Source organism: Platalea leucorodia (genome assembly GCF_965183815.1).
Source record: "Platalea leucorodia genome assembly, chromosome: 22".
In the NCBI taxonomy this organism is placed as follows: Eukaryota; Metazoa; Chordata; class Aves; order Pelecaniformes; family Threskiornithidae; genus Platalea; species Platalea leucorodia.
In genome coordinates this window covers 212333-315212 of record NC_138844.1, presented here as the reverse complement: position 1 = coordinate 315212, position 102880 = coordinate 212333, and the positions used below count along the sequence as shown (strand labels likewise).

General features: G+C 42.4%; 6 protein-coding genes across 6 annotated transcripts; all 6 read right to left on the bottom strand.

Annotated features, from left to right (window-relative positions):
* Positions 1 to 5401: 5401 nt before the first annotated feature.
* Positions 5402 to 10772, bottom strand: SDR39U1 (short chain dehydrogenase/reductase family 39U member 1). Its single transcript, XM_082331994.1, has 6 exons — positions 10756 to 10772; positions 10115 to 10221; positions 9697 to 9779; positions 8931 to 9052; positions 8093 to 8236; positions 5402 to 7865 (listed from the first exon to the last, which is right to left on the bottom strand). The coding sequence occupies exons 1-6, from the start codon at positions 10769 to 10771 to the stop codon at positions 7450 to 7452; spliced, it is 888 nt and encodes a 295-aa protein (XP_082188120.1). The 5' UTR covers position 10772; the 3' UTR covers positions 5402 to 7449.
* Positions 10773 to 26192: 15420 nt separating this feature from the next.
* On the bottom strand, positions 26193 to 43809 carry LOC309600095 (olfactory receptor 6B1-like; the record flags this gene model as incomplete). The annotated part of the gene is given in 4 exon segments (XM_082332162.1): positions 26193 to 27132; positions 42936 to 43204; positions 43206 to 43332; positions 43334 to 43809. Coding segments are annotated over 4 exon segments (1812 nt in total).
* Positions 43810 to 49979: 6170 nt separating this feature from the next.
* Positions 49980 to 50915, bottom strand: LOC309600094 (olfactory receptor 6Y1-like; the record flags this gene model as incomplete). Its single annotated transcript, XM_082332161.1, has 1 exon — positions 49980 to 50915. The coding sequence occupies one exon, from the start codon at positions 50913 to 50915 to the stop codon at positions 49980 to 49982; it is 936 nt and encodes a 311-aa protein (XP_082188287.1).
* Positions 50916 to 62397: 11482 nt separating this feature from the next.
* LOC309600093 (olfactory receptor 6A2-like) lies at positions 62398 to 63354 on the bottom strand (the record flags this gene model as incomplete). The annotated part of the gene is made up of 1 exon (XM_082332160.1): positions 62398 to 63354. The coding sequence occupies one exon, from the start codon at positions 63352 to 63354 to the stop codon at positions 62398 to 62400; it is 957 nt and encodes a 318-aa protein (XP_082188286.1).
* A 21776-nt stretch (positions 63355 to 85130) lies between these two features.
* Positions 85131 to 88373, bottom strand: LOC309600092 (olfactory receptor 6B1-like; the record flags this gene model as incomplete). The annotated part of the gene is made up of 2 exons (XM_082332159.1): positions 85131 to 86096; positions 88356 to 88373. 2 exons carry the CDS (start codon positions 88371 to 88373, stop codon positions 85131 to 85133), a joined length of 984 nt encoding a protein of 327 aa, XP_082188285.1.
* Positions 88374 to 95705: 7332 nt separating this feature from the next.
* LOC309600091 (olfactory receptor 6B1-like) lies at positions 95706 to 96545 on the bottom strand (the record flags this gene model as incomplete). Its single annotated transcript, XM_082332158.1, has 1 exon — positions 95706 to 96545. One exon carries the CDS (start codon positions 96543 to 96545, stop codon positions 95706 to 95708), a length of 840 nt encoding a protein of 279 aa, XP_082188284.1.
* Between the last annotated feature and the right edge of the window lie 6335 nt (positions 96546 to 102880).

Genomic DNA, 102880 nt, shown 5'->3' with positions numbered 1-102880 from the left:
ATTGAATATTCCACCCTTCAAATCCATATCTCTCTAATTTAGACATAAGGATGTTGTGTGGGACTGTGTCAAAGACTTTACAGAAGTCTAGGTAGATGACATCGATCGGTCTTCCCTTATTGACTGTTGCAGTCACTCCATCATAGAAGGCCACCAGACTGGTCAGGCACGATTTGCCCTTGGTGAATCCATGCTGGCTTACTCGGATCACCGAGTACGCATTTGCAGATCATCTTGCAGTGACTCTTTCTAACTGCAAGTCAAGCTAAATGTGGGAACAGAGCAGTACCTTCACATGGATGAATTCAGGACTGACTGCAGCTATCACCCCTTCCTGGCCCTCAGGAGCCATGTTTCTATGCCATGGCTTTTCCGGGGACAAAAAAACCTTCCCTCTGAGTCACAGTGCAGGTCCGAAGATCCTCTTTTCCACCCCTGAGGAGCCCTGCCCTGCTCAGGTCAATACATCATACACCAGCTTTGTGATTCTTCCTCTTGCAGATGGGTACGAGCTAACATTAGGCTACAGTCAGATTTCCCTTATGAAGGGTAGCAGAGGACACTAACACCTTTGGGGAAAAAAAAGGATAATAAAAAAGCCCTATCTCAAACAAAGGCCAGAGCCAGGCCTAATGAGCCTGGACAAGTTGAGTCAGTTCTGGGGAACTGCACAAGATGCCTTCCATATTTAACAACCATAAAGAATCACAGAATCATAGAATTGCTTAGGTTGAAAAAAGACCTTTAAGATCATCGAGTCCAATCGTTAACCTAACTCTACGAAGCCCACCACTGTCCCTAAGTGCCACATCTACACGTCTTTTAAATACCTCCAGGCATGGGGACTCAACCACTTCCCCGGGCAGCCTGTTCCAATGCTTGATAACCCTTTTGATGAAGAAATTTTTCCTAATATCCAACCTAAACCTCTCCTGGCGCAACCTGAGGCCGTTTCCTCTCGTCCTATCGCTTGTTACTTGGAAGAAGAGACCGACCCCCACCTCGCTACAGCCTCCTTTCAGGTAGTTGTAGAGAGCAATAAGGTCTCCCCTCAGCCTCCTCTTCTCCAGACTAAACAACCCCAGCTCCCTCAGCCACTCCTCGTAAGACTTGTTCTCTAGACCCTTCACCAGCTTCGTTGCCCTCCTCTGGACACGCTCCAGCACCTCAATGTCCTTCTTGTAGTGAGGGGCCCAAAATTGAACACAGGATTCGAGGTGTGGTCTCATCAGTGCTTAGTGTAAAGGGACACCTACCCAGTCCTGCTGGCCACACTATTCCTGATACAAGCCGGGATGCCGTTGGCCCTCTTGGCCACCTGAGCACACTGCTGGCTCATATTCAGCCAGCTGTTGACCAACACCCCCAGGTCCTTTTCTGCTGCGCAGCTCTCCAGCCACTCCTCCCCGAGCCTGTAGCGTTGCATGGGGTTGTTGTGACCAAAGTGCAGGACCCAGCACTTAGCCTTGTTGAACCTCATAAAATTGGCGTCGGCCCATCAATGCAGCCTGTCCAGATCCTTCTGTGAGCCTTCCTACCCTCCAGCAGATCAACACTCCTGCCCAACTTGGTGTTGTCTGCAAACTTACTGAGGGTGCACTCGATCCCCTCAACCAAACCATTGATAAAGTTATTAAGCAGAACTGGCCCCAATACTGAGTCCCAAGGAACTGTACTTGTGACCAGCTGCCAACTGGATTGAACTCCATTCACCACAACTCTTTGGGCCATCCATCCAACTAGTTTTTTACCCAGTGAAGAGTACACCTGTCCATGCCATGAGCAGCCAGTTTCTCCAGGAGAATGCTGTGGGAAATGGTGTCAAAGGCTTTACTAAAGTCCAGGTAGACAACATCCACAGCCGTTCCCTCCTCCACCAAGCGGGTCACCTTGTCATAGACAGAGATGAGGTCAGTCAAGCAGGACCTGCCTTTCATAAACCTGTGATGACTGGGACTGATCCCCTGGTTATCCTGTACATGCCGCGTGATGGCACTGAGGATGATCTGCCCCATAATCTTCCCTAGCACTGAGGTCACACTGACAGGCCTGTAGTTCCCCGGATACTCCTTCTGACCCTTCTTGTAGATGGGTGTCACATTTGCTAACTTCCAGTCAACGGGGACCTCCCCAGTTAGCCAGGACTGCTGATAAATGATTGAAAGTGGCTTGGTGAGCACTTCTGCTGCTCCTTCAGTACCCTTGGGTGGATCCCATCTGGCCCCATAGACTGGTGTGTGTCTAAGTATTGTAGCAGGTTGCTAACCATTTCCTCTTGGATTATGGGGGCTTTATTCTGCTCCCCATCTCTGTCTTCCAGTTCAGTGGGCTGGCTACCCCCAGAACAATTGGTATGAATTGCAGCATCTTTTTGGCTTGTGAGCATGATGAGCAGGAGCACTCACCAGTCAGAGAAAGGGCTCAAACGCATAGGGTTTAACAGCAGACTTTGCAGAAATGAGGCTTGTCCATTTCTCAACAAAGAAGGGTCACACAGCACTCATTGTACCTAACAGCCCTCAGTCTCATGGGCTCTGCAGAGCTTGCTCATCAATCCCAGAAACAGGGATTAACCAGTGAAGCCCATTGTTAAGGGATGTCAGCAGCAGCCGTCACCTCTAGCAGCCCTGGCTCAGGACCCTCCTTCCCAGCTGCTGGAGTCCAGCCCAGGGACCTGAAGACTCAGAGTCTCTGCCCAGGCTGAGGGATGTGGCTGCCGCTTTCCCCTTTGCAGGTTCAACCAGCAGCAAAGAGAAGAACCTCTCCTGGAGACATACATACGGACACAGACAGAAACATACACAGAGACAGATGATGCCACTGACATGGCCGGTCACACTGCCACAGCCAAGGTACTGCCATCAACAGCACCCCCCCACAGGACTCATGTAACACACAAGCACAGAGCCACATCCCCTCCTCTTCTGGGGCTGGCAGAGACAGGAGGTCACTAATGCAGGTACACACACAACGCTGTCAGGCTTCACAAGCACATGACATTTGCGGGTCCCTCGAGCACCAGCACAACCCCTCTGTCTGCCCAGTACCCCTACCTGGACCTAAGCCCTTTGATCCACCCTATGGGTTCCCTACTCGCCAGCTCGTCCAGCTTGATGCACCAAACACGCAGCACTCACACACTCGTCCCACAGGCACAGGTAGCCCCGGATATCAGCAGGGACCCCCTGCCCACCTGATACCCCTGCCCAGAGCCAGGGCCTCCTACTGGACGCTTGTCTAGCTTGAAGTTTGCTGGTGAATACACACACGCCCCCCACGCACACCCAGACACTCGGCCCCCCAGCAACCGGCACACAGGCTGTGACCCGTGGTCCTGCTCCAACTGCCAGCACTGAGCCCCTCACTTGCCTCACTCACACAGGTCCCTTCTGCAAGGCTATGTGGAAGGAGAGTATCTGCTGCTTTAAGGGTATCTATTCAAGGACCTTCTCAATGCAAAAAAAGGGATAATAAGAAATGGAGAAAGCCATAAACAAGAACATACAGGGACACAAACCTGACTGACAAATAACGAAGGCAGTGATGAGAACCAAACCTGGTCAGTCACGCTAATTGATGAGGGCATGTAGGAGTGTGAGAATGTTTAGTCCAGTTTTGTCTGATCAGGGACCTCCTCAAATGGGATGGTAAGACAAACCTGACAAAACAAACATGGAGACAATGACAAGAAACGAACCTCACCGCTCACACTAATTGATGGGCTATCAAGAAACCACAGGTGTCGCTTCCAGGAAGATCAACATGGACTTCGTAACTGTTAACATTGTGAAACAGGGGAGATCCTGGATGCAGACACTGGCTGGCAGGGATGCGGGAATAGACAGAGCTTTACAAACCTATGAAGGATGTAGAGGGGAAGGGGAAATGGTGTGTTGGCAGAAAGAGGTGTAAAAGGGGCCGGTTGGGTATAAATTGCAGGTGAAATGGCTTTGGGAGTACAGAAAGAGGAACAATGTACATACCTGTCCACGCTAACCTTCACCAAATACCCGTGAATCATGAGGGCACATTAGCACGTTACCTAGTATGAAAAACCAGTATCCTGAAATATCATTACTACTGGCCTTGTTAGGTCCTTGTGATTTGTCTTACAAGTCATCCTTTGAAGAACCAGAACTTGAAAAGGAAATAACTGGATTGAATGATAGCTGCCCTTGACGGTAGCTTTTCTCCCCACCCCCACCCCCCCACGTACATAGTCTGCCAGTTTCAGTTGGGAGTGATGTGCGTGTCTCTGTCCGTGTGTTTCTGTGAACGTGTGTGCATGCATGGCGGGGGTGTTGAACCAACACATGCTCCCTATGTGCAGGTCTCAGGGAGGAGGGTGTGCATATGTGGTTGGAGACTACATTAGGGAATTTGGGAAGTACATGCTTGTCTTGGATTCCAGCTTCTGATTTACAATTCTTTAAGCTGTGAGAAGAGGCACTTGGGTTAGACTGGGAAATCTATAGGAGGGGTAGTCACAACATGCCCCTTAAATCTCAGAAAATTGTCCCAGTCAAGTCTGAGCCATGGTTCACTGAATGAAGGGGTACAGGAAGGGAAATGCCAACCTTAATTAGGAAAATGGCAATGTCTTACAATTTGTGAAAGAATGTGTAACATGGAGTAACATTACAAATGGTGCAGAACTACCACTGGTTCCAAAACCTAAGAATTAAGCCTGTCTGTCTCTGGTACTGCGATGTGACTCAGCAGTCAGCAGAGCTAACCCCGAAGCAGGTCACCAGCGCAGATCACTCAGCTCTGCCAGAATGAGACAAAAACTGCAGGATCCACCTGGCCACAGACATCCCATGACCTGGTGCCCAGAGAGACGCAGCTATCAAAGCCAAAGAAATGGACTTGCCTACATGAACTGCTGCACTTACAGAGGTGTCACTGATCTTAAGTGCTTCAACATGTTCATTTCTATTGCCTCTGATGGGGTGGCCAGCAACCGCAGCCCTTGCACACACACCACACACACACACACACACACCCCCCCCCGAAACTCCCATGGTTAATGCCCAGAGGAGTCAGGATCCTGCCCCCATGTGTGCAGCCCACAGGGAGGCCCCTTCAGGCTCTATGGGAGTGAGGAGTGTTGGAGCTTCTTCCGATATTACCGGTCAGTTGGGGGAGTGTCAGGGTACGCACACAGAGCGTGTCTCCTCTTTTAAAGCTAGCTATCTGGTCAAATGAGCCATAAGCAAGAACATACAGAGATAAACCCGACACATGATAGGGGAGGTTGTGACGAGAACAAATCTGATCAGTCACCCTAATCGGTAAGGATGTGTGGAGCAAGTCTGAGAACATTTATTTTTACCGTTGGCAAGATAAGGAAAGGGAGGGAGACAAACACAGAGAGTCATAAAATCTGACCAATTAGCATTAACAAAGACGATACCCAGAAACAAACCTCACACCAATTGATGAGGTCTCAAGAAGCTATAGGCAACCAGGACATTGCAACTGGTAACGATGCAGACCTGAGTGTCCAGGAGGTTGGCGGGACCATGCCAGCTGCTGAGGGAACGTGCAGGGGAAGGTGAGCTGGGAGCAACAAAGAAGAGGGTAGACAGAAAAGGGGTATAAAAGAGGCTGGTTAGGTATAAACCTGGGCGAGTCAGCACTGGTCTGGATGAGCTCTACACTTCACCACCACAGCCTGTCCTGTCTTCTTATTAAATCTTTTTAGAACTCTCTCTGTATAATCTCACTGTATCCCATGTATGTGTGCTGCAAGGACTAAGCACCAGCTACTGGGGGGATCAGCGTGAGTGGATTTGGTGCCAGCTACTGAAGTCAGACTGAGGGAGCAGGCACCCCTGGCCTCTGGTGTCAGCTGCTGGAGCCAGTTGGGTCTCACCTTACAGCCACTGCAGCGGTAACTCTGCATGTCCACAAAACCAGTTACTGAGCAGCCAACATGAGTGAGCGGAGGGGCTCCGCACCAGCAGCTGGAGTGGGACAGTAGCTCACAGCTTATGCGCCCAGTGCTGGGTGAGGCGAGTGTCTGTATCGCCCACAAACCGGGTGTGCATGGGGTGCGTGCGGGTATTCACCAGCAAACTTCAAGCTAGACCAGCTGAAGCGGGAGGCCTTGGGTCCAGGCATGGGTATCAGGCAGGCAAGGGGTCCATGCTGGTACCTCAGGGTACCTGCGAGTGTGGGGTGCCTTTGGGACTAGTGTATGAGTGCTGCATCTGTCATTTCTCCATACTAGCCGGTGAGTAGGGGACCGGTGGGATGGGTCATAGGGCTGGGGTCCAGGTAGGGGTGCTGGGCAGACACATGGGTCATGCTGTGCTTGAGGGACTGAGTGTACAGGTGCTTCTGAACCCTGAAGGTGTCACGTAAGTCTGCCAGCCCCAGAGCGGGAAGGGACATGGCTGGCTGTGCTTGTGTTCCATGGGTCCCATGTGTGGGTGCTGCTGACAGCAGTGTCTTGGCTGGTGCAGTCTGTGTGACCAGCCACATCAGTGCCGCCTGTCTGTGTGTCATTTGTCATGTGCGTGCACACGTGCCTCTGATAGGTGCTCAGCTTCAGGGTTGATTGAACCTGAAAACAGGAAAGCAGCAGCTGTGTCCCTCAGCTTGCACTACGTCACACCAAGATGAACCACCCAGTTTCTCCCCAGGACAAGCTCAGATGTAGCTTACCCAAGGCCACAAGAGCAGCCCAGAGGCAACAGTCCTACTGCCACCCTTGCCCCTACAGGCTGGCAAGGCAGTGTTCTCCTTCATCCCCACCACAGAATCATGGTTATGCAACCTTGGGTGCAACTCGGGCCTAGACTCGGCTGCAGGTTCTGACACAGCAACTTGGTACCAGCAGAGAGCCACCACAAGAAAGGAGATGGCAAAGTCTCCAAGCCATCCACATCCAGCACCCTGTGTGCACCCTCAAGATGGATCTTCTCCCACAACCACAAGTCCATTCCCTATGAGACCGAAAAAGGCAAAGCAGAAGAGCATAACTAGGTCTCTATGTGACCATGGGGGAAAGACATGGGGAAAAACAGGAAGAGGAACTTCCAGCAACATGGAGGAGAATTACAACACCTGAACACCTCTTTCCTGCTGCCACCCCCATCTCTCAGGGGAGGAGACATTACACCCTCCAGCTGCTCTGCAAGCAGCTCACACGCACACTGTGGAAAAGGGAAGATGGCAGATTCAGCAGTCAAAATCCCTAGAGGGGCTTGTGCCCTTCCCCAAAAGCACGTAATGTGGAGACTGCAGATGGCAACAAGAGGGATGACTTCTAAACTGGGGATGCACAAAGGGAGACAGAAAGGGAAAAGACTGCTCACCCTCTCTGTATGGGGTTGGAGAAGTGTCAACAAGGGGCAGGGCTACCCTCTTTCACCCAGGGGAAGGCATGTGAGCCAGGGAGATCACAAAACCAGGGCCCAACCCAGCTCAACCAAGGAGCCCTCAAGCCACAACGTCCTTCAGAGCTCCAGACAGGTCAGGGAAGATGAAACGGTAGCCGCTCTCCAAGGTGTGTTTTGGCACCACCCTTTGGCCCTCCAACAGCATGACGGCCCGCTCTGCCCCAAAGACAGCCCGCACAGCCCAAGCAGGCACTGGCAGCAGGGCTGGGCGCCCCAGGGCTGCAGCAAGCTCCTGAGCAAAGGTGCCGTTGGAGGTGGCATGGGAGGATGGGGAGACACCGTTGAGGACACCTTGCAGGCATTCATTCTCCAGGGCATGACACACGATCCCGGCTAGGTCCTGAATGTGGATCCATGGGAAGGGCTGCAGCCCAGAGCCCAAGGGGCCTCCTAGTCCGAGACGGAAAGGCCAGATCATCTGCGAGATTGCACCACCATCTCGGCCCAACACTACCCCTGTGGGGAGAACAGAGTGAGACCAGGAACACCCCCCCGCCCCACAAAGAACAAAAGACCCCTTCACCCTCAGACCTACAACCAGGAGGCAATCCTTAGAGGGCTGGACTGAAACAGCACCCCAACAAAGAAAGGCACAAGACCTCATGTCCTTCTCCCTCTTCTTCCCCTTCTTGCCCCAGCACCAAAGCAGAGCCACCCTGAACAGGCATGATGCCCCATCTCACCAGATCTCACCACAACACCACGAGCTGGGCTCCCAGGGATAAGAGCTGCAGCCTCCCAGGAGCTCACCAGGCGCGAGAAGAAGTCAAAATCCCCCCCCGGACTGTCCTCAGTATACTGAGCTGTGGGGCTAGGGCGGTAATAGCCTGTGGGTGTAACAGCAGACAGGAGGTCAGGGTTGAATTATGACACCAGCCACCCCCACCCCCCCACCCCCCAAAAAAAACCCTCTTTCTTGCCTCCAGGAGCCCAGAACTCGATCACTCCGTCAGGGACATTCTCATATGAACAGCAGAGGATCTCTCTGATGGCAATGCTGACAAGTTTTGGAACTACCAATGTGCTCTGCAAGTTTAGCGCGATGCACTAACACTCAGGTTGAGCGGGCAGCCCCAAGAACCAAATATACCAGCAAGGAACACACTGAGCTGGCTGCATAGAAAGGCGCTTGTTCTAAAACTGAGCATCACAGATGCTGAACTGTGGCTGCTTTAAAGACTGTAACAAGCAGAAACTCAAAGTTGGAGATATGCAGGGGGATTCAGCTGAGGCCCTGCTTAGACAAACTGGTTCTACAGCATGCCTAAAGGCTTTCACAGGAAAATGGAAATAAGGTCCTGCCCTAATGACAGGGACCCAAATTCCCTAATGACAGGGATCCAAATTCCTCTCTAGGAGTACCAAAAAGCAGATCAAGGCTTGCCTAAACACAGTGACACTGATCGCAATAAAGCTGGCATTTCAAGGCAAGACATGCATCCCCCCAGAAGTCTGTTTCTGTCTGGAGGTATACCTCTCCAGGTCAGCATGAGTCATGCCTTGCCTGGGCCCAACCAATACCTACGCCGGTGACGAGGACCCAAGCACGGGGTGGCTGTTCAGCATCGGCAATGGCTTTGGCCAAGGTCTTGGTGGTCTCAACCCGGCTGCTGATGACTTCCTTGCAGAAGGCATCACCCCATCTGGGAAAGGGAGAGCCACCGATTATACTCCGTGCAAGGACATCCCAGGAAACAACAGCACCAAGGGGCGCCCTGGCAGACACCTGCTCACAAGCACAGGAGAGGTCACATGAATTCCACCCCCCCCACCCCAGAGCAGGGGGAGGACGTGGGATCTTACTACCTAAATGCATGGGGACTTTGGGAGACGGTGGCTCTCCACTTCCCACAGAAGGCTGTGGGTTTTGGACTGCCCTAGGACAAAGGCAGCAGAGGAGCTGGACACCAAAGCTGGGTGCGGTGAATTTTTCCCAAGCATGCAGTGGAGGCATTTCCAAAAACACCCTCACAGAAGTCAAACTTTGGTTCTGATTTTGCGTTATCTAAACGTAGGCATCCAGTGTCATTTTGGAAATGTGGAACTGCTTTGCCTGGCCTCCAATTGTCAATCCAGAAGGGAAGCTGTCTTGCAAAGGTCTTCCAGAACTTAACAGGCCCACAGAAATATTTTTGGATACCTGAGGACCCAGATGTCAACAGTTAGGTAACCCAAGTGCTTTCTGGACACCCTGTTTCCTCCCCAGGAATCCCCTCCACGTTCTCCGACAACACTGGGCTGTCTTGCCTTCACCCAGTCCAAACAGCACTATGGGCGATCAAGTTACCTGCGGAAAGGGTTGAGGACATTTTTACCAGCCAAGTTCACCACGGCGTCACACAGGGGCAATCCACAGCGGGACAACTCTTCCTAGACAGGGGTAATAGAGACATCACACACCCAGCCTCCTCTCTGCTCAAGCCTTCTCAACAACCAAGCAGGGTGGGCTCCTAAGAACTCCAGCCAGTTCCTTCCTGACACTGCCCAGAGCACAAGCATGAATGGAGAAGGTTTTACTCCTTGGAACTACAGCAGTACCCATGCTAATGACTATGACCCACAGAGGACCCAGGAGCCCAAGAGTACATCCACAGGAGCCAGATTCCCTGCTGCAGATTCCCTGTATGCCATGGCAGGCCAGGGCAAGCAGGCTTGCTCCTCAGCTCTGACATGTTCTCCCTCCCGTGACAGCTCTCAACTCCTACCCAGCTGATTCGATCCTTGCCCCCTTGTCGAGAGACATAGGTCACTTCATGCCCACGGCTCCGCAGCAACTGCGTCAGGGCTCTGCCCACAAAGCCAGTCCCACCACCTAGGAGAAAGACAGGACATTACAGATTTGCTACCCAGACTGGCATCCCAAGGCCTGCACAGGCGTCCCCATTACCATGGCCAGCTTCCTGGCGTGCATGACTCTGGGCCCAGACTCCGCTGCCCCCAGCTCCCCCGCAGCCCTGAGGGCCTTCACTCCCCGTGTCCGGGCGCCACGCACCACATCCTAGCCCCGGGGGGCAGGGGAGGGGGGGGCTGCCTCCAACCTCTGCCCGCAGCACCCTCACTCCAGGCCTGCACCCCCGTCCCCAAAACTTCGTCCCCCTCACAGAGCCCCCGCACGCAGATGTCGTGCGCAGCGCCCTGGGGCCGCCGCTCAGGACCAGCTCCCTCCGCCGGGCGGCCTCCCGCGCCCACCCCGCTCCCGGCAGCGGCCTGGCTGAAGCCTCCCCCACCCGCACCAACGCCCCTGAGCGACAAGGCGCACCGCCGCGGCCTGCCGCGGCCTCAGGCACCGGCCCCCCCAGCACCGCCCGGCCCGGCCCGGCCCGGCCCGGCCCGGCCCCGCACTCACCCACCAGCACCCGCATGGCTGCGCCGGCTGCGCATGCGCCAGGCAGCGCCGATTGCGCATGCGCCCCGCCCCCTCCGCGCGCGAACCGCCTTCCTCCTTAAAGGGCCAGCGCAGAGGAGGCGGTGCAGGGGCTGCGGCGGGCGTGGGCGGCAGCTTAGAAACGTGCTGGAAAACCGGCCCGAAACGAAGCGGGGGAAGCAGGGGCATGAGCAAAGGCCGAGGAGCTGCACGGCGGAGCGAGAACCCACTGGGCGAATGCAGGCGAGGACCGGGGTGTGCAGCTCCTGATGAAAACACTGAAGGAGACATGGGTCGCCTGCTGCAGGGAGAGGCGAGAAAACAACTCGGAGGAATTTAAGTCAGTCAGTTAATCTGAGCTGAAATAAATGCCACTGAAGTGTTTTTTAATGTTTCTAATCCAAAATGAAGAGTTCTGTGGTTGGGAATTAGGCTGGGATTGTTCTCGCCGACCCTAAGCCTCTGCTCCCTCCGGACACCTTCTGGCACACCTCCCCAGGGTCATTGAAAAGAAATTATTTCAAGGGTGTAATTCTGCCACTGGACTTTACCTGTCTCTTCTGAGATGGCATGAAACGCACATTGAAAGACAAGACTTCCCACCCGCAGGCAGCGGGGGCAGCCTTTGCTTCACAGAAAGCTGCCCATCTGCTGTTGTCGCGTGTCCTAGGAAGAGCAGAGGGTGACACCAGGTGTAGGCAGGACCTCTACGCATTGGTGGCTGTTGTGAAGCAGGGACAAATGCTGAAGATATTTCTACCCACCTATCTACAGTTCAGTCCACCTAGTCATCCATCCTTGTCTGCACAGACACCCGTAGCCTGTCTGTCCATCTGTCCTCCTTCCCCCATACCCTGCTCTGTGTGTTCTTATCCCCCCTGCCACCAGCCGTATAAAAGTGTTTGGCAAGTCCTGTGGTTAAGCAAGGAAGGAACTGGCTTTCTAGGAGGAGCTGGCTGGAAATCTAAGAGACTGGGAATTAGTTGCAGAGGAAGAGGCATCCCTGTAGTTGATAGGATGAAAGGTGAAGATGAACAGCTGGTTTCTGCATGGCATGTGCTGGCAGGCGGCTGGGTGAGCTGGAGCTGCCCTCCGTACACAGTGTGGTCTGCTCAGCCTCTGTCTGCTGGATGGGTCGTGGTGGTGATGTCAGCTGGAGGTGCTGGCAGGCTGTACATGGATTTTCCTTTTAACTCCTCCATAAAGGGCAGATGGCTGTACCTGGGTGCAGTCTAATAGGTCCTTCATTGCAAACTGTCAAAAAAAGGCAGTTGTAAGGGACCTTTGGATGTGTCTCAAACTTGTGTTTTCCTCCCACCTCCCTCTGTCTCATGGTGTTTCACTGGATAGAACTTCTAGAAAGACAAAATCCAGCATGCCCTTTCTCACTTCCTCCTCACAGCCTCACTGGATCCATCTAACAAGATGTGATGAGGAAAGAAACATGCCAGCAGTCAGTCCCAACCCATAACAGAGCCCCAGTGCCAGCACCTGAGGTAGCCCCGTGTCCCGATCCAGTGTTGGGGGAGGTTTCGATACGATCCCAAGGACGAGATTAAGACGCAAAAACGAGGTCAGATGCCATACAGCCCTTTCAACTTTATTCTCTCAAACCACGGGACAGCGATAGGACAGAGAGAAGGAGGAAGGGGCGAGTCAGAATGCCTGACCAAGCAGAGGAGGAGATGCGATAGGGATAGCTACCACCACCACCGATCCAGTGATGTTCTGTGGGTTCACGCCCCGTGCGGGCAAGTAGCCAATGTTCTCAGAGGGAAAGGGAGGAGTGAGGGCCAACCAGCAGCCCCCAGGGAGGAGCACTCAGTCCTTTTATAGCGGGGTTCGCCCATGCGCAGTGCCCGTTTTCGTACGTGCGGTATGTGTCGTCCATGCTACGCGTGGCGGTCTCCTTTCTCGCCAACCCGCGCGCAAGCGCAGTTTGGTCCGGCAACTCCTCCAAAAACGGGGTGTCAAGGTCAGGAAGTGGGGGGGTGAGGTAACAGTGATGTCAAGACAGACACAGTCCAAAGCAGTCCCTTATACTCCACCCCATGGCTCGACATTGCTGTCTTCGTGGTGGTGTGAAGGATAGAGATATATAGAGAGAAAGACAGAGGAGGTGCATAATAACTCTTATAACGATACTGAACTATGTACATGGCAAAAGGCAGGGCAAGATATGGCAGAAAATATATACAGCTTATTTTATATTAATGGAATGCTTAATAAACAAAACATTGCACAATGCAGATATCCTTCTTTCTAACACTCTTAGGTTTAACAATGTCTTATTTCATCAGGTGGATTTGGGGAATCAGGTGAAGGAGATGGACACTCGTAGGGGCAGTTACAAAATATCAAGGAAGTGTGGCAGAATCTCAAACGTGGTCTTTTCTCATTGGCAAGGCAGGTGGCCAATAGCTCTAAAAAGGTTCAAATAATAGATACGATCGCCAACTTTGGTTGGTGGATGGCGCAAATTTGTTTTATGCCGTCAAGTGAGACAGTGGATACAAGTTGCATGTTAGACACCACATGTTGGATCAGTTGGATAAAACAGGGAATAATACATGGTAAAAACAGTAGGGTAGCAAATGCACATAGTAGGTAGGGTATAAGTTGTTTTACCCAGAGTGCTCCTGGTAACCAGGACCATAGGTCGCCAATCCAGCCATTCCAGGTTTGCACAGGGACGTGGGCCAGTTTTCTAATGTCTTTAGTCAATTGGAGGACTACCTCGCCCACATCGTCTATTTCTAAACAGCAGTTAGAGACATTTAATTTCCCACATATCCCTCCCTCTTCAGCTAATAAATAATCTAAAACCATATGGTGTTGAAGGATTGCCGTGCGCATTTGTTGAGACTGTTGAGTTAAAAGATCTATAGTGTTAGCAGTTTTATTGGTGATGATTTCCAAAACTGCTTGCGATCGGATTATGCAGTTTAAATTATAGATTGGTTCCCTTGCCCCTGATAGCGGCTCATTGGGGTTCGAGGTAGCAGGTCCGTAGTGTTGAATTATTCTTTCGGGAGGCCATTCGTTTTCCCCGCATTTTTGCGTTCCGCCTGTGTTAACTTCAACAGCTCGTTTGCTGTGGGCAGTCTTTCCGTCTCCCAAGTTGTCATACAATCTTATTCCCAATTGAGAACTGTCTGTGTCTGGAAGAAGGAAGAATATAGGTCAGATAATCCCCACACAGCAGACCCCTGACCAATGTGCTGGCAGCTGTTTGTAGGTGGTATGTTCACAGATCCAATAATGACCCTTCTTGGCTTTAGTGCCGGTGGCAAATGGCCCCGCTGCGCTCTTTGGGAATTGGAAATACATTATATTGTCATCGCCCAGTGGGCTAAAAAAGGTGGTTTTGTTATTATTTGTTCAGCTGGTGCAATACCAGGCACCAAAATTGTTCTTCCATTCACAAGTTTGATTATAGATGTGGTCCCCCGATCATTGGAAAATTAATGTTTTGTTCTTGTTTGACCAATATCCTTTAAACCCTCGGCTGTGCCTGGCATTATCCAGCCACATCCATATGTGGACTCCCCTGTTTTTGTCTACCAACTTATTTGTAAGTGTTCATTGACATTTGCTTTCCCCCACATAAACCTCTCCCCCTGGCTGCGATTTAGACAGTATCACCCCACAGTAGGAAACTGAATTGGCCATGTTCTGCTATCATCCCAAGTGATGTTGGCAGTTTCGCTGTAGTTGCCTACAATTTGTGCTGGTGTGAGGGGTGTAGAGGTCCATGGCCAGCTTGGCAGCTCTAGAGGTCCCCCACAAACCCAGCAGTGGCTCAGGTTAAAGGCTTGACTCACAGCTTTTGCTAATAATACAAATTCATTATCTTTAAAAGGATCATATGGATCGGGAGGAGGTGGGGGAATCAGTTTCCTATCGCCCTTATACACGAGTCCCCAAAATAGTATAATTAAAAATGGCATATACCTTCTAAATTATGTTAAAACCGGCGTCTGCTTCACCTCTTCTGGGGGCGTGTCTGGGTCGGTCGCTCCCCCCCCCCCCCCCCCCGAAAATAAAACAGAAGATAAACTCGCTTCTCGGGTTAGATAGAGGGAGCCATTCATTTAGTGCGGGTCTTATGAGTTTTCCCCTTTTTTGGTTAACATTCAGGGAGCCAAAGTTCCCCCAGGGACTAAGGGCGAGGAGAATGGTCGCCCAAAGCAATTTCTTCGATGGTATGCTATGCATCCTAGGAAGATTAAAAAGCTAATGAACATCAGTATTATACAAAAAATCAGAATCCACATGAGGGTTCCTCGGTTGTGGTTCAGGGTACTATTACCCTTCCTTTTCCAAGGTCCACCTACGAAAAAAGAAGGGAAAACATCCTCGGTTCGCTCAGGGAACCAGAGGAAAAAGTTACTATTAAAAAGATGGGACAATCCATCGTGTGTTGATTTTGTGCTCCTTTCCTTCGCCCTCCAGGTATATCTGTTCAACGGGATTTCAACCACTAATGGGATGTTTCCCACAGTGGGAAGGTCCACTAAAACAGGTTGGCCAGGAAGATGGGATGAGTTTTTGGGGTAATCGGGACTATGTGGGGCCAGTATGGTCGTGGGAGCTTTTGGACAAAAGGCTGTGATTTTTGGACACCCATTTGTTCTGCCACAGTTGTTAACGCTGGTCACTGCATCCCACACCCGCTCAGCCCACCCCGGCTTGTGTGGTTTGAGCAATCGTTTTAATAGGCCGTTTGTTCTTTCTACAATTCCGTTTGCTTGTGGGTAATATGGAGTGTGGAACACCCACAAAATTTCGTCTTGGGCTGCCCACTCTCGGACCACCTTGGCTGTGAAATGTGACCTGTTGTCTGATAGAATTGATTGTGGTTTGGGGAAGATTCCAAACCATTCTTCTCAAATATTTAAGGAGATGAATTCTCCCAAAAAGAAATTTGTAAAAGTTTTGATTACAGTATGGTGATGGGTTTACAATAATAAGAAAGCTACTGTTTAATCCAATAAGGAGAGGCAGGAGAAAAAGTGATATTGGGAAGGAAAAAGCAGGCAGGCTTTTGCTAATGACCTCATCCAACAGAATGGTGATTAAACTTCAGGACAACCAAGAAACAAGCTGATTCTTCAGTTCTTCAGATCACATTGACCTCATCTAACTTTAGGTATCCCAGAGTTAAGAATCTAGGTGACAAGAATCCTCTAGATTCCATCTAGGTGGGACGGAAAATGTTAAAGGAGCAGCAGCCGCCCGAGCATTCACACACCATCCCGGGAGTCGCACACCCCACCCGAGACTTTAACTGCTAGGACCGGAGTCCCTTTGCAGTGGGCAGCTCCATTGAGCTGACGGGTGCCCCTTTTCGACCCCTCGCTCACACACACACACTCACCCTTGGGCGCTTCCTCTCCCTTCAGGCTCGACCCTAGGTTTTCCTGAAGCAGAGTCTCCAACATGGCATACGCCAGGTGAATTTCTTGAGTGGTACAGCGGTGAAGAGCAGCTCGAGCTGGGTGCCTCTGGAGAGTGACCCCGAACAGAGATGCCTGGGCAATTATACCCTTACAGTCTAAGTTCCCCTCCCCTCATGCGATGGTTGGGTCCAATAGTAATATTTGGGTCTGGGGTTCTTGTTCCTCATTGGATCCCTTCCCTGTCTCCAGGCAGGACATTCCTTTTCTTATCTTGAAGAGTTGCAGCTTCTGCCGATGGTTTTGGCTACCTTACCTTCCTGGTTTGCTCCGGTTTCAGGGCCTTCCCTCATGTAGCTAGGTAGGAGTTCAGCATACGGTCAGCGTATCTGGGTGAAAGTTCACAGCTTGCAGTCTAAGGCTTCAACAGGTCTTTGGATTCTTATTTGAGCTAAAAAGTGACTTCTACAACAGAAAATAACAGACACCTCGGGATTGTCTTCGCATCTGAATATATTTGTAAAAGAGCTTATTTGTATCATCTCTTTAACACACCTGTCTCCATTGATCGCAGAGGGAGTCCAGTTAACCTGTTCAAAGGCCAATCTTGTATATGGATAGATTTAAAGAGGTGAATCCAATACTCTAGTTCCTCAATCACACATCCTTTACAAATGATTAGTTGACAAGTTGATATACAGTAATCTGGGAAAAGTAAATAGATTTATCTGACCTGAAACACAGGACAGAAGACCTTCAGGAGCTGAAACACACTTAATGGTATTGTCTGTACTGTTTTCCATGTCTTGGAATACCCAAGAAAACCAGACATAGCTGGTAAGTGTAACATAGGATTAATGCTAGGTCCGTGCCCTTCTGGAATGGCAATATATAGATTCCCCATCCTAGGTTATAGCCCTACATTCCCTAAGCAGTCAACAGAGGGACAGAGTCACTTACAGGGAACAATTAAGTCCATCTTAAAATAGACTTCTACATTTCTCCAGCTCCCTTCACTGGCTATATAAGCTTACATGGTTATCCATATTTAGATTTATACACTGGAGGACTCTCAGCATGCCACGTACATGATAATTCTATTAAGAGTGACATAAAGATCACTAATGGTGGCCAGCATTTGAAGGAAGAAATCTAATCCGTCTTATCACAAATTAATTGACAAAATTCTCGTAAATATAATGAGAAAGCAGCAAAGGGGAATGTATGCATGATTGAGCATTCAGAATTCAGGACTTTTCAGCTTCCCATGCCCTGCCACGTGCACAAGAAGCTGGGAGGGGGCACAGCCAGGACAGCTGACCCAGACTGGCCAAAGGGCTATTCCAAACCATATGACGTCATGCTCAGCATATAAGCTGGGGGGAGTTGGCCAGGGGGCAGTGACCACTGCTTGGGTAATGAGCAGTTGCATTGTGCATCACTTATTTTTGTATATTCTTTTATCATTATTATTTTTTTCCCTTTCCTTTTCTGTCCTAATAAATTGTCTTTATCTCAACCCACAAATTTTACTTTTTTTTTCCTTTTTTTTTCCGATTCTCCCCCCCCATCCCACTGGAGTGGCAGCCCTTCTTATTATTCTTTGCATTCCTTTCCAAATTCAGCTCCAAATGTGCCTTAGGTTTCCTGATCCCATCCCTACACATCTGGGCAGTGTCCACATGTTCTTCCCAGGATATATGTCCCTGGTTCCACTGCCTGTTCATCTCCCTCTTAATGCTGATCTCCTCCTGCCTTCCTTGCCTGATTTCTTACACGTGGGAATCAAGAGCTCTTGTGCTCTAAGAAAAATGTCCTTTTAGAGCTGCCAGCTCTGTTTTGCTCCTTTGTCCATGATGGTAGTTTTCCAGGGGGGTCCCATCCACTAATTATTTAAACATCTGAAAGTTTGCTCTCCTAAAATTCAGCATCCTGACTCTACTCTTCACCTGGCTCATATCCCTCAAGAATGTGAATTCCACCAGGGCATGATCACTGCATCCCAGGGTGCCACCAGTCTTGACATCTCTAATTATTTCTTCCGTGTTGGTGAGTAACAGGTCCAGTAACACCGCTCCTCTGGTCGGGCTGTCTGTCACCTGGATTAAGAAATTATCCTCCAGGCATTCCAAGAGTCTCCTGGACTGCTTACAGCTTGCTGCTCTGCTTTTCCAGCAGATGTCAGGGTGACTGAAGTCTCCCAACAGGATCAGAGATTGTGAGCATGATGCTTTCTGTAGTTGAAGTAAGAATGCTTCGTCAACAGGCTCCCCTCAGTCAGGCAGCCTGTAGTAAACACCAGCCATGAGGCTTGGCCCCTAATTTTTACCCACAAGCTCTCAACCTGTTCATCACTGATTTTGAAAGACAACTCTATGCAGTCAATAGATTTTTTTATGTAGAGGGTGTCTCCACTGCCCAATCCAATAAGCACTGAATCTGCCTGTCCCTTCTTCTGTACAGCTGGGGATTCAGTCTCTTGTAACTGCAGGGTCTTGGAGAAGAACCTGTCAGCTGCTTTTTTTTCATGTCTGGTGTTACATAGCCTGTTGACCTCCCACAACTCCTTGATTTGGTGGCACAGATCCCCAACCACTGTACGCTTCCTACAGACAAGGACATCATCTCCCCTGCACCAGCCTCGGAGAGAGGCACCAAGAATTCTCTGTAGCCTGATACCTGGAGAGCTGCATCCTCCCTTGAGAGCTTGGTCTGAGTTGAGACTTCCACTGTTCCAAGGTGTACTGTTTTTTCCTGGGAGAGAGTTAATTTTCTTCATAGTAGCTCATATAGTGCCATATTTTGGATTTGTGGCCAAAACATTGTTGATATAACACACCAATGTTTTAGCTATTGCTGAGCAGTGCTTCCACAGCGTCAAGGCCTTTTCTGCTTCTCACACTGCCCCTGAAGTGAGTAGGCTGTGGGTCCATAATAGGTTGGGAGGGGACACAGCTGGGACAGCTGACCCCAACTGACCAAAGGCATGTTCTATACCATATGAATTCATGCTCAGCAATAAAAGTAGGGGGAAAGAAGGAGGAAGAGGGGACACGGACACTTGGAGTTATGGAGAGAGGACTTACATTCTCAGAAGGTTTGTGTTTGTGTAATACTTGGCTGTGTTCTCTCCTTCCCTAAGAGCACTTAGGGACCCCTGTTGAATAGGTAATCAATTATTTGTTTCAGATTATCTAACTACATCATTATTAGTGGATATAAAAAACCAAACCAATTGGAAGATAATCCTCTTCACAGTATATTTGAAGGATTTTCTTGACATAATTTCAAAGCAATCATCTTCAGATCAATGCTTTAAAACCAGTCTACGTGGGTAGCCAAATCACAGTATCAGAGGAGCTACATACCTTGCAAAATATAATATTTCAACGGAAAGCTCACTAAGGAGTACTGAAATGCTATGGTTTTCACTTTACATATGAAAAACTGAAATAAGGGGAGAAATAGGTTAGGTGATCATTGGTGTATAAATGCTTTAATATACTGTAATAGGAATAAAACTGGGCTTGACACTGTACCGATTTTGGCTGGGATAGAGTTAAATTTCTTCATAGTGGCTTGTATGGGGCTATGTTTTGGATTTGTGCTGAAAACAGTGTTGAAAACATGGGGATGTTTTAGTTATTGCTGATCAGTGCTTGTACAGCATCAAGGCCTTTTCTGCTTCTCACACTGCCCCTGAAGTGAGTAGGCTGGGGGTTGGCAAGAAGCTGGGAGGGGACACAGCTGGGACAGCTGACCCCAACTGACCAAGGGGATATCCCATACCATATGAATTCACGCTCAGCAATAAAAGCTGGGGGAAAGAAGGAGGAAGGGGGGACACGGACGCTTGGAGTTATGGTGTTTGCCTTCCCAAGTAACAGTTACACATGACGAAGGTCCGGTTTCCAGGAGATAGGTAAGCATCTGCCTGCTGATCAGAAGTAGTGAATGGATTCCTTATTTTGCTTTGCTTGTGTGCACAGCTTTTGCTTTACATATTAAACTGTCTTTATCTCAACCGAGTTCTCTCACTTTTACCCTTCTGATTCTTTCCCCCATCCTGCTAATGGGGGAGTGAGTGAGCAGCTGTTTGGGGCTTAGCTGCCTACTGGGGTTAAACCACAACACAAGGGTAGTTGCTCCAGTTTGTGCTGGGGACCGTGCCCTGCAGCACATCACCACCGTTCTTGAGCACATGTACATGTCACTCAGCAGAATTTCTGGCCCCCTTCGGTGTGCAAACTGCCGTCTGTTGAATGCTGTCTGTCAGGGTGATAAAGTTTTTCCTTATATCTGCCTGGAGTTTCCTATGTTGCAACTTGTGTCTGATGCTTCTCATCTTAACTATGTACCATTAGGTAGAAGACAGGAAAATTATCAACCCTTCACTATCTCTTCTTAAAGGATGAAGAAATCCAGCTGTCAACCTTTCCTTGTACATCACATACTTCAGATCCCTAACTATCTTTGTGGCCCTCCAGTAGACTCCTTCCAGGATGTCAGTGACTTTCTTGTTCTGGAGAGCCTGAATCTGGACACACTACTGCAGATAAGGTCTCACAAGTGCAGAGTATAGAGGAAGAATCACTGCAAAGCTGTTTTCTACCTATTGGCCCACAGCCTGTCTGGTTATGTGAATTTAATGCTTACATTTACCTTCACTGAACTTAATGAATTTGCCCTTGTTGAATGTCATGAGGTTCCTCTCAGCTCATTTGTCCAGGCTTTCAAAGTCTTTTTGAACAGCTGTCATGTCCTCCTGAGTATTGACCTCTCTCTCTAATTTGGTATCATGCATGAACTTTTTGAGAGTACATGCTATCCCTTCAACTGGATCAGTGATAAGGATGTTTAATAGTGTTGACCGGAGTTTTCATGACTGTGGGATGTCAGTGGTGACTGGCCTTCATGTGAGCATTATACCACTGATCATAATGTTTTCAGTCTGACAGTCCAGCTAGTTTTCCACCCATCTCATTGTCCTTTTATTCAGCTCATGCTCCACCAGTATGGCTATAAATATAATTTAGAGGACCATCTCAAAGGCTACAGTCAAGGAAATCCATATCCACTGTTCTCTGCTTGTCCACAGTCATGTCCTCATAGAAGGCACCCAGGTTGGTCAGGCACAATTTTTAATTGGATGGTTGTTTCCCTTCACGCTCATGTCCTTCATGGGCTTGTAAATAGCTTCTAGGAGAATTCACTCTATGACTATTGAGTTTAAAGTTGAGATTTAAAAGATCTGTATCTGGTTTTCATATTTTCCTTCCTCATAAATGAAGGAACACATGGATCAAGTGATTGCATTCAGACCTACAGCTGGTACAATCTGTAATGCCAGGCTGAATTGTTCTCTGTATTAATGTTTCTTTAAGAGAACCTGAAACACTTTACCACTTTATACTGTTTTCTGTTGGTTTTATTGTAGGCTTTTTTCTTCATTTACTTCTATTCCTTCTTTTCCTCCTTTGTAGGTCACTGTCAGTGCTATTGATCCTTTTTCCTCCACTGCTCCCAGGGACAGGAGACCACCACACGCACATAATTACAGGTTTGCTGGAAGCTGTTATCTTTGAATAAGAATTTTAAATATCAGTGAGTTGCAAAAGAGTTGTCTAGAGCCCAGGACAGAAAAGCTCTTTCTTTCTATGATGTTGCTGTTCTGTGTCACTGATTGAAGCTAGGTTAGGATTAGAGGGCAGACCAGTGTGGGAGACATTGTGGTTGGTGTCTGCTACAGACCACCCACACAAGTACATGAAGCCTTCATCAGTAAGCTGGAAGAAGACTGACATTTGCAGCTCCTGGTCTTCATGGGGGACTTGAGCCCAATATCTGCTGGAAGCAGCAGGGCGCAAGTTATTCAGGAGGTTTCTGAAATGCATTGATGCTAACTTCCTCACACAGGTGTTTGAGAAGATGTTGAGGCAAGGTGATCTGCTGGCCCACATACAAACAACGACAAAGTGGTTGGGAATGTTAAGGTCAGGGGCAGCCTTGACTGAAGTGACCATGAGATGGTGGAGGTCAGAAGCCTGAGACAAAGGAACAAGGCAAATAGCACGATCACAAGCTTGGTCTTTAGAAGAGCAGAATTTGCCTGTTCAGGCACTTGCTTGGAAGGATCCACTGGGAGACCATTCTGGAGAGAAGAGGGGTCCAAGAGAGCTTTTGATTTTCAAGGTTCACTTCCTCCAAGCTCGAGAGCAGTCTATCCTCATGTGCAGGAAGTCAAAGAAAGGTGGCAGGAAAGGAAGCATACAAGAAGGGGAAGCAGGGTCAGGTGTCCTGGGAGTAACATAGAGACACTGTCTGATGATGCAGGGTTTGGGTTAAGATAACAAAAATTATTCTGGAGCTGAGTCTGGAGATGCACAAGAAGGGCTTCTGCAGGTATATCAGCAGTAAAAGGAAGACTAGGGCAAATGTAGGCCTGCTGCTGAATGAATCAGGGGACCTGGCTACCAAGGACATGGAAAAGGTTAGGTGCTTAATGCCTTCTTCTCCTTGATCTTTATTGATAAGATTTGCCTTCAGGAATCCCAGGACCCTGAGACCCATGGGAAGTCTGGAGCAGTGAAGACTTACCCTCAGTGGAAGAAGATCATGTTAGGGAACATTAAACAAACTAGACCTGCAGAAGCCCATGGGATCTGATGGTATGTACCCATAAGTGCTGAGGGAGCTGGGCAGTGTCATTGCAAGGTCACTCAGTTGTCCTTGAAAGGTCATTATGGTCTGGGGAGGTTCCTCAGGACAGGAAGAATGCAAATGTCACTGTTGCCTTCAAGAAGGGCAAGAAGGAAGATCTGGGTAACTACAGGCCAGTCAGCCTTCCCCTCAACCCCTGGGAACGTGATTGGACAAACCCTCCTGGAAGCCATTTCCAACCATATGAAGGACAAGAAAGTGGTTGATAGTAGTCAGCATGGATGTATGAAAGGGGAATCATGCCTGACCAATCTGACAGACTTCCACAATGAAATGACTAGCTCTGTGGGTGAGGGGAGAGCAGTGCATGTTTTTTACCTTGACTTTAGCAAGGCTTTTGACACTGTATCCCATAATATCCTCATAGATATATTCATGGAGTGTGGGTTACATAAGTGGACAGTGAAGTGGATTGGAAACTGGCTGAACTGTCAGGTCTAAAAGGTTGTGATCAGAGGTGCAAATTCCAGATGGAGGCTAGTCACTAGTGGTGTGCCCCAGGGGTCAATACTGAAGTCAGTATTTTTTAATATATTCATTAATGACCTGGATGATGAGATAGAGTGCACTGGCAAAAAGTTTGCATATGATACAAAACTGTGAGAAGCGTTTGATAAACAAGATCTCAGAGGGACCTTGGCAGGCTGGGGAAATAAGCAGACAGGTATCTTATGAAGTTCAGCAAGGGGAAATGCAAAGTCCTGCACTTGGTTGTGTCCAGTCAATGAACCTCTACAATGGTAGAAGGGTCTGAGGAGATGGGGAAGGGATTTGTGCTTGTGGAGCTCCTGGAATAATGTAGGAAGTTACTAACCACAGCTGTTGCAAAGACAGCTGAACTTAACACAAAGGAGACCAGAGGCTAGCCTTCGTTCTAGGTAAGTGGTAAATCAGTTCAGTAGATTAGCCAGCTATATCAGTTGAGTAGATTAACCAGCTGTGTAACTCTTTGTCTCTGAGTTAATCAAAAGAGTGCATATGTCTTCCTAACTTAGCCAGGGGCAGGGTTACATGGTTGTCCTGGTTTCAGCTGGGATAGAGTTAATTTTCTTCTTAGTAGCTGGTAGAGTGCTGTGTTTTGGATTTAGGATGAGAATAATGTTGATAAGACACTGATGTTTTGGTTCTTGCTGAGTAGAGTTTACACTAGTCAAGGACTTTTTAGCGTCTTGTGCTCTGCCAGGTGCATAAGAAGCTGGGAGGGAGCATAGCTAGGACAGCTGACCCAGACTGGCCAAAGGGCTATTCCATACCATATGACATCATGCTCAGTATATAAACTGAGGAGAGCTGGCCGGAAAAAAAGGGGCGATTGCTGTTCAGGAACGGGCTGGGCATCGTCGGTGGGTGGTGAGAAATTGTGTCGTATATCACTTGCTTTACATTATTATTATTGTATTATATTATTATTATTACTACCATTCTATTTCATTTTACTTCAATTATTAAACTGTTATTATCTCAACCCACGAGTTTTTCTGACTTTCACCCTACCAATTTTCTCCCCTACCCCACGGGGGGGGGGGGGGGGGGGGGGAGTGAGCGAGCGGCTGTGTGGTGCATAGTTGCTGGCTGGGGTTAAACCACGACAATGGTTCAGCCCAACATAGTGTGTTAAAACTGGACAACAAATAAAAGGAACTTCCAAAAGAGCAATGGGCTTGAACTGATTTCAACCCATGTGTTTCCTCTTGTTCACTGGGTATGACCAGCATTGTGACAGTGAGCATATTACAGAGAATGGTAATAAAATTCATGTTGGCATTGTGATTCAACTGGCTACTCAATTGCTACTCTCTGCTATGTGCAGTTTATAATTGTATTGTGATTTAAGAACATTGCTGTGTCACGCTAAATCAAAATCCTGTGTAATGTCAGATAACTTCAGATAAGGCATTAAACTGTCCGTATGAGGAATATGTAAAAGACCATGGTCAGAGAGTTTTAGACTCTGACAGTGGGGAGGGATAATACCATTCACCGATACTTTATGGTGACCTGTTGTCTGGAAAGCACCTTTGCAAAAAGGGGCCTGTGTATGCACATGGACAACAAGTTTAAAACCAACGTAGCTTTGCAAAAAGAAGGCCCACAGCTTTTTCAACTGCATTAGAAAGAATATAGACAGCAGGTTGAGGGAGGTGATCCTTACACTCTGGTCAGTGCTTGTGAGAGCATATCTAGCATACTGTGTTCAGTTCTGGGCTCTGTGGCCCACAAAAAACATGGAAATACTGGAGCAAGTCCAGAGAAGGGCCACTAAGATGATTAAGCAATTGGAGTATCTTCCATATGAGGAAAGACTAGGAGAGCTGGGATTGTTTGACCTGGAGAAGAAAGGGGTCAGAGAGGAGTCTTATCAGTATGTATAAGTACCTGATGAGAGTGGTAAAGAAAATGGAGCCAGATGTTTCTCAGTGGTGCCCAGCAACAGGACAAGAGGCAATGGGAACAAATTGAAATGCAGGACATCATTCCTTTTAAACATAAGAATAATCTTTTTTACTCTAAGTGCTGTTGAACACTGGAATGGGTTTCTGAGGGAGGTTGTGGAGTGTCTATCTGTGGAGATATTAAAAACCTGACTGGACATGACCCAGAGCAACCTGCTGTAGTTGATCTTTATTCAAGCAGGGATGTTGGACTCGATGATCTCCAGACATCACTTCCAACCTCAGCCTTTCTGTGATTCTGAAAGGGATCAGACACTGGAATAAGGAACCTAGCTAAATGGTGGGATTTACATCTTTGGAGGTATGCAAACTCACCCGAACAAGTTCCTGATCTAATTGGGCTTGCTTTGAGCGGGGGGTTGGCCTATAGACCTCTTAGAGTACCTTCTAATCTATATTATTCTGTGATTCTATCCTAGATTCCATGATATAGGTGTAGGTTATCCTAAGGACTTCTCAGAATTAGTACTACTAAATAAACTATCTTCAGTGGGAACAAAGAGAAAAAGTTATTGCCAGCTTAGGGATCTTAGATCTGGTTAGGGTTCTGAGATTAATTAAGGCTCATATGGGGCTAGGGAGCAGAGAAACTGGGAGGAGGTTCTGAGACCCACGACTGTCCTTGATTTAATTTTGCCCTGTTGTCAGGCTCTGTCCCCCTGACCACTTGCTGTCCTCATGGGAGGTGGTGCACATTCCTCTGAGCTCTCTCCTCTCTTTCTTCAGGATCCCCCAAATGTCCCAAATTTTAGAGATGAACACTAGGTAATTTATTATGACATGTTGAAATCACTTTTACAGAGTAGAAAGGGAGTTAAATAAATAAGAAAAATCCTAGATGAAATTTCTAGGATAAGATGTCTCTCCAGTATATTGTTTTCCTAAGAGCAATTTTGAATTCCTGGTTCCTTAGGCAATAGATGACCGGGTTGACGAGGGGTGTCAGGACAGTGTATACCACAGAAACCAGTTTGTAGGAGCTGAAGGAATCAATAGGTTGAGGCCTGGCATAGATAAACAGGGAGGCTGTATAGAACACCATGACCACTAAAAGGTGAGAGGCACAGGTGGAGAAGGCCTTGTGGCGCCCCTGGGCTGAGGGGATGCCCAAGACAGCAGAGATGATGCACGCATAGGAGGCTATAATCACAATGAGCGGTACAAGAAGGACGAGTAGGGCCAGTAAGAAATCCACAAGCTCAGCTACTGACATGTTGGTGCAGGCTAGCTTCAGTAAGGGGGAGACATCACAAAAGAAGTGGTTGATGATGTTGGGCCCACAGTAGGTCTGACGTGAAATGAAGTACATCTTCCCTGTGGAAATCAGGAAGCCACTCATCCAGGAGCCAATGGCCAGACGGGCGCAAAGAGTGTGATCCATGATGATTGGGTAATGCAATGGGTTGCAGATGGCCACATAGCGATCGTAGGCCATGACAGCCAAGAGAGTGCACTCACTGCAGGCCAATGCCAGGAAGAAGAATAGCTGAACCATGCAGCCTGTGAAGGAGATGCCTTGTCTCTTTGTCACCAAGCTCACAAGCACTTTGGGCACTGTGACGGAGACATACCAGATCTCCAGAAAGGAAAGATTGCCCAGGAAAACATACATGGGCTTGTGAAGCTGGAGATTTGTCCAAACAAGCACAACAATCGTTGCATTTTCTGTCACTGTCAGCACATAAGCCAGGAGGAACATAAAAAAGAGCAGAAGCTTGATTTCCTGTTTACTTTGAAAACTAACCAGAATGAAGTCAATCACATGGGTCAGGTTATCTGAGGGCATGCTGAGAATCATACAGAAGCTGCTATAGACTTTACAGGAGAAGCAGATGTAGCAGCAGTTTGAAAATCCACTCAAGCTAGTTTGTATACACAGACCATGACCTGAAAATCTGTGTTTGTAATTAGAGCTGCCTGGATTGAGGAAAAAAAAAAAAAAAAGTTGCGATGAGTGATTCATAATGAAAAAACTCAACCAATCGCAACAACATAGCAACTTCATGAAGTACTATTGAGGCACAAAGGGGATGTTCCAAAGCAGACTGCAGGATTTTTCTAGGACCATTTTTGTAAGTACAATTAGGATCATGCTCACACAACTGCAAGTTACATTTCTGATCCAGACCTCAAGCATCTCATGATACTAACACAGCATGATCTGAAACATGCTAGGTACATGAAAGGGTGCAATGCTTAGGATATTTTTTTTCCCATACTCTATTGGTTTACATAAGTTTTTCACCCAGCCTCCACATTTCTCCTCATCCAGAACTCAAACAGCTACTGTTACAGCACTATTCTGGGCACTGATCTTTAGTGCCTCTGAACTATTAGGGACACAATTAAGCCATCTCACTAAATCTTAAGGTTAGTCATCCTTGTGTAAGTTAGCATCTTCACAGAATGATTAATGTGTTTGCTGTAAATGCCTGTGATATCATTTCTAGATGTACTTCCATCTCTCCTATTGTTAGTCTTTGAGAGAGGTGTCTGTCTCTGCTTAAATATGGTAGGTGGATCTCCTTGTGAATAATCTGGTTATGTAGTGAATACAAAAGTTAATGGAGATACACAAACACTGTTAAGAAGTGACAATATCTCATAAAGCACAATAAAATGAATGAATCCACCTTCTTGAACTGTTGGTCTTTCTCCTTTGACTAGAAGAAGACATTCAAATATGAAGTTAACCTGTTTTAAGTAAACAGTGTGGAATTAATCACACTGTGGGTGTCTAAATTGTATATTAGTGATTCAGGTACCTAAACATAAGTGTATTTTGAGATGCTGTAGATATCCTGGCCTTCCAGATCTCAGTCTAGAAGATGATGAGATTTCCATAGGTTCTGTGTAACATCTGGCAGAAATTTGTGAAACACTCTAGCACATCTCAAATGCTTTCCTATGGCTGTGTTTAGGCTCTTGAATCCCACCTTCAGTGTTTGTGGACACATGTAATGGCTTTTGCATGCTGTAGTTGTTTGGGTCATTCATACAGAGCAAAAAATGAGGACACAGAAACTACAGGACATTCAGAACCTTCTGGAGTCACACCTGCCAGCTGGAGAACAAAGGGCCTCTCAAAACATCACTGAGAGCCTATGCATGGACCAGCAAATCAAATCCCTAATTAACACAATCTGTGACTCTAAACAGTGATTCATCTGGTGTTATATAGTGTTCTAGTTAGGGATGGGTTAAATATTTCTGGACACTTATCTATATGGCTTACACTTCCACTTTATTATGTATAATTATATGACTATAATCAGAGTTTAGACAGCTAGCATTGCATATGTTACTCCACTTCAGGCACTCATAGTGATATTCAGGCACCTATACAGACTGAGATGATAATGCAATTTTAGCTGCCAGCGATATCTTAGCCACTCACTTGGAGTTGGCAGATATAACATGGGACCAGCAGAAGATCCGAGTCCTTCCAGAGCAGGGCTGAAGGCCATGCAGAGTACCACAGAAGGTCAAAAATAGCACTAGAGATGCCTGTGTTTAAGTACCTGAATTCTTCTTCTGTTGCTAGGTATGATTAAGAAGTGAGTTAGCAGGGATTGTCTGAAAATACATTCTTGTTGCTGTGGGGGATGATGAAGATTATGCCACCAAGCTTTCAGCTCTTGCTTCTGAAGGATGTAGAAGCTTACGGGTATCAGAAACTTATAGGCATTGTGCAGATGTCTTGGATAACCTGCAAAAGGCATTTATTTTAGTAACTGTATTAAGCCACTAAGATTAGCTACAATGAATCTGACCTATCTTCTTGATGGTTTAAGCGAGGTGACAGAAATCACATGGTTAGACACAACGAACATAAATGCACAAACTCACTGTTTCACATGCAGATAGCTTGTTAAATCTTACATGCATCTATTACGCTATATTTGTACTAAACTGTGAGGTTAATCCCTTTCACAAATGCGCTATGAGAACACACACACACACGCATGCTCACACGCATTTAGCTATCCATTCATCTGTGCTTATACCAACATAACAACACTGTCTAGCTGATAATAATCTTTCTTTCTATATATGTATTACATATATGTTTCTAATATCAGATTTGGGCAGACAGAAAAGGATATGCTGTACTAACAGAGTGTAGATTGAACATACCTACATTATTTCCATGGTGGGAAGACTGTTTTTTCCCATGACTTCTTAACTGTCCACTTTAATATTCTACTGTTCCTCCATATCTCTATCTATATGCATAGCTGTGAAGAGGAATAAAAGTAAAAGTATTTCATACCTTATATTTGAATATAGATATGTGTATGTGTAGGTTTGTATGTTCAAGAATTAAATATTTGTGTGCAATATTTCTTAAACAATGTCTTTTTTTTTTTTACTTCTCAATTAAAGACACTTTAAGGAAATGTGATTATCAAAACCTGACAATTCTCATCAGATTAGTTCAACTTGGGATCAGAAGGTCTGATTCCATCCCTTAATTAGACAAAATTAAATGAACCATGAACCTCTACACAGGAGAAACTGTCAGAGATTTGATAACAGCCTGCTCTATTGTAAGTCACAGGCAGGAAAAATCTCCTGTGAGGTCAATTTCAAGACAGATAAACTTTGCTCATAAGACGAGTCTTACCAATCCAAATGTTAAATACAGGTTTTAATCAATGAATTCTGCAGAAGATTTCCTCTCTATGGCATGAAGGACCTGAAGCAGACTTTAAAATATTTCAGATGAATTGTATTCAAAGAGTGGTTGACAAGAGACATTGACAAGAGAGATAAACTATGGAAAGGGGCTGTGCTGTTGGTATTGATGCAGATACATACACTTAGGGGAAATTAATCTCATAGTACCCAACTCTGAGGAAGAAGGAAGAAAGGAAAGAAGGGGAATGATAAAAAAGTGAAAAATTAAAAAGTGGGAAGGCAGGAAGGAGGGAAGGAAGGAAGAAAGAAAGAAAGGAAGGAAGGACAGAGAGTGAGAAAAACTTTCTATAATAAATGTGCATTAACATAAGTGCTAAAACACAAAACACTACTTACTTGAGAGAAAAGGATGAAGATGAACATACCAGCCTATTTTTTTTTCTTGATGCTTGTTCTAAATAGCTGATGAAAAGAAATATCGTGGGAAAAATGTCTTTTAAAACATGAAAATGGAAATTTGCAGGAAAAAAAAATGAAGTTTCATATAAAAAAAAAAATTGAAATAGTTTTCTATGGAAGTTAGAGATCAAGAATTAGACAAGGCTAGGAAAGCATTGTTTCCTCTCCTGTTGCATGGGAAAAATGAACCTCTCGCTCTTTAGGGACCAAGGTGAGTTGCATATGTTGAGTTGCTCCTCATTCTCCAACATGAGAGGTAAAAAACCCATTCCTCCTGTGGTCAGTGACACCGCTCTCATTTTTTTCAGCTGGACCAAAGCTGCAGTACAAGAACCTTTACTTTGAGAAATCATAAGCAAATCAGATCCACACAGAATCTGTGCCAAGGGAAAACACTAGTTTATACTTACGATAGGCAGGATTTGTCTCCTCTGTTTATATATTTACATGACCTAGTAATCTAGAATTTCCTTTATCTGTTTTGTTTTGAATGGGTGCATTACAGTGAGACTGAATACTTCTTAGAATCCATGGTCTATATTTAGTGACTCTCCCTTGACTAGAAAGAAAACTACCATGATTAGCCTGGTATATACTAAAGGAGCAAGCGAGCTGTCTGAACACAGGCATAAAGTAATATTTTGTATGCCTTAGGGTATTTGACACTTCTGTACAAGACATGTTAAAATATACTCTTCTGTAGCAGGAGCAGTAAGCCAGGTGTAATGCTGTGGGACACCTAAAATGTCTATACCTAATGGCATAAAGGCACATGAATCCTATCCTTACCTTCTATAGACTCATAGAACAATTTATGCTGGATGGGACCTCAGGAGATCTGAAGTACAACCTCCTGCTCGAAGCAGGTGCAGTCTAATGAATGCTAAGTTCAGGAGGATAAACACTTCCCTTGATTTACTGACGATGGTGTTGTGTATACAGCCCAGAATACAGTTGAGCTGCTTTGCTGCTAGGGCACTCTGACGACTGATGTTCAGCTTGCTGCCTACCAGGACTCCCAGATCCTCTTCTGCAGAGCTTCTACCTAGCCAGTCAGTCCCCTGCTTGTGTCATTGCCAGGGTTATTCCTTGCCACATGCAGGAATTTGCATTTTTTGTGCATCTTTGTTGAATTTCCTGCAGTTCCTATTGGCCAATTCTTCCAGCCAATCTATGCCCTTGAGTGTCATTCCCCTCCCCCTTCCCCAGTTCGCTGTCATCTGTAAACCTGGTGGATAAGCGCTCCTTCACTTCCTCCTGCAGTATTTCAGGGTAGAGTAGATTCATTGATCACTCTAGGTAGAGTATGACCCATTGACCAGTACTCTCTGAGCCTTATAATCCAACCAGCCTTTTTACTCATCTGGTTGTCCATCCATCCAGACTGTAAAGTCGTAACTTGGCTACAATATGATGGAAGACACTGTTGAAAGTCTTGCTAAAGTTCATGTAAATGGCACCTGCTGCTCCTCCTTCATCCACAAATCCAGTGATTTCATGACAGATATAGGTTGGCCAGGAATGATTTACTTTTGGTAAAACTGTGCTGACTGCTCCCCGTCACCTTCTTCTTCATGTGACCAAAAGTGTGTTCCAAGAAGAATTACTCCATGATTTTCCCAGGAACAGAAATGCAGATGTTGAATGGTCTGTAGTTTCTTGGATTGTCCTTTGAAAATGTTCACATTACACCCAAAATGTATTGCAGCAAAGGAAGCAACTCTATTTTTTGTTCACCTCATCTGGTTGCCACAGTTGCACTTGCTTGCTCTAGAACTTGAAAGTTTATTCTGCCGTAAGTCTATGTATACAAAGGTAATTTTAAGCAGGTCCAGACAGAGATGTCTGTATTATAAGTACCCACACCGAGACAGATGAGCCCAAACTGATGGGTCTTTCCTGACTTGCTGCCCATTTTACTCAGACTGTTCTCAGACTTCAGGGTAATGGCGATAACATATGTGTATGAGGTAAATATCACTGCCATGCTGATGGACACAATTAAATTGCCTTTAAAGGGTAGGAATCATAACAGCTGGGACATGACAAAAGAAGTCGTTCATTTAGCTGCCCATACAGAACTGCAGTCTGTAGAATGCTGTTGGCATAGCTACAGGTGTAGGATGCCAATGCAAGCTGATGGTATCCTTTTTTGATATCTTGGTGAGGTAGAACGGTGGGTTACCTATGTCCATGAAGCAGTCATAAGCTGTGAGCACTATGAGGAAGTACTCTCTGGTGACAAAGAGAGGAAACAAGATCAGCTGGGCTAACCAACCGCCACAGGAAAGGGCCTGCCTCTCAGTAAAGAAGCAGTCCAAGGACTGACAATGGCAGAGGGGTGGCAGAGGTCCCAGACAGAGAGGTTCTTGAGGAAGTAACACGTGGTTGTTTGGTAATAGATGAGTGTTTATATGAATGATAACACTCATGGCATTCTTTCCCAAAAGCATGGTGACATACAGCAGTAGGAAGACCGTGAAAGAAAGATCTGCAGGTATAGCTGATTTTGAATCCCATCAGTGTGGACTCAGTCACCATGCAGCAATTTTGCATGGCAGGTGCCTGATGAAGAACTAAAGTTAACAGAAAAAAGTTGAGTTCATGTTGGAGTTACTTCTGCTTTCTATCTCAAATGAGAGATAAAAACAGCCAAGTATTTATTCATGTAAGTGCATGCATATAAATTCATACATATACATAATACACATATATGTACACTTAATGTATGTACCTGTGCATATATATCATGGTATGTAAACATAATACATTACTTTCCTGTTTCCGTATTATTGCCACAAGCTATATTTATCTGTAGAATTAATAAAAGAAAAGAAATAAACTAAAGAAACCCAAGGAACAAATTTAACTTTTCCCCTTCCAACTTTTCCCTTTCCTTTTTGAAGTGGGATTTTGTGAAAGTGGAAAAGATCATAGTAAATTAATAACCAAGGGGAAATTCAGTATAGTTTCTAATCTCTCTTTATTTCCAAAGAAGTTTTAGTTTTGAAAATTTCAATATTGCAGTAAAAATTATTCTAACTCCCTTTGAACTCAGACATATCAATGAAGCCAGTTTTTCATTTAGCTCAACCATTCTTGTGATTAAAAGAAAGCAGATTATCCTTCTTTATTTTATCCAGCCATCACTGAGGATTTGGCTTCTATTCTGTTCTAATTTATGGACTCATATTTATATTCCTAAACTCATATTTATATTCATATTCATGGTCACCTTAATCTAAGAAAAAACAAATTAACTGAGTTCATATAAGGAGAAATAGTGGGGTTTTTGCTTTGTTCTAAGTATATATAGTAAATATTGCTTACTGTAGATTTTGCATTAACATTCATATCTGAGGCAACTGTCTAGCTTCCCTGTACGGCAGTTGGAGAGAAACAGGCAATTCCAGAGAACAGTCATCTAAGTACCTAATTTATTAGAAGAGTAGTGATTTTAAGAAGTGTTAAATTTATTGTAGAAGTACTGCACATGACTGCTTCAGATGAACTAATCTCATAGTATCTAGACATAAACAGATAATACCAATTTGAATTCTATGTTTCTTTTAGAATTAAATTTCCTTTGCCTACCTTCAGTTACTTAAAAGAGGCCAATAAAGATGGCAAAATACAAATCTGCAACACCATTTTATGGCTGTATGGTAGTCTGTCTGACTCCTGCTGCTGTTCAAGAAGGCTAGAGGTCTCCTTTAGTCCCTGTATCATAACTGCTAGCCTGTGAAATTTTCTTGGGTTTGCTTCTTCCTAGAAATATATTTCAGAGGGGAAAATGAATAAATGATTAAGTAAATATAAAAATAAAAATCCATTTTTTCAGCGGTTCATATGTAGAATATCAATATGATTCCTATTGCAAATCCAGGAGAACATTACCCCATAAATTTCAGAAATCTGTTTTTGGCTTAGTTTAATCCCCCCAAAATGTTTAATGCTCAAATTTTATTTGCTTAGGAATACTGGTGAAACTTGATTTGGTGGAATATTCATAAGCAAAGGGTGAGATTATTTGTACCAAACAGTTATAAACCCTTAAAATCAGTACAGCATTTAGTGCTACTTCCTATTGTGTCACCTCCAAAAGAACAATCAAAGAAAGAATAGGTTTTTTTGAAAGGTACTTGTGGTGTTCAGCAATTACATTCTCTTACCTAGGTTTATAATTATGCTTTGTTTATGAACATAATCTCACTTTATGTACAGTGGTAACTGACAGACACTTCCAGGATGTGATTCACCTTTCTGGTAACAGAAACAGTTTTTGGAAATTCCTTTCTCTTTCAGTTATGCATTTGTCATCTTTGCTATTTTTTCTCTCCACACCAGGATCACACAGCATAAGGTGATAATAAAGAAAGCGGAGAAGGAGAACACCACAGTATCTTGTTGACATAAGTTTCACTGCAGGAGAGCTTTAGGAGTGGTAGAATCTCAGAAAAGTAGTGATCAATCTCATTGGACCCACAGAAGTTCAGCAGAAAGCTTAAACTGGTGTGTACTGAAGTGTTTAAACTGCCACAAAGGTAGGAAACCAAAACCAGCGGGTAACACCCTCTGAGACGTGGTAGCCTGGTAAAGCAGAGGACTGCAGATGGCAGTGAAGCAGTCATAAGACATTGTCACAAGAAGAAAGCATTCAGTAGAAACAGTCTCCTCCAAAGAAAAACCAAGTTGCATAGCCATTATAGGAAATGCCTTTGTGCTCTGACCAGGACTTTGGGGCCAACACTGCTGGCATAACAGACATCTATGAAGGCAATATTACCAAAGAAGTACATAGGTGCAGTGTGGAGTTCTGGATTGCTGATGGTGATTGTGATCAGTCCCATATTCCCCACCACAGTTACAGTATAGATTACCAAGATAAACAAGAAAATGAGAACTTGCACACAGGGGGGTCCCAGGAGTACAACGTTGTCTGGGGAAGTGTGGTTCTCCACAGGGAGCAGGTGTATAGCTGAAAATATGGAGAAGAGAAGTGAAAGTGATACAGGCTGAAGGTGACATGCACAACTGTTCTAATTCCAACATGAGCTAGGGTGCAGAAGCAAAAATAGATATGGAAAGCTGAGTTGATGACCCTCTTCAGATCTAGCCCTATACATCTGTATTTCTTGGAAAGGAAGACTTCTAGAAATGCTTACCTCGAGAAACTTTGGGTCAGCAAGGCCCCATACTACCTTTAAACCAAAGAGGAAAAAGGATTCCTTAGCTGTGGCCTATCTTCCTCTCAAGAAGAGGGTATAGCAATATCTGCTTCTCTTTCAATCAAACCATACTGGATTTTTTTGAGCAGAATGCACTGTTTGCTCCCATTTACCTGCCTTCACATCAAAGAAGGGATTGCCTATGCCCAACCATTTTAGCTATCTTGACCACCTAAAAAAAGAAACAAACACCTTCAGAACATGTTGGGGTTGAACTGCATCATCTCCAGAGATCCCTTCCAACTTCAATTTAAAGATAGACATTGGAGACATGGAAAAATAATTTGTACAATCCCACTTAAAAACATCCACTTTCCCTCCTTAAATATCTGGGAGAAGCAGTGTGCTAGATTCTTTACTAATGCAAGATGATTTTTGCTGCTAAAAATGGACATCACAATTCCCTTTGTCCTCTTGGACAGGGCAAGAGCCTTCACACTATCACTATAGGAAAGAAATTACAGTAAAACTGGTACAAAGAGAGCCTGGGGAAAAGTTGCTCTTGCCATGAATGCAGGTGTCTAAGAACAGGTTAAAAACATTATCAGCCCAAACAAGACATGGCAATGGACTTAAAGTAGATGTTTGGAAGAGTCAAATTATCTTGTAGGGCAATTTTCATTTTGATTCTAAGTTTAGACAGACAGACCAACAGAGAGAAAGACAGCTATCCAGTTAGAGAAACGGATGAACTGTGTTTGGGTGTGAGTGTGTGAGAGAGAGATGTAGAGAGATTAATTTTAAACATAGGGAGATGGTCCAAGATAATATTGTTACTGCAGTAAAAGCTAATCTAAGGTGTCCTTGAAGTGGAGGTTGCACATTAAGCAGCAGAGTATAACTAATTTGGGCTTCCAGAATGAGTGAATATGAACTTCCTAAAAGTTCCTTTGAGAACACAATCCCTGATTCAATGCAGCTCAAGAATCTGCTGAATAATTAACCCAGAAGTTGAATCAAGGCAGTGCTACACAGCCATGGATGTTCTGGGGTGGAGCATGGGGACATGGAGACATGGAGACTTTAGAGCTGATGTCTATCAGAAAGTTCTTTTCAACAGATTGATCTGCCTTCTTCACAGGAGAGGAGCAGGTACAGTACTGAGCATGAATTTTCTGATCTTTTGTAGAAGCCATTGTAGAATCAAATGAATGACCCTCAAGGAGTGCCCATTTCTTATTTTAGATAACAAAGCAAGACCTCAGTCTCATCTGAGGATGTTCACATTGCAAACCACTCAGACTCGTAAACCCCCCTGCTAACCCCATGTCAATACATATCTTGGACACAAGCCAAGTGAACCAAATAATTGTTCAGTCCCTATGCTCCCACCTACAGAGTTTTTCTTTCCCTTCCACTCTTTCCTTGTCTTCTCTTCTGTCCCTTAGAGTCTGATTTCTCAATACTCTATCTGTCCTGTTACTGGGTTGTTTCTTTTTGTGTATTGATTTGCTTGCTCAGTGAAGGGAGCACTTCCACTTAAAAATAAATAAACCAAACCAAGTAAATATAGAAACAGCGTTCCAGGAAATGTTTCCCAGGGATACAATTTTCAGGAATGTCTTGGAGAATTCTGTCTCTGCTTTTAACTGAAAACGATTCCCTTAAGTGCCCAGCTGTTAAAGACCCTACTAAGACATTATAATAATGAAAGATGAAAGTAATTAATAAATAGTAAACAGAGACAGCACCCCATTACTCCAGCATACACCAGAGGAAGTTAGAACTGTGCAGAATCCATGAAAAACGCCTTAAGCAGTTGACTCCAGAGGCTTGTCATCCATCCCTTCACTGGGCACACCTATGTGAGAGGAAGGAAAAGGTAAGATCTGGACACTGGGAGACTAGGCGAAGACAGGATTCTTGCTGAGCAAGTAGTGGAAGAAAGAGAGGTGTTGCCTAAGGACACCTTCTCTTTCTTTGGAAATAGAAAATAATTTCTGTCCATATAACTGTCACTGCTGGCTACTTGAAAAGCTCTAGTGCCTACACCTTTCCTCCCGTAGCAAGAAGTGTTATTTCTACTGCCTCTGCTTGCAACTAAGAAGCAAGAATTCTTTGGAGAAATTGACAAGTTGCCTCTGGAAGAGCAAACAGACTTTCCTTAAAGGTGTTCTCTCAGGGAAGTACCTTCACAGGGAACACGTGATCATAGTGTCTGCAAAGGCTTGCATGGAAATGCAGGAAATTAAGGATGAGATTAGGCTGGAGGACTGAGATCGTATCAAAGCTTCAGTCATTCCTGCAGCAATGTAGGCTCTGCCTAGCACATCTAACTTTGACAGGGGTGGAAGCCATAAGCAGCCTCATGTGACATCCAGAAGGGTATCACAGGTTAAATCCTTCACAAGAACATCATTATCTCCTGAGTGCTGCACGTGCACAGACATCCTAGCTGTGGATGGAGAATTGGGGGTTGGCAGGTGGGGGAGGGAATTACATTGACCTAACTGACTTAAAGAGACATTTGACAATAAGGCACCTAACCTAACCTAACAAACAAATCTGAGGATGGGACTTGCTCCAGTTACCCAGGTGTAGGTTCTCAGTGATCTTTCAAGTACCTTGGAAGTCCTAGGAGATCTCCATCTGTCATTGCAGAAAGGTACAGGTCTCCTATATGTCCTGTTTCACATCCAGCAATGCAATCTTGATGTCCCACGTTCCCTAAGGCATGCCAAAGTGAACGTGGCATCTATGTGTGGAAGCTGTTCTGAGCACCTAACCCGTCAGATCTAGTCCATATGGTCAGTTTAATTCTGGGAGAAATTTACCAGCCTATAGATGTTACCTTCACGGTGAGCTGCATATTTACCTTTACTTCATTGAGATAAATTGGATCTCTATTTTTTGAAATGGTTCTCTTGATGTTTATATAACATGTAGATAAATACATTTCTTAACTCAGTTGTCTTAATTTTACACCATCTTACTCTCCATCTCTTTAAATGTTAGTTTTCTAGTCTAAGCTCATAATTGAGCTTCTTTTAATGGGCAATTAAAAGGGCAATGATCAAAGGGCTTGAGAATCTGCCCCCTGAGGAAAGACTGAAGGAGTTAGATCTTTTCTCCCTGGGGAAGAGAAGGCTCAGGGAGGACTTCATCACAGTATTTAAAAGGTGAAAAAGAAGATGGATGCTCTCTCTTCACAAGGAGTTACATGGGGAAGACAAGGGGCAATGGACACAAGTTGCACTGGAAGAGGTTTTATCTTGACATAAGAAAGAAATTTTTTACAGTAAGAACAATCATTCACTGGAAGAACCTCCCCAGGGATGTGATAGAGTCCCCATTGCTGGAATTTTTCAAGATTGTCCTGGTTTCAGCTGGGATAGAGTTAATTTTCTTCCTAGTAGCTGCTATAGTGCTGTGTTTTGGATTTAGGATGAGAATAATGTTGATAACACACTGATGTTTTAGATGTCGCTAAGCAGTGCTTACACCAGTCAAGGACTTTTCAGCTTCCCATGATCTGCCGGGTGCACAAGAAGCTGGGAGGGAGCACAACCAGGACAGCTGATCCAGACTGGCCAAAGGGCTATGCCATACCATATGACGTCATGCTCAGTATATAGGCTGGGGGCAGTTGGCCGGGGGCAGCAATTGCTGCTTGGGGCACTGGTCAGTGGGCGGTGAGCAATTGTATGGTGCATCACTTGCTTTGTATATTATTATTGTTATTATTATTATTATTATTATTATTATTACTACTACTACTACTACTACTACTATTTCTAATATGCTGTTTTATTTTACTTCAGTTATTAAACTGTTCTTATCTCAACCCATGAGTTTGCTCACTTTTACCCTTCCAGTTCTCTCCCCCATCCCACCATGGGGTGGGGAGTGTGTGAGCGGCTGAGTGGCGTTTAGTTGCTGGCTGGAGTTAAACCATGACAAAGATGCAATTGGACAGGGTGCTAGATAATCTCATCTAGGCTCCCTTTCCCATGAAAGGTTGGACTGGATCTTCCGAGATCCCTTCCAACTTGGGCTATTATATCATTCTAAAAGTAGCTTCACAGGAGAATTCAACCCATCAGAAAAGCTGACTGTTTAAATTGTATGCTACGTATGTATTGCTGGACATACATACGTCTTTCCTTTAACTATTAGTGAAAGCTGTACAGTTACATTAGAGAATGTATATAACTTTTTCATGTATTGAAAAAAAAAGAACAAAGAAAATGAATCATACACTTCTACTTTAAGCATTTTTAATGTGTCCTTGAATTTAAAGAGGCTGGAGTCTCCGCTCACTGTTTTGACTGAACTTGGAGCTTTGATGTGGTTTTACTCTTTTAGAATCATAGAATCATAGAATTGTTAAGGTTGGAAAAGACCCTTAAGATCATCGAGTCCAACCATTAACCTATCGCTGCCAAGTCCATCACTATACCATGTCCTCGAGCACCACATCTATCCATCCTTTAAATACCTCAAGGGATGGAGACTCAACCACTTCCCTGGGCAGCCTGTTCCAATGCTTGACCACCCTTTCGGTGAAGAAGTTTTTCCTAATATCTAACCTAAACTTCCCCTGGCGCAGCTTGAGGCTGTTTCCTCTGGTCCTATCATTTGTTACTAGGGAGAAGAGACCGACCCCCACCTCGCTACAGCCTCCTTTCAGGTAGTTGTAGAGAGCAATAAGGTCTCCCCTCAGCCTCCTCTTCTCCAGACTACACAACCCCAGTTCCCTCAGCCACTCCTCATAAGACTTGTTCTCTAGACCCTTCACCAGCTTCGTTGCCCTCCTCTGGACACGCTCCAGCACCTCAATGTCCTTCTTGTAGTGAGGGGCCCAAAACTGAACACAGGATTCCCTAAATTCCCTAAATTCTCATATCTTGATTGCTTCATGACAAAACATCTCTATAAAGCATTTGCACTGGAATGTTATCTAAAGACAAGACAAATCCTGTGCCTATCCCTCCTGCCCTTGGCAAACTCTAGAGTAATATCTGAGTTTTAATTTTTAAAGGAAGTTCTACATAGGGACTATGAGAGTGTCTTAAAAGGAAGTTTTGGTCAGAATTATAGGTTTATATCATCAGATTTGAGAAAAAAAAAGTCCTCTACAGTCTAGCAACTGTTTCTAGATACATTTGACGATGTAAGTGACTCACTCTCATGACAAACTGTCTCTCTCCGTTCACTGTGAAGAGAGTCCTAATGGTGAGGTTAGATTCATATATCATTTAGATAACTAAAGGTAGAGCAGCTGTTCATGATCACATGGGAGGAACCTGCCTTTGCCAAGAAGACTTTTGATAGATCAAAAGGTGAAGACCTTCTGAGTCTTAGTAGAGTAATTTGTGAAGTTTCTTTGATACATGACTCCTTTTTATAGAGAAGTCTCCCTGGTTCATATAATCGTAATATGCAGCAGGTTAAACTCCATCATTTAGCTGCACCAAAGCCCCTTTAGAAGTTTTAACTGCCCTTTTCTTCTGACATTTCAATATATGTATTTCCCAGCTAAGATCCTACATCATCATCAGCATCCTTCTCCTTCACAGCACTATGATTTTGAAAAGGATTAGTTAAACACTGTCCAGTTTAGACCAACAGCTTAGTATTTGGCTGAGGATCAGCCAGAAATGAGATTTCTGAAAATACCAACCTCATACTTTTGACTGAAGTAACATTTAGGATTTGTGTGTACAGGCTCTATCTGTATTACTACATTAAACATCAGGAGTGTTTCTGGTGGCTAAGTCAAATGGCATGAAATGTGCATACCACTTAGTGGTTTTTAACTACCTAATGTAGTGGTAACTAGAAAGGACCCCTGGCTGAGGCTTGTCTATAGCAGGGTGAGCCAAATAGCTTGCTAGAAAATACTAGCCTTCAGGTGCAGGGACTTCCATTGTACCTGAACACAGATATCTGAAAGTGGAGATGCATTCCATCCCAATGTCTTTAAATACACAGTTTAAAGATGTTTTCTACTAGTTTAGATCCTTTGAAAGACTAGTGGGCACTGAAGTTACAATAGCGGCCAGTAGAAAATGCCCATAGAAGTACCTATGGTACATGGTCTACACAGAGGGATATTCCTCTGGTATTTTCTCCATCAGTTTAGAATGGTTCTGTATGCATGGGAATATAGGCATCTGCATTTCAGCTTATAGTATAGATTCCTTTTATATCAAAAAAGAGAAAGAGGTAACTATGGATTGATTTAGTGATTAATTTATTTTAAAGCAGTATTATTTCTTTTGAGTAGGAAGTGAACAAATAATTAATTTAAAGAATTACTTTCTCTGAAAGGTAATTTCTGATTTCTAATCAGCCCTGGCATTTATCTTATGTTGTAATATGAGAACTGAGCAGTCTTCTGGTAGGATAGTGCTTACATCATAACTCAAGAGGTTACGCTTCAGACACTTGATGCAACAGTTTCAAGTTGGTATTTTTTGAAATGTGCATTTTTTTACCAGAATTTTGAACACTGCAAGCAGCTGTAAATTTGAACTTACACATATTATCTCCATACTATGTCAGGTTGTGTTGTTACAAGCTTATCTGTCACAGAGAAATAGCACCTGTCCTGTTACACTCATGCAAGCATGCACACAAACACATGGAACCAGAATTTAGCTATATATTACTTTTGTTGTTGTTGTTGTGAGAGAGCACTTCAGACTCAAAATTTCAATTGCCCACCAATGCTTGATGTTTGGAACCTGAATTTCAGTGGTTCCACTCATTTCTAAGAGAAGTGATTAAAAGCAAAATTGAGAAAAAAAAATAGTTATAAAAATGAGGAGTCCAGGACAAATAAATCATTCAGTTCACTCTTGATTGACTTAATTTATCTTTGGATGTTTACAGTGAGAATGTCTCCACCTGAACTGGCTGTGTTCCAATGCATAGAAATAAGGCGCTGCCAGAGTCTGAGTTTTATGTCCTATTTTAGATGTCTAATACACAGTTGGATTAATTATGGATTTAAAATGCTTGTGCCTTTTGAATGGTTATAAAAGGAAACTATATTACAGCTCAGGCAGATTGTAGATGTCTAAATCTGGTTAAATGAATTCACACCTTCATCTGATCTAATTCTCATAGATTTCTTTTATACCTCCTGCTTTCATCCATAACACCAACCATCTATAATCACAAAAGACTTGAAAGCAAGCCCTGATGCGCCTTGATGTCCCTTGTTTTACATTCTAAACACCTGTCTGTAGCAAATTGGACACTGTGGTCATTCTCATCCTTAGTAAAGGTACTAAAAAAAGCCTTTCCTTCTTAACTGTTTTTTCAGACACCTTTTTACCTCCTTGTTTTGGAGGGTGTAGATGAAAGGGTTTAGCATGGGAATAACAATAGTATAGAGGGTAGAGATGCTGTTGCTTTTGTCAGGTGAAGTTGTGGCCCCAGGCTGAGCATACATGAAGAAAACAGTCCCAAAGAACAAGCTGATGGCCAGCATGTGGGAAGAGCAAGTGGAGAAGGCCTTGCGCCTGCTCTCAGCTGAAGGCATTTGGACAATAGTGATGATTATATAACCATAGGAGATTAAAAACCACAATAATTGATCCACATAGAGCCAGCATTACTATTTCATTGACAAGCATGTCTGAGCTGGAGGCATGCATCACTGCAGGAACATCACAGTAGTAGTGGTTTATTTCTTTGAGCTCACAAAAAGCTGAATGTAAAGCCTGTGCAGTTGATACAGGCTGACAGACAAGAGCCTACCACCATGAAAACACCAAGTCTTTTATTCATTATGATTTTGTACAGCAGTGGATTGCAGATGGCAGTGAAGTGATCATAAGCCATTGCAGCAAGTAAGAAGGCTTCCATTGTGCCAAAGAGAGAGAAGAACATTTGAGATGCACAGCCATTGTAGGAAATGATTCTTCTGCCCAGTGAGAATGTCAGTGCTGCTTTGGGAGTGATGACAGAGGAATAGCAGATGTCCAAGATGGATAAGTTCTCTAGGAAGAAGTACATGGGAGTGTGCAGCTTGGAGTCCATTCTAATGATGAGGACCATGCAGGCGTTTCCTACTACAGTGACAACATACATTGTTGAGAAGAGAACAGAAAGAAGTACTTGCGATCCTGGATGAGATTTGAAACCAACCAAAATGAACTCAGTTGCCTTGGTATGGTTTTCCATGTTTCATTTCAGAAGATGTTCAAATAAGACATTAGGATGCAATGGACTTTAGACACTTTGCCTGGAGAAGCAATTAGAAGAATAAGAAAAACAATAATATATATGAAACATAAGAAATATGAAAAATAGAGAGACAGATGGAAAACAATGGCAAACGGATTAATCTATCATTGAAGATTTTTCTAATATATTCATTTACAGATGAACCAATTATTAGCCTGTTATACTCTCTTCAGTGTAAATACATACTCTGCATGTAGCTCATCCAACCTAGTTTAAAGGTCTACTTTATAATCAATCAAGAAACAGGCATTTCATTCTAAAGTTAGTCTAAATAATTATTTCAGATGTAACTGGGCAGAAAAATCTCACCCTAAGATTGCAGCTAACCTAGAAAAGACTGCCTTCCGCACAACAAAAGAACAAGTGAATATGCTTCTTCAGTTGATGCAAAACAATTTGAAAAATATATGAGCCAAGAAATGAATTAAAAAAGTGTGGATAATTGTAAAAAAAAGCCTATTATTAAGAAAAAATGAAACACTCCTTTACGTGACAAACTGAGTTTTTTCTTTTTTAAAAGCACTTGGATCAAAACCCTCAAATGTTGAGATTTCTTAAATAAATTTTCTCTATTAAAATGTTTACTTCACACAGGATGTTCAAACTAATATTAATTGACAGAATATTTCAAGTGACTCTGTCGTGGTTTAACCCCAGCCAGCAACTAAGCACCACGCAGCCACTCGCTCACTCCCCACCAGTGGGATGGGGGAGAGAATCGGAAGGGTAAAAGGGAGAAAACTCGTGGGTTGAGATAAGAACAGTTTAATAATTGAAGTAAAATAAATAAGAACAGTTAAACAGGCAAAGCAAAAACCGTGCATGCAAACAAAGCAAAGCAAGGAATTCATTCACTACTTCCCATCAGCAGGCAGGTGTTCAGCCATCTCCAGGAAAGCCAGGCTCCATCACACATAACCGTTACTTGGGAAGACAAATGCCGTCACTCTGAACATCATCATCATCATCATCATCATCATCATCATCATCATCATCTCCCCCCCCCCCCAGTCATATCCATCTATTTGGTATGTATAAAACTGTATATAGAAGTATAAAGCTGAGTGATATGAATCCCCATCCAGTTACTGATATTTTCTTTGCTCTGTTGTAATTTCCATTAGATACATTATCATAACCCTTATTATCATAATCTTTTTAAAACACTGAATTAATTTTTAATACATTACTTCAGCCATTTCTTTATAATCCTTGAAATGTACCCTCAGAAGCCCTATTTACTTCTTCCTTGTTCTTTTTTTGTTCATGTATCTTAGAAAAGGAGATAACTTTGGAAAAAGAACTTCTCTTTGCATAACCTTGCTCATCAAACATTTTGGCTAATTTTCTTTGGGATTTTTATGTACAGAGAACCTAGTGTTTAGACAGTAAAGGTTAAGCATCCAGTCTAAGCCTATTGTCTATAGCTTCTTCTATTATCAAATCTTCCTCTATTGTCAAAAGATAGAAATAGCTGCATCCACAGTGTGATTCTTCTACTCCTAACGTATCTGTTTAAAACATGGGGGAAAAGCAGTCCCTTAGAGGTATTGATCTTCAATAGAAAAGGAATCAAGCTAGGAAAAAAAATGAGGAAAAAAAGAGATACATTAACAAATATAACAATATAAAGGAAAATGTCAAAATTGTATCTCAGTATGGTCAACCATTTCATGGATGTGTAGTCTTGTCTGACCTAATTGTTCTTATTTTTAAATCTTTATTTTTATTCTGGCTTTATATGTAATCATCAATGATTTAAATGTAACAGATACAAACTTCTGAAAAAAATTCATAATAATAAAACATCTTTTCAATGGAAAGGTATCCTATATCCTATTAAAAAAAATTTGTTGAAATAATACAAATTACTACTGCTTTAAGTAAATGGCTTTTTTAAACAGGTTAACAGAAACCTAAGCTAAGAATGAAGCTGCTGGAGATGCTTTTATAGCCAGTGAGAGGGGCACTTTAGGAAGATTTTTGATTCACTTGAGATCTGAAGAAGTCTCTGGAATTGTCTGTCTCTGTTGATCAAACAGAAAGTCTAGGATGACTAATGTAGACCCATTAAATACTGGCTTCCTGTTAATGGACTTACTTTCCAGAAGAACTAACTGCATTCGTAAGCCCTGTTTACTCTAAGTGCTATGGAATCAGAATAAAGACACAATTATTTTTAATCCAGTTCTATCACTAAACTTAGCAAAGCAAAGCTCAGACTTCACAAACCACAATACACATACCTTGTAATATTGTGATTAAAGGCAGGTGTGTTTTATGGAATTCAGATTTCTTGAACACATTGCCAAAAACATTGAGCATTTTTTCTACTCAACTGATTTTTCAATAGTCTCTTGTCAATCAATAGATCACTGGCCTTTCATCTTGCTGGTTGTGAGGGCATTCTCTTTAGCATGTTGCTTATATATACTTTAATAGGTGTGCATAAAAACACTAGGGATTCAGGTTCTAGAGTCTTAGATCTTCACAGCAGACATCCGAACCTCAAATGAGATGTTTTTCCCTTGTGCTATTTGCCTTTGCCTGCAAAAGTAGAGAACCCGAGAAGAAAACCCAAACAATAAAGTGTAATGCTGCTTCTGTGTGTCTTTTATCCCTACTTTTTTCATTGTTTCTTACACAGTACTCTTCCTGCCCCTTTTAGATTTCTTTCCAATAAGCAAAACACTGTGGACCTAATCAAAACCCTATTAGCCATTAGAATCCGCTTCCTTCCAGAATATCAAAATGGAACAGACACTAGTGCCTTTTTCCCAACTAGTGTGTTTCCCTTCCCTAAACAAAACAAAGTTTTCACTAAATGTGCTCTCTTCTCTTACTGGCAGAGAGACAGTACGCGCCTCCTAAGCTTAGACACGTGATTCACGTGGATGAAACTGAGGGTGCAGCCTCTAAGGGAAAACTAGCCTGGATTCCAGCAACCACTCCAGGAAGAAAAAAGCATCTCGCAGCTCCTGTGTGGGTATCTCAGACACCCTAGGACATGCTGTTATTTTTCAACAACCAAACTTCCATTCTTTTCAGCACAGGAGCGTCACATTTAGTTACAGTAGACAATAATAAATTATCTTTGTTTTGAAGGGTGGCTTTAAATAAATCTACATGAAATAGCTGTTTCTCTTCTTGATATAAAAGCTTCCCAAATTTTGTGACTCATGATAGATCAGTACCTTCTACAACCAGACTATTTTACTTTTGCATACATTCTCACCAGCTCTCAGAGGCAGACAATAAGCTTAAGAGCGATGGTAAGGTTCTCAAGAGCTAAGATTGGACTCCTAGTCTTATTTACATTACTTGTGAAAGGTGATTTACTTGCAATACTCTAAAAGCACCTAACCTTGAATTTACAAAAGTGTTCATTAGGAAAGCTTCCAGAAATAAACTTTTAGATGCAAGAGAGGACTTGCATTCTCAGAAGGTTTGTGTTTGTGTAATACTTGGCTGTGTTCTCTCCTTCCCTAAGAGCACTTAGGGACCCCTGCTGAATAGGTAATCAATTATTTGTTTCAGATTATCTAACTACATCATTATTAGTGGATATAAAAAACCAAACCAATTGGAAGATAATCCTCTTCACAGTATATTTGAAGGATTTTCTTGACATAATTTCAAAGCAATCATCTTCAGATCAATGCTTTAAAACCAGTCTACGTGGGTAGCCAAATCACAGTATCAGAGGAGCTACATACCTTGCAAAATATAATATTTCAACGGAAAGCTCACTAAGGAGTACTGAAATGCTATGGTTTTCACTTTACATATGAAAAACTGAAATAAGGGGAGAAATAGGTTAGGTGATCATTGGTGTATAAATGCTTTAATATACTGTAATAGGAATAAAACTGGGCTTGACACTGTACCGATTTTGGCTGGGATAGAGTTAAATTTCTTCATAGTGGCTTGTATGAGGCTATGTTTTGGATTTGTGCTGAAAACAGTGTTGAAAATACAGGGATGTTTTAGTTATTGCTGAGTTACCATATGAATTCATGCTCAGCAATAAAAGCTGGGGGAAAGAAGGAGGAATGGAGGACACTTGGAGTTATGGTGTTTGCCTTCCCAAGAAACCGTTACACATAATGAAGCTCTGCTTTCCTGGAGATGGTAAGCATCTGCCTGCTGATCAGAAGTAGTGAAAGGATTCCTTATTTTGCTCTGCGTGTGTGCACAGCTTTTGCTTTATCTATTAAACTGCCTTCATCTCAACCCACAAGTTTTCTCACTTTTACCCTTCTGATTCTCTCCTCCATCCCACTGAGGGGGGAGTGAGTGAGTGAGTGACTTTTTGGGGCTTAACTGCCTGCTGGGGTTAAACCACAACTGACATACAAATCTGATCTAGGCATTACAGGCTATCTTTAAAATCTGTGAGAGAAATAGGCACCTTTGGAGAATGATTCATAACATCTATATGTTAAAGGCATTTGTTAAAGATAAGTAGAATAAATATCCTCTGGGGGTGATAATCCATGTCCATGAATAGTAAAGGAGCCTAGGGTAGTTTACTTACATGTCTAATCATACATTAGACTTAGATGTCCAATTTTTAGGTAGTTTTGGAGGACTCCATGCTTATATGTCTAATTATCTCTGTCTCTCTTGATCTGAAATGTAAAACTAAAGAACTACTGGATTTTTTTTTTGTTTCTTTGGCTCCTTTGCCATGCCATGGTTCATATGGTATTGTATATTCATATTGTATCAATTACCTATCTTCTTATAGCAGATTTTCTGCTAATACCTGGAATACAGCCAGTACCTTACATTTCTGGTGGTAGCTTCCTGGTATGTTTAACTTGAAGCTGTTCTTGACACCTCTCCTTAAAATTGTGCTCAAGTCCTCAAAAAGTCTTGTTTGGATCAGTTGTATCTGTGGCAATAATATACACAGAACAAGTTCTTCCAGCAAGTGTCTTAAGGTTTCCTCCCTGGAAAGCTAGGTGTTTCATTAACTGCAAAATCTGAAAAGGCTGTCTGCTCTTACAGAGCATAGAAAATCAGAAACTATGGTCTTAATTATAAACCTAAACCCACATTTAACATGGTCATATAGATACGCACTCAGCTGACAGTTTTTTATCTTTTTTTATTTGTTTGTTGCAGAGTATTAAACATTTTGAACCACTGTGATATTCTGAGCATGGAGTAGATTTCTTAGAGGCACCTTTTTAGCTAGAGAGACTTCTAACTGATAATCAGATTTTCTCATGGATAATCAGTATTTAACTCAGATGCATCAGCTATGTCTCTAGACTCCTTCATATTCAATGGGAAGATTTGGACTGTAGTCTGTGAGTCAGAGTTTAAGGTCGTGACTCCTGCTGGAATACTGTTGGGTCCAAGGCTCATGCAGCCTGAAGGAAACATTGAAGTCATCTGTCCTGTCAATTGTGCCTGAATTTCTTCTTGGAGTGAATTATTTGGTGTGCCCTGGGTACAATAAGGTTATTCAGGGTACCAGGGCCCTGGCATGAACCAGCGACTGAGTCCATGTGCCACTGTAATTATACCACAGCATGAGCTTCTCACATGATACTCCCTCCATTGCTATATTAGAAAAGCTGTCTCATTCAGAGGATGTTTCATTTCATCCTAAATCAGGCATTTAAGAAAGTTAAGATTACTCATCCTTTTCCACTGCCTATTTCTTTCCAGGGACAATTACAGAATCTCAGAGTAAATAGATCAGATGTAGTTATCTGCATTTTACCTGCTTTTTACAAGCCCACCCAATGTTTTCTAGACCTAGCAACCTGTCTAGGGCAAACAAAATCTGGGGTTCAGTTTCTAGCATTGCCAAACCTTCTTTTTAAAACTGGAGTAGTCATTTAGCTGAAGACTTCTAAGAAGGCAGGCAGCATAGAAGCATAGAGGCAAAACAAACAAGCGAAAAAACCCCTCCCAACCCAAAACCACAGTATATACCTAGGTCAAGCTTAGATTTATCATGGTCTAGCTCAATAAATATGGTTACTGGGTGCACGAATAGGAGAGTTTCACTTCGGCGTGGATTAAGGTCTGGACCTCCTGACTTCAGTTCATCAGCACTGCCAATTGATCTTTATGAGCAAGGCCCCTTCTTAGGTGTATCTTGTGCAAGTAAAGGTCTTCCTCAGGGCAAACCTGACTTCTTTGTTTCTAAGACAATATATGAGAGGATTCAGAAGTGGCACAACTACTGTGTACAAGACTGATACCAACTTGTTAGCACTGTAGGTATACATGACCTTAGGGTGAGCATAAGTGAAAAGAGTGGTGGAGTAGAACAATATCACTACAGTCAAGTGGGAGCTGCAGGTGGAAAAGGCCTTTTGCCTCCCCTGAGAAGAAGGGATCTTCAACACAGTGAATATGATGCAAATATAGGAGGTGACCACAGTACACAGAGGCACCATGATGACAATCAGAGCCAGGATGAAGTCCACTAGCTCAGCCAAAGAGGAATCGCTGCAGGAGATACTCAGTAGGGGTGAAATATCACAGAAATAGTGATTGATTTTGTATACATCACAGAATGATAGCTGGGCTATAAAGCTTAGCTTGATGGAAGAAGTGATCAAACCACACATCCAACAGCCAGCTGTCAGCTGAGCACAGAACTGATGATTCATGATGAGTGAATATCGGAGAGGTTTGCATATGGCCAAGAAACGGTCATAGGCCATAACAGCTAACAGAATATACTCAGTACAAACAAAAGTCACAAAGAAATATAACTGTGTCATGCACCCCTGGAATGAGATATGTTTGTCTTCAGAGAGGAAATCTATGAGCATCTTTGGCTCAATGACAGAAACATACCAAATCTCTAAGACAGACAGATTTCCTAGGAAAAAATACATGGGTTTTTGCAGACTGTGGTTACTTCGGATGATGAGAATGATAAGGAAATTTTCCAACAAAGTTAATAAATAAGCCAGAAGTAAAGCAGAGAAGAGGAGCAGCTGGAGTTCAGCAGTGGAGGGAAAACCCAGGAGAATGAAATACATGACATTGGTTTCATTCCTTCCACCCATTCTGTAGCGGAAAGATGAACCTTATCCACCTGCAATAAATTAATACAATGAAACCTAACCAGACAGGCTTAAATTCATATCAATATGTTACACCACCACTTAAGACACTGTAAAAGTTCAAATGCTTTGTTGCTGGGTTCCTAGAAATTGTGTGAAATTCATATACTCAATTCAGAGTTCTTCATTGTAAAAATGTTACTTTGTACTTCATGGAGATAAATAGGTACTACCAGTCCTATCTCATCTAAGACAGGTCTAAAATAAGCCAGATGAATCATTCTATTGTATTGTCCATCCAGTATAAAGAAATGTTACGTTATAAGATTATGGATAGACATTTACATTGCCGATGTTTTAGTTTCTACATCTATACATTTCTAAAGTTATACTATGAACTATCCCATGAACTGTGAGGAAATGCGAAGTACCACAAGGATATACATAATCTGATTTAAAAAACCTCCATACACATCTGAAGGACCCCATTAGAAGTTTCTGTGGCTAGCTCTAAAGAGACTTATATTTACATAAAGCTTATTGAGATACAGAGGTACACATAGCATCCCAGATATATGCATAATTGCAAGCTAATTATAGTTTTGGATCTGATTTGTTTGTAGCTAACAGATTGTTCCTTCAAAAATAAGAATGCCTCATCCTGTGCTATTAAAAAAAAAACTGTTCTCAACCTTCTGTAGTGGAAATTCAAGTGGAATCCACCGCCTTAGTTGATCCTGGAGAATACGATCAATAGGGAACAGATGAAGTGTAGACTGTAGTGTCAGTTGCATGATTTATAGCAATACAGATAAATCAACCCCTTCATTTACCTTCAGTGCCTCATGAGATTTGACCTAGAAATTATAGATAGCCTCCCAGTGGAAGCAATCACAGAAAGAGGAGGGATGCTATTGTTTCCTCTGTGATTCAATACAGAGTAGAAGTAAGAAACTTTGAAAATGTCTAAGATTTTGTCTGAGACACTGAACAATGAAATAACACCAGCTGATGTCTACTGATTTTTATAGGGCAGAGGGAAAAAAAAAAAAAAACCCACCAAAGAACCAAAACCACAAAGCCCTGAAGCAGAGGATATGGCAGTCATTTAACGAAGGCTAAACTAGAACAAGGTTTTAGTGCCCTAAATCTAAATCCAGAGCCTTAACTGGTAATCAGTTTTGGAGTAAGTATTTTCTCCTACACTGGAGTTACTTTCGTAACCTTCAGGTCTATGAATAGCCATGCTATGTATTTTCTGAATAGTACAGTACAAATATTATGTTGAAATGATTCCTCCAATAGTGTGAAATACCTCTATTAGATAGACTGAATCAGTTTCTTGTGTTGCCTGATCTATCTATCTATCTCCATTGATCACATTGATATATGGAAACTCTGTTCAGTACCTGCATGCCTGATTTAAGTACTCACAGTCATGTACAATAATTAGCAATGAAAATCTCAGCTTCAAAATGGAGTTTTATGCATATATTTGTATTTAGGTTTATGTTAGATATAGGATTCGTTCATCCCAATTTAAATACCTAATATGTAAATATTTAAGATTGAGTTCAGCTGCCTAAACACAGCAGTCTAGTGCCATTTGGGATGCTCTCAATTCTTACTGGCTTCCACTTAAAGGAGTTCCAAACAGTAGAGACAAAGGAGTCCAGAAAGAAGTTTCGGTAAGCAGTTCATTTATTTGCTCAGCTGGATAGTTATTTGGACTCTCTTCATTGTACTGAGTTGGATTGTGCTCATACAACCACAACCAAAACCCTCAGCACACACGTAAACATGCACATTACATGTATCTGCATCTACATGGTAGACCCCTCAAATTAGGTTAAACTAATCCTGCTCCTATCATCAGTACAGTGAAAGCCCTGGATTAGGTAAGTATACGTTGCTGTCTAGTGGCATTGTGGATGCCCTATTGTATCCAAATCATCTCTGATGGGCTTTCAAATACTCTGCAAGACCTACAGAAGTCCGATGCCTTTTTGGAGCAGCAGCTGGAAACCAAAAAGGATGCTATAAAGCATGTAGCATATATGCAGGACTGGGGCAAAGGAAATCTCATGTAGAAATACAGAATTTTCAGAATGGAAAATACAAAGTTCTGTACCTAAGCCAAAATAACCTCATACTTCAGTTAGACTGAGAATCCATTGTGGCAGCCTAAAAAAGACCTGAGAGTTGTTATGGATGCCAAACCAAATAACAAGCAGTAGTCACTCTTATTGTAAATAAGGCAAACTGTATTCTGGGCTACCATAAAAGTAGTATGGCTAGCAGATTGAAGGATGTAAAGATCACCCACTATGGAGCTCTCACATAGTCATGCCTGGAATACTGTGTTCAGTTTTGAGCACCATGGCTCAGGTTGGGCTGAGAGAAACTGCAGAGAGTCCAGCAGAGGCCTACCAATATGGCCAACAGTGGTCTAGAGTGCAGATACTAAGAACAGGCCTGGTCTTGTTTTGTCTGGTGAGGAGAAGGCTAAGAGGTGCTCTAATAGTAGCCTGCAACAACTTGAAGGGGAGTTACAAGGATGACAAAGTGAACTTCTCAGTTGTGACAGAAAGACTAACATAGGACAAAAGCCACAAACCGTAACTTAGCAGGGAACTTTTTTACGCAGAGGGAAATACAGTGTTTGGCAAGATCATATCCAGAGAGTGGCTGAATGTCTATACTTGCAGGCTTCTGGTTCTGTGATCTCAAATGGTTCTAGATCCTTATACTGTAGAGAACTGCTAATGTAAAAGAACAAGATGTCTCAAACAGCCTGGTGCTAAAACCACAATGCAGAGCGACGGTCGCTAGGACCCAGGACCGGACAGTACCCTGGAGTGAGGGTGAGGGAGGGAGTCCTGTGGAGACAGGGCGGCCTTGCCTCGGCCCCATTCCCCATGGTCTGTGAAGCGTCTTATTCCCCCCCACCACCTACTGCCTGGAGGACAGCCCTAGTATCGCTCCTCTTGGTTTGACTGGTCGCTGATGTAATCTTCCAATTAGCAAAACTACTAACCACTTGTGCCTTGGGAAAGGAATTTGGGAGGGAGCTAAAAGATAACAAACTGTGGAAAACTAACAGCTCTAACCTTGAAGAAGAGCTAACAAGCCGACAAAAGTGAACATCTTGGCACCAAAGACTGGACAGTGGCCAAAGAAGATAAAACTGCAGAAAGTAGGTGAAAGGTAAAGGTGGCGAGGGGAGATCACGACCACCAACTCAATTCAGGACCGAAAAGACTTGCCCCCCCACACCTGAAAGGAGCATGCGTGCTAATTTACATAGCAAGCGAGGCTAATTTAAATACAGTAAACCAATAGTATACGAAATGTTAATCACTAACCAATAAGTGTAAATTTAGGCGGGTTTATACTAATAATGTAGCCCGATAAATGTGCTACAGTTTGTGTGTGTGTGTGTGCTCGTGTGTGTACCGGTACTCGTGTTTACGTTCGTGCTCATGCTCGTGCGTGCACGATTTGTGGAATTATTATCACCGAGCATCCTGCGCAGAATCAACATCTCTATAAGAACCTTCACTTCTCCTCACTCTTTTCCTTCCCTCACCGAATACCCTTGTTGGCAGGACCAACGCTGGATCCAGGACTGGTGATTCTCTTTCTCTCTCTCTCTCTTTTTCACTTTTCCTAAGGCGATTAAGTTGTTAAAGTTGTTAAATTGAAGTCAAGTACTGCATAGCCTACCTTGATTTTCTGTAAAACCGCATAGCTGGGGCGAATATAACTGTGAGGGTTGGCGGGTATCGAATATTTGTACTCAATATTTGTCTCTATAGAAGCTTTCTATTAAAGCTGGTGTTTGTGTACGGACCTTGAGTGTTGGCCCACCTTAATCCACACCGAGAGGATTTGCGAATCTTTGTCATTCCTCCCCCCTCCTCCCCAGGTGGGACGTGACATATACATAAGCAAGAGTTGAAGCCAGAATCCCAACACACATGCAGTTCAAACTGATTGATCTACATATTACCAGTTATGCTCTCTGCAGTCTCTGAGATTGTCATAGGATTGATCTCATCTGCTTTTATCTGTCTGCAATGTAGGCAACTTCATAAAAGCAGCTTGCCCTGTTTTACCTTTACAGTCAGTGAGAGCAACTCAGCACTTCTGGAGAATACGCTGCTTTTAAAGCAGATGCCTGCCTCATGATGAGAGGAATTTCCCTCTGTAAGTACCTATTTATGACCTGGACTATAAAGGGAACAGAGGGCAGCTGGTTTTGACTCAGGTTATTAAATATTTGCCTTCTGCACTGGGCTGAATACAAAGAAAATCTTAAAGCCCCATGTGAGCAAGTCAAAAGGAAACATCATTTTAGTTAAACTGGGCAGGACACCGTCTGTCCCCTGCTGAATGCATCTAGGATTCACAAAATAAAAGAAGAGACATGCATACAGCAAATGTAGTAAACCAGTAATCACACTATATCACAAGGAAGAAGAGGAGACAAGAACCATCTTTACATGACAAACTTTCAGTGGTGGAACAGGATTCCTTCTTTCTATGTATCTCTTTATTAGTGAGAGAAGACTGTCTCTTGTCTTTATTCTGACTCATGTTTAAACATACAGATACTATGTGTGCAGATCAGTGGCGTGTGTTGCAAACCTCTCTGCAGTAGCCAATTTATTTAATTATTCTCATTCTGAACTTCTCCCCGGTTTGTGTGTGCTAACTTACATCTCAAGGTTCATTTCTAGATGGGCTTTGTCACCTGAGCATTGGGTGTCCACTGCCATTTTATGTTCCTAGGGCTATCTCAGACATTATATGGTGCAAGCAGAGTGACAAGTTTGTTAAAGGGGCCTGTTCCCTGCTTGAGTAGCTGCTGGTAGCCAGGTGAGATATTCCAAGAATTTAAAACAGCGATAGCTGTTTATGTTTTTAAGTACCATCTCCTAAGAGCACAGGAGCAGGCAATTCCAAAATGTCGGAAGTCAAGCAGGTGAGGTAGAACGCCGGCGTGGCTGAGTAGGGATCTTATGCTAGAACTACGACGAAAAAAGAAAATGTATGACCAGTGGAAGAAAGGTCAGGCGACATGGGAGGACTACAGGGAAGCTGTTCGCCACTGTAGGGAGGAAATACACATGGCCAAAGCTCAACTACAGCTGAAGGTGCCCAGTACTGGGAAGGACAATAAAAAGAGCTTTTTAAATATGTAAATAGCAAAAGGCAGGCCAGAAATAACATTGGCCTATTACTTGACGAGCATGGTCACCTCACAAACAGGGACATAGACAAAGCAGAGATGTTTAATGCTTTCTTCACGTTGGTCTTCAACACCAATGATGGCCCTGGGACCCTCAGAGCCCTGGGCTAGAAAACCATGAGTTTTCTGTGACTGTGACTTCTCTCACTGTGAGAACGACAAACTCCCAACCAACCCTGAACTTGTGCGGGATTTGCTGCTCCACCTGGATCCCTATAAGTCAATTGGGCCCGATGGGATTTATCCAAGGATACTTAAAGAGGTGGCTGATGTCATAGCGAGACCTCTCAATGATTTTTCAATGCTCTTGGGAATCTGGGGAGGTCCCAGTTGACTGGAAGCTGGCAAATGTTGTCCCAGTCTTCAAGAAGGGCAACAGGGATGACCCTGGTAACTACAAGCCTGTCAGTCTCACCTCTGTGCCTGGCAGAATTATGGAGAAGATTATTCTGGGAGTTATTGAAAAACACCTGAAAGACAATGCAGTCATTGATCCCAGCTAGCATGGGGTCACAAGGAGAAAGTCTTGCTTGACGAACTTGATTTCCTTCTATGACAAGATTACCCACCTAGTTGACCAAGGGAAGCCAGTCAATGTAATCTTTTTGGATTTCAGTAAAGCCTTCCATACTGTCTCTCACAGTATCCTCCTGGACAAAATGTCCAGCATACAGCTGGATAAACACATAAAGCAATGGGTGGGCAATTGGCTGGCGGGTTGGGCTCAGAGGGTTATAGTAAATGGTATTACATTGGGCTGGCGACCAGTCACTAGCGGGGTTCTGCGGGGATCCATCTTAGGGCCAGTGCTCTTCAATGTCTTCATAAATGACTTGGATGCAGGACTTGAAGGTTTGTTATCAAAGTTTGCCAATGACACAAAACTGGGAGGTGCTGTTGACACTCTCAAGGGCAGAGATGCCCTGCAGAGAGATCTGGACAAATTAGAGCACTGGGCAATCACCAACCGTATGAAGTTTAACCAGGGCAAGTGCTGGATTTTGCACCTGCGACATGGCAACCCTGGACGTACATATAGACTAGGGAACAAGAGGCTGGAGGGCAGCCCTGTGGAGAGGGATCTGGGGTTTCTGATTGACGGCAAGTTGAACATGAGCCAACAGTGTGCCCTGGCAGCCAAGAGGGCCAACCATGCCCTGGGGTGCATCAAGTACTGTATTGCTAGCTGGTCGAGGGAGGTGATTGTCCCGCTCTACTCTGCACTGGTGTACTGTGTGCAGTTTTGGGTGCCACAGTATAAGAAGGGTAGGAAGCTACTAGAGAGTGTCCAGAGGAGAGCCACAAAGATGGTGAAGGGTTTAGAGGGGAAGCCGTATGAGGAGTGGCTGAAGTCACTTGGTCTGTTCAGCCTGGAGAAGAGGAGACTGAGGGGAGACCTTATGACAGTCTACAGCTTCCTCACAAGGGAAGGAGGAGGGGCAGGTGCTGATCTCGTCTCCCTGACGACCAATGATAGGACCCAAGGGAACAGCAGGAAGATATGCCAGGGGAGGTTTAGGTTGGACATTAGAAAAAGGTTCTTAACCCAAAGGGTGGTAGAGCACTGGAACCAGCTCCCCCGGGGAGGTAGTCACGACACCAAGCCTGACAACATTCAAGAAGCGTTTGGACAACACCCTCAGACATATGGTGTAGATTTTGGGGTTGTCCTCTGCAGGGACAGGAGTTGGACTCGATGATCCTTGTGGGTCCCTTCCAACTCAGGACATTCTATGATTCTATGATTCTATGTTGAGATAAACTCATCTGCTCCCTTTATGTCAGAACTACTTCTCATGTGTGTTTGAGCTAGCTATCTCAATTCTTCTAATAGACAAAAGGTATGTATACAGTAGATCTAGACAGTAAGTCAGCTTCTGAGTGCAGTTCACCTGATCTGTTTTAGATGTCTGCTTAAGACACTAGCATGACATGATAGTGTGGCAGATCAAAGACCTACTGGGATAGTGATGAAAGATATGTGCCGGAGCATTGATGCTGTTTCTTATATCATCATAACCAGAATATCTTTTAAATGAGAATAGTCAGTCAGTCCTGGAATAAAGATCATTATCCAAACCATGTAAATAATTCCTACTTCTTTAAATTTTCATCTAACATGAAATAAATAATTAACTAAATAAATAATCCCTACATGGCTGTGTCCTCTCCCAACTTCTTGTGCACCCCCAGGCCACTCACTGGTGGGGTGGTGTGAAAAGTAGAAAAGGCCTTGACTGAGATGAAATAACTTCATCTTAGCACCATCATTCATCTGGTGACTTTGGTATTCTGATGTAATAAATGACATTTATTTTCTATGCTTACTTTTTTCTAATTATGTTGTGTTTATTTAAGTAAAGACTGTCTTGTTTAGGAAAAACTCTGACAGCTGGTATATTGGGGAGGCTTCCTTCTGACATAGAACTCAGGTGAGGGCAGTAAAGAGAGAGGTTTCCACACAGCTAAATGACCCATGGAGAAGAAAGGAAAAGAAGGGGATATGAAACAAAAAGCAAAGGGAGACCTTGCAGCATAACAAAGATTGTGAAAATGCAGAGAAGAGCAGGGAGTAAACACACAGTCTAGCCTCTGACACTGGGGACAGAAGGACTTCCTATGAAGAAAGACGGGACAGTGGCCTGAAACCAACACTAAAAAAGAGATCCTCCAGCAAAGATACTGTCTGCTACAGTGAAAGGACCTGTTTATAAACACATTGTACTTCTATTTAATGCAGATTATTTTGGGACTTTTTCTATAACAAAAGCTCATATATGTTATACATTTTGCAACAAGGTCTGTCATTTAAGTTTAAAAAGCCTGGTGTTCTTTTGGAGTGCTTAGTAAGTCCAGACAACAAAACAATGATGGGGGAAGATACCTGATTCTAAGACAGTGAAAGGGGAGTACTGGGAAATTCCCTAGAGTGAAAGATATTAAAAGGTACTGGGAGAGTACTGGATTACAAGGTGTCACATACTAAGGATGTAGATACCATATAAGGTTGCAAAATCAGCAAAACCAAAGCAAACGTGAAACAAAAAAATAAGGATGACTTGTTTATTTGGAGGAAGGAAAGGGAGAAAAAGGGATTATGAGGGGTAGCAAACAATATCATTAGGGTTGTTCTGGGATCTATGCTGAGCAGCCCTGTACTTAGTCAGTACAGCTTGGTGCAGGACAATAAACCTGTTATTCTGATCGTATCATGTGTTTGAATTGCTTTCACTGTCAGATATCTGGAGTGGTTTCTCTAGTGCTGGTGAGGGAACTCCCAAAATGAACAGAGAACAGACTGAGCTTTCTAACAGACTGTCCCTGGTTCAGATGGGCCATGTGAGGTTGGAATTAGAACCACAAGCCTTTGTACATATTGTGTTCTATGGCCTTCCCTAGTCCCAGGATAGGGAGAAGAAGAGGATTTTAAGTGTGGGAACCTCTGACCACCTGTATAGATAAAGCAGAGCAGCTTCATCCTCTGTGGCTGGAGTACACCTTGAAGGTGCCACTTAGCATTTAAAAAGCAGAATTGGAAGTGAACACTAACATGCTCACAGTAAACACTAACATGGTCAAATTACCAGTGTGGAGCAGACAGGTGATGTGCATGGCATGCAGCTGTCTTCTTGGGATATACATCAGTGAGTAGTTAAAAGCTTATGGAATTAATTGATCCTGAGTCTGTAACTCCTGAAATACAATGCAGGCAGAGCCTGACCAATCTAAAAAGGATGAGCGATGAACAGTATGAAATCTAGGCATTCTGGGCCACCTAGCAAGGAGAAGAGAATCACAATCTGCAATATTTGAGAGTCAAATGTTTTCAAATAGTCAAAATAAAGATGAACTTCTTATTAAAAGAATTTTAAACTAAATTTTTACTTCACTTAAAGAGAGGAGTGTATCTGAGGTTGCAGAATCATAGCATCATAGAATTGTTGAGGTTGGAAAGTCTGGGCAAGCTTGGCAGTTGTTGGGTCTACATGGCAAGGTTTTGGTAGTGGGGGAGCCTGCAGGGTGGCCTCTGTGAGAAGACACCAGGGGCTGCCCCATGTCAAACAGAGACAGTTTCAGTCAGCTCCAAAACAGGCCCCCTGCTGCCCAAAACTGAGCCAGTCAGTGAAGCTGGTGACACCTCTGTGATAATGTATTTAAGAAAGGATAAAAACACTGTATGGCAGATTTGAGAGAGAGGAGCGAGAAAAATGTGAGAGAAACAACCCTGCACACACTAAAGTCAGTGAAGAAAGAGGGGGAGGAGGTGCTGCATGCACTGGAGCAGAGATTCTCCTGCCACCCATGGAGAAGACAATGGTAAAGCGTGTTGTCCCCGTGCAGCACATGGAGGACCACGCTGGAGCAGATAACTACACTGCAGCCCATGGAGGATCCCAGGCTGCAGCATGTGGAAGTGCCCTGAAGAAAACTGCAACCCACGGAGAGCCCATGCTGGAGCCAGCTCCTGGCAGGAACTGCAGCCAATGGCGGACCCATGTTGGAGCAGTCTGTTCCGGATGGACCGTACACTGTGCAGAAGACCCATGCTGGAGCAGTTTGTGAAGAGCTGTATCTAGTGGGAGGGACCCCATGCTAGAGTAGTGGAAAAGTATGAGGAAGGAGCGGCAGAGTCAGTATTATGAACAGACTGCAACCCCATTCTCCATCCCACTGCACCACTTGGAAAGCAGGAGGTAGAAGAGTCAGAAATTAAGACGTGAAGTTGAGCTTGGGAAGAAGAGGGGTAGAGAGAAGGTGTTTTCAGTTTTGTCTTTATTTCTCACCATCCTATTCTATTTTTATTAGTAATAAATTAAATTAATTTTCCCTAAGTTGAGCTTGCTTTGCCCATGAGGGTAGCTGGTAAACGATCTCCCTGTCCTTTACATCAATCCATGAGCTTTTTCATCTTATTTTCTCCCCCTGTCTTGCTGAGGACGGGGAGTGAGAGAGTGGTTTGGTGGGCATCTGGCAGCCAGCCAAGGTTAAACCACCAAAGCAGTCTCTCCAAATCATCCTCTGAACTGAGCCACTCACAAGCAGCAAATATTTCTAGAGAGCCCCTCAGGTTGACAGGTCAGGCCTTTATGCCCCACAGAGGGGTCTCCCCCTGTTACTGTGGCTTGCCACATCCTTCCGGTACTGTGTGATTCAGGCTCAGATGGCACTGATTCTTCTCTCAATAGAGCATTCAGCCACCTGTCTACTTTGAGGGCATTGAAACAATTCTGTAGCTGTAGATCTGCAGGAGAAGAAGAGCCTTCCTTATCTTGCCAGAAGTCACAAGCTTCCAGCCTTTACTGTCATGGTTCTTCCATTACCCAGGCTTCCATTACCCAGCCTGATATGGCCTCACTATGGCTCTCCCTCCTTCTGTACATTTGAGGGTTCATGCTCTTGTATCTGCAGGGTCTCAGAAGATCCTGTCAATCGATTTTATTATTGTCTCTGATTTCATACAGTTTGCTGACTTCCTCCTTAATTTGTTGACAAAGATCCTCAACCAGCATACACCTCTGACAGGCACAAACAACATCTTCCAGCTTCATGAAGAGACAGTAGGAATTCCTGGAGACCTGAAGTGCTGCATCCTCACTTTGAATCTCAAATCTGAGCTGAGACCTCTTTTCCCAGAAGTAATTGCTTCAGGTTGGGCTAGGGAGATATCATTTGGACAGCATATTCACATAATTTATAGCTATCTGGCCTTGCTCCTTCTGTCTTTATGTAGATAACTCTATTCCTAAAGTTAGGATAGCTCTGACCCTAGACTAGACAAAATAGGAATAGTTTCCTCATATATTCAGTGAAGGAATGCAAGCTCCTCCAAAGAAAAATTCAGATAATCTTGCCTAACTTTGTCTTCCTGTATAAACTTTTATCTATTGATTATATAGGAGATCTGACTGCTAAAGCAAAGCTAAGGTCATCTCCCCTGCCCTTAAAACAACATTTAACTTTGTCTTTCCGTAAAACAAGTCACTGGTGGGGCTCAAAATGACAGAAGATCATGCATAAGACTGTTTCACTGGTATCAATCAGTTCCCTGTAATTCCTGAATTTCAAGAAAAAAACATTTGGACTATCTTGCTTCAGCTTCTGAAGCACAAACCAGAGCTTTAAATCACCAGAAGAGCTTTAAATCACCAGAAGTGATTTAATCATAAAATGCAACTATTTCTATATGGTTTTTCTTACCTATACAATCTCTTCTTTCTGTCATTAAACCTGCTAATGTTTCCGCAACGACACTCTTTTTCTGAACAAGATCTTTCGGAAAGCGTCCTTGATTTCCTGGTTCCTTAGGCAGTAAATGATAGGATTGAAGAGAGGAACAACAACAGCGTAGAGAGCAGACACAATTTTGTTTGTGTCATGAACTGGAAGTGTTTTGGGCCTCATATAGATGAAAATACTTGTCGCATAGAAGACAACGACCACTGTAAGGTGGGAGGCACAGGTGGAGAAGGCTTTTTGGCAACCTTGTACAGATGAAATGTGAATGACAGTGAAAATAATATAGGTATAGGATAGGATTACTACGGAGAGAGGCATCAGGAGAATAAATAAGGCAGCCACAAAATCCATAAGAGCAGCTCTTTCCATATTTGTGCAGGCTAAGTTCAAGAGAGGAGAAACATCACAGAAGAAATGGTTGATTATATTGGGTCCACAGTATGTTAGCTGAGAGATAAAAAATACTTTGCATCCAGAAATTAAGAAACCAGTCAACCAAGATCCCATAGTAAGGTAGACACAGACAGTGTGTCTCATGATAGTTGAATAATGGAAAGGCTTGCAAATGGCAACATAGCGATCATATGCCATGACAGCCAGGAGGAGGCACTCAGTGTTGCCCAGGCTAAGGAAGAAGTACAGCTGTGTCATGCATCCCATGAAGGAGATTTGCTTTGTCACTGACACAAAGCTCAGCATTGTCTTGGGGAGTGTGACTGTCACATACCAGATCTCCAGGAAGGACAAATTACTCAGAAAGAAATACATGGGGGAGTGGAGTTTATAGTTTGTCCAGACAGTCAGGATGATGATAGTATTTTCTGCTAAAACTAAGAGATATGCAATGAGAAATATTGCAAAGAAGGGAATCTGCAAGCGAGGAGCAATGGAAAATCCAAGGAGAATGAATTCTTTGACCATGCTGTGATTGCTCACCTCCATGTCTCCCATCCACCTCTGTAAAGACAATGACATCAGTGACTTTTTTTTAGTGATTATAATACATTAGAATACCTTTCTCTCTCTCTCATTCTACAGTTGTTTTACATTTCTTTCACACTGCTGTCAAACTAATATTAGTGTTGATACTCTTGTAAATACTAATTTTATTAATTATTAAAGTATTCAAAGACATGGTGTTTAGAACAAAATAACAATAATTCTGAATTCTCTCAGTGACATAATGTCTAACTTCTCCTTGACCTTCTAGAGGGAATTATCTGTTATTATGTCTTGCAATCTTCTAAATTGTACAATTAACTTATTTTTGAATTTGTGAACAGTTGCCAGAAAATCAGTCATCATAGATGCTTCTAAAATCACAAAATATTATCAACATCTATAGCAGTATTTACATAATAATGCCCAATGCATTATTATTTTGTAAAGCTGAAACTTAAATAAAGGTCAGATTTCAAGCTGTAACTTTAGCATAATTAAAATAATAAGCATAAATAAAGCTTTTCTGCTCCATAGCCCATGTGTCCAGAAATTGTGGTCTTAATCCAAAACCCAATTTGAAAACTTCCTACATTGTCTCATATTTTCCAAGAATTGTGAGAAATTTGCCAGCTTGTTACCATTTTGTATAACATATTCCAGTTCTTGTATAAGCAGCGTTCAAGCCTGAATAACTAATGAGTGTTGAAGTTCTCTTTCCTATGATAAGGGCAAGATTCAGCTGGATATGCATGTAATACCACTTAAGAAACCCCACGATATCTGAGCTGTCCAAATGGGTATGAAGGATACGACACAAGATTTACAGTAGCCCTGTGCACTTCTGGAATAGCAGCTGGAGGCCAGGTGGGATAGCTAAGAGCTAAGTTTTATTTCAAGCAATTGAATTGTGTGTTAAGGGATTGACTCATTTGCCCATAAATAGTTGCCTACTACTAGTTGAGATACCATGTGGTACTGGAATTATCAGCTAATTTCAGGTAGATATAACACAGGCTCTATAGGGGACCTCTGGCCTTCTGAAATGACAACTGGAGGCTAGGCAAGATATTTCTGGGCATTTCAAAAGAGACAACTTATTCAAGTCCATTTTGTTACATTAAATTTGTGTCTGACTTTCTTGTGAATACTGATGTAATCCTGTTCGCTAACAGTAGAAGTTCGGAGACTTGCAGACTAATGCAGTTGTCTAAATATAGTTATTTACTGTTATTTGAGATAGCCTAAGCTATCCAAGATGTGCCTTGTCAGTTGGCACACGACCTTCTGAAACAATATTTGGAGGATGTCACCTAGGATACCTCAGGGGGTACTAGACAGCTACACTTAGGCAATTGAATCTTAACTGCTATCTCACACTTCTACATGTAGACACAAAAATTAAGAACCCTTAATCTGAGAGCTGAATCACATCACTGCTGTCTAATCAATGGGGAAAAAGAGACACCAGCAAAGTGAAATTCAGATGACATATTATGTACCTGGATGAACAACCTTGAGGTTCTTTCATGTTTTTCTCTATTAACTATAAGAAAGCCAGGGTTGGATTTCCCAAACTTTGATGTTTAATTTTTAAAGGCTTTGAAGCACAAATTTTTTGTTAATGAAATAAAATCGTACAAGTAATACCATGAATAATTTCTTAAAAAATGTTTCAAAACTCCCTATTCTTCTAGTCTATTAACATTAACAATGCATTTTGTTCTTGAGTGTCTAACTGTAGAGGCCTGCAATAGTGTCTTCTGTAACTGTAGGTCCTTTTTCTCACAGTAATTTGAATGAATCATTATATTTCAGAAGGGAAGGGAAGGGAAGGGAAGGGAAGGGAAGGGAAGGGAAGGGAAGGGAAGGGAAGGGAAGGGAAGGGAAGGGAAGGGAAGGGAAGGGAAGGGAAGGGAAGGGAAGAGGAGTAAGACTGACAAAAATTATCTTCAGTTGAAAGATACTGCTTCACTTTTTTTTTCTTTGCACGAAAATTCACAGATTCTGTGAGAAATAAGATTTCCTGTGTGGTTTCTCAATAAAAAGATTTGATTAACCCCCATCTTTTCTACCATAATTTTTTTTTACTAGCTTCATTAGCCAATATACTACTCAGCAGACTTAAAGAAAGTGTTATTAATATTTGTGATAAGAAATATTAGATTAGTAAAGACTTCTGTTTCACTTACAAATTTGAGTCCTTGCACCGAAGTTGAATGGACTGTTTGAAGTTCAGAGAGACTGTGCCGCGACATCTGTTTATTATTTCTTTACTTTCCTGAAGACTTCATCTGTGCATTTGGTTTGTTCTTCCAAAGGGACCAATGAAAGAAACAAATTATTTCTTCTCTCTTCCCTAGCCTAGCAATAGTATATGTCATGAAGCTTAAAAGAAATACCTCAATCCTGAAAACAGAACATCTGGTAATCCTTCGGTAGCCAGAACTAGATTAAGCAAATAAGCAACATTCCTGATTTTGATGAATTATTTTTTCAAACCTTTGTGACTAAAACTGATGAAATTGCTGAACAAGGTGTACAGCTGCTCATTAAACAGATCTTCTCAAAGGCTTCTCTTCTAATCAGTGTGAGGCATATAACAAAAAGGTCTATCTTACTCAGCAGAGAAAAAGGGATTTGGGGCTTCACACACCATTGGTAGGATTTGTCTTTCTTGACACTGCAGGTATGACAAGGAAAATATTCATTATCCCACATCTAAAGACCTGTCATAAGATTGTATCTGTATAAGCTAGTTGTCTTAAACAGCTGAGAGAAATAAGCATTGGGTGGGATTTATCTTATCCCAAAGAAAACGGTTAAGACACAAATTACTTGACTTGTGGTCTGTAAAGGATTGACCCATTACAAAACAATGTTGTACAATTAGCTCAAATGGAGATAAATGTTAGGTACTGTTAGTGCTGGATGAGATGAATCCCAACCCTGACTACAGATTTCAGAAGCTTAGCTGAGCTGCCTAGTTAAGAATTTAGTCACTGATCTTATATGTCAGCAATGAGATATTAACATCTTCATAGGTCATCCATTCTGCTCATTATTAGCTAGTTCTACACTTCTAAAGGGATTGATTCCCAAAAAACAGGCCAAGGAGTGTAGAGGGATTTACATTCATTTTGCTCAAGACTAATCCCCCTTAGAATGAAATGTCCAGGAAAATTGTGCATGGCATTTTATCTAGATCTCCTCTTAAAACTCTCTGATGCCCCGAGGATCTCAGAAAAAGTCCTTCCTTATTATTATCTTTCTTTTCTCCCACCTCAAGTTGCCTGAAATAATTACAGAATTGTGTTTCATCCAACCAGGATATTGTTTCTTACAGCATGATGTGAATAGCATGCATTGCATGTAGGGATATTTGCGGGTATCAGATCTGCTAGAATAGGGCTGGAATTTAGTCTAGTATAATGGAAACCAAACCAGCACAGTTTCATTTACATTGCCTAAAAGGAGGGCACTTTTAAATACATAATCCCTAGATCTGGAAATGTTTAGATCACTCCAAAAGATTGTCCAGATACGAATAAACATACATGCAGTGACTTGGGATCACAGTTGGGAATCACAACGTAGGAATGAAGTGGTGTTTAAGTTATTGATAATGTAGAGTCATACTTAAATACTTCTGTTAGAATAACATGTATCATTACAGAAGAGAGTTTTTCTCCCACAAGCACTCCAGAGACAGCCCAGATGAATAGCTTAGACTTAGACAACTCTGTGAGGAACTTTTCCTCCATCTAAAAATATTCTGATGACTCACATCCTTTGTTGTTGTTGTTGTTACTTTATCTGAGTACATGTGATCAGGATATTAGTTTTTTCAGTGCTTTCTATATACATATATTCATGCTATTCTATGATTTTCAAAATAGAGAAAAAAATCTACATTGTTAATATTTGACTATATTCTCATATTTATTTAAGAAATTTGGAAAAATAAATGGAGATTCATATTTAATTTACAGTACACATTTTGTAGTACAAGTTGTTTGGTGCTGCCACATATTCTACTCAACTGTTTAATATTAACTGTTTGTCCCATGAACTTAATTGAAGTTTAAGGCACAGTGGAAAAATTGCTAACTATTTTATTCATTGGAAAGAGTAATCCAAACAAGCAGGAGTTGTCAAACAGCTATGAAAACTGAGTCAACAAAGAAGATTAAAGTGAAAATAAACTGGTCTTCTGAAAAAAAAAAAAAAAAAAGTTTTAAGATGGTTCATGATTTTTTTCTACTGGGTGGAGTGGACTGAAATGGAGCAGCGGGACCTTCCCCCCTCCCCTGAAAACAAATAATGAGAACCATTCAACCTAGTACAGACTGACATTGTTCACTATTTCCAGATGATTTTTACTCTACTATAATAGAGATTTATGAGAGGAGTTTGAGATTTCCAAGCTTACCGGGGGTTATATATTATATTTGTATAAAACAGGGTCAAATAAAGTAGAATTCATTTCACCTGCATTTAGATATCTAAAAGGTAGTTGTCTGAACTGGTCAGCTGTGTTTCCTGTGTGGTAAAAGGGAGAGACAAAAGTGTTCAAAGGTAAATTAATCTAATTTATCATAAATACCTGTTGAAGGATGGGGTAAATCACACATGGGAACTGCCTATTTTTCTTCAATAATGTTTCAGAGTGTCTAGATGATTAGCGTAGACTTGGGTAATTTTAGACATCTGAAGCAAGGTAAAATAAATCCCATCTATAGGCTGGATTTATCATAAATAAAATTGCACAGTATAGGTATCTATTTGAAATCAAGTAGTCTAGCCTCCTTTAACATTCAATAGAGAGAAATTAACACTTCCACAGTATGCTCCAGCTGGCAAATGCTCCATTTTCAAATCTGTAGCCTTGGGGGCTCTCATTTCCTGTCAATTGCTTCAAAGACAGTCTAGACCCATATATTAGCTATAGACATTTCAGTTCTGGATGCATAAATATAGCAAAGATAAACCTCACTCTTCTAGCCCAAAAGAGAGTGGCTCCAGGTTATTCCACTTCATGTAATCTCATAATTGGGAATTAGGAGTGTAGTCACGCTAGCATCCCAGTATAGATAATGAACAGACAAAAACAGCTCCAGGGAACGACTGTATAAAATAGTTAAAACAGTATGTCTCATAGAGGAAATAAGGAGAAGTTATGTAATAGGAATATTTTCACCTGCTAACTCATTTTGTCTCAGGTGATAAAACTTAGGGGAGAAATTCAGCTAGCTAACGAATTATATTCTCTGCCATTTCAGATGCTGTAGGTTATCTAAAATATCTGCACAGGGCTAGCATATATAACAAGGATTTACCAGAGACCCACATCCTTTTATGGTGGCAGACAAAAGCCAGCCAATGTACTTTATAGTATCTAAAAATAGCATGGATGCTTATGATTAGGTACCTTAGTTATCCTGACTATCAAGTCCTCTGTATCAGTAAATGTGGAGAAAAATATATTTCTGAGGAGAATTTACCCCATCTGTTCTACACATCTATCTTTGGAGACCATGAAACCACCATAAAGATTTGATTGGAGAAGGAGCCTCAATAATTACCTTAAACTTGGACTTTATCTGCTGTGCATCCAATACTAAGGTAATCTGGCTCCTGTGAGTGCCATTAACATCTGGTTTATGAATCCTTTCTATTAAGGACACAGGATTCCTATTGTTAAGTACATTTCTGCCATTTATTATTTTTCTTAGTACTTCTTTGACATCTTGGCTCCTCAGGTAGTAAACGACAGGGTTGCAGAAAGGTACTAAACTGTATATAGAACTGATACCATCTTGTTGGAGTCAAAGGGACCCATAGCCTTAGCCTGGGCATAGGTAAACAGAGTAAAAAAGTAGAAGATAACAGCTACCAGGTGAGAAGCGCAGGTTGAGATAGCTTTCCACCTACCCTGAGCTGTAGGGATCCTCATTATAGTAGCTGCTATGCAGAAGTAAGAGGCTACCAGCACAAGCAATGGTACAAGAAATTATAATCAATGCCAGAATGAAATCCACTGTCTCTGCCACTGACATATCCTCGCAGGCAAGGTTGAACAGCGGTGATATATCACAGAAGAAATGGTTGGTGACTGAGTCACAGAAATTCATGTGTTAAGACTACCTTGAGCATGGAAATGGTAAAACCTCCCATCCAAGAACCAGCAACTAAAAGAAAGCAGAGCTCGTAAGTCATGATGGTTGGATAGAGTAGGGGCTGCAAATAGCCACAAAGCAGTCATAAGCCATTACAGCCAGAAGCAGACACTCAGTGCAGGCCAAGGCACTGAAAATCTGGGATGTGCACCCTGCAAAAGAGCTGATCTTGCATCCTGTCAATAAGCTGCTAAGCATTTTAGGCACAGTAACTGTAATATACCACATCTCCAGAAAGGAGAGGTTGCTTAAGAAATACATAGGGGTATGGAGGCAGTAGCCTCCGTTATAATGACGACCATATTCTCTGCTAGTGTGAATACATAGACAGTGATGAAGGTGATGGCAAGTGTGAATACATAGACAGTGATGAAGGTGATGGCAAGTAGGACTTGCAGTTCTCTGAGAACAGTGGAGAATCCCTGGAGGACAAATTCTTGAGCATTTGAATTTTATTTTTTAATTTCTATTGTTAAAAAAAATTATTATCAGTATATTATTCTATTACAATTACATTATATTATATCATTATTTATTATAAGTAATGGTATTAGAGTAGATATGCAAAACTGACACAAGAACTTTCAGTTTATTCTCACAAAAGGAATTAAGCAAATATTAGAGCAATTTGCATTATGTACCAAGAGGGTAGTTTTAACAATATCCTGAATATTGAGGAGACCTGGCTTTGGATTCAGTTCATCTAACTTTAGGCATCCACAATGTAGCTGTCTACATCTCAGAAAATCATTTAGATTCCCTTTGCACTCAAGTAGACAGGGAGAGGCACCACCAAAATGTGATTCTTCTGTTCTGTCTTGTCTATAATATATAAATACTTTAGTATGAGATGGAATATGTCCTGGAAATAACTATTTATCTACACCAGCTACAAAGAGAACCTAGAATCAGTAGTTCAGACTAAGACAGTGAGAATTCATCACATTTAATTTTAGTAGAGTATTTAAATACTTAAAATTTAATGCCTGGAGCCCAAGGCACCCAAGTTGATATGAGACATCTGTGTGAGACTGCCATGTAATACAAGACCTTTAGAAGACACATATCTTCCTAGCTTGACAGCTGTAGGTCAACAAATTACCCAAGATCACCCAAAGCTACACTAGTCACTTGAGTACCATTCTAGGTATCTACAGTAGAGGTGGACATGTAGTAGTCTCAGTGCCTGTTATAGTCAGCTGAAGCCTGGTCAGTGCCATCAGTGGAGTCTATAGAGTCATTCGTCTCATCAAAAAGAAGATGTCTATCTTGTACTCATTTCAGTTTCCCAAACTGGTACTGTTTGGGATTCCTGATAATACCTAGGGCTTCCACATGAAAAGATTTGTTACACAACCTAGAGGATGCCTGTACCCTTGTGGAGTGCATCTGGATGATCTACTGCATCTCAAATGACATGAAATTCCTATTTGCAAGCAACTACATTAGCTACTACATTTGTTCAGATTAATAATTCTTTCAGCTTAATTGATTATTGATTTTATCTCCACTGACTATAATGAAAATTTAGACTTGTAGTTGTGATGATGACAGATACATTTGCTAACATCTAGTGCAAGATTTAGTTGTATAAATGTTGCTTTCTAGTGTCTTATATGTCTCTGTTTCAAAATATTTTCATAGGGCTGGCAGATATCACTGTACATTTCTTCAACTGGAGCTGGAGGTATCTCTCAGAGTTAAGATGACACTAGATGACTATGCAGCTGAGTCCTGTCCCTAAAATTAGGTAGATGAATCCCACAAAGGAAATCTGAGCTCATTTCATGGCTCTAGCCACGTGTTAATTTCAATAATGACTGATCTTAACTGTAGATATAGTATCTAATACTGTATCATTTAACATACTAAATTTAGGGAAAAATAAAGATCAAGACATATGAAAGATCCTTCACAGAACTATTCTGCCATGTATCAAAGCAGAAATTTCATTTGTGGAATTCTCCAGAAGATGTGTTCCCCAAACCATCTAAACCATCTTGCTTAAGAAAGGAGCCATCCTTCATATTTGGCTATTTGTATCCTCTGATTACTAGTGGCTTAGGGTGAAACAACTAATTTTAAATGGCTAAAACTGAGTGAGAGGAATCTTATGTCATAAGATGGCAGTCGAAGACAAGGATGAATCTGATGCTAATGTCCCTGCTTTCCTTTGTTGACTATAGTTCAAGCCTTTGTATACCTAATTTAAATAAAATAACTAGATAATTGGAGTAAATGAGGTAAATCATTCAATTCCTGTTGCTATGCTATGGCTTCTACAGGTACATCAACTAGAAAAGGAAGGTTAAAGAAAGTGTACCCCCTCTGATGAGCAAAAGTAGCAAGCTGGTAACAATACATGAGGAGAAGGCTGAGGTACTCAACAACTGTTTTGCCTCAGTCTTTACTGGCAACCTCACGTCTCACGAGTCAATGTGCCATTTGACGGGGATCAGGGTGGCAAAGGTCCTCCCACTTTAAGTGAAGATCAGGTTCGCGACCACCTGAGGAACCTGAACATACATAAGTCTATGGGTCCCGATAAGATGCATCTGAGAGTCCTGAGGGAATTGGCTGATGTAGTTGCCACGCCACTCTCCATGATATTTGAAAAGTCATGCAGTCAGGTGAAGTCCCTGGTGACTGGAAAAGGGGCCATTTTTTGCAGCCATTTTTAAAAAAGGTAAAAAGGAGGACCCTGGGAACTACCGACCTGTCAGCCTCAGCTCTGCGCCTGGGAAGATCATGGAACAGAGCCTCCTAGAAGCTACGCTAAGGCACATGGAGGACAGGGAGGTGATTCAAGACAGCCAGCATGGCTTCACCAAGGGCAAGTCCTGCCTGACCAACCTAGTGGCCTTCCATGACGGAGTGATTGCATTAGTGGATGAGGGAAGAGCTACGGTTGTCATCTATCTGGACTTCTGTAAGGCCTTTGACGTGGTCCCCCACAATATCCTTCTCTCTAAATTGGCAGGATATGGATTTGATGGGCGGACTGTTCGATGGATAGCAAACTGGCTGGATGGTCGCATCCAGAGGGTAGTGGTCAATGGCTCGATGTCCAGATGGAGATCAGTGATGAGGGGTGTCCCTCAGGGATCCGTAGTGGGTACCAATACTGTTTAATATCTTCATCAATGACATAGTGGGATCAAGTGCACCCTCAGCAAGTTTGCAGATGACACCAAGCTGAGGGGTGCAGTTGACACACCTGAGGGATGGGATGCCATCCAGAGGGACCTGGACAAGCTGGAGAAATGGGCCTGTGTGAACCCGATGAGGTTCAACAAGGACAAGTGCAGGCTACTGCACCTGGGTCGGGGCAATCCCCGGTATCAGTACAGGCTGGGGAATGTAGGGATTGAAAGCAGCCCTGAGAAGGACTTGGGGGTACTGAGAGACAAAAAGCTGGACATGAGCCAGCCATGTGCTCTTGCAGCCCAGAAAGCCAACTGTATCCTGGGCTGCATCAAAAGAAGCATGGCCAGCAGGTCGAGGGAGGTGATTCTGCCCCTCTATTCTGCTCTGGTGAGACCTCACCTGGAGTACTGCATCCAGCTCTGGGGTCCTCAGTACAGGAAGAACATGGACCTGTTGGAGCGGGTCCAGAGGAGGGCCACAAAAATGATCAGAGGGATGGAACACCTCTGCTACGAGGAAAGGCTGAAAGAGCTGGGGTTGTTCAGCCTGGAGAAGAGAAGGCTGCCGGGAAACATTATTGCAGCCTTTCAATACTTAAAGGGGGCCTACAAGAAAGATGGAGATAGTCTTGTTAGCAAGGTCTGTGGCGACAGGACAAGGGGTAATGGTTTTAAACTAAAAGAGGGTAGATTCAGACTAAACACAAGGAAAAAAATTTTCACAATGAGTGTGGTGAAACGCTGGACCGGGTTGACCAGAGAGGTAGTAGATGCCCCATCCTTAGAAATGTTCAAGGACAGGCTGGAGGGGGCTCTGAGCAACCTGATCTAGATGAAGATGTCCCTGCCAATTGCAGGGGGGATGGACTAGATGACCTTTAAAGGTGCCTTCCATCCCAAAGCATTCTATGATTCTATGATTCTATTGATACAGGTTCTCTTTCCCTACCCTTTCCACCTGAACACATATTCTCTTGCTTCTTTCTACCCAGCTTCTCCAATCCTGTAGTATTTTCTTCACCTGATAACCATAATGTTTCATTTTCATTATTTCTTTTGCTCACCTTCCCCTATAGACACATGAATTAGTGGTTACCAGGTAATTCACTTAAGTTTTTCTCCTCTTTGTTCAAACCAAAGACCTCCATTACAGTTCTCCCGTTATACCCGTTTTCCAGGCTGCAAATGAGATACAAAGAAAGAAACAGCTTGACTATTAAAACAATTAGAGAGTCAGGGAAATGATGAATTCTAAATTCATTAACTTCTTTGCTGGACTGTGTTTGCAAAAAATCTTCTGTCAATCAATGACATTCCATTTTCATCTGCATGTATAATGATAGTCCAGGGAAGGCCTGAGCACTCAGAAATATGGACCTGGAGATTCAAAAACTTACCTGTTCTGTAAAATGAGACCCTTTGTGTTCTGATAGCAAAGACTGAACGGGCAGGCAAAATAGATTGCTTTAAATACCAGAGGGACAAGAATTAACAAAAAAAAACCCAAAAAGAAAAATGTGAAAGGGTCTCCATTACTGTAACATCCTGAGGGAAGTCTTGTAGTTATATTTCATCAATGTCATAAAAATCAGATAAATTAATGCCAGCAGGGGAAGCAATAGATGAATCTAAGGTTACAGTAGTTAGTGGAATATATATAAGCATTGTCATTCAACTGCCTGGATGACCCTACCCATGTTCATCTAAGTGTCTAGGTCTAAACTAGTTGTCTAGATTTTCTCAAAATTTATGTGGAGATAACAGCTATATGGGAGGTGAGAGTAAATTTAGAAAACAAATGAACAACCTTCCCCTCCCCAAATGATATTTTTTTAAACATTTGCAGTGTAGATAACATGCATGTGACTTAGTAAAAGTGGGTTGTCCTTATAAAAGTGAGAAACAGGCACTTATAAAACATGATTCATCTTATTTCTTTTAATTATTGGTAATATGACAAGATGTCGTGGTTTAACCCCAGCAAGCAACTAAGCACCACACAGCTGCTTGCTCACTCCCCTCCCCCGCTGGGATGGGGGAGAGAATCAGAAGGGTAAAAGGGAGAAAACTCGTGGGTTGAGATAAGAACAGTTTAATAATTGAAGTAAAATAAATTAGAACAGTTAAACAGGCAAAGCAAAAACCGTGCACGCAAACAAAGCAAAACAAGGAATTCATTCACTACTTCCCATTGGCAGGCAGGTGTTCAGCCATCTCCAGGAAAGCCGGGCTCCATCACGCGTAATGGTTACTGGGGAAGCCAAATGCCATCACACCAAACGTTCCCCCCTTCCTTCTTCTTCCCCCAGCTTTATATAGTGAGCATGATGTCATATGGTATGGAATAGCCCTTTGGCCAGTCTGGGTCAGCTGTCCTGGCTATGCTCCCTCCCAGCTTCTTGTGCACCTGGCAGAGCATGGGAAGCTGAAAAGTCCTTGACCAATGTAAACACTACTTAGCAACAGCTTAGCACTACTTTTAGCAAGAACCAAAACATCAGTGTATCAACATTATTCTCATCCTAAACCCAAAACACAGCACCATACCAGCTACTAGGAAGAAAATTAACTCTATCCCAGCTGAAACCAGGACATAAGATGAATCACATTCTAGAAGCATTTATTTCTCTCCATTGAGTGTGATGGAAACCTTCAGTGACATATAGATGTCTAAAGATAGGAGAAATATCCCTACTAGACTCATGCGCTGTACAGTGGATTACAGTGGAATAAATCTGGAGATTAGTTATATGTAAATGATTATAAATAATATGAAGATATAAAAATATATTATTGAAACAATATGATATATGATATCTATTATATTCTATTATATATAAAATGTATTACGTATATGTATAACATATAATAAATCTATACCCGATGTCAATTATATATTCCCCAAGTAATCTTGATCAATGTAATTAACTCCACTCATTTAAAAATAAAGCAGAGACAAGAGGAAAGGAGGTGAGGAACAAGATTTTTCATGCAGCTGGAAAACTACCCTGGCATTGGTAGTTAGCATAGGCATTTCTGTTATCTAAAGCTGAGACAGGCCCCCTGTGTTCTTATACTGAAGAAAAAGAGACATTCACTAACACGCATGTAAGACATTTTAGATATCTGAAGTTGAGATGGATGAATCCTGTCTAAAGAGACAGGATTCCATTATCCAAGAAGTCCTTCCATTTTAGTGACCAAAGCCCTACCTCATACTGGCTCAGAAAAAAATGCTTAATTTGTATTTCCAAAATGCTTAGTATCATCTGAGACAGCAAGATCTCAATGAAAGGTTAGGGGTAGGCTTGTTCTCATCACTTCCTTCCAAGTATAGTGAGCAAAAGTCTATGCTTTTAAGCTGGTATTTTGTTCTTATGAGGGGGGCTTACAAATCTTGTAGCTTCTTTGTCATTCTCTTTCTCATATTATCTCTTAGCAGTGGAAACATCTGAGTGTGGTTCTTCCCAGGAAGTTACAGAAATGTAATGCCCAAAGTCTGTTGATTTCAAACACAATTTAGTGCCTAACTGTTCTCTTGAAAATCCCCGTTCAACATACACATTGAGAAGGCACTAACCTCCAGCTGGCATGATGAATCTTGAACAGCTTGATGTTGCCTGCAGACTCTTTGATTTCACCTGGTGAAAAGGAAAGATACTAGGTAAAAAGCTTCATTAGTAAACAATGCTGGTAATACTGAGAAGATACTGCTTTTTAAAAAACTCATGAGAGTTTTGTATGAATATGCGTGTGACTCCTATCCTCCTCCAGAAGGAATGAGACCAGATCACAGTATGTTTGCATTTTTAATTTCAAATCCCACCAGGAAGTGTCTGCACTTTTTAAGATTTCAATCAGAAATTTGACATATGATCCAAAGACTAAAAGAAGACGTGAAACAGACAATCTCAAATTCTAATCGCACCTCCAGTGTGGGCTCCATTGATGGACTTCTGTGTACGTTACAACCCTCATAGTATTCTCACCTCAGATGGATTGATCTGGTGGCTAGTGTTTATAGGGTTCTTTGATCTGGAAAAATAGGATGAATTATAATTAAGTAATTACTTCCATGGGAAAAATTATGCTTACTGACAAAATCTGTGTTTTTTAGAGGGGTCTTGGGGGGAGTGATTATTATACTCCAATAGCTTAATGGCATTTAAAATACTTTATGTATTTCAAAGCTCTGCACAGTGCTGAAAGATGTGGAACAGGACTTATGGGATTTCCTTCTTAAACGGTATCTGGTGTAGGCTATCAGGTGAGATAGCCTACAACACCTAAAATAATAGTACTTACCAATACACCTGAATGCTGCTCAAATCTGACAAAGGATGCCCTGGAAATTATAGCCTTCACAGAAGATACTTGCAGAGAAAGGATACATGTAGCACTGACAAGCCGCATTACTGATGCCCAGTAGAAAGGGAGACTGCAATACTCTGCTATGTATAACCCATTGCTCCCCATAATGCAAGAAGAACAGATGTAGGATATGCTTACCTGGAACTAGCTTCCCTTCATTGATACCTGATGCCACTTCACTGATATCTGATACCACAAATAAAGATACACTTATAGCTGTACTCATTCTGTTAGCACTCCTAACACAGGATTTACTCCCTCAGCCTCAACAGAATCATAGAATCATAGAATCATTAAGGATGGAAAAGACCCGTAAGATCATTTAGTCCAGCCGTTAACCTATCACTGCCAAGTCCACCACTAAACCATGTCCTCAAGCACCATGTCTATCCTTCTTTTAAATACCTCCAGGGATGGAGACTCAACCACTTCCCTGGGCAGCCTCTTCCAATGCCTGACTACCCTTTCAGTGAAGAAGTTTTTTCTAATATCCAACCTAAACTTCCCCTGGCACAGCTTGAGGCCGTTTCCTCTCATCCTAGGGAGAAGAGACCAATCCCCACCTCGCTACAACCTCCTTTCAGGTAGTTGCAGAGAGCAATAAGGTCTTCCCTCAGCCTCCTCTTCTCCAGACTAAACAACCGCTGCTCCCTCAGCCTCTCCTCATAAGACTTGTGCTCTAGACCCTTCACCAGCTTCGTTGCCCTTCTTTGGACATGCTCCAGCACCTCGATGTCCTTCTTGTAGTGAGGGGCCCAAAACTGAACACAGTACTTGAGGTGCAGCCTCACCAGTGCCGAGTACAGGGGCACGATCACCTCCCTGGTCCTGCTGGCCACACTATTCCTGATACAAGCTGGGATGCTGTTGGCCCTCTTGGCCACCTGAGCACACTGCTGGCTCATGTTCAGGTGGCTGTCAACCAAGATCCCCAGGTCCTTTTCTGCCAGGCAGCTCTCCAGCCACTCCTCCACAAGCCTGTAGCGTTGCATAGGGACGGTGTGACCCAAGTGCAGGACCCGGCCCTGAGCCTTGTTGAATCTCATGCAGTTGGCCATCAATCCAGCCTGTCCAGGTCCCTCAGTAGGGCCTTCCTACCCTCCAGCAGATCGACACTTCCACCCAACTTGGTGTCATCTGCAAACTTACTGAGGGTGCACTCAATCCCCTCATCCAGATCATCAATGAAGATATTGAACAGGACCGGCCCCAGTACTGAGCCCTGGGGAACACCACTCGTGACCGGCTGCCAACTGGATTTGACTCCATTCACCACCACTCTCTGGGCTCGGCCGTCCAGCCAGTTTTTAACCCAGTGCAGAGTGCACTTATGCAAACCGTGAGCAGCCAGCTTCTCCAGGAGAATGCTGTGGGGGACAGTGTCAAAGGCCTTACTAAAGTCCAAGTAGGCAACATCCACAGCCTTCCCGTCATCCACTAAGCGGGTCAGCTTGTCATAGAAGGAGACCAGGTTAGTGAAGCAGGACCTCCTTTTCATAAACCCATGCTGGCTGAGCCTCATCCCCCGATTGTCCCACACTTGCTGCATAATGGCACTCAAGATGATGTGCTCCATGACCTTCCCGGCACCGAGGTCAGGCTGACAGGCCTGCAGTTCCCCGGATCCTCCTTCCGACCCTTCTTGTAGAGGGGCATCACATTTGCTAGCTTTTGTTCATCTGGGACCTCCCCGGTTGGCCAGGACTGCTGATAAATGATGGAGAGTGGCTTGGCAAGCTCCTCTGCCAGCTCCCTCAGTAATGATTCTGTTGATAAGTGAAACCTGGTGGGATGAGTCCTGTGACTGGTCTGCCGTGATGGACAGTTACAGGCACTTCGGGAGGGATAGGCAGGTCAGGCGATGCAGGGGGGTGGTGCTGTATTTAAGGGAGGGGTTGGACTGTATGGCGCTTGAAGTTGGCAATGACACGGCTGAGAGCCTCTGGTAAGGATGAAGGGGAAAGCAAATAAAGCTGATGTTGTTGTGGGAGTTTGCTATCAGCCACCCAGCCAGGACAATGACACTGATGAATTATTCAACAAGGAGTTAAGGAATATCTCTAGATCAATGGCCCTTGTCCTTATGGGTGATTTTAACTTCCCAGATGTCAACTGGGAATATCATACAGCAGACACAAACAGGTCCAGGAAATTCCTGAAGCATGCTGAAGATATAACTTCTTGGTGCAGGTACTAAGAGAGCCGGCTAGGAAAGGTGCTTTCCTAGATTTGTTGTTTGTAAACACAGAGGGACTGTGGGTGAAGTGGTGATTCGTGGCTGACTTGGTCACAGTGACCATGAAGTAGTTGAGTTTAAAATTGTTGCAATAGGAGAAAAATTTCCAGCAAAACTTCGACCCTAGATATAGGGAGAGCAGACTTTGGGCTGCTGAAGGAGCTAGTTAGCAAGGTCCCCTGGGAATCTGCTTTTTAAGGTATTGGTGTCCTTGAATGCTGGTCACTTTTTAGGAGCCATCTCTTAAGAGTGCAGGAGCAGGCAATTCCAAAGTGTGGGAAGTCAAGCAAGCAGGGCAGAAGGCCGGCTTGGGTGAGCAGGGGTTTTCTAGAACTTAGGTGCAAAAGGAAAGTGTATGGACATTGGAAGCAAGGACAGGTGACACAGGAGGACTAGGGAGTTGCTGTTCACCACTACAGGGAGAAAATCATGCAGCCAAAGCTCAATTAGAGTTCAAGCTGGCCAGCACTGTGAAGGACAACAAAAAGGGCTTTTATAAAATGTGTTAACAGCAAAAGGAGAATCAGAGATAACATTGGTCCATTACTTGATAAGGTTGATTACCTCACAAATAGGGACATAGACGAAACAGAGACGTTTAAGGCCACCTTCACCTCTGCCTTCAGCACCAATAATGGGCCCTGGGACCCCCAGAGCCTTGTTCTGGAAGACCATGACTGTGAGGATGATAAACTCCCAGCTGACTCTGAACTTGTTTGAGACTTGCTGCTCTAGCTGGATGCACATAAGTCTATGGGGCCCAATGGGATTCATCCCAGGGTACTGAAAGAGCTGGCCAATGTTACTGTGGGACCTCTCTCCATTATTTTTCAGTGGTCCTGGGAGTCTGGAGAGGTCACAGTTGACTGGAAGCTGGCAAATGTCCCAATTTTCAAGAAGGGTAAGAAGAAACACGCTAGTAATTGCAGGCCTGTCAGTCTCACTTCAGTGCGTGGTAAAATAATTATGGAGAAGGTTATTCTGGGAGTTATTGAAAAACACCTGAGCGACAACACAGTCATTGGTCATAGCCAGCACAGGTTCATGAGGGGAAATTCCTGCTTAACCAACTTAATTTCCTTTTATGACAAGGTCACCCATCTAGTGGGCCAAGGGAGGCCAGTAGATTGGTTTTGGATTCTAACAAAGCTTTTGATACTGTCTCTCACAGTATCCTTCTGGACAAAATGTTCAGCACAGCTAGACAAGTCCATAATACCTTGGGTGAGCAATTGGCTGATGGGTTGGGCTCAAAGAGTCACAGTAAATGGGGTTACATCAGGCTGGTGGCCAGTCACCAGTAGGGTTACCCAGGACTCAATTTTAGGACCAGCGTTCTTTAAAGTTTTTATAAATTATCTGGACACAGGAATCTTTCAGCTTGGCTATGTCCTTAGGTTACACCCTCATGCAATGTAGGTACATGCAATAAGTGTTTTCCTCTACGTAGCTACTCCCTGTAGGCACATACAGTCTAACCTCCGTTATCAAACTATCATGCTTTTTCCAATTCAGTGACTGAAAAATAGACATCTAACCCAATTCACCTCCCTGTAAAAAGCATATGCATAAAGTTTCACCTTCTGTGTGCAAGTTATACTTCATCATTCCCAGATCTTCACTATACTTTCTCTGGCTACAGCCACAAAGACATTTCAAGACAGAACAGAGCTCCATTGGCACATTGAGGTTATAATGCAAATTCTCCTGGAAAGCATACAGAGGCATAGGAAGGACAAAAAAAACCATGAGCAGCCATCATGGATTTACCAAACGGCAAAGCATGCCTGACTAATCTGATAGCTGCCTATGATGGGATGACTAGCTCCTTGAATGAGCTGAGATCAGTGCATTATTTTTACCTTAACTTTAAGAAAACTTTCACCATAGCCTGTCATAGGAAAGATGAATCTTGGAGACGTAAATTATAAATTGGCTGAAAAACTGACTAGACTGCAGAATTCTGCAGATGGTGATAAACAGTACAAAGTTCAACTGGCAACCAGTATCATTCCACAGAAACTGATCCTGTGACTGAAACTTTAGTGTTTTCACTGAAAACCTGGACAATTGCATGCAGTGAACCCTCAGCTAGTTCACAGGTTATATAAAATCAGGAGAGTTTTGGATATGTTGCATGGCACAGCTGCTATTCAGAGGGACCGCAACAGGCTGGGGAAATGGGCTGAGAGGAACCTCAGGAAGTTCAGCAAAGAAAAATGCAACATCCTGCATCTGGACAAAAGAAACCTTCCGGCAACAAGACAGGCTGGTGCCTGACTGACTATGAATCAACCTTACAGAAAAGCATCTGGGGATCCTGGTTGACAGCAAACTGAACAGGAGTCAGTAGTGTGCCCTAGCAGCAAAAGCAACCAATGACATTATGGGCTGTATTTCTAAGACTGTAGCAAGTGGGATGGTGGAAGAGATTCTTCTTCTATATTAAACACTTATAAGGCCTCAGTCTGCAGTATTGTGTCCAGTCTAAGTTTCCCCAGGATAAAAAAGACAGTGACACATGGAGCAGAGTGAGTCTAGTGAAGGACCACCAAGCTGGATAAGGGTCTGGAGAACAAGACATACAGGGAGAGGCTAAGAGAGCAGGGCTTGTTTATCCTTAAGAAGTCAAGTCCCAGGGAATTCTCATTGTCTACAGATCCCTAGTTGGGAGGAGAGGGCAGGGGTATGGAATTTGGAGACAGCCTCTTCTTGGAGGTACTCAGTGGCAGAACTAGAGGCAATAGAGAACAAGATGGGACATGGGAAACAGGAATTAGATATAAGGAAATTCTGTTTTCACAGTAAGGATGGAACTTGGGCCCAGATTGGTGGTGGAATCCCCAATAAGATATTAATCTCCTTGGAGATAATAAAAATTAAACCTCGCATGATACTGAGTAAGCTGAATGATCTTCAAAAATCGCCCTCCTTTGGAAAAGATGTTAGGATTCCAGAGGTCCTTTTGAACCTAAATTGTTTTATGATTCCGTGATTCTGAAGTTAGCAAACATTCACATACACATGCAGACATGCTTGACTCTTATCTGTGAAGTGGACGAGGAATGGCAGAAGGCATGCTGGGAAATTTTGAGAATAAATTAGTATAACCAATGCAAATTAGGGCAAGTAAGCAATAACACAGGGGATTAGGGAGGGTTTCAGTAAAGGAATAAGTACAGTTTGGGTAGCTAGGTATAGATCTAAATCCCCCTGAGAAGAAGCCACTGTTCTTCTCTGAACTCTGAAGATAGTAATATTTTTACATTTTGCCTGAATGTGCTTAGTTCAAAGTGTTCAAAAAAAATATGAAGGCTTTACTGCAGCCTTCCAGAATGGTGTTTCACGGTATGAAATTGAGAGCATGTCATATCCGGAAACTTTTGAAAAAGTCCACAGTTATTCCACAGAGGAAGGAGCCAAAATTAAAATAGTTTTATCTGTTCTATGCAGAGCAGACCCTAATGAGCTTTGGCTGAGAGAGAATTATTTAGTTCCAAAAGGGAGCCTGCAAATGAGTTTACGTTCTTAAGGTATGTGTGATACAGGAACAAGCCAAAGTTACTTGACATAATAAGCTTTATAAGCATTATAAATCATTAATAATAAGCATTATAATGCTTATAATGCTTCTTAAACACTTTGTGACCTGTCTTGGGGATTAATCTCTATTCCCCTGAACTAATGGACTAGAATGTTATATATCCACATGGCTCGTAGTGGATCACTGCTTTAGAGTAAATTCCCATCTTAAGTATCTAAGAGGTGATTATAGTCAATGAAGCTATGGGCAATACAGAATGTAAATTGTGGGCAAGGCGAGATACACAAATTCTACTGAAATGGCTCCAGATGGCTATGTTTAGGAAACTGGATCCTGCCTTTATACTTAATCATCTCAACAGATCTCTAGACATTGATTTTATGTTGTTTAGAGACCTATTCAGTGTCCAGCATAGATAGCCCTATTATTTATCTGCATATTTAAAGGTAAGCATGAAGTTGAACTTGTCCTCCAAGTGGCATTTTCATAGTTATTAAACACAGCTTGGCAATCAGGAATCAGATAATGGTTCTGAACTGAGCCCATACTGTGTTGAGTCTGTGTTGTTATTATGGATCTCTCTGTGTTTCACTATGAAGTGCTATTGGTCTGGCTGTCTCTGTATAAAGCCTATATTGACTATCTAGTGAATGTAGGTTAGGATTTGCCTGCAATGGAAAAACCGATTCTTTCCTCAAACAAAACATAGCAGTGGTACTGTGGTTCCAATCAGTTTAGAGCCCATTTGACTTGGATTCAAAAATGAAACATCTCCTCCCTTTTGGTCTATCCACATGGCCCAACACTCCAAAACCGTTGCACCAGTCTTGGCATCTTTACTTACCTCATTTTGTCTGCTCTCCATCCATTACATGCAGCATAGAGACTCAGTATCGTGTAGAAGCATAAACATCACAGGCTGTAAGGTAATTCTTGGTTGTATTACAAAAAATGTGAAATTTTAGATTAACTTTTAAAAATATTACAGTATTTCCAGCCCAGTGAAGGGCCACAGGAAGGCAAGAACATCCCAAGACATCATGTTTGGAAATGCAGGAATCTTGCTTGTAACTGAATGAGACATCAATGTAGTTGCATCTGAAGTGTTTTAACCACAGTGTCATTCTAAATGAATAAATAAACAAGTAAATAAACAAATACTCTAAAAAAGGAGCCCTTAAAAGCAGTGTGGTAAGATCCATGAGGGAAACTGGGAAGATCACATTGCTGTTGTGGAACAGAGAAGTGGCAGTGAAAAGCACACAAAACACGCTGGCAGAAGACCTGGGTGAACAGATGCAAAAGCCTTTGGAGTAGGTTGCAATCAAGGGATTGCTCATTGGCATGACCAGCTTGGTCAAAGGGGGCCTAGCCATGAACCTTAACAGCATCTGACACTGTGATATATTTAGCAAAATGGCCACTGATCGCTCCCTAGAGTAAATTAATTTAGTGGTGCAGATGTTGACAAAGGCAGCAGAGATGCAGCCACCAACTCCTAAAACACAAAATTCCCGAACAACTGTATGTTCATTCATATTCAAACACACATAATGACTTCAGCAGAATTTATAAGAACAGAAAGTAATGAAAATGTCCTACAAAATGGAAAAAAAAAAAGTTATTTTATTTACAGTAACCAGTGACTACAATTTATTTAGAGTATTTATTTCAACCTTCCTTAAGAAGTTGGGCTTCTCTCATTCCACTGTGAACACTTGTTTTCCTTCTGCTTGTGACTCTCTTCCAGGAGGACTGATTCATGTTCCTAAGTACAGGCTTCTTGTAGAATATGAAATATTGTGGAGTGCCTGAGACCTTCCCTTTTGGATAGGCAGATATGATACAGGAACTGCAGAAGAGAACCTTCCTTGTCGCATCACATTTGTGGATTGAGCAGAATACCCAAGGTCTTTAAAACATTAGGCATATTTCTATAGTTGGGCACATGCATCTCACCTTAGCTGTCAGATATTGCCTGGAATCGGATCACATGCTATTAACAGAACATTTCAATTGTGTTCTCAAAGCCATTGATGTATGATATCCTTAGACATGCCTTTTTGTTCCCTGAAGTGCCTGTGAGTCAAACCAGTAACTTCATTGTGCGTAAGCCTTCATCAGAGAAGAAAGATCATTTGAAAGTAATAGGTAGAAAGGTGATTTCTTATTGAGGATAAGTGGTCATATGTATACCTCAGTTTCTTGAGTTACCAGCATTATGATGATTCCAGTTCTGACTAAGTACAACCTAAATCGTAAAACCTTTCCTTCTAACTCTCACACTTACAGTCCGTCTATAAGGAACTATGTTAAAGGTGGGCAGCAATGGATTGAGAGACCTTGGGGGCAGTCTGTCTAACACTGAAGGTTTTTTTGAAAGCGCCTTTAACCTCCTGGTTCCTCAGACAGTAAATGAAGGGATTGAGCATAGGAGTTACGATAGTGTACACAACTGACACCAGCTTGTTTAAGTCAAAAGGGTGCATTCTCTTGGGCCGGGCATACATGAACAGAGTGGCTGAAAAGAAGACAATGACTACAGTGACGTGAGAAACACAGGTGGAGAAGGCTTTCTTCCTGCCCTGGGCTGTGGGGATATGTAGGATGGTGCTGCTGATGCATATATAGGAGATAATTGTGACAGAGACAGGAACCAGCAAGATAAGCAAGGCCAGGGTGAAATCCACTATTTCAGCCACTGTCATGTCAGCACATGATATGTTCAGCAAGGGGCTGATGTCACAGAAGAAGTGGTTGATGACATTGGAGCTACAAAAAGACAGCTGAGAGATGAAAAATACTTTCAACATGGAGGCCAAGAAGCCAATGAGCCAGGAGCATGTGGCTAGTTGCATGCAGAGTTGGTGGTTCATGATGACGGCATAGCGCAGGGGATTGCAGATGGCCACATAACGGTCATAAGCCATGACTGCAAGGAGGACACACTCAGTACAGATAAGGGAACTGAAGAAGTAAAGCTGGGTCATACACCCTCCAAAAGATATATTCTTGCTTTCCACAAGAAAATTCATTAGCAGTTTAGGGACAGTGACTGAGATGTACCAAGCCTCCAGGAAGGACAGGTTGCTGAGAAAGAAATACATGGGCTTGTGAAGCTGATGGTTCATCTTAATCAAGATAATTATGAGTATATTTTCCAAGATGGTCAGCACGTAGGCCACCAGGAATATCACAAAGAGCAACATCTGAAGTTCCATGATAGTTGGAAATCCCAAGAGGATAAATTCCTGGAATTTTGTGCTGTTTTTAAGCAGCTTCAGAGAAAAAATAAAGACAATAAAAGAGAAAAAATATGGAATATTTTTAAAATAAAAGAAATATTCAGAAGAACTGCAGAAGACAAGAAGAAATGGCAAGTTGAAAAGAAGAAAGGAATAATGGTAATGATAAAAAAGGAAAAACATGAGGAAAGGGAGAAAAGGAAGAACATTATTACATTCAGATTATATACCATTTTGAAGACATAAGAACAAATTCAATATGATATTTTGCATATCTGGTTCATAATTAGTGGCCTATTACTGAAATCCATGCGTGTTGAATGCCCTTATAACAGCTGGATACCAGTTCTTTTTAACTTGCAGGGGATACTGGATATCCAGGATGCATCTGCATGACTTAGGCAATTGGACTTAGTTCTGCAAAGCCAAGTCATTCCTGCACTGCCTGTGGAGTAGAGCTTGGTCCCCACTACATTTTCACAGCATAGAAAGCCTCAAGATATTCGCTAAATGAAACAAGTATTTCCAGAGAGAAATATGTGTTATTCTAAATAAAGCTCTCAGGGAAGATGAATTACATTTTGGAGGAATGTATTTCTCTGTCTGTGTCTCTTCCCCTCCCATTCCCTGTTTTACCATTTCTCTATCTATCCACCTTTTTTAAAAATCTGATGATCTAATTTTCATATATAATTCTGAATTTCTACAGGTCAAAATTGAAAAGAAAAAAAAACCCTCTCAAACTGGAAAATGCTCATTTCTCTTCTTTAACCTTACCATCCTCTAATCCAAGATAAGAAAGAATTGCATTTTCATCTTGTTTTAAAGCTCCACTAGTATAATATTTTATTTCATGTTAAAAGCAGAGAAACAAATCACCTCTTCCCCCCTCCCCATAATTATTAGAGAAAAGCATATAATAAACTAGGTTTTCAGTGATGGAAGAACAGTCATCTTCATAAAACAAGTCATTGACACTGAAACACCTGTCCAGATATTGTTCATTTAAAACCTTTTATAGATTCAGAAGTGGTAATATAAACCATGATCGAAGACTTGTAACGTTCAAACTCATATAACTTTGTAACCATATTACTGTTAGCTTTTACTACCATGAGAAATTACACAGGTCTAAGGAGAAGCTGCAAAACTTTTTTCTTTTTTTCTTAGTCAGCACAAAATGCATTATTAACCAATTTGTCTCCATAGTACATGTATTCAGTACCTCCTGACTTGGCCAGTGTTAGTCCTACCTATAAAACTGTGGATATCTGAGTGTTTAAAATTCCAAATTGTTCATCTTGCACATCAGTCAAATCTCTAAATAATCAATTACAAGAGAGTGATATTGATTCTCCTAAGTCAAATACAATGCTTACATTTCTCTGTCACTTGAACTGGAGTAAATACCTGAGCTGTCTTAACATCAGAAGACTATATTGAGAAGCTGGAATTCATCTGCTGAAATTTAGATAGCTATCAGTTTAGTTATCTAATATACAATATACTCAGTTTGTCTTCCTTCTAGGGAATATAGATATATAGGCATTTCCAGGTAATACTGCTGTCATTGAGAGGAAGAGGTCTAAAATAGGTCAGATGGATCATTCCATAGCCATGTCTATTTCTCTCTTCTTTGACTCTATAAATGCATGTCAACAAGCAGCTCAGAAGCCTAGGTGTGTTGCTCAATGTAGTTCATACATACGCTGTAGATGTTGAAATGCCAGTGGATTAATTCCTCCTTGGGAAGGAAGGAATTCTTCTTCCTGAAGAAGAATAACAGTGAAAACCTTTCTTCTCTTCTTACCTTCACACCACTTCAGCAATGCTTGTGGTCCCATTCATGGGCTGTTTACGGAAGACAACCCTTCTTCATGATTTAATTGAAAAAACATAACCCAAGTGGTGGGACTTCTCCAAACATACTGACGTGATTGCTTCTTACCTGTTCGTAAAAAAGCTGTTTGGTATAAGATTGCATAAGATATAAATAACTACTCATGGGATTTCAGTGTTTACTTTGCCTTTTTATATCTGAGGTACCCAAGAAGGAAACTCATGAAGACTAATTCTAGCTTTCTGAGGCTCTCACTGCAGCACTTGCGGTTTGTGAAACAAAATAAGAACCTAAGTTAGCTACTGTGAAACATTTTCTGGAGGTGACTGTTCCTCAGTTAGCTAATAATGATTCTTCCTGTGAACAAGCTACAGACAGAGGTTCCTCAGGAAGCTAGCCAAAACTATATAATATGAATCTGTACTGGACTAATTATCTGTTACTGTGCCTACATGATCAACTAACTGCATTTTCGTAAAGTCTATCACCCTGCAAATGGAATTAATTTTTCTACACATTCATGTTTTATGGCCATTTCGGAAACATGTATGGGTGTGGCAGATCTCACTCAAGACCTTTGGCAAGACATTAACCTTTCTGTGGAGAGAAGGAAGGCTACTCTGCCACATCTAAAATATGAATAGACATCTCTGTCCATGTAAGGGAATGTCTTTGTATAAGAGCCTGATTCTTTGTTAGTTCATAACCTCTTTGTCTTTTAGCTGTAGCAGAGCCAACTAGCTCCCCTTTAGACCAGATCAAAATGTAACTCCATGGCTAGTTTCCTCTAATTACTGTTTGCTATAGATAGTACAGGCAAGATTTCTCTGGCCTGCAAATTCCTCAAGCACTGTATCATCAGTCTTTATTCCTTCATACCACTTTACAGGATACACAACACCTAACATCATGTGGAAAAACATAACTAAGAAAAGTTCAGTACAAGTCTGTCATTATTTGGGTTTTTCAAATTGAACACCAAGGAAAATGAATTCCTTAGAATCACAAGGAGTCCATGTAGCCTGGGGTGCCATGCAATGTGAATGTAACCTGTCATCAGGCTAAAGCCATGCACCATGGATGTCAAAGATGGATCCCAGGAGACAACAGACTTAGAGCAGTCTGGATAAAATATAATAATCAATGGAGAGAGCTGGAGGCATCCAGTAGTTAATACTGTACCTATACTAGAGTTAATAGCCCAGAACTCTTTCTCAAAACTAAAATCTAAATTCCTGAGATTCATTTAAAATTCCATAGAATTTTATGGAATATATTCTTCAGATTTGAGATGAAGATCTGTTTTGCTTACTGAGAGAATGAGATTCATACTGTTTATAGAAAAATATGGGATTTGGTGGGTTTTGTGTGTGTGTATGTATGACTGCAGATATCACCAGAATTAATCTAGGTCATTACCTTATTTTATGATGCCTGTATTAGGTAATATGACTCCTATCCTTAGCAGAAGTTTAATAACTCTTAGATTGTTGCTGCTCCACCTCTCTTGACTTCAAGGAAATTTAAGTCTTATCAAAGACCAGATTTGACAATTAAAATATGCAACTAAGGTATGTCAAAGTCACCTGAGAGCTCAACTCACTCCCATCTCTAAGCACTGTTGTTCACCCTGTCATACTGGAAGGTAACACCAAATTTGACCTTTGTGGATGGGCCCTATGTCACCTGCAGACATACACATCTGAGGCAGCCAGCAAGACTTTTTCATAAAAGTATATTTTGCCTCCTAATTCCTCATGGTTAATGGATGGATTTAGCATTGGAGTGACTATTGTATAAATTATGGAAAGCCATTTGTTGAGATCCAAGGAGTGAATACTCCTGGATCAGGCATACATGAAGAGGGTCGTTATGAAGATGGTGACCACAGTCAGGTGAGAAACAGGTGGAGACGGCTTTCTGTGTATACTTAGGAGTCCAGAGACCTACACAGATCACCTTACCATACCTACATTTACTCAGCTGAATAGATCTCTAGAGTCTACTGACTGCTCTGGCTAGTTTCTCCTTTCAGCTGTGTACTGTTGAGCTTCTGATGCCATATAATCATAGAATCATAGAATCATTAAGGTTGGAAAAGACCCTTAATATCATCGAGTCCAACCGTCATGGCCTCAGATACATGAAACGTTGAAATAAGGCTAACAGGTACAACACAAGAATTACAGCAGATCTGTTCCCATCTGGAGTAGCAGCTGAAATTCATGAGGAAGACCATTGAACAGTTTGAATGACACTGGGTCCACCTTTTTTGCCTGAATCAAAAACTAGAGCTAAGTGTTATGACCCTAATGGAAAAGTAGGCACTTAGGAGGGGATTCAGTTATCTAAAGAGAGGTTTTTAATTTCGGATTTTGTGGTATTTTGTGTATTTTTCACTAGGGTTTCCAGAAGTTATAAGTTTCCGGTAAGTTCTGTGTCAAATCTGTCAACCCATAAAGGTATGTTTATTACTTTACTGACCTCAGATTATATTAACTGCCAATGCTGACATAGTTGAACTCTTAAGTAGATATTTACAGATTAGGTATAATAACTAAACCCACACCTAGAGCTAAATGAAATTATTCCATTTCCTTACAGAGATTCTAAAATAACTTCTTTCATTTATTTGCCTCATGTAAATGTCTGCTAAAATAAATATCGCTGTCAGGTAATTCTTCAATTCCATATATCCCCCCAAAATATGGGGACTGTACTGCAGGTCACCTCAGTGTATTTTTACCGAATAGCAAGAAGGTTAAATGTTAGATATCCTGGGGCATGGCAGAATGGCACTTGAGGATCAAAGACCTGCTGAGGTACTGTTGCAAGATTTTGTAGCATAAAGAGAACAAAACCTGATCTGTTCTTGTCCATACTGCCAAGTGGAAGGAGTCCCTGGAGTGAGCTATTTGTAAAACCACTTTGGAGTTGGTCTTTTATGAGTCAGATGTCTTAAGCTAAAAGCATAAGATTGAAATCATATTCATACAGTGAGATTAAGTGGAGGATTAGCACCTAGGAGAGTTGGAATTATAGAAGTTATTTGGCTGTTAGGACATACGGTTTGATTTAATTTGCCTATATATTAGAATCTAGAGACATTTGACATATATGTTAAAGTATGTTGGTTGACCTCTAACTGCTGGCCAAAGCCTTATGTGCATTCTTAGACATCTAAGGGCATCTCATGAAGAAGGCATCTTTAGAATAATGTAAGTGCCTGGAGAATGAAGAGTAGTGTTGCCAGGAGAAAAAGGGTTAGTTGTCCTTTCTATTGGGCTGGTGAGGCTCCACTTGGACTATTGTGTCCAGTTTTGGGAGTCCTCCAGTTCAAGTAAAATGCAGAGAAACTAGAGGGGTTCTTACTAAGGCCTACTAACATGTGTCCTAGAGTACATGTACTATGAAAAGAAGTTGAGACAGCTAGGCTTGTTTAATGTGATTCACAGGAGGCTATGGTGTGGTCTAACAGAAGCCTACAGTTCTAAAGACAATGGGGACAAACAATTCTTGGTCATGACTGATACTATAAAAAGGGGCAAAGATAATGACTTGCAACTCAGTAGTTGCAAATAGGCCATTAGGAGAAGTTTCTTCACTAGGAGGTCAGAACAGTACTGAAACAAGTTACCCAGAGGGATTATAGTATCTCTGTCTTGGAAGGTTTTCAGTTCTCAGCTAGACCAAGCCACACCTGGCATAATATAGAGATAGTGACAGTTGTGCTACAAAAGGGAAGTCAAATTATGGATATACTCACACATGGAGTACTGCACCTAGTTTTGGGCTCCCCAGGAGTGACATGGATATACTGGAAAGAGTCCAGTGAAGGGCCTCGAAGATAATTAAGAGGCTACAGCATCTTTACTCTGAGGAAAGGCTGAGAGAGCTGGGACTGTTCAGCCTGGAGAAGGGAAGGCTCTCATTAATGTATACAGCTGTTTCTGAAGGAAGAATATAAAGAAGATGCAGCCAGCCTCTTCTGTGGTGTCCACTGACAGGACAAGAGGCAATGGGAACAAACTGAAACACAGGAGGTTCTCCCTGAACATGAGGAAACACTTTTTTTACCATGAGGGTGTCACAAATGGGTGATTTAGAAAGCTTAAGGAATTGCCGACAGAGGTATTAGCAAAAGTGATCTTAATATGATGTTGTAAAAGTGCAACTTAACAAAGTTCGATAGCAAGGTTCACTCTATTCTACTCTACTGAGTGGAAGAATCATACAAACAAAAATTGAGTTACACTTGAGTTAGAATGATTCACAGAGAGACCAGAGATGCAGAGTAAGGAAGACCCTCACATCATTGACTCATGAGGTTCAGAATAGACCCCATTGCTTTCTAAACTCCTGATGGAGCTTAAGTGCGGCTAGGTCCAATCTTAGTCTCAGACTTGGTCAACAGTTTATGTCTAAGTACATGCAAAGTTTATGTAATGTTTCATTAGCATCAATTCAGCATGCAATCAAAGGTGCCAAGACAGAACCAGTTACCATACTACAAGGTTATGCGTGATATTGATTGCTTACCAAAGATCTGTCTTTGGTGAAAGGTCTCTCTGCATCGAGGAGCAACCTTGAGAGGTGTCCCAGCTCAAGGGGAGATCACTGCCATGCAGCCACACTGCCTAGTAGGGAGAGCTCAAAGAAGGCTCACTTAGGCTGTCATATTTACAGGATAAAGTTGTTGGCTTGTGGTCAAATAACATGCCATAGAAAAGGTATGCAGGAGACTCCTTCTACCCACAACTTTCTTTGTTCCTTGATAAATGAGTCTTGGAAAAGCCACCTGCTATTCATGTGTTAATCACATGATCGGTGTTCCAAGCTCATATGCACTGATGCTCACTGTGTCGCTCTGCTCTTTTGTGGATTTTCAGAGAACAGATTGAAACACAAGGAGTTCACCGCCTGACTACAGCTCAGGCCTTTACCTCTTCCAGATCCTGCACCAAACCACCACTAGTTTGGGCTAGGGGTCAAGCGCACCCATCACAGAGGGTGACCAAGCACTGGCACAGGTTGTCCAGAGAGGTTGTAGCGTCTCCATCCTTGGAGATATTCAAAAGCTGTCTGGACATAGAATCATAGAATCATAGAATCGTTAAGGTTGGAAAAGACCCTCAAGATCATCGAGTCCAACCATTAACCTAACACTGCCAAGTCCATCACTATACCATGTCCTCGAGCACCACATCTATCCGTTCTTTAAATACCTCAAGGGATGGAGACTCAACCACTTCCCTGGGCAGCCTGTTCCAATGCTTGACCACCCTTTTGGTGAAGAAGTTTTTCCTAATATCTAACCTAAACTTCCCCTGGCACAGCTTGAGGCCGTTTTCTCTCATCCTATCACTCATTACTAGGGAGAAGAGACCGACCCCCACCTTGCTACAGCCTCCTTTCAGGTAGTTGTAGAGAGCGAGAAGGTCTCCCCTCAGCCTCCTCTTCTCCAGACTAAACAACCCCAGTTCCCTCAGCCGCTCCTCATAAGACACGTGCTCTAGACCCTTTACCAACTTCGTTGCCCTCCTCTGGACATGCTCCAGCACCTCAATGTCCTTCTTGTAGTGAGGGGCTCAAAACTGAACACAGTACTCGAGGTGCGGCCTAGTTGACATGTTCGTAGTCAACCAGTTCTAGCTTTTCCTTGCTTGAGCATGGGGGTGGGACCACATGACCTCCAGACGTCCCTTCGAACTTCAGTCATTCTGTGGTTTTGTGATATTCAACGGTCCCTAAAAAACATTTCTATGAGTCTATGATTCTATGATGCCAAATGGCACTAGACACTTCTGAGTGGAGAACAGAACTGAGCTCCATTTGTCTACATAAGTTTGAATGGGCGTCTATAAGCCATTGAATGTATAGCCTAAATTGTATTGAACGTATTGCTCAGTCATATGTTGAAACCTACTCAGTAGGTAGCTACAGTGAGATTCAATTGCCTAAACATCAATTTCTATTGCAATTTGAGACACCACAAGCTTTTCCACCCGACATCCAAATCAAAGAATCATACAAAAACTTAGGTTGGAAGGATAGAGTTTCACTTCTGGAAGTTTTTAGCTCATTCTGCTGTCAAAAGCATATTTCAGTCAGGTCAGGTTTTTCAGGGACTTGTCTAGCCAAGCATTGAAAAACTCAAAGGATCGAGATTTCATAAACTTTCTGGGACTCTGTTGCAGTGCTTAATCACTCTGATTTTGTTTGCTTGTTTGTTTTTTTGTACTATTTAATCTGAATTTAATTTGTTGCAACTTGTTTCTGTTGCCTTTTGTCTTTTCAGGTGTGCAAAACTAAGAATTGCCTCTATCTTCTCTGTAATACCCTTCAAGTAGTGGCAGACTGCAACTAAATACCTCCTTAACGTTCTCTTTTCCAGACTTAAAAAATTATTTCCATCTGTCTCTCTTCATACGCTGTGTGGTCCAAACCCTCTATCATTATTGGTAACCCTCTGCTAGACTCTGTCCATGTTGTCTTTCTTGTAGTGGGAAGCCCCAAACTGAACATAGTACTGCAGATGTAGTCTTACAAATATATGCAGGTGACAAATAGAGGAGAAGGATCATTTCCTTTGGCCTCCTGGCTAGATTAGTGCTAATATAGCCCAGGAGACAGTTGATCTTCATCACTGCAGGGGGAACACTGCTGGCTCATGTTAATTTGTCTGCCAGGACCTCCAGGTCCTTTTCGGTAGAGCTGTTGCCTAGTCAGTGAGTGCCCAACTTATACTGAAGTGTTGGGTAATTCTTTCCCAGGTGCAGGATTTCGTATCTGTCTTTGCTGAATTGCTTAAAGTTCTTTTTGTCCCTCTCCTTCTGAATGTTACTTTAGAGAGGGCTGGGTCTCCCATAGGCCCTGTGTCGAATTTGCCAACTGTGCAGATACCGTAAGGCATCAGAAATGCTATTAGATGCCTATGTTTAGATAATTGATTCTTCTTTTAGTGCTTGTATCTCCTCATGTGATACAGAAGGAGCAGAGGAAAATTACACTTGAAAATCAGGAGACTCATTTAGCATTTGAAATGGAAATTAAGCTATGTAAATTAACACTCTTCCCCAAAAGTAAAGGTTTGTTCTGTAAATTCAAGCTACTTCCCAAAGTTCTATTTAAAGTTAATGGAGAGAAAAAGGAACTTCTCAGTGGTCGTTCATGTTCTCCTCTGACAGCTATCTAAAATGACTGATATTATTTGAAATACTGAAGTTCTCATCCTAATCCCTGTGAAGAAAGTTGACATATCTATTTATTTGGTGTCTCAAGTTCTTTGAATCCTAGTTTCACATTAAGCTGGATCAAGGTCAGAATGCAATTGTGTTCTTTGATTCAGACCAAAAACAAACATTAAGGGAAGGCAAAGATGTTTATTGCCTTCTCTACTGGTCAGGAATGATGTGTGATGTCTTCAGTAGAAACACCTTTTACATTCACACAGTGTTAGCATTCATTAATTTTTGTTTAACATGCAGATTGACTCAGGAAAAGCAATCCTTAACCACTGATGTCTAAACAAAACCATAATATTCATTTTTTGACAGTAAAAGTCTTATTAGACATTCATAGGATTCAGACAAATCCAGGTGGAAGAATATCTTCCAAGTATTATATTAGTGATCAGACCCAGAAACTCTGGAGACAGGACCCATGCCACACAAGACCTTCCATAAAGCATCTTTTACTTCGTGGTTCCTCAGGCAGTAAATGAATGGATTTAGCATTGGAGTGACTATAGTATAAATTATGGAAAGCCATTTGTTGAGATCCAAGGAGTGAATACTCCTGGGTCAGGCATACATGAAGAGGGTGGCTGAGAAGAAGATGGTGACCACATTCAGGTGAGAAACACAGGTGGAGAAGGCTTTCCTCCTGTTCTGGGTCATGGGAATGCACAAAATGGTGCTGATGATGCACATGTAAGAAATTATGATTACAGAGAGGGGGATCAACAGAATAAGCAAAGCAAAGACAAAGTCCACCATTTCTGCAAATAACCGCTCAGTGCAAGAGAGGTTAAGCAAAGGGCTGATGTCACAGTAGAAGTGGTTGATGACATTGGGCCCACAGAAAGAGAGCTGGGAAATAAAGACAACCTTTAGCACCAATGTCAGAAAGCCAACCAGCCAAGAGCCCATGGCCAGTTGCATACAGACTCTGTGGTTCACGATGACTGGGTAGCACAGGGGGTTACAGATGGTCACATAGCGGTCATAGGCCATGACAGCCAGGAGGACACATTCAGTACTGACCAGGGCAATGAAGAAGTGGAGCTGGGCCATACAACCTGTGAAGGAGATGCTCTTATTCTTCACTACAAAGCTGACCAGCATTTTGGGAGCAGTGACTGAGATGTACCAGGCCTCTAGGAAAGATAGGTGGCCTAAGAAAAAGTACACGGGCTTGTGGAGTTGGTGATTTCTTCTGATTAAAGTGATGATGACTATGTTTTCAAGGACAGTCAACAAATACACAATGAGGAGATTTACAAACAATAGAGCCTGCAGCTCTATGATGGTAGGGAATCCCAAGAGGATGAACTCATGGATGTGGGTATCATTTTCCTGTATCATGATGACCTTGAAGACCTGGAACGTGTAAGGAGGAGAAAGTAAGGAAATAAGGAACATCTTATATCATCCCCTCCAAGCATTCTCTCCATACTGGACTTGAAAATACCCAATTTAAGTAGACATCCCACACCAGTTATTTAATTGACATTCTTTTTTATTTAACCTCTCCTGAAATTTTTTGTGTTCTACAGCGTTGTAGGATTGGTGATTCAGATCTTGGTTCCGAGAAAATGTTTAGGCTTCACTGATTTCCTCACAGGCCTTCTTATCCTTATCTTCACTTAAAAGACAGTAAAAGGGAAGAGGAAACATTATTAAATGTGCTTTTCATCGCAGTTCCGAGCTACCCCCCCAGATGGCTGCTAATGCCAAAAGATACCTAGATAAAAGCACAGTCTTGCTAAATGGCTGAACACATGCAAATTTGGCTTGAGCTTTTCTTTCTCTGTCCCTTTCTCTTGGCTATAGGCAAAGGAAAATAAGTGTTTGTTCTCTCGACTGTAGTACTTTAATTAAGTTTTCTAGGGTTATGGGATATATGCATTTATTTTTTTTCTTTCAGAATTGGGAAGGGCCTGTGCACCTTAAAATTTCTCTCATTCCTAGTATACTGATTGATTGACTAAAACAGGTCACTTCTCACAAACAACAGCTTTCATACAGTCTTAGACTACAGTAATTATAGTACCCATCCATCATTTTTCTTCTGCATTACCTGATAGAATTAATCTTGATTTATCACAATATACCTGAAGTTTGATGTTTCTTCTTCTTCTTTTTCCCTTCTTAGTGAAGGTTTCAAACAAGCTTTTTTGACCTATTCCTGCACAGTCATATCCAATAATCAACTGCCTTTCTAGAATGATGTCCTTCACAAAATGCTTTTAATATAAAACATTAAGAAAAAAAAAATTAATGTTATGAAATGTTATAAAAATTTCCACAGAAAAATAAATATGTATTTTACTGATTTCATTATTTATTTGTCTTTGAGTTTCAAAATATCTATTTCAAATTTGATTTTTTTTTTGCATATGGATTGTCCATGTAGAATTAGTCTAATTACATAACTTACATGTTTTATTACAAGTACATAACTGCTGCCAAATAATAAAGCGACAGAATATAGAATATAATTTTATCTCTAAGGGTGGCTTTCACATTTCCTAGCTTATACTGTATGTGGGACTCCTCAACCCTATTTTAGCAACTTGCTGTAGGCACCCTCCATAAGATTTGTGGCATTTAATTTAAGCTGTGGCAAATGCTGACAGATAAGGCAGGTAGCTTGGTTTCCAGTACAGCCAATGGAGATCTAAGCAGTACAAGAAAAAAACCTAGCCTGTGTGATCTCAGCATGCTATAGAATACAAACCATAGTTGAAAAATGCATGAATGAAAAGGATGTCAAAAAGAGAAAATAGAAATTATGTTTACACATTCCAATATAGACTTTAAAAATTCCCAAACTACCTTATAGTACCCTAGAATATTGACTGAAACCAATTTAATAAAAAAGGGTGATTAATTAGAGTATTTTAGGTACCTGCCTTCAAATAATGGATCACTCTCAGGTGACATATAAAGATAACTTACATGTTTAATTTTGAGAATTGTTAAAGTCACGTGAAATTTCTCAGGGTAAAAATTATGGTGAGTGCTTTTTTATATTCTAGTACACTTAAAGTGGAATACATGTGCCAGTTTTCACTACATAAATATCTTCACTATCTTCAGAAGAACTACCATTGCATATAATACAGAGAGGGGGTGAGGGGAAGATTATATTTAACTCACACTAGAATACTGCTTAAATTTAAAGGGAAAAACAATGAAAAAGTGTAATATTAATGTAAAAAAACATTGAAATATATTATTGCTGCTGCTGTTGTCACCTTCATGTCTCAATGGAGGTCATAAGATTTTTAAAAGCACATAAAGTACAATAAGAAAGTTCCATCTCTCTAATCTTTTGTTCTATTATATGCACTTCCATTTTCCTTCCAAAACAACCCTTCTTTCTTCTCTCTCACACTTTCATTCTCTTGGAAACTACTCATTTCCAAGACTCTCCCAACTTATGTTAGTATTCGCAGAGTGTTGGTGAGATGAGACAACAAGAAAGACCTCTAACAAAGCTAGAGAAAAAGATATTAAATGCTCTGTCCGAAAAAGAGATCAGCATCTATGCTTCTGTTTCTCTCTTTCATTTAGCTAGAACCTTACCCCTTTGTTTTTCTCTGAATGGCTGAAAGCAGGCTGGATTGTAAAATGCTGTGAGCACATACAGTTCCTGCAGACTTTCTGCAGCTTCTGTTGAGTGAGAGATTTCCCAGGATGGAAAATATCATGCATTATAATGTCCTTCAACGCCCAAGAGAACTGAGAACAAAATTAGTTGGAATAAATTCCTCTCCTTTTTCTAAACCTCGTGGAAGAGGTTGATCATCTGGGGTTTTTTTGTTTCCTTGTTTGCTTTTTATTTGTTATGTGCTAACCAGCTATTGTAGAACTATTGATACTTGGTTTTCTTTCTCCAAAGTCAATGCTGTCTATGTGATAAGACATTGGACTGGAACTCAGGGCATTTCTACTCTGCTGCTGGCTCATAATCACATGAAGGGTGATTCACATGGCTCTGTGAAGCGGAGCTAGCGGTCAGGTATGGCTGTATACAGTCTTTTATAGCTATAACCTTCCTGTTACCAAAGGCTGAACTGGGAACACAGGTTCTAAACTTACTTCAGTTCTTTTGCAGTTAGATACTTTGTAGAGAAGCAAGTATGTTAGAGGCATCTGACTCATTTTAGGTGTCTACTCCATGATAAGATGACTCATATCTCAGATTTCACTGACAGTACTTTCTTGACCCCTAGTGATTTCAAAGCGAGTCTGGGATGATTAACTCAAAGGTAGACATCTGTGCTGAAGAAGTTTGTGTTTATCTTCATGAATTCTATAGGCCATCTAAAGACTACCTTCATTCTCAAACTCCTTGCAGGAGGCAGGATGTACTGGTGCTGACACCCTGGCTGGCTCCAGTTTTCTGGGAAGGCACATTTAACAGAGACACCCTGGATGCCCAATATATGTAGAAGAATCTGGTCACTGGAGTGGTCACTTTTGTTGTTTCAACAAATCAAAATCAATATCCGTCACAAATCCCAAAGCCATTTTTCTTATAGTTTGCAGGGAGCTGTAAATCACTCCAGCCAGGTTCACTGCGGAGTATTCCTTGCCTCTTGGGTAGTTGTAGTACAATTAGTGTTAAACGATCAAGTGAGCTATTGTCTGAAACCGGGGTGGGAGAGAAGTCTTTCAAGCAATAGGAGAGTCTCCTTATCTCTCCTTTACTATCTTCTCAGAAATATCTCCCAGAGAGAAATCCCTGGGCATGCCACAGGAGCTTGAGCAACTCCCCCTCCTCAGCAGTTTTATGGGGTTAGGAGGTGTCTCACTTTCAGTTGATGGACTTCTTCATCCTTAGATACCCAGTCTCAATTAATGGTGGTTGAAATAAAGTTCCTGCTGCTTTGGTGAACAAACCTGGTATCTCTGGCTCTCTGGCAGAGGGGTGAGTCTGAATGTGATCTCAGCCCCTTCCCTCTCACAGACCCCCCTTTACAGCCAAGTACCAGAGTGCAAGTCTCTCTTGTACTGGGGAGCCCAGCACTGGACACAGTACTCCAGGTGTGGCCTCATCAGTGCTGAGTAGAGGGGAAGGATCACTGCCCTTGACTCGCTGGCAATACTTTGCCTAATGCAGCCCAGGATACCATTAGCCTTCTATGTGGCAATGGCACGTTGCCGACTCTTCAATCAAATAACAGCTAACAGAAGGAATATTGAATTATTCCATCCTTCATTCCATCTCCAAGAAAGAGCATGGTGTCACCAGTGGGAGGGTTTATTCCTCCTTTTTTTGTGTGCATGCAGGGTTATTTTATGGTTCAAACAGCCTTTTTGCTAGCACTTGTTTCTATTTGGTTCATAAACTTAATTATGTGATTGCTTCGGTCTGATAGTCCTCCAGTTATGGTTTTATTTCTTTTGGACTGAAAACATGCAAATGCACAAAGCTAAGCAAAACTTAAATAAATAAAACTATAATAAAAATATGTTCATGAATAACCAGACAATTTGCTCTAAAAAAAAAGACAAAACCTCTGGCTAGTCATAAATACAAGAACATTCAGCATTTCTGCTGTTACAGCTGGGACAACTCTGATCTAAAAGCAAGTTGCAGGCACAGTCAGTTTCTTAAGTAACTTCACATCATATACAACTAAAAATAAATAAAAATAAGTTCAGATCCAGGCAAGACCTGACAAATTCTGAGGCATGATACATATTATTCTTGTAAGCCTGGGGCCTAGTAATGGTAATGGCAGCTCCAAACAGGCTGGGCTGCAATAGCAGATGTTAGTCATTTTGTTTGAGTGTCTCCACCCAAGGCAATCTGTGGAGGCTGAGTGAAATTAATGTGTGAGTGTAAGTGAAGCATCGTATATATCTAAGTTAAGATGGGTGAATAAGGGCTGGACATAAACATACATGGACAAGGGGAAGTCAGTGGGTTGATACGTATCTTGAATTTTCTGCATCTTTCAGGGCTAAATCTGTTCACTTGAAGATTAATTCCTAGCCATGACAGAAGATGAACATAGGGCTATTAAGATAAGAAATTGGAGCAATGTGTTGGATACATCAGTTTGGCACCGTGGTTAAATTTCCCAATTAAGACAGAGTATGTGACATCATGGCTGAAATAGATCAGAGTGAAGCCTGAAGATTAAAGCCAGATTAGGATAGTGACTTACTTTATTCTAGGCAGGTTAGACTTGAAGGATCAAATTGAAATTGAGACTTAACACTGATATATGAAAGTGGAACAGCACACTGCCAAAAATGGACTTGTCAAGGGACAAAGGTGGATCAAGACAGGACATGGAATTAGGGAGAACTCAGTTGTCCTTGTCTATGGAAGTATTCAGTCTTCCTCTGCTTTCTGGGTCACTTTAAAACTCAACCATTTTCATGATCACTTTCAAACCCAGCTAAGTGGTGGTGTTTCAAAACAAAGGGGTCACAATTACCTAGGTCATTCTAAGAGTTATGGGAAACTTTGCTGCAGACAAAGAAAACACTCTCTGATCTTTCCCCAAAGGCTGTAGGTCTTTAGGCTAGTCCATCAACCCTCCCCACAGTGTCTCACTTTATTTGTTCCAAGATGCTAGTTCTACAATGAGTTGTGAGGTGTGGAACAAGGGAAAGGAGTCTGTGGAAAGAAGTCCCATATGCTCTGCCCCAGCAATAAGCCTCTTGGTGAATGACAATCCAGCCTCTGCAATCAGCTCAATAGCACAAGTCAGAACATGAGATAGCATGGCTAGACCTGACCTATATACTCAGGACACATGAATAGGCCAGGCTATGAAGAAGGTTTAGGTGGGTGGGACAGTCTCTCACAAGGGTCCATTTGTCTGGGTTTTCATAATATGTTATGAATGTGTTGCTCTTTGCTCTGCAAATCTGGTTAGGTAATCCCAGCCTTCTGATACTGTTATGCATTTTATCGTAACCGTGTTCCTTAAGAGTGATTTCCCAGATTTGAAAATAGAGCAAGAAAGTAACACCATACTCAAGCCTGGATTGTCCAAGGGGTGGGCAGTAAAAGGTTACTGAAGATTGGCCAGACAAGAGGAACCTGTGTGATACTGACACCTTCCTGAAAAAGATTAGTGGGGAGGTGACGCTGAAGCATTCTGGTCAATTGAGTTAGTATAGTTAGTTAGGCCAAAGTAATCAAATCATTTAACGTGAACGGAACAGGCCACAGAATGAGTTACAAGAGTTAGAGAGAGTCAGTCACAGTATGAACTGACCTATTTGAATCACTTTAGAAAGCATAGACCAGGATGGTGCAAAGAAATAATAGTGTTGAACTAGGTGAGAGGAATGATGTAAAATTCTTCCTGTAGCATTTCCCCTCTGCAAGACTTAATCCTTTGTTGCTGATTTCTCAGCCAGACTCTGTGCCACCACCAAACCGGTTTTACATGTGAAACTCAGCACCTCGGGAGGCATTACACTGCAAGTTTCTTACTCCCACTTTTCAGTGAAGAACAAAGACCCCCACAGGTTTCACAGTCCCAGTCTCTTGCAACATCCCACCCAAGGGCTGGAAGATCTCTCTTATCCATGCCTGCTCCCTCTGTGTAATTTCCCTGCCCAATGCACCTGGAGACTGGAGACAAGTTTTCCACCACCTTCAGGGGCCAGATTGAACATACAATGCAGAGAGAAGAACTGAGTTGGTAACTATGAATAAGGACTACCATATGTGCTGCCTTAGCAGCCCGCATCATATTAAGGTAAGAAAATTTATCTGA

Bases quoted from the DNA above. Each gene is read 5' to 3' on its own strand.
- SDR39U1 (XM_082331994.1), bottom strand. The intron at 9,053-9,696 runs GTAACTTGATCG...TCCCTTTCCCAG, and splicing joins GTCCTCAACCCTTTCCGCAG to ATGGGGTGATGCCTTCTGCA. The intron at 8,237-8,930 runs GTATTGGTTGGG...TTACACCCACAG, and splicing joins GGTCCTCGTCACCGGCGTAG to GCTATTACCGCCCTAGCCCC.